Source organism: Molossus molossus, unplaced genomic scaffold, assembly GCF_014108415.1.
Source record: "Molossus molossus isolate mMolMol1 unplaced genomic scaffold, mMolMol1.p scaffold_m16_p_10, whole genome shotgun sequence".
In the NCBI taxonomy this organism is placed as follows: Eukaryota; Metazoa; Chordata; class Mammalia; order Chiroptera; family Molossidae; genus Molossus; species Molossus molossus.
Window position 1 is genome coordinate 91,968,306 of NW_023425345.1, and position 121,896 is coordinate 92,090,201.

Here is a 121,896-nt window from a genome sequence, read left to right on the forward strand (position 1 = left end):
GGACATGGACAACTGAGGACAGGGTGGGGAGGGAGGGGAAGGGGGGAATCAGTGGGGGGGGAAGGAGAAACATCTGTAACAAAAATAAATTAGTTAATTAATAAAAAAAGAAAAGAAAAAGAAAACCATGTCAACATCTTGTTGGGAGTGAGGGGGTTGGGAGCCAGCCTATGAATGCGAGTGTGGTAGGGAGAATGTTCTAGCTTGAGGCCTGAATTGTAGGATGCAGAAGGCTGACAGCCAAACCCCATGTGTTCTAAGTTCTTCAACAAAGGAGGCTAATGGCACAAGACTAACTTTATGGCACCTGAGAATTACAACCACGGAGAATCGAGGCCATCTAGGTAAGTGACCACCGCCCCTAAGGAGAACTTCCAGTGGCTCTGGTTATCCACAGAGGTGGTAGCAGGGACCACAGCAGCAGAAGGAGCCCACCTGCCACATGACAGAGCACAGGGAGTCTGGCACCATGGCTGGGCCAAAGAGTGTCCTTGCATGAGGAACTCGCATAAGACCCTTCCGCTTCTCTGAACATAACGCACCCACCTAGGGCGACTATAAACCCTCAAAAGTGCGCAGCTCACAGAGCAGAGGCAAGAAACCCACCTCCTTCCTGGGTCCACACAGGGACCTCCGCAGCCACCATCTCTCAGGGGAGGCTACATCTTTATCTGCAGATATGAACCTGCATTTCTCCAATTACTTTCTCCCCAGAGCCCCAGCTCCTTAAATTACAGCGGTGAGAATTCTGGCAAGACAGAGGAAGATGTCCAAATCTGAGGTTACCATTATGAGCATTCACTGGGCACTCATGTGCGTGAGGCCCTTCTTAGAAATACTCGGTGTGGATCATCCCATTTGTCCCGCACCATATCACTTCGAGCTGTTTGCTGCCCCCATTTTGCAGCCGAAGACATTGAGGCTGGAGAAGCTCAGAGAACACCCATGAGGTCACAGAGTAAATACAAAGCTGAGATCCAAACCCAGGTCCTACTCCCAAAGACCACATTTTAGGTACACTATACTTCCAGAAAAAGCAGCTGAGAGCAAAAAGCTAGAAACAACTGAATCTACATCAGAAGGGAAATGACTAAATGAATTATGCAATACCCATGGTATTAGGTGTACGCAGCTATTGAAAAGAAATGACCTAGATTGAGATGCAATAATCTAGAAACCTCTCATGTTATATGGGTAAGTGAAAAAAGGAAATTTTAGAAAATATATATTGTATTGGATCTTCTTGTTTCTGTCACATATCTACACTTGTGAGTATGTTTGTAGAAACAGAGAAAACATTTGGAAGCACATAATAAAATCAACATTCGGTACCTCAAAGAGGTGGGCTTAGGAAGAGAAGATGACTTTCCAGCTTATCATTTGAATTGTTAGGACAAGAATAGTTAATATGCATAAGTTAAAAGAGAAAGGAAGAACCTCGTTTCTGTATGCTTTGGGCACACAGTAAGAGTTGATTTAATGTTTGCGGAACTGAATCAAAGCAAACCAGGTGAACCCTCCCTTTTGCTGGGAGTCCATACCCGCAAGGCCTACACTCAGGGCAGGAACATGGAGTCCGTGCTTTACAGCAGAGGTGACAGCTTTTTTATCCTCTCGTCTGTTGCTGGCACTGGGAGAGCTTCGTTGTAAAAAGCGGGGGCACATACATACAGTGAAAACTACTCACCACGAAAAAGAAGGAAACCTTACCTTTGGCAACAGCACGGATGGACCTAGAGGGTATTATGCTAAGTGAAATAAGTCAAAGACAAATACCATATGATTTCACTTAGATGCAGAATCTAAAGAACAAAATAAACAAGATAGAAACTCACTTCGTAGATACAGAGAACAGACTGATGGTTGACAGAGGGGAGGGTGGTTGAGGTGCTGGGTGGAAAAGCTGATGGGACTAAGACATACAAATTCGTAGTTACAGAATAGCCACAGAGATGTAAATTGCAGCATCGGGAATACAGTCAATATCATGACTGTATGGGCCAGGCGGGTACTAGAAATATCAGGGCGGGGCACTCTGTGAAGGACATGATTGTCTAACCACTAAGTTGTACACCTGAAACTAATACAGAATAATATTTAGTGTAAACTATATTTGGAAAAAACAAAGAAAGATAAAGGCAAGGGCACCGGTGGAGGGAAAGAGCAGCCTTGCGTGCTAAATCCATCTCTCCTGCCACCCGGCCTGGATGCTGCTGGGAGATGCTGCAATTGATCGGCTGGAAATAACTTCACCTTGATGTTTAACTGACTCGTGGCTTTTGCATTTCCAGGCAGCACAATCGTATTAGCAGCCTCATAACCCAATTATGGCCACACACCCCGTCGAACCTTCTCCATGCACCGGGGGCCGAGCGAGCCCGATTGGCTGCATGACTGCCTCCCCCTAGAAAACCACCGGCAGCATGAAATGTTTCGTCTATTAATAGAGATCCCTGCACTCTGACAATAGCAGTGCACAGGAAGAGAAAGTGGCTTCCCGGGTCCTGACGGATGAAACCGGAATATTGTCACTGTAACTCAGCCCCTGGCTCACCTGCAGCTGCTGGTGCTGAAAAGGTGAACAGCTTTTGCCTTTCAAAGGGGTGAAGTTGAAAGTAACCCAACATTCTGGGGGTAGCTGTATTGAGATGTTTTGAAAGCAAAGACAAATGCGATGCAGATTGTGTGACAAGAAAAGCCACGTATATTCTCCCTGAGTCTGAGATGAACTCAGTGCATAATTGGAGCCTACCCATCCTCACCAAATCATGATTATTTTAAAGGGGGGACCCAAGGAACCCAGTAAGCTTTAGTCGAGGCAGCCAAGGCCCAGCCCCAGGCCAACCTCCCTACAGGTGTGGACTCTCTGACTTGAACCCATACCATCCTCTCCCCTCCTTCCAACAAACATCCCTCTTCCTAAAGAGGAATCAATCAGACATCAGGCCCGGGTTGCCCTGCTGACACAGGGTGTCATCTGGGAACAGTTCCTGGGTTTCCTGTAGGTGAAATGTAACAAGCTTACCCCCCCACCCCCACCCTCGCTAGGACCTGGAAAGGATCCAAGAGTCTGTGAGGTTCTGAGAAGGTACAGATGAAAAAAGCACTCTCTATAGCACTTCATGGTTTTGAAAGCATTTTGCAGGTCAAACCTCATGGACCACATTCACCCCTCCCCTTGAGAGGTCAGCGGTACTGGCAAAGTATCCTGTTAAATTGGTGAACAAAGTCCCACACAGCTGGGGACAGGCCAAGACTAGAAACGCTCGTACCCCCAGCCCGCTGCTTTCTGCAGTGCTCGGGGAGCAAAGGAGACCTCTCTAGAGAGGCCTGTACCTGTGACACCTTTGCAGGGCCTGAGGGACGAGCGCGACCAGCCACAGCAGCCCCGTCAGCCTGGTTTTCCATCGCGGCTCCCGGCGACCCTCAGACCCTGTGGAAATCTCCGCTGGAAGGTATTACGGGGAAAAAAATTTTTTTAAACATTTTTTTAAAAGATAAAGATTCGTCCATGTTCACTATCTCCATCCGCCAACACATACCACACACACAGCACACACACACCCCACATCACACCTGAAAACCTGCTTCTGTGCATCAGTGTCTGAGCACAGCCCCAGACATCAGCTAGAGTTTCCGGGACGCTCCTTCCATCACTCGACATAGCTATGGCCCATGGTGAGGGGAAAATCACCGATGAAACTGTAGAGAATCTAGAATCAGTGACCGTGTGTGTGTGTGTGTGTGTGTGTGAGAGAGAGAGAGAGAGAGAGAGAGATTTTAAACGGCTTTTGCTCTTTAAATTCATGTTCCTGAGGGTTTGGGGAAGACTAGCATGTCCAGGAAAGAGCAGTGAGGAACGTTGCCCTGAAACCTTACAGACAGCAAGGAGAACGCGGGCCTTCTTTTCATTTCGTTCGTGTGGGTAAACTACAAGAGAATGACGACAGACAAGACCTTCATTTCCAGCTGTTTTCCTGCTGTGCTCAGCAGCCCTCAGGGAATAGGGTCAACGTAAGGCCCCCTCAGTGTTGGCCTTCTTCCTAGGATGCATTGTCCTTGGTTCCTCAGCTGTTCCCAATGGGCTTGTTGTTGTTTTTGTGAACACTCACCCGAAGATATTTTTTCATTAATTTTCTAATTTTAGAGAGATTGGAAAGGAGGGAGGGAAGGAGAGAAAAGCATCCATGTGAGAGAGACACATCAATTGGCTGCTTCCCATACAAACTTGACCGACCCCAGGATGGAACCTGCAACCCAGGTACATGCTCTTGACCAGGAATTGAACCTTTCACTCTTTAGTCCACTGGCCAACCCTAACCACTGAGACAAACCAGCCAGGGCCCGAATGGGTTTTAATGTCTGGACCTCTGGTTCAGCATCCATCATGCTCTCCAGGTCAAGACACGATCATCAACTGCTTGCTTCTTATCTCCCCTCCTCGCTGTCACCTATACGGACCCACTCAAATGTCCTTGGACGTATATCCTTTTACTGAAGGACACCTAATATTTTTGGTGAATACATGTGCCTTTATTTCGCAAGTGTGGTATTGTGTTATGCATCTCACTTCTCACTCAGCACTGTGTTTACGATCTTGTCACTCACTCTGGTTCATGGTTTCTGGCTACTGTAGAGTAGCTCACTGTCTTCACCTACCGTATCCTGGCTCTTCCCGCACTAGCTGTGTGATTTGGGGCAAATTACTGAACTGCTCTGTGCCTCATATTCCTAATATATAGTGAGATGCTAAGAGGACCTACCTCACAGGGTGGCTATGAGGAGGAAATGAGTGTTTGGTGTGTCTGAAGAGCTTTGAAACATGCTTAGCACTGGAACACAGCTGAGTGCTCGAAAACTAAAGAGCTAGCTAGCTAACAATATTATTATTATTTATTACTTGCCCTTTCCCTGTGGAGGGAGTGTCGGTTAGACAGCACTCTGCTGCCATTGGGCATCCTTTGTCCATGTTTCCCCCAGACTTGTCCATGAATTTCTCCGAGGCATATACGCAGGGGTGGGATTTGTGAATTAGGGAGTATGAAATAGTTTTACAAAGTAATGCCAGCCCTGGAGGGTTTGTCTCAGCAGTTAGAGCATCAGACCTTGAACCAATGGGTCTTGGGTTCGATTCCAGTCAGGGGCACATACCTGGGTTGCAGGTTCGACCCCCAGCCCTGGTCGGGGTCATGGGGGAGGCAACCAACGATGTGTCTCTCTCACATCAATGTTTCTCTCTCTCCCCCTCCCTGCCTTCTACTCTATATAAAAATCAATGGAAAAATATCCTCTAGTGAGGATGAGAGAGAGAGAGAGAGAGAGAGAGAGAGAGAGAGAGAAGGAAGGAAGGAAGGAAGGAAGGAAGGAAGGAAGGAAGGAAGGAAGGAAGGAAGGAAGGAAGAAAGGAAATGCTCTCCCGTATGTCCAATTTTGCACTACCACCAGCAGTCTTGAGAGTTCTCGTTCCCCAAATCCTCTCCTCTACCTACTGGTATCGTGCTTTCCAGTGGTTGCTAATCCGATGGAAAGAGATGGCATCTTGTTTTATTGTGTGTCTTTCATCATAGGTAGGGTTGCGCAGCACCTCTCCGTATATTTATTAGTCTCCTGTGAATTCATATCTTTTGCCTGATTTTCTAAAAGTTTCCTAAATGTTCCTTCTTGATTTGTGGTAGTTTCTGGTATATTCTAGAAATTAATTCCTTTTCAGTTCTAAAAGCTGCAAATATTTCTGTCACTTAACAGCTATGGTGTCCTTTACCAAACAAAAAAAAATTTTTTTTCAAACAAAATTTCTAAATTCCCCCCTGATGATGGGTGCTTTTTGAGTATTGCTTTAAAAAATTTAAGCCCACCCGGCCGTGGGTTTGAGCATCGACCCATGCACCAGGAGGTCACCAGATAGATTCCGGGTCAGGGCACATGCCCAGGTTGTGGGCCCAATCCTCAGTGGGGGGCATGCAGGAGGTGGCTGATCGATGTTCTCACTCATCAATGTTTCTATCTTTCTCTCCCTCTCCCTCTCCCTTCCTCTTTCTCTAAAATCAATAAATAAAATAAAATAAAACTTTAAGTCCACCCCCAAGTCACGTACGCATACACACATACAAGTGCCTTCATCTTCTTAATGTAATTTTACCTTCCACACTGAGGTCTGCAGTCCATTTCCTCCCCATGGATCCATTAGGTATATAATTCATTCAGAGTTTATTTTGTAGAAGATAAAAATCTGATTTTTCTTCATATACTAAAACCAGTTCTCCAAATATCACCTATGTCCAAGCCATCCTTTTCCCATCGGCGTGCACGCCGCCTCTCTCATTAGCGAATACAAGCACAAATTTTGTCATGAGTTTATTTTCGTACTCTTCGTTCTGTTGCATGGGCCTAACTCCCCGATCCTGCACCAGAAGCACAGTCGTCGTGTTACTGTAGGATGTATCTCACATCTATAGTAAAGGGTAGGGTGACCATCCCTATTTTCTCTTTTTTCAAACTTGTCTTAGAATTGGTAGACCTTTATTACTTTATAGTCGTTTTGCAATCAGGTTGTTAAGCTAGTTCCAAAATTCTATCTTAAATCATGTAGAAATGTCATTGAATTTATGGATGAATTTGTGAAAAATTTATTTTTCTGGTTTAAAATCATGAACATGGTATTCTTCTCCATTTATCTCTCTTACAATGATCTTTAATAGAATTTAAAATTTTGTCCTTAAAAGTCTTACACATTTGCCCGCCAGTGTGGCTCAGTGGATTGAGTGTCATCCCATGGACTGAGAGGTCCGGTTTGATCCCTGGTCAGGGCACATGCCCAGGTTGCAGGCTCGATCCCCCGTAGTGGGCATGCAGGAGGCAGCCGATCGATGTCTCTCTCTCACATTGACGTTTCTAGCTCTCTCTCTCTTAAAAAAAAATTAATAAAAACACTTTTTTAAAAAAGTCTTACACGTTCTTTTGTTGTTGTTGTTATCCTCACCCACTGATATTGTTTTCCATAGTTTTTGTTTTTGTTTTTTTTTTTAGAGAAAGTGGAAGGGAGGGAGGGGAAGAGAGAGAGAGAGAAAAAAAAAACCATGGATGTGAGAGATACATATTGATATCGATTGGTTGCCTCCTGCATACACCCTGACCGGAGTTGGAGGATTGAACCTATAACCCAGGTACTGCCCTTGAGTGGAAATCAAACTCACAACCCTTCAGTGTACTAGCCAATGTTCTAACCACTGAGCAACACTGACCAGGGCTTACATATTCTTTGTTAGAAACTTTCCTAGGTACTTCATAATTTTTGTTACTCTGAAATATCTTTTTTTTCATTCTATATTCTAGTTGGTTACAAAAGGACACTATTAATTTTTGTAAGTTGGCCTTGTTCCCAATAATTTTGCCAATATCTCTTGACTCTGTTGAATTTCCCATATAAATTACCAGATAATCTGCAAATGACATTTTGTCCCTTCCTTCTCTATCCTTATTCTTTTTATTCATTTTCATGTACTATTACATTGGCCAGGACCTCAGAGGTGAACTAAATAGTAACAATGTTTTGTAGACACCTTATCTAGTTCCAGATTTTCAAGTAATTAATAGTTTTTCTGTTAAGGTATTTATTTACAGTAAATTCTTGGTATAAAGATGGATTTACTTTGATGGATTTTTTTTTTTAATGATCCTTAATTTTCTGGAGTAAATCTACTTGTTCATTGTGCATTTTTAAATACAATCTTGGATTCACTGAGTTAATATTTAATTAGGAAATTCAAATGAAATAGAACTATAACTTTCTTTTACTTTATTGTCCTAATTTGATCTTGGAGTCAAGGATATATACTTGTACCACAGAAATAAGTCAGGAAAAGTTCTCCCTTTTAAAAATTTTCTGAAACAACTTGTATAAGATAGAGATTCTTGGTTCTTTTAAAGTTCAGTAAAGCTAGCCTATAAAACTGTGGCTCTGGGCCTTTCTTAGGGGTGATAGGGCATGGTTTTGATTACTTTCAATTCCTTTAATGGTTACAGTTCTATTCAAACTTTATATTTCTTGTCTAATTGCATGCACATAAATTATATTTTTTCATTATGACATTTTCTTTTTTTTGGTACGTGCCCCTAGTGGGAACCGAACCCGGAACTCTGGTCCGCAGGCCAAAGCTCCAACCGCTGAGCCAAACCAGCCAGGGCCATAAATTATATTTTATAATACATCTATTCATTTAGGTTTTCACAATTTGGGCCTTCTTTTTTTTGTTGTTAATCCTCACCCAAGGATATTTTTCCATTGACTTTTTAGATAGAGTGGAAGGGAGGGAGGGATGTGAGAGGGACACATTGATTGGCTGCCTCCCACAGAACCCCAACCAGGGCCAGGGATCAAACCTGCAACCCAGGAATTGAACCCACAACTCTTGGGTCCATAGGCTCATGCTCTAACCACTGAGCAACAGCAAGGGCTTATATTATTCTTTTGATATTTCAGTTACTTAGGCAGTTATTTCCCCTTTCTAAGCCTTTGTTTTGTTTACTCGTCATCTAGGTCATTTTTGTCAGAAATGTACTTTTCAGAGAGAAGCTTTTGTTCTGTTAATCATCTCTGTTGTTGCTGTTCTCTATTTCATTGATGCATGTCCTCGTCTTTATTATTTTATTCTATGCTATTTGTATCTGGTAACTCCGTTGCTTTTCTCCTAAAGACTTCAGTTGACTGCTTGACTCATTTGCTTTCAATCTTTTTGGTTAGTGACACATGTGTTCTTTCAAGCTCGACGCTTCCTCCCGAGTACAGCTCTCGCTGTGTCTCAAACTTCCACTCACAGCGTTTTCATTACTGCTCATCGCGATTTTGTTCTTTGTCATGTGTATTCCTCTTTAAATAGGGATCGTTTCCAGATAGGCGGACGTTTTGTAAAGCTACACCTCTATTAGCAATCACCAATTTCATGGCAGTGCGGTCAGAGAACAGAGTCTCCTTGATCCCACCAGCCATGGTAGCATCTTGGACAGCTGTAGTATTGATTACTGTGGCTAGGCCTCTGTAGTCCACGTGCTTTAACGCTTTGAAAATAGTATTCACTTTTCTTCTTAAAAAGAATAAATGTTTTTCTTTCCTTTATCCTACTGGGAAGATGGGTGTCAATTTGATTCTTGGGGGTTTTGTGTGTGTGCATGTTTTTTGTATCGGTTATTTGCTTTTCTCTTTCTGAAAGTTGGGATGTTCTTAAATTTCACCATAGATATGCCTAGCGGTGATTTATTAATTTTTATATTTTTGCCTATATTGTCCAGCATTCTAAATCATTTCCTTAGCTTTTCATAACTGCTTATTTCTGCTTCAGGCTTAGGACATCCTCTCATATTTTCTTGAAGATATAATATTTATTTTAAATTCTTATTCACTTGATACATTCATTCTGTCCCATCCAGCTGGTTGTATTAAACCCTTTCCTCTAATAATTATTCTCTTTGGACATCTTGATAACTTTCCCTGGAAGTTAGTATTTAAGACTATCGACTGCTTAGGCAAGTAATATAAACTTCCCGGCAAAGAGCAGCACCGAGGGCTCCAGCTGAGGCCCCCGCTGGTGAACTGGGGGAAGGAGAGTCTCCCCTCAGGGCATGGAGCCCCCAGCGGCGGATTGCCCCCCACCTCACCTCCCCAGCCAGGAGAATGTCCAGGTGGGGCAGGTCTCTTTTCAAGAGCTGCTTCTCCCCTTGGCTGATTGTCTGGCCCACCCCACCCCTCGCGCTGGAGAAGGGAGGAGGCCACCCTCGGAGAGGATTTAACCATCACCAGTTCCTTTTCCCGTCACTGGAGCCCAGCCTGGCTTCATCTCTGTCCTAACAGTAACCCCTGCCCCCTGCTTTGGGTGGGACGTGCTGTCTTTCTGCCTTGTGGCTACAAGAGGGAGAGAATGAGACTCATCCGAAAAGTCCCCCCTTCCCCTCAGCCTATATTCCCTGCGGGCTGCATCCAGTCACCTCCTCCCGTTTTCCCACTTCTCCCCTAACTGGGATCCAATTTCTTTCTGTCTCCCCCCAAATCTTTTGGACCCACCAACTTTCCCCTGGTTTCCCCAGCATCTTCGGGTTGGTTTGGGAGCAAGGAGCCAGCATCTCTGCTGATGATCATTTCCTCTGGGAGTAGAATGGTTCCTTCCACCTGTTGGTTCCATGTGCCTGCTCTATTTTTCATCTGTCTCCATGCATTAGCCACCTTACTCCAAGGATGCATTGTTTTGAAAAAAAAAAAAAAACACCAGCTGCCCTGGCCAGTTTGGCTCAGCGGTTGGAGCCTCGGCCTGTGGACCAGAGAGTCCCAGGTTCGGTTCCCACTAAGGGCACGTAAACAAACAAACAAACAAACAAAAACCACCAGGGAAGAATCTTTTCCCTGAGTTAGAGACCAGCTGGGATCTGATGAGCTGCAAAGCGTGAGGAGGAGAACCTCGAATGGAAAGTCAAGGAAGCCCGAGTCCTGCAGACTCTCGAAGAGCCTTGCCCATCCTTCCTACGGAGTCCCTGTCTCCCACACGGTGTCCCGCCCTCCAGCGTCCCTGCCTGGTGCTGGCTTGGGATCAGTTACAGAGTCACCTGGTCTGTGTTCTGACCATTCCCATCTTTCCCCTGGACTGCATCATACATTCCTTTGAACGACTATTTCCGTCTTTCCACCATGCCCCAGGAGGGGAGGTCCTTGAGCATAGGTCTTACTCTGCAGCCGCCAGTATGTAGGATGACAGAGCCCGGACCTAAAACACCCAGCGGGCGAGAGTGGTGATACGCAGACCTTTATTTTCCTGGAAACAAAGTGGAACCGAAGGAAAGCCAGGAGCCCCACCTGGTAATGAACGGATGGCCCTGTGGCCCCGGCCACACCATCACCTCAGCCACCTCAGCCTCTGCCCAGAGCCCCTCCCACCTGTGCCTGCCACTTCAACCCGGTGCCTTCTCTGATGCCATGAGGATGTCACATCCCCTCCTGATACCTGCTAGGGGCGCTCACCCCACAGACTGCGGAGGAAGCTTCGCATTTTAACACTGCAACCCATTCCAAATCCTCTCTTCCTGTGGGAAAATCGCTGCTCCTTTGATGCCCACACTACCTGCCAAGAGCACCCTCCCCCTCCTGCCAGAGCAACCTGCGGCTCGTGCTCATTTCTCCTGGGTGCTTCCCAAGTATGTCCGTATGCTCGAGCCCCCTCCTCTGCCCCCACCCCAGCTGGCTCCCCCGAGCAACACCCCACTGGCTCGAGAGAGAGAAGCTTCTTGAAAGAACGGACGGCCAGTGTCTCCTCTTCTCACCTCCCATTCCCTCCACAACCCCGGGCTCAGGCTCTCCGCGGACATGGTGTCACTGGCGACCTTGACTTGGATTATTTGGTCAAAGTTTCTTCAGCCCTGATCTTGCTTGGCTGCAGCTTTCCATACGCTGTACCTGCCCTTCTTGAAGTGTGACCTTTCCTCGATCTCTGGGACATCATTCCGCCTGGTGGTTTTTCACTCTCTGCAGCTTCCCTCCGCCAAACCTTGAACACGAGCGTTCGCCGTGTGCGAAACTCGGCAGTGAGCCCGCCGATTCCTTGATCCTGACCTTTCAAGCTCCTCACCACAGCGAATGACATCACTTGCCACCCAGGCTTGGAGGCCTCTGCCTTCTGGGCATCTTTCTGAGTCTCTGCTCTGCCGTGTGTCTCACATTTTGGGGTCACCAAGAGCAAACACGTCCACCCTCCTGTCCTCACGAGGTTGGTGCCTCTCTCCGTGCCCGTCGCTGCTTTGATCAGCCCCATTCTTTGCAAGTTGAGCCACTGCGGTGATTTCCCAGCTGGTCCTGCTGCCTCGAGTCTTGCTTTCTCCCATCACATTCCCTGAACTGCAGGCAAAGGGATCGTGCTAGAATAAGAATCTGCGTAAGGCTACCCATTGTCTCGAATTCAAATCTATATCTTTAGCATGGCCCATGAGGCCCTCCGGGATCTGGGCACTTCTCGTGGCTAAGGCCTCAAGTCCGTCTAACTCACCTCATGCCTTGAGTCAAACAGTCCACCTCCAGGACACCTTCCCTGAACCACACCAGCTCCTGGCTCGGAGCTCTTCCCTCAGCTCCGGCAGGCCTCCCAGGATCACTGCTTTCTAGTTTTCTAATGCTGTGTTGGATTCTCTTCCCCACTAAGCTATAAACTCATTGTCTTTTGCTTCTGTGTTTTCCAATGTCTGTAACAGTGCCTGGGCCCTAGCAGTTGCTCTGAAAAGGTTGGATGTTTGGATGGATGGATGGATGGATGGATGGATGGATGGATGGATGGATGGATGTTTGGATGCATGGATGGATGGATGGATGGATGGATGGATGGATGGATGGATGTTTGGATGGATGTTTGGATGGATGTTTGGATGGATGGATGGATGGATGGATGGATGGATGGATGGATGGATGGATGGATGTTTGGATGCATGGATGGATGGATGGATGGATGGATGGATGGATGGATGGATGTTTGGATGCATGGATGGATGGATGTTTGGATGCATGGATGGATGGATGGATGGATGGATGGATGTTTGACTCTCTGGGGATCAAATCCTGTCTCAGGTATATTACATTATCATTAGTTCCTGGTGCCAAACTAGAAGGTTTAAATAATGTCAACCAGTGCAATAAAGTGACTTGAAACTATGTCACTTGACAAATTTTAAAATGGTTAGGAGTAGGATAAAGGAAAGGAAACTCATGTGTATTGAGTAGCTTCTTATGGCTTCTCAGAGGGCATTTTTTAAACGTTATTTCATCTCTATAAGAGTGGTCTGAAATCAATTATTATCTTCATTTTATAGACCTGGGTTTAAGGCATAGAAAACTTAACTCGGCTGAGACTACACAACTAAATGGCAAAGCCTGAATTTAAACATAAGTCTGTCTGATTCCAAAACTCATGTTCTCTACACTGCTTTTTGCCCAAGGGCTGCCCAGGTAACAGTGAAGGTTGGACTGCGGGGGGAGGAGGCAGAGAGACCGGCCGCAGAGCCACTGCGATGGTGCTGGCGAGAGAAGCCAGACGTCTGAACCAGGACGGTGACAGTGGGAATGTTGAGATGCACGTGGACTTCATGGGCTCCTTGAGGGAACATTACACAGCCTGATGACCAGTGGGACAGGCAGATGAGATATGGGAGAGTGAACACAACTTCTGGGAAAACTGAATGGATAGATGGGTCATCACAAAGACAGACTTGTTTTCCGTGGCCCTTTGGGGGATGTGACAGGGAGTCTGATTTCTGTAAGGAAGGAATGTCTGGCCAGGATGGGAAGGGGATGTCTGCAGAAGTGGCGTGGGCCAGACACCAGCTCATTCATGGCCTCTCGGCAGGGATGGTGAGCCGTGGGCTACAGACATCAGTAAGGGGGCGACTGAACTTCCCTGCAGATCTATGATGGACCTGATTCTCTCAAACAGGTGTCAAATGGGTAACAAAAACAATGCCTTGTCTTCATCTTTTTCTCACCCTGCACAAATGTACAAAGGTAACAAGGATGGGGCGGGGGGGATTAATGCAGTTTGAGAGGATGGATTTAAAAGAGGAACTACCAGATGTCCGGCGAATACGGCCACGATCCCCTTCTCCTTTACCGCCGTCACCTGTCTGGCACTGACAAAATGCTTTATGTTCTCTGGCTTTTGCTTGGAAGGAAACATACGTACTTTCTTATTACCTTCCTTTAAATTCAGCAGTACTCTGTGTGTAATCAAATAAATGTATTTGGTTAAAAGGGAATATTTTTGGAACAGTTTCTAGGGTTTTTGTCTCTACTCTTACTTTTTAAACAATCAAAGGGCCCCCCTTTGCCGCCTTGCACTCGGAGGGTCTGACACCTGGGAGCCACAGACGGTGTAACTTGGCCCGGGTCCTCGCATCATTTCAGTCTTAGGAAACAGCAGGGAGGACAGCCAGGGGCCTGCTCCTCCAGCTTCCCTGTTGACCACCAAGATGGAGCCATGCATTACAGGGAGCCATTTCCCCTGGGGCGGTGGGGCATTGGTCCAGCGACCTATGGGTGGCAGCAGCTTATGTCCAGTATAATGGCTGACAAAGGAGAGAATGACTACAGCCCGAACCCCAGACCACAGCCCAGCAGGCGGACACCTGAGAGGCTTGTGGGGAAAGAAAAGCTAGAGTTGGAAATGAGCTTGGCAATCACTGCATCTTACTCCCTCATTTTACAGGCGAGGACACCAAGGGCCAGAGAGCTACAGGGAGCCTGGTGCTGGGCTGCACGTGACCTCGGGTGGGCACTGATCACTTCCAGTGCCCGGGCGCAGACCCTGTCTCCGCACAGGCCAGCCGACCCACTGCCCCAAGAACCAGAAGGCTGTGCTGCCCGAGAAAGCACTGAAGGGCGAAGCCACGCGGACCTGAGCGAGCACCCCACGCGGCGGCAGAGGGCGCACCTGCCAGCTCCCCTCAGCAGCAGCCTGGCCTGGGTCCCCTTGGCTATGGCATTGTGTTCCCTGGAGGTTAATGGCTCTGTTTTTACAAAAGTCACCTGACAACTTTCTCTTTCAAAATGTAAAAGTTAATTTTTAAAAACACTATAATTAAGTACTGTGCCTTCCAAGTGCCTCTTTCCCAAAGACGGCAGTTAAGGGGGATGAGGGCTCATGGCATGTCCTTTGTGACCCCAGAAGCACGGGTCATTCTCTGGTCTGAACGTTTTCCCAAGTGGAGGACACAGCAGCGCTGGGAGCAGCGGTCTCACTAAACCACCATCGTTTGTGCCCAGCCCAGACCTTCCTAGAGCCCGGCCCCCCGGCACCTGCTTTCTGAGGACCGAGGAGCTAAACGAACAGATGTGAGCTCAGGGATCCTGCGTAGGCAGGTGCGAGGGCGGAGGCCGAGGGAACGGGGCTGCCCACGAAGTGAAGGCCAAGCCTCAGCAGACAGCTGCTCAGGTCCCCGAGGGGAAGCCTGGCCCATGTGAAATGACACGGGAGGCTGCCCGAGCCGGACTCTTGACCCTGTGAAACATGGTGCAGAAAATAATGTCTGCCCCTAGAGGCTGACAGTCTCCCGAAACGGACCTGTGCCTTTCTCCATTTGGGGGGAACAATTCTGTGTTTAAGCTAAATTTAAGACACAGAGGAGGAGGAGTGGGAGGGCTCTCTGTTGGTAAGATGAGGAGAATGTGTCAGGTTTTCTTGTCCCTTACAAGGCACAGTCACGCTCTTAGCCCCGTCCCAGACCCCGCCCACGGAGATGCCCTCCAGGCCCACGGAAGCCCCCTGCTGTGCGCGACCCACTGTCCTACAGTGTAGGTGAGTCTTCAAGCTGCGGCTCGTGTCCATCTGTAGAAACCTCCGGCCAACTGAAGAGCAGGGGTGGAATTTACTGGAAGGAGATGGGACAGCTCCCAGAATTAACTCCAGGGCACGGGAGAAAGAAACCACATTCATGTTTTAAGGAGAATCTGAGCTGGACACCTGGTGCCCACCCCACTGCCATCGTCACTGCTACTCCACTGCCTCTGGGGTGGTCTCAGCTGTGCCTGCCTGCCTCCCTGCATTATGCTCCAGATGCAGAGCCGGGCAGGGACCTCTCACCCCCTCCCTGACAGGGGGTGGTCACAGTCTCTGGCTTTTTCAGCTTCCCAAGTGGGAGACAGGACCCTCCCTCCCTTGGAGGCTCACACAGCAAAGGATCCCCCGGAATAAGCAGGCAGTTTATATGCTTTGCAGCAAAGAGTAAAAAAAATAAATAAAATAAAATGAATTACATTAGATACCCACACTGTAGGGCAGCTGTCATCCCCATTGTACAGATGAGGAAACTGAGGCTAAACTCATTACATTAAGTGCCTGGTTCAGTGTCACATAGCCAGTAGGAAATGCCAAGCCTCTTAAGAGTCATCATGTTCTGCTCACCAAACCAGGACATGCTGTTTGGAGAGAGAGAGCTTTGAGTTTGCAGTCTTGCTCTGATAGATCCTACCCCCCTCTGAGTCTGATGACAGTGCCTTGTTAGTAGATAATATTCCACATGAAGGGGGTACTTCCAAGCTGTCCGATGATTCAGAACAACCCAACCCAGGCTCTGAGCTTTCTTCTCTCTCTCCTTACCCATTCCTGTAACCTTTCTCCGTCCCCTCTGGCCCCAACGTGCTGAAGTGCCCACAGCATGGTTCTCTGACCTAGGAGTGGAACGTGAGAGCAGTGGACAGTCTGGAGAGATGGCAGGGCCGTGGGATGAGGCGTCAGGCTTTATCCTGGGGTCGATGGGGGCCTTGGAAGGGTTTTCAGCCGGAGAGAGACTTGATGACGTTTTAGGACGTAGGAGAATGGATAGGAGAAAATTAAGAGGCTAATTAGGAAAGAGGTTAATTAGTAGGTTGGTAGACAGGTGGTTGAAGTGGGGATGGAGAGAAGTGGACGGATTCAAGAAGTATTAAACAGCCCTGGCCTGTTTGGCTCAGCAGTTAGAGCGTCTGTCCACTGACTAAAGAGCCACGGGTTCGATTCTGGTTAAGGGCACATACCTGGATTTCGGTTGGGTCCCTGGTCTTGGTCGGGTCATGTGGGAGGCAACCATTCGGTGTGTCTCTCTCTCATCGATGCTTCTCTCTCTCTCTCTCTCTCCCATGCACTCTATCTGAAGATAAATGGGAAAATATCCTTGGGTGAGAATTTTTTAAGAAAAGAAATATGAAACAGATGGAATTGAGAAGTCTTGGTGACTGATTAAACACAGGGTGGGTGGACAGCGGGCAAAGGGAAAAGTGAAATTGCTGACAACCGGGTGATCAGTGGCACTGTTCTCCGAGACAGAGAACACTGGTGGGTGGGCGGGTGAACCAGCCTGAGCCGCTAGGGGTTGAGCGCTCAGGCAGGAGGTTCGGAAGCTGAAGTGTCCACCACGGCCTCCTGGTTAGTCAGTGTGGATCGCGCCCCTTCCGACCTCTCCGGTCCTGGACCTGAAGACCAGGACCAGGTCTCAGCGCTCCGCCCGGGCGCGGTCAGGCAAGTGAGCGGCAGAGCGCACAGCAGGGAGCAGCACGCTGTCAGGGGACCCGCGGTCCCATCAGCTCCGCAGCACGCTCATTTTGCATGTCGAGCGAATACTGCCCTCCCTGCGTCTCTGTCCTGGCCATCAGTGACACTCCAGGTTCTGTGGACGAATCCTTGAGAAAGTGGCGTGCTGCATAAATGTTTACTGCTAATAACAAACGGTCCACAGAATGTCTCCATATCGCCGGGGCAACCCAACAGCTTTAAAAATCTGAAGTGGTTCTTGTTCTTCTGATTCATCACATTCTATGCATTTAACTACCAGAACAAATTTAGCCTTCAAAATATCTCGGTACATTTTCTACCCACCCCTTAACATTTAAATCCTCCACCTTCCATGCCACCTCACCGTTTCTGCATCACCTGTTTCCCCGGCACACCCCATCCTTTCTCTCTTCCAGCCATGAGTCCCACCCACCTGCCCTCCACAGGAGACAAGAGGTGCCAGAGACATTGTCTTGCTGGGTCTGCTCCAGACACCTCCCAAGAGAGAAACCAGCAGGGCTTCTAAGCAAAAAAGATGATGGGCAGGGGAGGGAAGGGGAAGTTAGGATCCAGGGAAGGGAGGGGCGAGGTACTTAGAGTCACACGTGTCCACACACGTGCACACACACCACCACCATGAAGGCTCAGAATGGGGGAAGGTCCCTGGAAAATGCCAGTTTCAGCATCCACTTCGAGTCGTTCTTGTCACTGGCTGGAAGGCGGGTGGCAGCAGCTGGGCCGGACCAGCTGGAGTTCCAGCCCATGCAATGGCTCATTTGGGCCAGAAGCTCATCATGGGAGGGTCAGAACCAACATTTGCACTGTTCCCTCAGAAGCACCTGCCTTAACCACACTCAGTTCACACCGGTGTTTTCTTACCTGTGGGTCGCCACCCCTTTGGGGGGGTCGAACGATCCTTTCACAGGGGTCGACTAGGACATACCAGTAGCAAAATTACAGTTATGAAGTAGCGACGAAAATAATGTTATGGTTGGGGGCACCACAACACGAGGAACCGTATTCAAGGGTCGCGGCATGAGGAAGGTTGAGAACCACTATGAGGCAAATATTGCCTAAAACATCCGGTAGCGCCGAGGTCTCAGACCCAGGGTTGTGGGGGAGCAGAGCGGTTCCGTAGCTCTCTCGTGACCTGATGACCACACCTGATGTGCAAGTTGGTGCTCCCAGGAATTCTCTTACAGACCCTCAGCCTGGCTTCCCTTAGGCTGAGACTTGTTGGCTGATTTGGTTTTCCGTCCCTCTCTGAGTACTTCCCCCCATGTCCCCACGTTAGTGCTGCTATCACTCAGGCTGAGGAGCACTTCAAAGAGTTTGCAGTTGAGAAACAGACCTCAGAACTGTTCGCCTCCTCTTGCAGCCTTCGTCTCGGGCTCCTTCACACATGACTGGACCTTGATGGGAGATTCCCTTGGACCGCAGGTGCCACCACGCGAAGCTAATAAGAATGATAGAAAAACATGTACTGAGCACTTACCCTGTGTCAGAAACTTTCCAAGTATTTTACATGCATTAACTCATTTCATCCTCACAACAACTCTATGCACTAAAGACCATTATTATCTTCATTGTACAGATGGGAAGTGGGAGCACAGAGAGGTTAAGTAACTGGTCCCAATCTCGCAGCAAGAAAGCAACAGAGCTGAGATTTGAAACCAGGCAGGTGGCTTCCAGTCCGACCAGTCTGAAAGCAAACCACACCCAAGGCTGCTCTCAAGGCAAAAGAAGTCAGGTAGGTAAAATGTTTACCTCCTATTCCCACCTGCCCTCCTTCCAGGTGTGGTTCGAAGCCCCTTCAGTGAGGGAAGAGGGATTCTGCAAGCTTCACTCCAGTCAAGTAGGCATCAAGAAAGGGAATGAATGAATGCCTGGTGGTGAAATTTCAAGCATCGTGGCTTCTGAGCACAGGCTGTATTTTAAGCTGGTCCAAATGATCAGCCCCTTTAAAATGTGCTACTTTATAATGATGTTTATTTATTTTTTTAATATGTTTTTATTGATTTTTTTTTTTAAAGAGAGGAAGGGAGAGAGTGATAGAAACATTGAAGTGAGAAACATCAATTAGTTGTCTCCTGCATTGCCCCCTACTGGGGATCAAGCCCGTAACCCAAGCATGTGCCTGATCAAACCAGGACCTCTCAGTCCATGGGACGACGCTCAATCCACTGCGCCACACCGGGCAGGCTTCAATGATATTTACAGTTCATCCTGCACAATAAATACCTTTTGCTCACTCTCCTCAAACATGTCACCAAAATGAGACACTTTGGGTGCCCTTCGTACGCTACTTCTAAACCCACAGGGACTGCATTTATTTGTAAGTAACATGAGAACTAGACTCTCTTCTGCATCGTTCCTTGAATGAGGGTCTGTGGTGTGACTAGTCTTCTGAGAGTTATTCCTTTGAGCCTCACCTCTGTGAATCTGCAAAGTCCCCCAGCCAAGGTAAACACAAGATTCCCCGTCCCCCCATCTCTAGGCCAAGGTCTGACATTTGATGGTCACATCAGCTCCTTCTAATATGACAGACTTCAAATCCTTTCCCCTAAATAACACCTCACTGCTGCAAAGAACGGACCCCAAGATTTATGAAATCTCGGATTCAAACGTCCTAGGTTTAAAATCTCCTAGACTCCCCATTCAATTACATACCTCTGCTCAGGTGCCCAAGTAGAAGCCATCAAACACCTGGAAAACTCTGCCTTCAGATCAATACAATAGTTCCCTCAATGAGGCTCCCTCTGCGAAAGAACAGAAAGTACTTCCTCTTCCCAAACCCCAAACACACGGACCTGTCATTATTATTTGCCACCAAAACTCTTACATACTGTTTGTTGTCTGCCCAAACTCATACTCCAGTGCTTTGTTCATGAGGCCAGCCCGCCCCGAACCTGAGAAAACGTGTTCAAACTTCGAGGCCAGTCTCTCTCCAGGCAGTTGCCATCTCCCTAGACCTGAATTTCCTTATGTTGCTTCCTGTCTGTATCTGCTCCACCCTGAGTTGGGGTCCTCTGACATCTCTCAGAAACCATCACCAGAATCAAGGGAGACGGGATCAGCCAGCAGGGAGCTTTGACGGGGCTCCAGTAGGGAGTGCGTACTGCCTGCTCCCCTCCTGGCGGGGTTGCTCATTAAAATTCTTTGTCAGCTCCTTCTAGACCTGCCCCAGCCTCTCACAGGCGTGTCTCTTTCAAGCAGCTCACCACCTGTGTTACCAGTATTTCCTAAAGTGCTCGCCTCACGCGAGACACTGACTTCTGTGCCAGAAAAGATGGCAAGATATGGAAGAATTGGTCCCTGCCTCTCAGACCTCAGAGTCTCAACAGTGGGCCTTGACAGGTAATGAAAGAAAATACAAAGCCTATGAGTGCCCAGCCTGACCCCTGCCCCAACCAATTCCAGTCCCATCTCACCCAAGTCCCCTGGAGTCCAGCAGCTGGACCGGGGACATACTCAGCCCTCATAACAGATTCCAATGAGGGGACACCCTTCCCTACTCATATCTTCCCTGTGTCTCCCCAACACACACACACATCTGGCCTCCAGCATATTCCAAATTCCATGATGGAAGAGTGTGGGGTGGGACAGGGCCTGCTCATTTCACCCCAAGAGGCTAGTCCTCTCCCCCACCCCCAGCCTAGGACATTTTTTGGAAAAAGAAAAAGAAATGGGGACTTCTCATCTCCCCTAGGTCTTTAGTTCAGCCAGATGTTTCCTATATAAATGATTTGTTCTGCCTGTTCATTTTGGTGGGTGGCCTTTCTTTTCCCCACCAACCAGGCCCCTTGGTCTGCCCCCAGCCTCCATCCCCTGGGAATAGCTGGGGTGAGGTCAGTGGGTCTTCCCTATTCCTCCCTTTTCTGTTGGTTGTTGCTCCAGCTGGCTGTATTGCTTTTTAATATTGCACCGAAGGTTTTTTAAATAAAGTTTTTAAAAAGAAAGAAAGAAAGAAAGAAAGAAAGAAAGAAAGAAAGAAAGAAAGAAAGAAAGAAAGAAAGAAAGAAAAATACAAAGCCTAGAGAATCCTTTCCAATGAGGTTTCAGACTCTATTGGTTGAAGAACTTGAGGGTTGGAGTTAAACCTGGAGGGACAGGTAGAATTAGGTTCGAAAGGGGGGAAAGATGCTTTTGATCGGGGATCACGTGAGCAAGGACCCAAACGTATGTGGGGATGGTAAGCCAGTGCTCAGCATGGAATGACCAGAACAGGCCTGTGGGCATTGGAAGGGCTGTACAAGAGGCAGAGAAGTGTGTGAAATGGGGGACCCTGGGCGGCCTGAGAAGGCTTTCGAATGCCAAACTAGGAAACGTGTCTTGTAGACAGCACCATCCCTTGTTGAAGTAACCGCTCACCTACAAAATCTAAATAAAACAGGCGGTGAGGTGAGTCCAACAGCCACAACCCCAGCGATTTTTCTGCCTGAGAAAGTCCAGCTGAGCCAGCCTGACTTCTTCACTTTCAGCCCTAGCCCCAGGCGATGGTCCTGCTTCTGCGGGGACAACCGACGCCGGTGATTCTGTGGGCCATGTTTACCCAGCAAACTGCTCTGGAAAGAGCACTAGCCTCTCCGGGAGACCTAGCTCTGACCAGCGCTGTCGCTAAGGTGACGAGCCCCGCTGCTTCCTGGGCCTCCGTGTCCTCATCTGTACAAGGAGGGGTCTGAGTCCGAGCAGCCACGTCCCTCCCAGCTCGGAGGGGCTGTTTAGCAATCTCTGCAGCCTCTCTTCTTTCCTCCACGATTCCGTGGACGATCTTAGTTTACTGTTTCTGGGGTAACACCTTCTTTCTCTCGAGCTTTCTTCCTTCTTCTGTCTAATACTTTTTGGTAGTTGTCTTTCTCTAAAATAGTATTTTTTCAAATATGAAAAACTCACTAATTATAGGAAAGTTGGAAAATACAGAAAAGCACAGTGACAATATGAAAGTCATCCATGAGCCAATCAACCGAAGAGAACCACGTAGGCATATCCATACATATTCACACGCCTTTATTTTTAGCCAAGTGCGCACCATGCGGCACAGGCTGTTTTTGAAACCTGCTTTTCATTTTCACTTTTTGAATGTCACTGGGAATTCCACTTCGTTGCTGATGGGCTAGGTTGAGTCTGGACCGACGCTCCCGCTGAGAACTAGAAAGTCTTGACAACACACGACCAAATCGGTCTGAAGGCATCGGAAAGGTGACCCAACAGACATGTTGTAGTGCTGCAATCTGAGAGAGGAAGGGAATCCAGAATGAACCCAGAATGGGGGGCCTCTCAGCCCCCACGGCAAGAGCGGGATTCCACAAGAAACGCAGGCACCGAGGCGGAGAAGTCCGGTGGGCTGCTAAGACCAGAGTGGAGCGGGGAGGACGGTGCCTGGTGAACGTCCCCGGAATCCAGATGGGACCCCCAGGGGCTATGCTCTGGTCACAAGAGTAAACCTGCCCTCAGAAAGACTGAAGCCAGATTCAAATCATGCCGATTCCTGATGGAATCAGGGTGACCTACCCTCAAATCAGCTAATAGCCAGAAACGAGCCTGTATCTTCTCTAGAGAAAGATTACATCATCCAGAGCCTCAAATTATCTCTATAATTTTTCAAAATACAGTGTTGGGCATTCAGATATATATCAGATGTTAGGCATATATATATCTATATAATTTATATATGATAATGAGGCCTGGAGGACTTACACTACCGACTAGGATGGAATACCAGTGGCAGACCAATGCCCCACAGAGTACATTAGGGAAGCAGATAAAACACAAACATCTCATTTATTTTTATTTATTTATTTTTGTGGTATGCGCCCATAGCGGGAACCGAACCCGGGACTCTCCGGTCCGCAAGCCAATGCTCAACCGCTGAGCCAAACTGGCCAGGGCTACAAACATCTTATTTAAAGGCAGCAGAGAGACTGTGGGCCAGTGAGGACCACCCAGGACATGATCCCAGGGAGGGGAGAACTGCAGACAGGAAGCCGAGGACCTGCAGTTGCTACTTCCTTGGGGGCCTTTGTCAACTCTGTGGACAGGAAGAAAGCTGAGAATGCTTTACCCAGGCAGTGGGTCACTGCCACGGGACCAAGACACCATCAGAACTTCAGAAGTGACAAAAGTTGGAGACCTGAGGAACCTCAAAAATATGCCTGGCTTTTGCCTCACTACGTCTGCCAAATTCTGTAACTGCGTGGGGCAGGAGGCTAAAATTCCAAGCAGAGAATTTCTGGCAGTTTCATGGGTGCTGAAGAGACAAAGATTAGAGATTCAGATCTGCCAGGGAAAAGGGCCCAGTGAACATCCCAGAGATTCACTGGGAAGCCTTGGAGGTCTCGACTCCAGGGTCAGGAGCTAACCAGAGGCAGACAGAGCCCTACCGAAGTGCCACACAGCCGCGACTCAGCTCGCCCCTGAACTGCTCACGGTGACCGGCGCCCACTCTGTCAGCCCAGCAGAGGAAAAGTGGAAACCGCTGTGATGTTCATCACCTCCAGAGACTCTGAAAACTATTAAACATGATCATCTAGAGTTCGATCAAATAAAATAAAAAAGGATAAAGCTTGCCAAGAAATGGACCCTAGGACCAAAACCATGAAGGAAAACAAATGAAAAAACAGGTCTACAGTGACCCCGAGAGGGAAGTTCACCTAAAAGGATCACAAATATGTATGATGAGTATCTTTAGAGAAGCAGTGGAGAGGTGGTGAACATAGATGAAATGGTAAAGAATTTCAATTGAGAACTATCTATATTTTAAAGAATCAAAGAGAAGTTATAGAACTGAAAAACACGGTACCTGAAATTATGAACTCAATATCTGACATTAAGAACTTAACAAAAGTTTTAAATGCAATTTAGACACGGAAGGTGAAGCATATGAACTTAAAGACACATCAGTAGAAAATATCCAAACGAGATAGTTTAAAAATGGAATATATGTAAAGAGTATAAGAGATGGGGAGTTATACAGAAAATTTAACATACATGAAAATAGACTCTCATGGGGAATAAAGGAAGAAACAATTAAAAAATTTTTTTTCTTTACTGATTTTTAGAGAGAGAGGAAAGGAGGAGAGAGAGATAGAAACATTGATAAGAGAGAACATCAATTGGCCGCCTCCTGCATGCTCCCCACTGGGGATTCAGGCCCACAACCTGGGCATGTACCCTGACTGGGAATCGAACCAGCGACCTCTTGGTGCATGGGTTGACACTCAACCACTGAGCCACACCGGCTGGGCAGAAACAATTTTTTTTAATTGATCTTAGAGAGGGGGGAAAGAGAGAGAGAGAAAAAAACGCTGGCTGCCTCCCACTGGGGCTTGAACCCACAACCTGGGTATATACCCTGACTGGGAATCAAACCCTCAACCTTTTGGGGCACAGGAAGACACTCCAACCAACTGAGCCATACCAGCCAGGGTGGAAGAAAAACAATATAAAAAGACAATGGCCAAAGATTTTCCAGAACTGATAAAGGATATCAACTCACAGAAACAAGAAGATCTATGAGCCCCTAGCCCTCTAAGTATAAATAAAATGATATCTAGGTGCACTGCAGGGAAACTTCGGAAAACAAGAGAAAAACATTGCAAAGGCTGTCAGAGAAAAGCAAACATATTACCTGCAAAGGAGCAACAGTAAGATTTTTATCTGACGTCCCCCAGAGATGGAGGAAGCCACCAGCCAGTGGAATGCAGCTTTAAAAGGCCAAAATGAGATAATGATCAGTCTAGAAATCTATACACAACAAAACTTGCCCTCAAAAATGAAGGCAATATAGACATTTCAGACGAACCAAAACAGAAGACTTGTTCCCATCTCACCTGCCTTAAAAGAATTGTGAAAGAAACGTGTTCAGGCAAAAGAAAGATGATCCCAGATGGAAATACGGAAATATAAGAAAGGGAAGAAGACTAAGAGAAAAGGTGAAAAGGTGGAAAATAGAAATTAATACTGACTTTTCAAAACCAAATAATATTAACATATAATGGAGTTTAAAGTATATGTGGAATTCAAATGCATGGGGGGAAAAACCAGCTCAAAAAGGTCAGAAGGGGTAAGTGGAGATAAAATCGTCTAAGTCCAGCACTGTGAGGAAGTGGTGAAGATAGTCGTTCGTATGAGACTGCCACGGAGTCAAGGGTGCACATTTTCCAGAGTAAGCACTAAAAGAACAGTAAAAGAATATTTAACCATGAAATAATTATAAGGGAAAAATGAAATAATCAAAACATTTGCTTACTCAAAAAGATGGCATAAAAAGAGAGAAAAGGAAATACAAAACAAGTAGGTCAAATAGAAAACAAACATATAACTGATGCAGATGACCCCAAATATTCAGTAATGACATTACACGCAAATGAGCCAAATACTAATATAAATACATTAGAAGTAAAAATAAGTGTAGTAGATTATAAAAATGGATTTTTAAAACCCAACCATATGCTGCTTACAGGAGGCACTCTAAATATAAGCACACAGAAAGGATGAAAATAAAAGAGTGGAAAAGAGGTAAACACTAACCAAATGAAAGTGTAGATATTCAAGGCAGAGAAAGTAGACGTTAAGGCAAAAACATCACTAGGTAAAGAGGGACATTTCATCATCGTAATGGGGTCAATTCACCAGAAAGCTATCATACTTCTAAATCTATATGCATACAATAACATCACTTTAAAATATTTCAAACAAACATCAACAAAATTAAAAGGAGAAGCAACAAATCTACATTCCTAGTGAGTTGAATACCTCTCTTTCAATAGCTGATAATGGAGAAAAAACAATAAGTAAGAAAAGAGGAGATCTGAACAACACAGCTAACAGGTGAACTACCTGGTGCGTGTAGAACACCTTTTTATATAATTGTCGAACACAGGCGAATGACATTATTAAAGATAATGACAGTGACCACTTTGGGGGAGGGGGAAAAGCACAGCTGTTGGGAATGAGCATAAGGGGGTGTTTCTAGGGAACACATAAGGCTGTTTCTTGACCTGGGTGGTAATTAGATGAATGTGTTCACTCAGAGATAACTCTCAAACTGTTATAATTTTATTTTTAAAATTTACTAAATATATTTGTGCAGTTGAATACTACATAAAGCAATAAAAAACACTTTCATTTACATACATCTTGAAAATTGTGTTAAATAAAAACAGCACATTGGAGAAGGTTAACATTTTTTATTTTTTTATTGATTGATTTTAGAGAGAAAAGAAAGGAGAGGGAGAGAGAGATAGAAACATCGATGAGAGAGAACATCGACTGGCCGCCTCCTGCATGCCCCCCACTGGGGATTTGGCCCACAACCTGGACATGTGCCCTGACCGGGAATTGAACTGGCAACCTCTTGGTGCATGGATCGATGCTCAACCACTGAGCACAGCGGCCAGGCTACATTTTTTGTAAATTATTTTTAAATGTTATATAATTTTTAGTGTGTGCGTGCGTGCGTGTGTGTGTGTGTGTGTGTGAAGTATAATTTCTGATTGGGAAAAGTACATACTAATTTCAGCAAAATCGTTATCTCTGGAAAGGTAGGGAAGGGAAGAATACAAAATAGGTCTCACCTGTATCTGTAACCTTTTATTTCTTAAAAAGTTCTTGAGTAAAATAGGGCAAAATGTCAACATTTGATCATTTGGTTGGAGGGTATATGAATATTTGTTATATTTGCTGTAATTTTCTATATAAAATCTTTCATAATTTTTTACAGTTTTAAAAATTATAAATATGTTCTCATGTCATCAAACATTCTGAAATAGCATTTTTTAATGGCTGTGGTTTTTTACTATTATAGATAGTACTGTGATAAACATCCTTATCTTAAATACTTGTGGTATCTGTAATTTCTTTGGAGACATTCCTGGATGGATTCTTAGGTCAAAGGTTATAAGCATTTTTAAAGCTTTTAGTAGATATTGACAGTTGTTATAACATAGTCATCCATTAACCTTACAGAAGGGTGGAAACAAAAAAAAATCCTTTCTGTATGGACCTGGAGTATAGTCAGACTCCGCCACAATCCCACTCACATGCCTGTGCCCATCGCCAAACCCTCTGGGTTAATGTCTGAACCCACAACGAGAGTTTTCCAGGTGGGCCTGGAAGAGGCAAACAATGAGGAAAGGCCGCCCTGGCCGGCAGCTCAGTTAGGGCGTCTACCCGACACACCAAGGCTGCAGGTTTGATCCCCAGTCAGGGCACATACGAGTCAATCATCAGCAAATGCATGGAGGGGTGGAGCAACAAATCAAGGTTTTTCTCTCTCTCTCCCTCCCTTCCTCTCTCTCTCTCAAATCAATTAATAAAAAGTAAAAATTAAAAAATAATAATAATAAAGGAAAGGCCAGCTAAGCTCATCTCCAAAGTATACAAATTGCATGTAGACAGTGAGCCTGGCTCATCGGAGGACCCCCTGAGAGAATGGGGGAGACACTACAGTGTAGTGAGAGGAACAGCTCCCGGCCTTGACCTTGATGGACTCCCAAGGCTGCCCTTTCCGGGGAGCTCCGCTCCTCACCTGCTTTTCTGTGCCTGGTGGTTCCCGGAGGCCCTGAATGCCATTCCAGTCATTGCGGGCAAACCTGCAGCTTCTCAGCAGAGGACACTGGTTTTCTTCCCCTAAAACAGTTGAAAAGAAACTGGAAATTTCTGGTAAAAGATTCCCTCCCTCCCCACAAATCACTAGTTTCATAGAAAATTGGGTACTGGGGTTTCTCTGAGCCACTCCACCCCTGCCCTTGCCCCTGCCCCAGCTCCCCACTCCCAACCTCGGCAGCTGTGTGCTCCTCCGCTGTGCCCTGTGGATGTGTAAAAGCGGGCACTCCCGGGGACAGTTACAGGCTGTGGCCCCGGGCCCAGAACTCACTGGGAGCCGTGCAAGCTAACCGGACAGACCAAGGCAGAGTGAAGGGGGCCCGAGTGGGCAGCCGGGTGGCAGTATGGAGTCAGGGCAGGAAGGTGGGAGCCTTGGGCTCCGGCCTAGGAACAAGCCCATCCCCTCCAAGGAATGACTTCCATCTCCATTGGAAAGGGCCTCCCGGGGGCCAGTCCCCACCGCCAGCAGCACCCCAGCCACCCAGAAGCCAGCATGGCTCAAGGCCTGCCCTAGCAGATGTCCGCCTTGGCATTGCCCTTCCTGGCGACAAGTAGAAGCCGCAGCTCCCCTTCCTAGAAGGAGCGCCTCGGTCATTATGACTAATCCCTTTGCTCCAGGCCTGGCTGGTGGCGGAGCCGCAGGCCGCACAGGCGCAGAGCCCCGCGGGGACTCTGCCATGCACCGGAGGAGGAATCCAATAGCCCTGGGAGCTGACTGAGTTTACTTAAGGACGACGGGCTGCATGAGCTCCATGAAGTCATGGCTGGCCCCGCTTGGAGCACAGGTGCCTGCTGGAACACACCTGAGTAAACTGCTGAATCCGTCACGGTGCAGTGTCAGAGGGCGCCACAGACGGACTCTTTCCTTCGGACCAACAGGATTTTGCAGTCAGTACAGTCTCCAGGGCAACACTGTGCCACTACTGAGGCACCACCCGCCCCTCCCGTGCACCGGTCTTGCACAGCAGTGACCGAGTTCACAACCAAAACCTAATGGGCGGACTCTCGTCCTCCCGTGAAAGCCTGCAATGGCTCCCCACCGCCGGCACTATGACATCCAAACTCGTCAGCCTGGCGTGCACTTCATGACCGACCAGCCCGTCTGTAATTCCCACCTCCCACCCCACTGCGCATCACCTCCTCCCTGCGCCGGAAACATTGGTTTCCCCAGTGTTTTCTGTTTGCCCTGTTACCTTTGCCTCTAAACATTTGCTCCTGTTCTTGGCTCAGCCTAGCATACACGTACTCTCTGCCAATGGAGAACCTCCTCCTGTGTCTAGGCCTAGGCATCTGCTGCACAACCCATCCCTCATTCCTCAGGTCAGGACATATCTGTCCTCCCCCTGGGCCTCCGTTTGCACCCCAGTTTAGCTTGTTTCACAGTTTTCACGTGTTTACTTTTTTGTTACACATGTATTGAAACATGTGCCATGTGCCAGGCCCTGAGCTCAGCCACGGGAACATGTACAGGGTCACTGGTCTGAGAAGCTCACAGTATAGAGAGGCATGCAAGCAGCCAGTCACAGAACAACAAGGAAGTCAGTTTATGGCCCTCCCCTGCCCAGAGGCTCCCGCGACTTCCCACCGTCACCTGGAACCTTACCCAGCCTTACCCGCCACCACTCTCCCCTCCCACTCAATGACTTCTGACCTCCCCATTGTTCCTACCCAGTATGTGTATGCCCCAGGACATTTGCACTTGTTATTCCCTCTGCCTGGAAAGCTCCTCCCTGTGATTCACATGACCTGCCTCCTAACTTCTTTCTAATCGTTCGTCACATTCGCCATGAGGCCTTTACTGGCCACCTGTCTAAATGTTCACCCTCTTCCTGAGACGTCATACCCCTGCCTAAGCATTTATTCCAGTGTGCGGACTGTGCCTCTACTTGTTTCTGTTACTGTTTGTCTCCTCCAGGGGATTGCAAGCTCCGGGGGAAGGAATTTGTATCTGTCTTGTTCACTGCTGTGCCTGGAGCAGTATCTGTCAGAGGGGTTCCTTAACTGTCTGTTAAATACATTAATTAAAGAATGAGTTTGTGAGACAGGAGATGGGAGTGGGAGCAAAGAAAGGAAGGGCGCTGGTAACTCCAAAGACCCCAGGACCCGGACAGCTCACATAACTGAGAAATGCAGATCCAGAGAAAGATCTGTATTCATTGGTTCCTCCTGCCAAGATCATCGGCAAAATATAAAGCAGGCTGTGTAGCCTGAGCCACAGCTGTTCCTTCAGCCCAAAAGATGTATTAAACACCTACTGTGTGCCAAGGAAGGTGCTAGGTTCTGGGGGCCCCACGGTGAACAAAACGGCCTATTCCCTGCCCTCATGGGGTTTATCATTTAATGAACTGCCAAGTGAATGAACAACATAATTAAACATTTTAACAAGCACTAGAACGCCTGCCCAAGTCACATCCTCCTGGGACTAAGAGACAATGTGGCCTGGTGGGCAGGAGTGCGGGCCCAAAATCCACACTGATTCTGTCCTGTTTGCACCATCTATCAGCTGTGTGACGTTGGGTGAGTGATTTACCATCTCTGCGCTTCGGTTTCTTCCTATGTAAGATTGGATTCTTAGTGCTGCCTGATTATGTGAGTTACTGTGAGGAACAAAGAGGTAATCCATACGCATAACTTGCACCGTCTGGCACAGTGACGTGTCGTTCAGTCGTCACTATTGTGCCGACTGTCGTTAGGGGAAGAAGGGCTCACTGGGGAAGCCCAGCACAGCCGAGGCCATGCTGCGTGAGGTCACATCAGCTCGCTGATACATGTAAGCAGCTGTTTCCTCACTGGCCGGCGCCGTGCGGTGGGTCAGCAGCAAGAGCGGGAAAGCAGCCAGAACTTTTCACCGCCTGTGTGTGCCTCGGTCTCATCAGCACTAACCTCCTTCCTTCCAGCTTGTGAGATTATTCCCCAGTGCAGAATAACACTGGGCCGCAGTTTAGATCCCATGACTAAGTGTCCATTACGCAGCGTGCTGTGTGCAGCGAGCAGGAAGGTCACAGGGCCTCTGGCTGAAGGAGCAGTGAGTGCCCTGGGGCAGCTGTGTTCCTGCTTCTCAGTTCCCACTTCCTCCCCTGGCCTCCTCCCCTGGCCTCCTCCCCCAGGCCTGCAGGCACAAAGGGCTCTGGACACCCAGCAGCCTGCAGAACCTTGGAGCTCTTGCCTAAACCTTCCAGCTTCTAATCAGCAGGGGCAACTCCTGTCTCCCCAGCCACACCAATTACTCCTGGGTTTGTCCAAGGGTGTGTCCTGGGTCCCTCCCAGAATCCTCTCATCACCCAGCTAGCGAGCTCTGCCCTGTCCTTCCTTTTTCCCAGACTGTACTTTCTTCCCTGTCCATTGGAGGGTCCACCGTCCCCAGTAAACTCTCACACGCCCGTCCCTGCTCTGCTTCCCGCGAGCACGGGAGGAAGGTGTCACTCCAGCACAGAGAGCACTTACTCTCACTATGGTGGGTGTTGGGTTGTATTCCCCTGCCCCCGCCTAAACCGCAGCCTCCTTCCAGGCTGAGGCCGGTCCTTTTTGCTTTGTACCCTGTGCCTCGCACAGAATCTGGCATACGGCAGGAGGATGGTAAATGTGGGTTAGGGATGAATGAAGCAATGGAGGAAGGAAGGAAAGAATGAGCAAATGCCTTCAAAGGGCAAATCTGAGAAGGGAAAGGCTGGGAACGGGCAGCAGACGGACCAAGGGCCGGGCAAGCTGGCTGAGTGGGCCCAGGGAAGGGTGAGGACTGAGCATAACCTTAGTGATTCTGGAGCATTATCTGCATGGAACCCCTGGTTCCAGCCCCAGATCTGTGGGTCACCTGCTATGACCTTGGGCAATCCACATAACACTTGAGGGCTCATCTACAAAGAAAGGGATTAGGCCCTGGCCGGTTTGGCTCAGCAGTTAGAGCGTCGGCCCGCAGACCAGAGAGGCCCGGGTTCGGTTCCCAATAAGGGCACGTACCTCAATTGCAGTTTGTCCCCACCCTGGTTGGGGTCATGTAGGTGGCAGCCACTCGATGTGTTTCTCTCACGTCAATGTCTCTCTCTCTCTCTCTCTCTTCCTCCTGCTCTATCTCAAAATAATTGCAAAAATGTCCAAACGTCCCCGGTGAGGATTAAGAAAGAAAGGGATTGAGCCAGGTGATCTCTTCTAGTTTTAATATATTATGATTTTTTAATCTAATTCTTGACTGGCATATTTTATTCTAATCAAAAAATAGATTCCCCACCCCCACCCCAAGATCCCACAAGTCCCCCTTGAAGAAAGAACTCAGAGGGAAGTTCACTGTGATCATCCCTATGGACTGACATCATGATATTTCTTACACTCAAATGGGCCATTACTAAAGGTAATTACATCGGTCACAGCGTGGTGCTGGCAAGTGTCAGGGTCCCCAGCACCCTCGGATCAAGTCAAAGTAGAAATCCATAAGCTAGGGACCATTGAACAAAAGTATAATTTATTCACCATGTTTTAGGTAATAATCAGAGCAAGGTGAATTGAGAGGCATCAGGCTGCAACAACAACAAAAAGTGCTTAGAGAGTAAAAAAGAAAAGGTTCAGGAGTTGAAAAAAAAATTGGTGTCTTATATGATCTTAAAGATCACCTTCTCTTGTTTTGCCTGAAGCTGGAAGGATGAGATGTACCTCCAGGAAGTCTCGTGTCTAAGTCATAAGATCAGAGGCATTCAGAGACAGGGATCGATCGGGGTTGAAAGCCCAGCTCTGTCCCTTACTAGCTGTGGGCCCTGAGCAAGTTTCTTTCTCTCTAAGAATTCAGTTCCCCCATTATGACAATTCGGGCAGCAGTATCTCCTTCACAGAGTTATCATGCACTTTTAAAAAGATAATGTACTCTAAGCGAAACAAGCCAATCAGAGAGAGACAAATTATCACATGATCTCACTGATTTGTGGAAAATAATGAATAAAATAAACTGATAAACATAGAAGTAGGGTACAGACCGACAAACCTCAGAAGCGGGGGTGGGGGGAGGGAAGAGATAAACCACAGCACTTATATGCATGTGCGCATAACCGATGGACACGGACAACAAAGCTGGAGACAGGGTGGGGGGGTGGGGATCGCGAGGAGGGTATCATGGGAGAAAAAGGAAAAACATCTGTAACAAAAATAAATTAATAAAAAAACAATAAAAAATAAAAATAAAATTTAATGTATAATTATCATCAAAATGCTAAAACCACCGGATGAAAGGCTGATGAAGGATATTCACACAACCTCCTCTGTTGCCCTACAGATCACTTGGTAATCACCAAGGAAAATGGTATGTCTGCAATGTAGAACTCGGGCAAACTCTGCCTTAACCAAGCGATCGGAACATCACAGAAGACAGGACAAACTGATATTTCATACCCTGTGAGGTGATAAACCGAGAAACACAGAGCATCACTTACATAATTATTCTGGCCAATATTTACCCCAAATCTTTCCATAAGAAAACATCAAACAAATCCAAACGACATTAAGGGAGAAAAAAGGCTGAGAAACTGTTCTAGATTGAAGGAGGTGAACGAAGTATGAAAAGTAAATCCTTGATGAGATCCTGGACAGGAAGAAAGAAGAAAGGAAGGAAGGATTATTAGAAAACTTGGGGAAATCTGAAGAATGACTACATATTAGATAACAGAGTCGTTTTAATGTTAAATGTCCTCAGTGGGATCATTGTATCCTAGTTAGGTAGAAGGATGCTCGTGTTCTGAGGCGCTATATACTGAAATGTTTTAGGAACCAGGAATCGCAAGGTCTGCATGCAGCTCAAATGGTTCAAGGGGGGGGGGGGCGGGAATAAAACAAAAATGTGAAACTAATTCTAAGAAACCAGGTGTAAAGGTAAAGCAATTAGTGAAATGATGTTTTATTGGATATTCTTACAACTTTTTGTAGGTTTGAAATTGTTTTCTAAATAAAGGTTTTGGGGAAAGGACAATGTGTATAAAGTTCTTGGCCCATGACAAGCACGTGAACACTGTGAGGCATGTACAACATAGTAGGGTGATAGTAAGTAGGCATTTGCTAAATCATTGTTGAAGGAAAAAATAGCTGAGTGGATGGATGGATGGATGGATGGATGGACGAACGGACAGACAAAAGAATGGAGAGGTTGATATGAGAACAAAGAGAGAGAGAGAAAGAAAGAAAGAAAGAAAGAAAGAAAGAAAGAAAGAAAGAAAGAAAGAAAGAAAGAAAGACTAATTCTACATGAAAATTTTAGCAGGTGGGGGGAAAGCCACTCGTTTATTGATATTTGAACTGGATATTAAAGAACCAGGACAGCCCTGGCCTGTGTGGCTCAGTTGGTTGGGCATCACCCTGTGCACCGAGAGGTTGCAGGACACAGCCGATCGTTGATTCACTCTCACATCAATGTTTCTCTCTCTCTCCCCCTCTCCCTTTCTCTCTCTCTGAAAATCAACAAACGATTCTTTTAAAACATTAAAAATTAAAAATTAAATAAGGAACCAGGAAAATCTTGCCTGGGATAAAAAGCATCTTAGTAGAAGAACATAAAAAGTGTAGGGAATATTTTTCTTTTTAATAAAATCAGTCCCACTGAGAGGAAGAAATAAAAAGTATACAGTGTTAGCCCAGCCAGTGTGGCTCAGTGGTTGATCATTGGCCCACGCACCAAGTGGTCGTTGGTTCATTTCCCGGTCAGGGCACATGCCCAGGTTGTGGGCCTGATTCCTAGTAGGGGGCATGCAGGAGGCGGCCAATCAATGTTCTTTCTCATCAATGCTTCTATCTCTCTCAGTCTCTCCATTCCTTTCTCTCTAAAATAAATAAGGAAAAAAATATATTTTTAAAAAAAAAAGTATACAAGGTTATGATGTAACCTCCTAGGTAAACCTGTTTTGAATCAAGAGAACATTGCCGCACAGCCTGGAAGAGGAAGAGCACCATTCAGCTCCAGGAGCATTACTAAGCATGCACCATGTTGCAGCCGCCCTTCAGCCTGGAGAGACAAAGGCAGGAAGATACTGCCCTTGGCCCGAGGGTTCCACAGCTTGGTTGCAGGATCTTTTCTATAAATTTTCCTGTTCTGAATCATCAAAGTAACGGTTGAAAAACAGGCGAAAAACAGTTTGAAATGAAAAACTAGCTCTTAAGTAAGAGTCTTTATGAACCGTGTATAGCATGTAAACCATAGCAGGGTCATGCACACATTTAATAAATCACTGTTGAATAAAAGAATAGCTGAGTGGATGGATGGATGAACAAGCAGAAAAAGGAATGGAGAACTCAGTTACAAATAATTTCAACACAAGCAAAGCAGAAATGCCCAAGGAATTGCTTTCTGTAGGATGTTGCTACACCAAGGCTGCTGGTGGCTGATTTTGGTTCCTGGAAACCTTGCACAGGCAAATAGCTTTACAATGCCTGGAATCACCTTGAAATAAAAAAGAGTAAAGAAAACCAAAGCTTAGATAAGGAGTAACTGAAAACAGTACTTGAGTGAGACAACTTATACTCACTGCCATATTTTAATTTTGTCCTAATCATATGTTTTCTTAAGAACTGTAAACCGTAGGTTATAATTAACACATAACCCAATAGTTAAACTGTTGTTTTAATGAGGACTTTTCTTTTTAAAAAAAGCAAAGTAGTATGGCTGAATCATGGTCTTCATCTCTTACCCCTTCTCAGTCATACAGAACTAGAGTAATTGTTCATCTTCCCTCTACCTTTCCTCCAGTGTTAGGGAGACACAAACATTGTGGGCACGATCTAAGAGGAATTACCTGGATTTGGAGAATGTCTTGCTAATCCATTGAGAATAAATGACAGCGGCGGGCAACAAAGGTTTGTTTTACTGGGAAAGTGGTATGGTGTAACAGCCAATCCAGCCAATTCTGCAGTCAGACCTTGGACAACTTCCTGAATCGTTCTATGCCTCAATGTTCTAATATGTAAATGAGGACAATAATATATCTCATAAGGTTGTTACAAAGCTCAAAAAGAAAAATGACCTGGCAAGTTTGGCTCAGCAGTTAGAGTGTCAGCCTCAGGATCAAAGGGTCCCAGGTTTGAATCCGGCCAAGGGCATGTACCTAGGTTGGGGTTCGTCCCCAGCCCCGGTTGGGGTCGTGCAAGTGGCAACCAATCAATATGTCTCTCTCACGTCGAAGTTTCTCTCTCTCTCTTTCCCTCCCATTCTGTCTGGAGATGAAGGTAAAAATATCCTCGAGTGAGGATTAAAAAAAAAGAAAAATGATATAAATCAATTAGAACACTGTGTCTCATATTAAGCACCCAATAAATATTAGATGTCACTGAGAAATGAGAAATAAAAGAAAAACTAGTCATTGGGATCTATCTCTACTATATCAGATAGATGATAGATAGATAAATAGATAGATAGATAGATAGATAGATAGATAGATAGATAGATAGATAGATAGATAGATAGATGGATGGATGCTCGGCTAACCATCATGGCTTGTTCACTGTCTGACTGGCCTTGAGCAAATCACTTCACCATTCTGGGCTTCAGTGGCTTCATCTATAAAATAATTTTCATGATCTCCAAGGTCCCTGCCAGGCTAAGATTGTTTACTATTGGAACAAGATCCCAGAGAGAAAATGGTGAGAATAAGCCCCCTCTCCCATTGCACTCTTTCACCATATGGCCAGAGTTGGTGAGAAGTCTGAGCCCATGTTGCTACCGAGGAGGTACCTGACGGCAGGAAGAGTAAGGCCCACTGGATTCAGAGGCCCTGGGAGAGATGTTGGTGTCTCTCTGGATCCAATTATGTCCCACTTGAAGATGCTTCTACCCTTCCAATGGCTGACACTGTTGACAGATTGTCCTCTCAATCTGTCCTGTCCTCCTTCCCTTTCCCATATTATAAGGTAATGGGCCCAGCCCCTGGGAGAGAATCACATTGATGTAAATGGCTCTCAGCCCAGCCGGTGAGGCTCAGTGGTTGAGCGTCGACCCAGGCACCAAGAGGTCATCGGTTCGATTCCCGGTCAGGGCACATGCCCAGGTTGTGGGCCGGATCCCCAGTGGGGGGCATGCGGGAGGCGGCCAATCGACGTTCTCTCTCATCAATGTTTCTCTCGCTCCCTCTCCCTTCCTCTCCCTCTAAAAATCAAAATAAAGGAAAAAAATTTTTATGTGTCTCTCGGTGGGAGGTAGCATTGCCCACCAGAGGAAGTTTGAAAGTTCTCACAGCGATTCAAGGGCTCCAATGGCACTTACAAGTGACAGCCAGATATGCTGAATGCCCTGCAGTGAGCAGACAGTCCTGCACAACAGCAAATTGTCGACCAAAATGCCAAAAGTACCCCCACTAAGAAATACAGAATTAAACTATTCACGGGAATTCCATTTTCCTTTCCATTCCTTTCGCCAGATTGGTTTAGGGTTAAACATTTTGGCCAAAAGACATAAAAGCCTATTCTTTTCAGAGAAAGATTTTCCTCGTGATAAAAAGAGAAGCTCATCCCCCACGTCCTTGTGACATTCGGAGCCTCAGCAGCCAACTTGCAACTATGAGGGGAAAGTCTAGAGAACAGCGGAGAACACACAGCGTCCTGACCTCTCCGACCTGCCAGATTCGCCAGCCTCGGCAATGCCAACACTCAGACGTCCTGTTAAGAGAAGGAATGCATTTCTTCTCAATTTAATCAAAGTTTAATCTGGTTAAAGATGTGATTTGCAGCCCGCAGCATCCTAAATTATACATTCTTTGGCCTAAAGAAGTCACATAATCACATCAGGTGATGCAGAAAAGCATATGACAAAATTCAACCCAATTCATAATTTTTTTTTTTTTTTTTTTTATCCTCACCCGAGGACACCTTTCCATTCTTTGTTCAGATAGAGCAGGAGGGAGAGAGAGAGAGAGAAACATCGATGTGAAAGGGACACATCGAGTGGCTGCCACCCGCACGACCAACCAGGGCCGGGGACAAACTGCAACCGAGGTACATGCCCTTAGCGGGAACCGAACCCAGGTCTCTCTGGACCGCAGGCCGACGCTTTAACCGCTGAGCCAAACCAGCCAGGGCTCATGATTTTTTTTTAAAGGAACTCCCAGGAATAGAAATAGAGGGAAACTTCCTCAACCTGATGAAAACCACCTGTAAAAGTATCTGCCGCTACGATGAAACTTGCTGGCGAGAGACGAAATGCTTCTCCCTGGGATCAGGAACAGGGCAGGGAGGTCCTCCTCACCACTCTGTTCACCACAAAGCTGCAAGTTCCAGTCGGTGCAACAGACAAATAAAAGAATGAAGTTGGCCCCTTACCTAACACAGATAAAAAATTAACTCAAAATGGATTAAGGACTTAAATGTAAGACCTAAAACAATCAAACTCTTAGAAGAAAACACAAGACCAAAGCTTCACAACATTGGATTTGGCGGTGATGTCTGGGATATGATCCTGAAAGCACTAATAACAAAAGAAAAAGAAAGATTGGACTTCGTGAAAATGTTGAACATCAAAAGATGCTATCCACAGAGTAAAGAGGTAACCCACAAAATGGGAGAAAATATTTGTAAATCATATTTCTGAAAAGGAACAATATCTAGAATAGAGAATTCCTCAAATTTAACAAAAACCATACGATTTCATACAAAAGTGGACAACGAATTTGAACAGACATTTTCCAAAGAAGATGCGCATATGACCAACAAGTACATGAAAAGATGCCCAACATCGCAAATCATTAGGGACATGCAAATCAAAACTGAAATGAAATATCACCTCACATCTATCAGAATGATTACTGCAAATAAAATTTTTAAAAAAACAAAAACAGAAAACAACAAGTGATGGTGAAGATATGGAGAAACTGTTAGAAAATCATGAAAAGCTAGAAAAATTCCAAGGCAGGAGGAATAGGGAAACTGAGACAAAAAATTAAGCAAGGCTCAAATATGTTGCAGGCCACTGGTGGCAGGACCTTATCTTGAGAACAAAGGGTTAAAACCTCTTCTCACTAAAGAATGCAGAAGAGGAGGGGAAGAGAAGGAGGAGAGGAGGAGGAATCTTAAAGCAACTAGGGAAAATATCGCTTAAATCACCCTGGAATTACTACAAGACAGCAGGGAAGAGGGGGAGGAGAGTGCAGTCTTATCTCACCCCTCTGTGTAAACAGCCAATAGTCTCAGGATTTAATTGCCAGATGCTTCTCATAAATTTTAAGAAAGTCATAACAAAGTAAAAGGGAGAGCGGCCTTCAGAGTTCACCTGAACCAGGACATCTAGCAGAGGAGCGTTTAAGTGTATACACAGAAAAGTATATAAAGCACCCCCGCCCTACCGCAGTCACTCTTCAGATTAGCTGAGACCCCATCCGCACTTCATGCCAGATGATAGATTGGTTTGCCCTGCTTCTTTAATAAATGCGTATGCTTTACTTTCTTAATAAATGTTCTTTAACATAGCATCCTTAGCTGGAGTCATTCATTGGAATTCATTCATCCGAGAAGACAAGAACCGAGGAGGGGACAGCCCTCCTCCTCCTACTCAGGGAGCTGTCTGATAACACCTTTCCTGATGCTGTGGGCGCCCATAACAGAACCCGTGTGCACTGTCGGTGGGAACGTAAAATGGTACAGCCACTGTGCAAAACAGTATGGAGTTTCCTCAAACAATTGAAAAAAAAATTACCATATGACCCAGCAGTTCCTCTTCTGAGTATATATTCAAAAGAACTGCAAGCAGGGTCTCTAAGATATTTGTACATCCATTCATTATTCACAACAGCTGAAGTGTGGAAGCAACCCAAGTTTCCATCAACCAGAAGAATGGATAAGCAACATATGGTATATACATACAATGGAATGTTATTCCGCCTTTAAAAAGGAAGGAAATTCTGTAATATGCTACAACATGGATGAACCTTGAGGATATTATGTTAAGTGAAGTAAGCCAGGTACCAAAGAGCAAGTACTGGATGATTCCAGCTTTATGAGGTACTCAGAGTAGTCAAAATCATAAAGACAGAAAGGATAATGGTGGTTGCCAGGGCCTAGGGAGAGGGTAGAATGGGGAGTTGTTGTTTAATATGGAGGTGGGTGGTGATGGCCACACAACAGTGTGAGTGTACTTAATGCCACTGAAATGTACACTGGTGTGGATAGTAAACTTTGTGTACACGTGTGTGTGTGTGTGTGTGTGCGTTTAGCACAATTTTTAAAAGGGAGGGAAAGGCGAGCAGATGCAAAACAATAAAACTCTCCATATTGCATATGACATGACTTTCTATGTAGAAATTTACAAAGAAAATAAAAACACCACTCAAACTGTGTTGGACAATGTTACAATAAACACACAAAAATCAATTATATGTCTAATTATTAGCAATGAACACATACACACCAAAATTTAAAATGCATTACCATTTACAGTAGGGTGAAATATTTGGGTTTAAATATCACAGAACGTACACAGGACTTTTATGCTGAAAGCTACAAAACACTTTTTTAAAAAATCAATGATCTAAATAAATGAATAGACATACTGTATTCACGGTTTGGAAGACTCAACATAATAAATGTGCCAATTATCCTTCATATACAGGTTTAACACAGTTCCTATCAAAATTCTTGATAGAAAGACTTTTTAAACGATATAAGTAAAATTACTTTAAAATTTATTTGGAAAGGCAAAGAGATCTAAAATAGCTAAAACAATATTTGAAACAGAAAAATAAATTGGGAGCAATCAGTCAATGCAATTTCAAGACAGTATATCATAATGTATAGCTACAGTGATCAAGACTGATTGGTGTTGGTAGAGGGATAGACAACATAGATCACTGGAACAGAATAGAGAACTCTGAAATAGACCTGCACAAATATGCACAAGAGATTTTTGACAGATACACAAAAAAAATTTAGTGGAAGAAAGATAGTCTTTTTAACAAATGGTGTGGAGCAATTGGACATTTACAGGGAAGAAAAAAAAGAATATTTTCCTAAATCCTACACAGCATACAGAAATTAACTTAAATGGCCCTGGCCGATTTGGCTCAGCATTTAGAGCGTTGGCCTGAGGTCCAGAGAGATCCGGGTTCGGTTCCCGCTAAGGGCATGTATCTCGGTTGCAGTTTGTCCCCAGCCCTGGTTGGGTCGCGCGGGTGGCAGCCACTTGATGTGTCTCTTTCACGTCGATGTTTCTCTCTCTTTCTTCCTCTCTCTCCCTCCCACTCTGTCTGAACAGAAAATGGAAAAATGTCCTCAGGTGAGGATAAAAAAAAAAAAATTAACTCAAATGTATTACAGCCTTAAATGAATGTAAAACTATAAACCCTTTAGGAAAAAGCACAGAAGAAAATCTTTGGGGTAGAAAAGAGTTCTTAGAGTTGACACCAAAAGCATAATTCATAAAGGAAAAATTAATAAATTAGATTTCAGCAAAATGTTTAATTTCTGTCTCTGCAAAGACCCTGTTAAGAGAATGCGAAAACAACTCACAAGACAAGGAGAGAACTGAAAACCACATATCTGACAAAGGACTAGTATCTAAAATATATAAGAACCTTAAAACCCAATAACAAAAAACAAGCAATTCTATTGGAAAATAGACCTTTCAACATAGGATATACAGGTGGCAAGTAAGCACATAAAAAACACTTAACATCACCATGATTAGGAAAGTGCAAATATAAATCATGTTAAGACACCATACACGCTCATCAGAACGACTATATTAGAAAGTAGGGCCACATCAAATGCCGATGAGGACGTAGAGAAGCTATCTTTCGTACATTGCCAGTGGTCATGCAAAATGGTACATCATGATGGAAAAGTTTGGCAATTTTTTTTAAAACTAAATATGCACCTGCCATATGACCCAAAGGAGTGGCATTTATCCCAGAGAAATAAAAACTTACATTCATGCAAAACCCTGCACATCACTGTTCTACCAGCTTTATTCACAATAACCAAAAACTAAAAGCAACTCAGGTGTCCTTCAATGAGTGGAGGAATAGGTTAACCAACTGGTACATCCATACCATGGAATATTACTCAGCAATAAAAAAGAACTACAGATACATGTGATAACTTGGATGACTCTCCAGAGAATTATGCTGAGTAAAATTTAAAAACCTACCTCTGGCCAGTTTGGCTCAATGATAAGAGTGTCGGCCTAGTGACCAAAGGGTCTCGGCAATTCCCAGTCAAGGACATGTACCTGGGTTGCAGGTTCAATTCCCAGCCCCAGTCAGGATCATTCAAGAGGCAACCAATCAATGTGTCTCTCTCACATCAATGTCTCTCTCTCTCTCTCTCCCTCCCTCCCTTCCACACTATCTAAAACAAATCAGTGGAAAAATATGCTCAGGTGAGAATTAACAACAACAACAACAACAACAAATTAAAAACCCAACCACAGAAAGTTACATACTATATGATTCCGTTTATACAGCTTTCTCGAAATAAAATTATAGAGACTAAGCAGAGATTAGTGGTTGCCAAGGGTCAAGGAGAAAGTGGTAGGAGGGAGGCTATACAAGGGCAACATTAGAGAAGGTTCCTATGATGGAAAAGTCTTACATCTTGAATGTGTCCATGTCAATATCCTAGTTAGGATAGTGTGCTGTAGTTCTGTAAGACTTTACCATTGGGGAAACTGGGGGGAAGACACATGAAATCTCTCTGCATTATGTCTTACAACTGCCTCTGTGTGACTTCACAGTTAGCTCAAAATAAAAAGTTTAATCTTTAAAAATGGCACCTGCGTGCAGTCAACACGCTGCGGATCCAAGAAGCCCCTGGCAGCGCGGAGGAGATTGGAAACAGAAAGGCCCCGCAGAGGAGCAGGAGGGGAAGCCAGTGAGCCCTGCATGGGGTCAGGATAAATTCCAGCTGATCCTTCACTTGCAGGAAGAAGAGAGGAGAAGAATTGCCATTCAGGCTGGTTGACAAAAGAAACCCCTCTCAGCCTGACTCCACCTGGGCCAGAAGCTCCGCTCAGCCTGGCGCACATTCAAACAGCGAGTCCTCGCCGCTCCGGCACACACATCCCCCTCCGACGCAGGCTCGGCCATCCGATCCGTTTACACGGAGTCAGCAGTCTGGACATATGTTTGCAATCTAGGGCTTCCTGTGAGGTACGCAGGCCCTCCAGAACCTCTCTTACAGGAACTGCGTGGTTTGGGGTGCCAGGCCCGGCTGCCAGGGACCGAGGCCGTGGTTGTGCATAAACAAGGGTTTTAAAGGTCAGTTTTCCAGCCGGCAGGCCGTGCGGATCTTGGGGTGGGGGTAGAGAAGTCTCTCCAATGAGTTTTCTCAGAAAAGGGTCGTTTGAGTGTTTCTCCCTCATGCCAGAGGGGGAAAACCCCGTAGGATTTTTCTACTTCTCCACTCCCGCCTGTGCTGGAAGTCAGCGGAGATGGCAGAGGCCCCTGCCCCACCCTCCGCCCTGCCTGCCCCTCCGCCCTGGGAAATGCTAGCTGAGCCACACAAGAAGCAAAGCCCTGCCTCTCCTCTAGCCTCATGGTTGCTGCACCCTCTCACCCCAGCTTTTGCGTGGGACCTGTTTGTAGGAGCCACTCCCAAAGGACTCTTCTTAATGGGCTTCTTAAGCATTTCCAGGGATTCCATAAACAGCACACTAGAAAAGAAGGTTCTAATCATTAGTTCAACTCATATCCCATTTAATTTGTCCCTGTGTTCTCAACTTCTTTTCCCAACCAGACAGCAGAGATCTGGACTAGCCCATTCTCCCCAACTTTACACTGACAGTCTTTCAACAATGTCTTCTCCTCCTGCTCTAGGGAACAAACATCAGACTTCGGAGAGAACTCTTCCTTGAGCTGCAAGCCACTGCCTGCCTGGGACCTTGGGCCAGAGTGCTCAGCCCTCCTGGCTCTTTCCCCATCCGCTGGTCTCCAGGAGGTTGTCCTCAAAGGCCCAGTTCCGAGGCCAAGGAAAGTTGAGGGACTGATTTGCAAGAGGCTCTTGACCAGGGATTTCTCTTCTGCAAACTTCTTTTATACTGTGGCCTCCTGCCCCCCCCCCCCCCCATACTAGAAGCCTGTGGGCTAAAAAGAAATCTGCCGCAGGCCAGGGAGAGTATGAATATGCGATTCTTCCAGATACACCGTGCTTTCTCCCGTCCTAGGCTTATTCAGTAGAGAACGAGGAAGGAACGCAAGACACAGGACAGGAAACAAAAGGCCTAAATGACTAAGAACCTTCTGCCAGAGCGATTGCTAAACTCTGTGCTGCTGGCTCCCAGCTCCCAGGATCAAGTTCCGTGTCCTGGAGAGCTGCAGGGCAGTGTCCTCAGGGGTAGGGGCAAGGGTGTAGCTGCAGAGCTGTGAGGCTCCCTTAGCGGTGCCATGAAGGCCACGGGTAAGGCAGGAAGGGCCACGGAGCAGGTCGGGTACAGCATCAAGTACAGGAGACTGAGACCCCGAAGTGGGCTCAGCTCTCATTTCCAAGGTGTGTGATTCTATGCTTTATAGTTCATCTCCCTTCTCTGCCTGTTTCCTCATTAGTAAAACAGCGATAGTAATACCCATTTCAGGAGAAATACATTAGAAATATGTTTTGGGCCCTGGCCGGTTTGGCTCAGCAGTTAGATCGTCGGCCTGCAGTCCAGAGAGACCCGGGTTCGGTTCCCACTAAGGGCACATACCTCTGTTGTGGTTTGTCCCTGGCCCTGGTCGGTTGTGCGGAAGGCAGCCACTCAATGTGTCTCTTTCACGTCAATGTTTCTCTCTCCCTCTCTCTTCCTCTCTCCCTCCCACTCTATCTGAACAAAACACAAAAAAAAATGTCCTCAGGTGAGGATAAAATAAAAAAAGAAATATGTTTTGGTGACAGTAACAAAAAGCCCAACAACCATGCCTAAAAGGAAGAGTTTGTTGTTTTTACTTAAGTCTAGAGATAGATATTCCAGATTTCAGATACCTGTTCAATCCTCAGTGATTCTAAGACCTGTGTTGGTTTTGGGTTATTTGTTTTTTTCCTCCACATTCTAATGCTTGGGAATCTGGCTGTGCTTTACAAACAAGCTATAGTTTAACAAACAGCATTAATTGTATATTTTCTAATGGTACCAATGATGGTGTGTTTTGCAATATTGATTGTGTTTCTAATGAAAGACAATCTTAAACTGGTGTCTTTCCTCCTCATGGTTGCAGGAAGGCTGCTGCAGCTTCAAGCACCACATCCACATCCCAGGCAAGAACAAAGGAGTAGTGGGAAGGAGATACAATGTTTTCTCTTCACTCCAAGAAATTTCCACTTCCATATTACTGGCCAGAATGATGTCACATGGTCATCTGTAGGGTTTTAGGTTCCGGGGCTCTATAAAAGAGGAAGAGGGAGAAAGAAGGGGACTGGGTGCTGAGTGAACCCACCTCTCGTGTCTGCCACAGTTTGGAAAAGATCAGCCCAGTCTCTGGCATGTAGTAGAGCTCACCAAGGAGCAGCAGTTTAACTCCCCACACAAGCAAAAATGCGAGGGGTGTGTGTTAGGATAAGCCAGCCTACCAAACAACTTCATTTCTTAGAACACCACAATCAACACTCTCTAGGAATGCAAATGAGGTTTGCCCAGGAAAGAGTGATAAACATACTTCTCTTCCTTCCAGGTCTGCACAGCCATCTCTGTAGGCTTACACACCAGAAGTTTCTGCTGCAAATTAAATAAACAAGCTGTTTTGCAATTCTCACACACGAGTTCTTTGGTTTTCCTTCTCGGAGCTCAGCCCGTCTCCCATCTTCACTCCGGCTGTGTGAGAGCCCCGCACCCCTGCCAGCATCGGCGGGAACAACCTGCAGGCTGGCATCTGTAACCCAGGCGCTGGGCTGTGCCTGTGACATGTTCAAGCTTTCTAAGGTAATGGAAGGGAGCTGACCTTCGTCCAGCGTCTCTATATTAACTCATGTAAACCTTGCTGCAAAACTGCATGCGGGGTATAAGCATTCCTATTACCCAAAACGACGGCTCAGAGAAATTAGGAAAATGTTCAAGTTCATCCAGCTAGTAAGCAAGGAGCTGAGGCATAAACCCAGGTCTGTCTGGTGCCAATATCCTTCCCAGTACAACTCGCTGCCTCCAGAAGGTACTGTTTGACTCTCAGTTTTAGGTCAAAAAAGTCAGGCCTCTCCTCTAATATCAGGAGCCTGTGTGGGTGGAGGTGTTGCAGCTGCGGCTCCCCCAAGACCCCGGCTGCCCCGGGCAGCGGGCGCTGTGTGCTGGAAGCCTGGAGCACTGGGGCACGGAGTCCACCAGGTGACCTCGGAGATGGCCCTTCCAATTCCCTCTCAGGACAGATGAGGAAACAGCTCCTGGGAAGGAAGTAGTGACAACAGTGAGAAAAAGGTCTGGGAGTCTGGCGGCTTCACTTCTAGGCCACTTGCTTTTCCCAGCATAGCAGACTCCTCCCGTTGTCCACGCTCCCGGGGGCGGGGGGACTGCAGGTCATCCGCAGGCCAGGCCCCGCTGACAGCTCTTCCCTGTGGATTCCCGCCTGTTCGTCTACAAATATCTAGAGCACTCGCTGTGGGCCCGGCACTGCTCTGAGTTGGAAATGAAGCAAAGAACAGCAAAGATAATGATCCCGTTCTCATGGAGCGTATATTCTAGTGGGGCAGACAGAGGATAAGTAAACACACGAGAGAAACAAGAAAAGATCAGATAGCAGACAGCGATGAGTTCTGTGGAAAGACAAACAGAGAGATTTATGAAGAGTGACCAGGGGTGTACTTTAGAACTGGGGTCAGGGAAGAGCTCCTCTGCGGGAGTGACATGTAAGCGAGGAACTGAGTGATGAGAGAGTGCAGCTGGGCAGGGGCCGGGAGGGAGAGCCCCTGACGCCAAGGGGCGTGGCAGACGAGGAGGAGACGGAGGTCAGGGCCTGAGTCCACTGAGCAGGGGAGAGAGAGAAGGGACAAGTTAGGCTCTCATTTCAGCTTTGAAACGATCATTCCGGAATGCCATGGAAAGAACAGAAAAGGGGCAAGAATGAAAAGAGCGAGATGAGTCATCAAACAATGCCAGCAGTCCTCTGGGTCACGTCCCCATTAAGCCATAAACCTGGGGTTTTCACAAGGCCCAGCCGCAGGCCCGTCTCCAGGGCCGCCTTCACTGTCTGCGGAACAAGCACCCTCTGCAGCCGCGCGTAGTTGTCCCGGCTCTCTCAGTCCCTTCCGGTTCTCACAGACACTTCCCACCCGTGTTCTCGTACCAAAGGAGCAAACTAAAACTCCTTTAACCACACTTCGTGCAAAAGTAAGACAGACGCACTACAAATCACTCTGTCCAAGACTGGATCGTGAATTATGCAGTGAAGGAAATAGGAGGTCTAATAGAATCTAAAATAACCCTGTACCTTTAACTAACTTGTGTTCACTGGGAAATATATGAATCCCCTGGTCGCCTGCTCCAGCACTTAGAAAGAGTCACGGGTGATGCAAAGGCTTCATCGATATAATTTACGTCTGGTGTAAACACACACCTAACGCCTGTGCTCGCGTGGCAGCTATTCAGCTGTCAGTGGTATTTCAGTCCGTGGCATTGTACAGACTGAATCACGAATGTTTGAAAAATGAAACCAAAAATAAATCTTTATTCGTGGTCTCACCAGATATCTGTTGAGTGCCTGCTACACGCCAGGCACTCCTGGGCCCGGAAGCAAAGGAACGACACCCTCTCTGCCTCTGTGGACCGTCCTTCCAATGACCTGGATGGACACTGAACAGGGGAAAACGCACAAGAAACACGCAGTTACAACTTGTGGTGAGGGCCAGAGGGGGAAAGAAGAGAGATCGCCTCACTTAGACCACGAGGGTCAGGGAATGCACCGCAGATGAACCTTTGGGATGGCATAGTTCCACTACCCTCCTCTCTATCTCTCTTCAAACAAATACTTGCCCAGGGCTCACTCTCTTACACAGTTACCCCTCCCTCCCAAGCCCATGTCCTCCAAGCTCTGTGACCCCCGAGTGCAAGCAGGTGACTCTCAGAACCAGCGTCTCTAATCAAGGGAGGGCCTGGGCACCCGCCCGAGGGCAGCATGTGACCCCTGGTCTGGTTCTCACACAGGCTCTCCTTTTACGACCTTTGAGAGTTGCCTCCTCTCTCCGAAGTCTCGGGGTCCTGCATCTGTCAAATGGAAGGAAGCAGGTAGTCCTTGTGCCCAGGTTAGCCCCCAGAGATCGACTCTGCTGCCCAGATGTCTTTGGAGGGTCCCACCGCAGGCAGGCAGACCCCATGCCGAACGGGGAGCAGAGAGCATGATGGAGAAACCCAGTCCCCTGCCAGATTCCCTACTGGACCTCAGCCTTGGGCAGGGCCAAACCCCCTGCACAGGCGCCCAGAAAGACTTCTTTGCAAAGCCTACCAGCTGCATTATTCCCCTGAAGGCTTCAGAAACGAACACTGAGACAAAATGAGGGATGTGTAGGAATTATGTGACTGAAGGTGTGTGGGCTTGGGTTCTAGATGCTGCAAGTGACTTGGAGCCAGATGTTGGTGAGTCACTTGCCACAAGTGACGTGGAGCCAGGTGTGGGTGAGCTACTCACCACAAGTGACGTGGAGCCAGGTGTTGGTGAGTCACTCGCCACAAGCTTCTCCTTTGTGGCCCCTTCTCCTCACCCCGCCTCTGTCCTGGGAGAGCCTGGCACAGAGCACTTCTTGTTAGCACAAAACTTGGCAGTGTCCCTGTAACGTCCCCAGACAGAGGCCCAGGCCAGCTCTTGGCACTTTTAGGAGAAGAGAAGATCATCTGTGACCACTGTCTATCCCCACCTTCCTTGGGCTCAGCTCTGCCGCCTGTGGGGGGAGGATGAGGGAAGGGCCCAGGAGATCAGCTCACGGAATAGGGGCAGGGGAACGGTGGTGAGCTGAATGAAAGGAGGCCTGAATGAAAGGAGGCCGAGAAGGCATGCACTGGGCTTGAGGGGGAGGGAGCCCTCCCCTGGGTTCTAGCTGCTGTTCTACCAACAATCGGCTGTGTGACGGCACGTTCCTCTCTAAGTCTCAGGCTCCCGGCTGCGAGTGAACCGGGTGACCTCTGAGCCATCTTCCAGCTCGGCTGCTAGTGAACCGGGTGACCTCTGAGCCATCTTCCAGCTCCAGGCCTGCCCGCTGCTCAGCCAGCGCTGGTTTCCCCTGTGCTCCTCACACACGTGCTGTGCAGGAAACGGCCAGGGAGGCAGGCGGCTTCCTGCGTGTACGGAGGAAGGGCACTGGTGCTGCAGCCCCCAGCCTTTCTCTTTCTTTCTTTTTAAATTTACTTTTTCAAGTACAGTTTACATTCAGTATTATTTTGTATTAGATGTACAGCCTAGTGATTAGACATTTGGACACTTTATAAAGTGTTCCCCCTGATATGTCCAGTACCCACCTCGCACCATACAGTTATCACAATATATTGACTGTATTCCCTATGCTGTACTTCACATCCCCATGACTGTAACAAACTGTAGTTCTTGATTCCTTCAGCTTTTTCACCCAGCCCCCCGACCTCCCTCACCTATGGTAACTATCAGTCTGTTCTGTATCTATGACTCTTTTTCTGTTTTGTTTGTTTATATTGTTCTTTGGAGTCCACATATAAGTGAAATCACATGGCACTTGTTTTTCCCTGACTGACATATTTCACTTAGTATAATACCCTCTGAATCCATCCATGCTATTGCAAAAGGTAAGATTTCAGTCTTTGTTATAGCCAAGTAATATTCCATTGTGTATATGTACCATTGCTTTTTTATCCACTCATCTATTGATGGGCACTTGAGTTGCTTCCATAGCTTGGCTACTGTAAATAACACTGCAGTGAACATAGGGGTGCAGCTAGTATTTTGAACTTGAGGTTTCTTTGAATATATACCCAGAAGTGGAATTGCTGGGTCATAAGGCAGCTCTATTTTTAATATTTTGAGGACCCTCCATACTGTTTCCCATAGTGGCCGCACCAGTCTGCATTCCCACAAATAGTGCATGAGGGGTCCCTTTCCTCCACAGCCTCACCAACACTTGTTGTTTGTACATTTATTAATGATGGCCTTTCTAATAGGTGTGAGGTGATCTCTCGCTGTGGTTTTAATTTGCATTTCTCTGATAATTAGTGACATTGAGCATCTTTTCATCTCTATTGGCCATCTGTATGTCCTCTTTGGAGAAGTGTCTATACAGGTCCTTTGCCCATTTTTTAATTGAATTGTTTGGGTATTTTGGTATTGAGTTGTATGAGTTCTTTATAAATTTTCGATATTAACCCCTTATCAGATGTATCATTGGCAAATATATTTACCTATACAGTGGGTTGTCTTTTTGTTTTGTTAATGGTTTCCTTTGCTATGTAAAAACTGTTTAGTTTGATGTAGTCCCATTTATTTATTTTTTTGTTGTTGTTCCCCTTGCCACAGGAGACATATCAGAAAAAAATATTACTAAGAGAAATGTCCAAGAGTTTACTGCCTATATTTTCTTCCAGGAGTTTTATGGTTTCAAGTGTTACATTTAAGTCTTTAATCCATTTTGAGTTTATTCTTGTGTGTGGTGCAAGAAGGTGGTCTAGTTTCATTTTCTTTGCATATGTCTGTCCAATTTTCCCAACCCCACTTATTGAATATAATGTCTTTAATCCACGGTATGTTCTCACCTCCCTTCTTTCAATAGCAGTACACTTGATGAATGACTACGGGCTTGAAACATTCCCAGCACAAATGGGAAGGATCCAGGGCTCTGTATGATGCCTGAGGGATGGATGGGGCAGCCGTAACTTTACCACGTCACGCCAGTGTATCCAACACATGTAAAAGCCAGAGCCCCAGCTGACCAGATTTGAGACATTTATGTTAATAATATTTTAGACTAGGCCCATAATATCGAACATGCTATCAGCAGAGCCTCTTGATTGTTTTATAATTTATTAAGGTCTGTTTACCCAGCACTGTGGTAGATGCTGGAGAAGTAAAGATGAATAGAATCCAGTCCTTGCTCTGCACAGGTCCCAGCTGACCTCTGTCGCACCTGGGGTGTCCTGAGCCAGAGCACCCCATCCAAATGGTACCTCTTGCGCAAATCAGGAAAAGCGATCCCTTCCGGGCAGATGTAGTCTGGTGGGCACATCATCTGTTGACAGATTACAGCTGGTCATTGGTCTCCCTGATCCCCTCAGCTGAGCAGTCTGTGCCACTGATCCTGGTGGTCATGAGGGGCTGCCAGATTTCAATCAGCTTCTAACACATGGTTTTGCTGTAATGAAATATGCATGTTAGCAATGTCAGTCAAATAGAACACAGACCCAAAGGTGAGAGATGTAAAATCTATCCGACTTGGTGTTTATTGGAACATAAGAAAATGTAACATGTGAGGTACACAAGAGCACGGATTCAGAACAGCCAGTGAGTGACCCAGTGACAGGGCAGTAACAGCGGTACTGTTCCCGTCGCTGCGAGACCTGGTCACACGGCAGCAGTAACTGCACTGTAATCATTCTTGACTTGTTGCATGTGCTTTAGTATTTTAATGCTTTCAAGTGTGCCGCTCACACACACAAAAACTAGTAAGTGCACACACAAAAATGTTGGAAGCCACTGCTCTAGTGGAAAAGAGGTATGTGAGAATTGCAGCTCCGTGATCAGTGCTCACTGCAGACATGCGGTGCAGGGGAGCGAGGCACTTAGCTCGGCCTGGAGAGGTGGAGGAGGGGTCCTAAAGGGGGTTCTGACCTAACAGAGTTGAAGATCGAGTAGGAGTTCATCAAGTGCACAGGCAGGGAAGGGTATTTGAAGCAATGGGGACCCCTTGTGCAAATGTGTGGGAGAAAGAATAAGTTTTGTGTATTGAACAACAAGCTGGAATGTGAGAGAAAAGTGGGAATAAAAGACTGTCAAGAGGTGAAGGTGAGCCTGGCCCATGTGGCTTAGTGGTTGAGCGTTGACCCATGCATCAAGAGGTCACTGGTTCGATTCCCAATCGGGGCACATGCCCAGGTTGTGGGCCTGATCCCCAGTGGGGGGCATGCAGGAGGTGGCCAATCAATGTTCTCTCTCATTGATGTTTCCATCTCTCTCTCCCTCTTCCTTCCTTTCTCTAAAAATCTATAAAAAAAATTTTTTTTTTTTTTAAAAGAGGTGAAGGTGAAGCAGTCTCACAAAGGAATACTACGTGACTCTGATCATACTCTTTTCTCCAAATTCAAGCCCCGCCCCACCCCTGCAGAAAGGTGAGCCCAAAGGTGTCATGAAGACACACATGATGGAGTTTTCTTTGGAATCAGCAAAATGCCACAACCTTTAATCTTTGAATTTGGATGGAAAATGCATAACACTAGCTAAGTATTTTTGCAGAAATATCAAGGAGTAGGCTCAGCTAAGTAAAGCCTGTACTCAGGGTCAGTTACGCAGCTGTGTGAATTAAGTATTTCAGGAGAGCAACCGCACAGCGGTAAATGGAGCGCGGGCCCCTTCTAAGCATGGAGCCTTGTGTAACAATACAGTTTGCACACCCATAAAGCCGGCCCTGCAGTTGAGGGAGACCAGGAGGCTTTAACAAAACATTTTAATCTTTATTAGAATGTAGATGTGTTTATTTGGATAAGAGAGAAAAAGACAGGGTGAAAGTGGAGAGAGAGAGAGAAATTCAAGGCAGTCAAAACCCTTTTCTTAGTTGAACTTTCAAAATTTTGTCTTCAAAGTATCCTTAATAACAAGAGGGATCTGGGGTATAGCAACCCTCCACAATCATGTAATGTGTTTGACGGTTCCTGTGTCATTGAAAAATGCATGCATATTTTGCATTCTTCTTAATGATATCAGTGTTTACTTTTATATGAAAAATGTATTTAGTAAGGTGACTGGTTATGAGACAAATATACAAAAATTGGTCTCTAGTGATAGAATCAAGATGTCAAGCTGGATACTAGCCTCTGCATCCCCACCTACTCAAAGTCCCATGAAATAACAGAAATAATTTGAAAAAGAAGTAGATCTATAATGTTGCTGGAAATCAAGGGAGGACACTATCTATACACTAGAAATATTGAGGATGTTGTGTTTTTTTTAAGAATTGGATTGATGAAGAAACAAGAATTTTAAAAACTTCAAGCCAAATTTGAATGGGATACACTACTCAAGGTAAGAACCAATCTCCAAGTGCTGAGTGATCAAATCCATGTGGAGGAGAGAGCCTGGGACCCCACTCAGTGTTACTGGCTGCGTCATTGGAAGCGCTGGCCAGTCAGGCCTGCCCCTCCCAGGCTTCCCCACACAGGGAACAGTTTGCAGATAGGCCTTTCCGGCAGGGTAAAGCTGTCATCCCTGCTCTCTGACAGGGGAGTTCGGACTCAACAAATCTTGTGAGCTGAGGCCAAGAGGCAGAGGAGGACCTCAGGCAACTTGGGCTCCTGAGATGAAGATTCTCCACCGTGAGGGGTTTGCTACCCACAGACCCACCCTGCACGGACACCTCCCCCCTCACTGGGGAAGGCCTCAGCTCTTGGACTCACAGCAAGGATTTCCCGAGGTTGTGAAAAAGCGTTGTGGTTAGCTATTAGCCTACTTAGACATTTTTGTATCTTCTTGTGGCTACCAGGCAATTGATCAATTTGTGAAGGTTGCGTGATTGTTTGAAAAGAGTGTACAATCTCCAAGGTCAGAATTTTCCCTTTATATATCTGTTAGTTTACACTTGCTATTTCTATTATTCAGATCCTCTCCACTACTATCCCATAGAAATATAATGTGAGACATGCACTTTATTTCAAATTGTCCATAGCCATGTTAAAATCAGTAAAAAGAAACAGCTGAGATTAATTTTAATAGTTTTTATTTAACTTAATAAATCTAAAATAGGATCTTTTCAACAGGTAATTGATATTTTACAGTATTAGTGACGTATTTTATATGATTTTTCATACCCAGTCTTTGAAATCCGATGTGTGTTTCACACATGCAGCCCACCTCCATTTGGGCTAGCCATATGTTGTGTTCAGTAGCTTAGTGGCTACTGGCTATACACTCTGGTTAATGGCCACCATATTAGACAGTAAAACTGTAAATCCTTTATTTTTTGTTTACTTGAGCAGTCATTTTTCTTTATATATTTTGAAACTGTACACAAAGATTCAGGAGTGGACAAGAACGGAACAAAAAAAAAAAGAAAGCCTCTCTTAGACCATTAATTTTGGGGCTTTGAAATCCATTTTACCTTATATAATATCGACACACTCACTTCTTGGTGTTAGCATTTCCTTGGTTAATACGTCCTTTCCATTCCGCTATTTTACAACATTCTGTGTCATGTCATTTTATGTGTTCCTTTTAAACAACACATAACTGACTTTTGTTTTGTTACCCAACAGGAGAGTTGCTGTATTTAATGCGGACTTTACCAAATCACAGTAATTGTGAGCACTGGTATAGCTGGACTGACTTTGTCCACATACCTGTATTTTCTATTTACTTTCTTGTTGTTTCTTTTCTTTTTCTTCATTCCTTACTTTTGTTGGGTTAATCAGGCTTTTAGGTATTGTGTTCCCTGTTTTTTCTTTTCTCAGTTTACAATTCTTACACTATCCTATTTCTATTCTTCCAGTATTTACCTTACATTTTTTCCGGAAGAAAAAAAGTGGAAAGTTTTATTTCCAGTGATATGTGATTATCAGTTGATAACTACTTTATCTTATTGTTTTTTTGCTGGTGTTGCCTTTAATTTTAAGTTGCACAGATATTTTATCCTTGTGAAAACTAAAACATCATAGATTTGGTGAAATTCCTCTTTGATTACATCCCCAATCTCAGCCCTTTCTCGAGAGGTAATGACCATAATAAGTTTGAAACATATTCTTCCCACCTTTTCTATGGATAGTGTTGTATACACACAGACACACGCACATATATTTATATAAATATATGTGGTATTTTCTGTGACTCCATTTCTAGAAATTTTTCATGAAGAGATAGTTGAATAGTAGGCAAAGATATGTGTGAAGAAGTGTTGCATGACCACATTGTAAAATATTTTTAAAATGGAAAACATACTAAATATTCATGAATAGGGGGTTGATTAAACAAATTGTAGTACATCCATATATTACATAAAAATGATTAATATATTCTTAACTCTATTGGCATTAAACGATGATTAGAATATATTCTAAAGTGAAATAAATCAGGTTACATGCACACACATATGCACACACAAGAAAATAATATGATGATTATCTCTGATAACTAAGATTTCAGGTGATTTTATTTTCTTCTTTAATATTTTATAATGATAGGATGTTCTACAATGAGATATACAGATGTTATACTTTTTAAAATATTAAAAACCTATCCCCCAAATACAAATCTTAAATAACATGGATGCTCCAGAAAACTCACGGTGTTATCCAAAGGCTTCCTTCTCTTCCTCCCTGGCATGTGGGCGTGGACCCCGAGAGAGCCTGTGCCCCAGTTATAGAAGCAGGTTCTAGAAAACTTCTTAGAGGAGAAGAGAGAGATTAGTAGTGTGTGCTACATGTACCCCAAAATTCCAGCTGTAAGTACTTATCATTTTGCATACTATTTATATATTTGCTCAGCTTCCTGTATTTATGTTTTCTGTACCCCAAATGTTTTGCTTTAAATAATATTGTCCTGGGAAAGAACCAGGCTGTAAAGCCTTTTATGTAGAATGCCGAGAGAGCATGACAAGCAATTGGACATCTGAGCAGTGCTTTTAAGAGTGCTAATGAAGATCAATGATGATGTCCAGCACTAATTAGTACAACCAATGTTCTCAGTGTCATTGGACCTATGCCTCACAATGGAAAAACTCCTGCTTCTGGTGCAACATCTCTCTCGTGGGAACTACAACTGAGACTGTGAGGTTCAATTTTGCAACCATTTCTTTGCCACCTCCTATTAACTGCCAGGTATTGTTGCAAAAATGAGTGAGCTCAGTCACTAAGTTCATAGTTAAATGCAAGTTAATCGGCTGAATTTAAGCTAATATTAACTGGTCAATCACCCGAGGATATTTTTCCATTTATCCTTAGATAGAGTGGGAGAGGGGGAGAAAGAGAAACATCGACGCAAGAGAGACACATCAATTGCTTGCCTCCTGCACGAACCCAGCTGGGGCCGAGGACTGAACCTCAATGGAGGTACGTGCCCTTGACCAGAATTGAACCTGACACTCTTTGGTCCATGGGCCAACGCTTTAACTGCTGAGCCAAACCAGCCAGGGCTAACTGGTCAGTATTTAACATCTGGTCATTCCCAGTTCTTCTGGAAGATGGAAAGGCACTGATCAAGACCTAAGTAGCTCTATTTTTCACACACGTGAAGAATTCAAGGCCAGTTTCTACTGTCTAAGATGGTAGAAAAAAAATCTCATGAGTTTCTCCCCATTTTAAAGATGGGGAAACAGGCCGAGTCAGATGTGTGTGTGGAGGGAGTGCTTTCTACCTGGGTGTTTCCTCCTCCAAGGACATAGCTGTTTTCTGGGAATGGCTCAGTCTATACAAAGTGTTTTATCGGGGCCACATCAAAGCAGCTTAACCAAGCAGGCTTGTCAGGGAGGCAGGAGCTGAGGTTGTCAAGGGAACCTTCATTTCCTTGCAGCCCTCCCAGGTAGTGACTGGACATTATTTTGAAAGACAAGCTTGTACTCAGAGGATGAGAAAATCCAAGTTTTACATTTCCTAACCTGTGATGGTTTAGGGTACAACCTGAATATTAAGTTAATGTGCCATATATTCTGGGGATGCCAACAATACTAGGTCATACTCATCAGTGTCATGTGTGTGTGACCATCCATTTGAGTGACTCCACTTCTAGAAATGGCTATAGATACTGTTGCTGGGAAGCAAGGCTAGCAGGCTCTCTGCTGGAGTGGAGGGGCTCCCACTGTTATCAGACAAAGCAGGGGGTCCTCTTCCCCACTGGGTGCTGCTGGGGGTGGAGTTCTTGCGATATCCAGAGAAAAAGAATTTTCTGACACTCACATGGGAGAACGAGTGATTTTTATTTGTGTGGAATTAAATCCTTGTGTTTCTGAAGTCCCATTTCCCTTAGCCCAGTCCTGGAAGAAGTGCAGCTGGGGTTTCAGTGAAGCTAGAAGCACAGCCAGTGTCCAGAGTCTCCTTTCCCTGTTGGAACCGGGTCCAGTTCAGCATCAGCCCAGCTGCAGTCCATTAGTCCATTGTGTGTGGGGTCCACATGGCCATGGGCCACATGGGAGAATGCCAGGAAGCCAAGCATGAGCCATGACCAAGCGTGCCAAGAGGAACCAAGGGAGCAAACTCCTTTGTTTAGGGGTTAAGTATCCCAAATCTTCACAGGCTTGCAGGGGCCACCCCAATTCTGGCTAAAGACCTCTGTTCCTAGGTGTGGCTGACAGCAAGCACCTTCCCTATGTCATCCCAACTTTCCTGGGCATGCATCTATCTTCCTTTTGTCCAGTCTCCTTCCCCAAGTGTTTTGCAGGCAGGGAACATGTCTATAACGTCTGGCCTTCCCTTTGCTCCTTTTCTATTATTAATAATTAACTAATTACAACAGAATCACCACCAAATCTACCCTGTACCTCCTAGTAATAGAAGTAAGACCTTTCACAGCAAAGGAGGAAAGTCTAAGTGATGTTATTATTCTTTTCACAACTCTAAAGGAGTCTCTAGAACCTCCATCACTCCAGCATCCCATGATGGATCTATCGGATGTAAGGCAGGCACATGGTGCCTGAGTGTGGATGGAAAGCAGAGGCTGCCAGCGCCCAGCTGGGAGCAGATGTGCCACAGCTGGTTGAGGGCACCATCTCCAAATCCGGGACTAACCCTCCTCCTCCACTGCAGCTTCCCAATCGGGATTTCACCGATCCTTCCCATTTTCCCCACAAATAAGGGATTTTCCCCCATTTTGCGGATGCAGGAAATGAGGACCAGACCTAGCAGCACAGCCAAGTGTTTTAGACTCGGCCAGTGCTCAGAGCTCAAGGGGAACCACTAAAATGGGCGATCACATCAACAAGAGTTGTTTTGTGCACTATCCGTTCAATCTCCAGGGCACCCAACTTGGAAAGAAACCCCAGACTCCTTGTGCGAACAACAAGTAACAGTCAGGATGGCGTACTTCCAACTCGTGTCTCATTTTCCTTATTTCTCATCTCGTCCGAGCCAAATCCCCATTTCCCTTCCACAGATGTTGGATTTTCAACTTCTCCCTCATCTTCAAGTGTGTTCTGTGCAATAAGATGGAGCAGATTAGGATCTTGTTAGTGGAGCATACTGCTAAAAGGTCCCTGCAGAACATTTTCCAACCCTCTCTTTCCCAAATCCTGTTTCAATATTACTAACTTTAGTGAACACTCATTCCCCCTCATCCTTTCCCCACTGAGAGCATTCTCCCTCCAAAGGCCTGCCCCCCGCCCCCCACTGTCCTTTGAAAACCTACCGGTCTCCCTTTCACCGGGACTATCGCAATCATATTCTACTATGAATAACTCTCCTCTCGCTCCCCACTTCTGTCTTTTCCTTTAACATCACCTCTCTTTTTCTGACAACCTGTCTCTTAAAACCGCTTCCTTGGAGGTCAGGTCTGCATTGGGGGTCTGCTTCATTCCAGGTCTTGCAGGAAGGTCAGAGGGAAAGGCTACGTTCTCCGCTTGCTCAGGTCTCTCCCACCATGTTCTTGGTCGTGTGGTGGTTCATGTTGTCTTCTCTACCGTCATCCACCTATTCTTTTCCTTTTCCTTTATGTTCTTTTTTTGAAATTATTTTTAATTATAGTCAATATACAATATTACTGTAGTTCTGGGTGTACAACATAAATATGTATGTCCATATTCATATACCTTACAACGCGCTCACCGCAGTGAGTCTGGTGACCACCCCACCTTTTCCCTCTCACTCTCCCGTTCTCAGTGCCCCTACGTGTCAGGTTGGATTTTCGGAAACGGACTCTGCATGGAAATGGAGGTGGAGATGGAGACCAGCAAGCAGGAGGTCTGTCGGGACGTACTCGGGAACCACACCTGTAAGAAAGTGAGAAAATGGGACTGGGCAGAGAGGGACCTTGAATGGGATGCAGTTTCCACGGAAGCCTCAGCTGATCCCGTGGGAGGCTCTGGAGCTGGGATAGCCCTTCAGGACCCTCTGGAGTGGAAGCAAAAGGACGCGCCTATGGATCCCTGCACGTACCCAGGAGGGGCAATCTGGCTCATACTCCCCACCACGAATTCTCTCAAAAGTCCCCAAAGATTTCCTGCTTTCTTGCTCACACTCCTCTGGTGTCCCTGCAGCTTGGGCCCCTCTTGACCACGCCCTCTCTCTGGAGTGTCATTTCCCTGACAGTGCTAACTCCCCTGGACGGTCTCAGTTCCTTTCATCGGCTGCGTAGACCTGGGTTCTGTCCTCAGCCCAGCCCTCTGCACCTGTCTGCCCTCCCTCATCTCATCTTCTCTCGGCCTCACATCTCTCCAGGTCAGTGGTTGTCAGCCTTCCTAATGCCGTGACCCTGTAATACAGTTCCTCATGTTGTGGTGACCCCCAACCATAACTTATTTTCGTTGCTACTTCATAACTGTAATTTTGCTACTGTTTCGAATCGCCATTGGAAACATGTGTTTTCCGATGGTCTTAGGCAACCCAAGAAAAAAAAAATAGAAGGCTGGTGTCCCTATGCCTTACCTGTCTGCTCTGCCTGCCTCCGGAGGCTCCCCTGACCCAGCAGCCTGGTAAATGGGTAACCTTGCTCACTGCAGTCAAGTTTCTGAAGAACATGGTTGGAGAGCACAGGCCTCTGCTGCCCTGGGAAGTATGCCTGCCGCACTTGGTAGAACGCAGCCAGCTGTAGGCAGCTTTCCCCTGCTCTGCGCCCGGGCCTGGTCTTCCTCTTCCCGTCTAGGAAGAGATCTTGGTGCCCCCCGGCCCCGGGAATGTGAATCTAGCTGATGGTCAGTGGGGCTCTCAGGGGGCAGGGCCGGGATGGTAGTGTTCCTTGGGCACTGTTGTGGCTCCTTGTGATCAGACAGGGTTGTCCCTAGAGACCCCGGTAGCCCTCCTGGGCCAGCTTCTCCAGGACCCTGCTCATTTCCTGCTCCACCAGGGGCCGACCTAGGGGACAGCAAGACCTGAAAGAGGCCTGGGGCGGGGAGGAGGCCAGGGGCAGGCTGGGCGCTCGGTAACCCGCCCAACCCCCGGTCCGTGCCACCACCGCCTAACAAGATCCCCAGGCAACCGCACAGCTGCCCCTAACTCCGACCTAATCCGCTGTGTGCTGTGAATGGGAAAAGGGCCACCTCCGGAACAAAGACGGGCCGCACGGGGCTTCTGGGGAGAGAGCGAGCCTGGGAACGGAGGGCACCGGGGGAGGGTGGGCGCCGCGGGGCGGGGCGGGGCGGGGCGGGCAGAGGCGCCAGCCGGCAGGAAGGGCCCGCGGTCCAGCCCTTCTCCGGTGGGAGGTCAGGAGCGTGGCGTGGCGTGCGGGCAGGGGGCGGCCCTACAAGCCGCCGCTCCGCCTCTGGGCTCCGAGTCCCTGGCTGCGCACCCAGCCCGCGGCCCGCGGCCGGTAAGTGCAGTGCGCCGGGCTCCGGAGGGCCACGGGGGCTGGGGCTCACGGGGAGGAGGGCGTCCCCGCGAGGCCGGTGGATCGCGGGGAGCAGGCGCCCCACTTTCCCTGCCTGATCCTCGGAGCTGGACCACGGGGTTCCCAGGCGGCAGGGGCAAGCTGACTTTGGATGAAGAGTGGGGCAGGAATCCTGGAACATTCAGGATGAATGTGTGTATGCACTGGTGTCTGTATGGGGGCCCCAGCATTTGCGTCCTGAACTGCACTTCTGATTTCTGCACGCAGGTCTCCGGAGACAGCTCTGGGCCCGTCACTGGCTTGTGCTGTCCAGCTTGCTCAGTGACTGTCTGCCCCTCTTCAAAACGTCTTTCTCGTTGTCCACCCTGAATTCTAGTCACCGGCTTATGCATAAGGTAGCAGAACCAGAGTGGTCCCAACTACAGAGTAACAGTCTTTGGCTCTGCGCCCCATGCAAAGGGGTTTGCTACGTGCTGGCAGCGGGTGGTCTCCTCTGTGCCCAGGATTGTCCTCAGCAGTCTGTATGCCTGTGCAGGGCTGTCCCTGAGTCCCATGGGCACAGCTGTGTCTTTTGGGGAACAAGGTTCTGCATACTCTGTCATCTGTGTTTGCCTGCCAACTGCTGACTGTGTCATTGATTGGTTTGGTATGGAAAGAAGGAAGGTGTGAAACGTTCTAGAGTGTGTTGTTTTCACCAGTGATATGTGCAGTGTTCACATGCATAAACAGGCTGGAAAATATAAAAGGGAGGAGGGCTCATTTGGGTTGGACAGGAGAGCATCGCACCTGGGTCCAAGCTGCTGACTGTGCGGGAGTAAGTGCTACCAGGGTCTCCAGATTGTCAGCACACATGATGAGGCAGGGGTGGCGTGGGGAGAAGAGGCAGCTTCTGGAGAAACTCCTAGGTACACTCGAGGGGAGAGGGGAGAGAATGAAGGTGGTATTAGGCCACAACGGATGATCTGTGTTTAACTTGTGGGCAGCTGGATTATAGTGGAAAGAATCTGCAGTTGGAGTCTGGAGAGGCCTGGATTTGAATCAAAATTTAGTGGTTGTTACTTAGTCCCCAGCACAGGTCACTGGGGTTCAGTTGCTTCAAGTGCAAAACCACTGTCTTGCCTACCTCAAGAGGCTCGAGTGAGCTCTGCCTGGGAAGTGCTTTGACAGCAGTAGGGATCTGAGGGCAAAGGGCAAATGCTGGGCCCACAGGTGCCAACTAGGAGGGGGTGGGCAACATTTGGGGGCCTGGAGCTGTTTGGTTTGTGGGTTGTAGACGGAGCCATTTGCATGTTGCCTCCTGTGATATTCTGCGTAATGGGGTGTCTGCCTGTGCAGACTTTGGCCTCTGGGAGTGATGTGCATGCAGGCGGTGGTGCCATGGTTCTGTGTGAGTGCCTTCTGCAGCACAAGGGGAAAACTGGCTTGGGTGGCCCTGGGTCACAGCAGCGTGACGTCCAGGGACCCTTCCTCCAGGAGAGCCAGGAGGTTTATTCCCACTGTCTTGCTGTTATCATCTGCCAACAATGGAAGCAGTAAGGAGCATTTTCCATAGTTTGCAGCCAGGGAGACAGGAGAGGAGGAAGCCTTCCCAACCAGGTCACGGGTCAGGGATGTCAACTGGAGGGTGCTGGTTTCTGGATTAGAGAGCCCGAGGGCTGCGGGCGAGGAGGGGCGTCAAGAGTCATGACAGGCAGCCCCGAATACCAGGATGTGGCTGGTGGTTTGTCCTGGGATGTTGCCTGTCACCTCAACTTCTTTGAATGTAGTAGCTATTTGGTAAACATCGTAAAAGGAAAGAGTCCTAGCAGGAAGCTTGGAAACCCAGGGTCACGTCCCAGCTGGGCTTCCTGCCCCTGTGTGACCTGGGGACAGTCACTTTGCCTCTGGTCAGAACCAAAGCATCTTCCCAGGTGGTCCTTCTGCTCTCAACTCGTATTTCACTTCCTCAGGGGCTTTCCTGACCCCCAAACTGAAGCAGCCACCTCCTGGCCCCAGTGACATCACCCTGACCCAATTGCCCGTCGGACCGCACTGAGCTTCTGGAGAGCAGGGCCTCCCTCGTGCTGTTACCTGCTGGCTCACCAGCACCCAGAACACAGTCTGTACTCACGAAAGCGAGTAAATAACAATATGGAGGGAACTGGCTGCACCGTTTTCAAATTGCCCTCTAGGAGCTTCTGAGGGAGGAGCAAACCCATAGGCTGGGCCCTGGGGGCCCCAACTGCTCAGGGTTAATCTGAGTCATAGGTTGGCTTCCAGGTAGGATTTCTTTTGAAGAAAGTCCTCCTGCTAAAAACTAGGAAGCCATTGTATCAGAAGACTCCGAGGGGCCTTTTCAACTCCAAGTTGAAGTAACAACATAGCACACCAGGCAATGATTCAGACCCCGGAGTGGTTATCCCACAGACCTTATCCCACAGACCTTGTCTGCTTGGCCATGGAATTCATCACATGGGTTTCTTATTTTTTGTAACCGGTTTAAATTCCCTGGATTTGGGGTCAGGGTTAATATGAAAACGATTTTACACACAATACGAGGGGTATGTGGGAGACCCCGAAGCCCCTGTGCCATGAACGCTAGAGCTGGAGGACACGCTGAATATCCGCGCGGTGGCGAAGCCACACGCTGACGGGCAGAGCTGCCTATGCAGGGTGACTGTCATCCTCCGTCGGTGTGTTCCCAGGCAAACTGCCCAGAGGTGCCTCCTGCCCAGGAGATATCCACTCAGCACCATTTTCCGTAAGTAGCTGAGCGATTTCTGAGGACAGCAACCTAATGGCTCGCCCTGACCCTGTTTACAGCAGGGCTCCGTGTAAAACATCTCTCATGTTGTCTCTTCCTATAAAAACCTTCACAAACCGCAGTGCGGCTCCCGTGTCCAGCACTGTGTCCGGGTTTGGGGCACAGAATGTGTATTTACCACCACCTTTACTAAACCCCATGGGAGTTAGTATATCCCGTGTGTGCTGTACTCTCTAGTTATATGATATGTAATATTATTTATTATTTATATATAATATTCTGTGTTAATAGTATACCCACGGGTGGACAAGGAGGTCTGGCTGTTTCGGTGGCTGGTGGAGGAGGGGACCTGGGAGAGAAGTACAGAGAAGACACGCGAGTACAGGTCAGAATCCTCTTTGGTTCCTTTGGGCTCTGCTTCTTGTACATGTCCCTGCTCTGCTGGCCCTTGTGGGTTCCCGAGTTCGTCAAGTATATACTTACAAGACAGCACACCACAGAGCAGACAGCGTTGGGTGGGGGTGGGGGCATTAATATACACAGATTCCCCACTTGCCTGCTAGGAGCGTTGACTCTTCGGGCCTGAGAAACACATAAAGACCCGGACCTGACCTCCGAGCACCTGGGGGAGATTAGACGCACTCTCAGGAAGGGTTGGGAGGACAGCTCAGAGCACACTTGGTGGCACTCATCCCCAGGCAAGGGAAACAAGTACCCGCCAGCCGAGGGCAGAGAGCCCCCTCTGGGCCAGACAGCCCAGCCTGGAGTCCCGGCTCTGCCCCTTCCTCCCGTGTGACCTCACGAAGCCTCAGTTTCCTCATCCCATAAACAGAGGAAATGATCCGTAACTCCTAGCCCTGTGTGCGGATGCCTGACTTGTCTGGAAAGCTCAGCTTCGTAGAGGGATGGGGCACGCGCGTCTGCTGACAGCAGTGAGCAGTTTGGGAGGGGCTCTGGCGAGAAGGGGCCTTGCTGGGTGGTAACTGCTGTGTCCAAACACAGATCTCCGCTGTCAGTAGGGGGGGCGTGGTCTCCTGCTGGTTATGCCCCCAGCCAAGCACCCTTTTGTTTTTGGGGTGCCTTTCCAGCACGCACCTTTGGGAAGGAATGCGGCCGTGTTAGAACAGTGCCTGCCCCGCTGTCACTGCCCGTGCACGCATGTGGCCCTTCTCAATGGCTTTTAAGGAGCTTTGCTGTAAAACACCACGAATTCAAGAGCTGAGCATATTGCAGAGGTTCAGGCAGTGTCAGGGGGAGTAGCTCTGCTGGTTGCTGGCCCTCTTTGATGGTAGAGGGCATCGCCCGCAGTGTCCTCAGCTGGTCCTGCCACAGGGATTCTTTTTTGACACGACCTCACGTTTGGAAGGATTTTTGTCAGCCTACTTCAACGTAAATGAAAATGTGTCTCTCCAGCTGAAAAAAAATGAATCAAAGACCATGTAACTGATAGTGATTTCACTGTTCACAGTCCACTTTCTGCCTTATATCATTTACATTTTTTAAATGGGATTCTGTGCTCACAGGGCATCAGGGGCAGCACAGAACAGGGACACACCCTGGGCTTCTCCCCTCCGCTCACACCCGTGCCCACCGAGATGCCCTCAGCAGAGCAGCAAACCATGCGAGGCCCTTCTCAGCGTGGGCCCCGTGCACCCGCGCAGGCTGCTGGCCCGTGAAGCCAACAAGGCCTCACCCTTGGCCTCTGGTTTTAATCACTTTTCTGGATAGTAGCGCAGTTGGGGCAGAACAAATCCTTTAAACGGGTGGGCCATTCAAGTGCCTTCAGATCCCGTGTAGCCACTTATATCCTTGGAAAACAGTGGGGCCTTCCATCTCCTCATCCAAGTCCCCACCCTTCTCCTTTTAATTATTTATGTTTTTTAAAAGTCAGCTTTGGTGATTGACTAACAGGTTCTAGTGTGTTTAAAAGGCTCGCAAGGAGAGAACAAAGGACAGGGTAGAGTGGGGACGGCCGTTTTCTGAGGTTCGGAACAGGTGAAAGCAAACAGCTCGGCTTTCTGAGGCCTGTCCCCACCCTGGCCAGCCGCTCTGGCCGCGGCCCTCAGACGGGCTGGGACGGGGAGGAGTAGCTTCGTCACCCAGGGAGCGGGCGCCTTGGTCTGGAGAGGAGAGAAGCCAGGGGAAGGGGCCGTGGGAAAGTGCCCTGGGACGCACGTGTTGAGGTGCTGTTTGCACACACAGAGGTTCAGGACAGCCAGGCCTTCCGGAAGGAATACATTTCTCTGGGGAGAGAGGGTGAGCTAAGAAGGTAGGACTAGACGCTCTGGGAGAGAATGAACACACTCAGAAGACAACTAACACTTGCTGGTCCCACTGAGCAGCTAGCTACGGGCTTTGAAAGCCTCCTGTTTCAAGCAAGAATAGGAAACAGGTGTAGTAAGTTTTCAACAGGTTCCAAGACTTGAAGCGAAACAAATGACTCATAACAAAAGCAGTTTCCCCCCAGGCTGGTTGTTATAAACAAGAGTTAAGGTCCCACGCAGCCCATCACCTTCCTAACCAATGTTGAATGAAGTGACGTTATTTCAAAACCTGCTTTTCTAGGACCATGGACTAGAAAAGAAGGGTGGAAGGAAACCCCTCATCTTTTTTTTTTTTAATCCTTATTTTGAGGACATTTTTTCATTTTTTTTGTTCAGATAGAGTGGGAGGGAGAGAGAGGAAGAGAGAGAAAGAGAGAAACATCGACGTGAAAGGGACACATCGAGTGGCTGCCACCCGCACGACCCAACCAGGGCCGGAGACAAACTGCAACCGAGGTACGTGCCCTTAGCGGGAACCAAACCTGGGACTCTCTGGACCGCAGGTCGACGCTCTAACCGCTGAGCCAAACCAGCCAGGACCCCTCATCTTTTTTTAATGTGTAAAGGAACACTGTTAGAAGAAGCAGTTATAGATAACAGATATACATTGTACCTTTAATTCCTCTAAATTAATCTACATTCTACCTTGGTTTTAATTTATTGTATAAATAATGCTAATTGTGAATATCTATTTTCATCATTAAATTTGATAGTTCATGACTGGCTATTCTCCAAGGGTTCACAAACTGTTTTTCTGTGACTTGCAAGCTAATACTACATATTTAAAAGGTTGAAACAAACGAACAAAGAATGAAGAATATGCAGCAGAGATCACATGGGCCGTCAGCCTGAAATATTTGCTCAATGGTCCTTTAGAGAAAGTGTGCTGGGCCCTAATCCACGCAGGGTCAGCCTGAGATAATAGATTCAGACAACCCAAGGCACCGAGCAAGGGCACAGTGGTCAGAGGGCAGCTCCCCCTCTGAACCAGGGTCTCTCTGGTGCCCCCCTCTGCGGCCCGATTGCATTCACCTGGGGTGCAGCCTGGGGTTCCCTCGGGTGGATCCAGTGCAGCTAAGGTTCGAAAGCAGTGCCCTAAAGAGACATTCTCAAAGTGAGGACCCGCAGACTCAACAGCCCTCAGCTGGTTAGAAATGCAGATCTCAGGCTCCATCCCCACCTCTTAACTCAGAAACTCCGACGAGGGGTGCGGGGCAGCATCTGTGTTTTAATGAGCACTCCAGGGGTTCTGCTGTACCTCGAGTGTGAGAACACCGTTCTAAGGCCTGGCCTGTCAAACCTAAACCTGCTTGTTGCCAGCAAACTTCACAGATGGGCCGGGTTGAGAGAGCAGGAGCAAAGGGGAAAGCTGTTTGGCAAAGGGACCAGAGAGCTTGGCACCTTCATTGTTACTTTACACTCAGCCGAGGCCCTGGGAGCTCAACCGAGCTGCAGGAGCCAGAACTCGGGACTGGAATACCACCACCAGCAGCAGTAATGAGCTCTCCTCTACTAAAACTTATCATGCATAATAATTTCAGCTTTGGGCTCTACTTTTCATTACTACATATATGTTTGTCTTTAGTATATTAACTTACAGAAGGTACCTATTGGTAAACACGGATTAAGTACAACTTCTGAACTAACTTGACATAATTTAAGTAAGCATTATACGTCCTGGGAAGTAGGAAGGCTGTGCTGCTGACCTTCACCTCATAACTGATGGGTGAATTCTGTTCTCCCACAACCGTCCCCCTCACCCAAGGAAGGACAGATTCCCACGGGGTACTTTGCCCCAATTGCCTGCCCTCCAATAACATAGCATGTGTGGCATTTATAAGAATGTAATAGGATTTAAGACTTATTGACAGCCTTACTATGTGCCAGATGTTTTGTAAGGCTCTAACATACATTATCTCCTATAATCATCACAATCCTATAAAATCAGTGTTGTTATTCCCATTTTACAGTTGTGAATGTTGAGGCACAGAGATGTTAAAGACCTTCCCCAAATCCTACAGCTAAAAAATAGCAGAGCTGAGATTCAAATCCAGGGAGGTCTGGCCTCAAAATTGGTAGGGAAGCTTGCTCAAGATCAGGCATGACATGGCATTTCAATACACTAAACTGGTTGAGCTTTTGAATATGGAAAGCAATTATCTCAGTTCTCCCAGATCTTGCCCAGTGCCATCTCTTGGCCTGCCAGGATCCGTGCAACGCAATGAAACTGCAAGCACACGCTGCTTGGAGTGAGGGGGAGCTTTGCAAGGGAGCAAATGCTCCAGATCTTTGGACGCAGTCCCATTTATTTGCAGATTGGTTCCCCCAGGTTACAAGTGGACTTATGTAAATTATTTCCTTGAGATGGAGTCTCTGCAAACCACACAGCCTAGCCTTGTCTCTCACTTTTTTACAGCTGAGAGGCTTTAAAATTAAAAAATAACAAACCCAGACATTCTTGAGTCCTATGACCCATTTGTCCACTCGAGGTGGTGTTCCAGCCATAGTCATGCAAACCTTATTTTATTCACATGCAAAAGAAGCATTCAATGCAAGCAAGGTGGTCTTCCTGTCTATCAGTCAAACCTGTCTGTCCACACACACACTTTGATCCTAGGCTGGCCAGGATATGCGAGAATGCATATCACAAGGTTACAAATTGTCCATCTACCAACCCCCCATCCCCACACCCAGTACCCTGTGTGTCCTTGGCAGGGTGTGAGCGACATCATCCAAAGGCTGGATTGCTGTGTGCCATTTTAGAACCAACTCAAGGACCAGAGGCACGCCGGGCAACCAGAGCTAGAGATTCCATCTGAGTTATCAGGAACAATTGCTACCTCCAGAGCTGGCTGCATCTTTAAATTCCTCCATTCTCATTTTGGAGATTAGCAGTCAAAGTGGTGCATAAATATTACATGCCACCATCACCATCAATAATAACAAGGCATCTTTTTAGAGCTCTTTACCTCTCCAAAGCACCATGAACTCATTGGTCCCGATGCCCCAGTAGTGCCGGCCCTGTTACAGCCAGAGGCTGTGGGAGCTCAGAGGTCACGTTGACAGCAGGGTGAGTCTGCAGTCCCCCAGATCCAGAAGATGGGAGCTGGGAGTAGAGATAAGGGCTTGAGTCACAGCTCTTCCCAGCCTCGCTCCATGAGAATAGAGAAATGACGTTCACCCTCTGGGTCTCTCCGGCCAAAATATGGGAGTGGACTGATTTCAAAGGCTCCTTCTCTTTCTTTAACTTGTGAGACGTACAGGTGGCTTCCCAAACCTTGGGAATAGTGGGTAGTGATGGTCATGCTGATGATGTAATTAGTACATGGTGAGGGAGCCAATATGGGCAGCATCTAGAATGTTCTGACGCCAAAACTGTTTCTAACATGCTCCCTCTATAACTCAGGGAACTAATGTTACTGCTTTTTAGAAACAGTTAGGGTAACAGTGCAGGGGTTATTGATTAGTTGCCATGTGAGTACATTATTTCCTTGCCCAGAAAGGTCAAGTGTCTTTAAAAAGACAATTGTCTGTGTGTTTGGTGCTCCTGCAGGAAGATTCTCATACTTTCCAGGGGTTTCTAAGTCCCCAGAAAACATGTTTCACAGACCTGAGATGAAGAAACGCAGTTTATTTATCAGGGAGCTTAGCAGCTTCCAAACTCTCTTCAATAAATTGCATCATCTCCTGGACTTAAGACCTAACAGATTTACATCCAAGTCCCAGAGTGAAAATTGGAATTTAAATTCAAATGCATGAGTGTTCTCTCCCTCGCACTCACTAAAACACACACACACACACACACAGGCCTGCTGTCTGTGTGTCCATGATCACACTCACATATGCACTGGCCTGCAGTCTGTGTGCTCACGCTCACACACACACACAGGCCTGAATTCTGTGTGCTCATGCTCACACACACACAGCCCTGCATTCTGTGTGCTCACGCTCACACACACACACACACACACAGGCCTGAATTCTATGTGCTCACACACATGCATACACACACAGGCCTGAATTCTGTGTGCTCATGCTCACACACACACAGCCCTGCATTCTGTGTGCTCACACACACACAGAGGCCTGAATTCTTGTGCTCACACTCACACCGGCCTGCATTCTATGTGCTCACACTCACACCGGCCTGTATTCTGTGTGCTCACACTCACACAGGCCTGCATTCTGTGTGCTCACACACACACACACACAGGCCTACATTCTGTGTGCTCACGCTCACACACGCACACACAGGCCTGCATTCTGTGTGCTCACTCTCTCACACACACACAGGCCTGAATTCTGTGTGCTCACGCTCACACACACACACACACAGGTCTGCAGCGCATGTGCTGTGGCAGGAAGCCAGCTGAACCAAAGGCCTGCATACCGGACACCTGGCTTCTAGTCCTCTCTGCCTCTATGGCATCCCGGGCCCACTAGGTCTCTGAGCCTGTGCCCACGATATGGCTCTTCTCTTGGGAGTTGATAGTCTGGGCCTTGTCTGTACCCACCCAAGAAGGAGCCTGAACCTTTTCATGGGGGGGCAGTCATAACCCCCTTTGGGCATCTGCTAAAACCTGTGAAGCCCCAGCACACAAATGGTAACATTTTTTCATACAATTTCAGGGCCCCCAGGTTATGTTGAAGGAATGGCCTTTTGGGCTTACTGCTAAGCCATGGTTTCCCTGCTCCAGAGACAAGTCCCTCACTGTTTTGAAAGCAAATGAGAAATGGTACAAATCCTCCTCCGTGGGAAAGGAGATGCGTTTTTGTGTCATTCAGGCATTTATTTTTCATTTCCTGCTGCCTGGAAGGCGTGTCTGTGCCTTTCCGGCTCCTAGCAAGCAGGTTGTGAACGTACTTAAGCACAGAGTAACATGTGCCTTAATGAAGCCTCTGGGGGGGGGGGGGGGGTCCCTGGAAACACCTCTCCTCCAGCCTGGCTGAGCCCTGCCATCAGCCCCTGATGGAGCTGCTGTGAGGGCCACGGGCAGGCTGGGTGGGCAACCAGCACTTTCTGGGGGTTCCTTGCCCTCTTGTTAGGTGACCCACCCAAAGTCACACAGCCAGTGAGGGTGACAGCTTTTTTCCTCATATAGGTTCACTTCCAGCTTACTCCTCTTCCTCCTCCCCTCCCCCACCCCTTCCCTCCCCCACTCACTCCTCTCCCCATTCCTCTGCCCCTCCCCTTCTGTCCCTCCCCTCCTCCTCCCCTCCCTCTCACCCCTCCCCTCTCTCCCCATCCCCCCTTCCCCTCCTTGCACAGATGGTGCAGGAGGAAAGCTCCCTCCTGCCTACACTCAGGAGCGCATCAGCCGCCCTATGAGTACCTCTTCCCGAAGCTCATGGGCATCCTCTGCACTCCACCAGCATCATTTCCCAAGCAGCTCTCGGAAACTGTCAATCAAGCAAATAGTTGCTGTAGCTGTGGGCCTGGGGAGGGGCTGCGTGGAGAAGTTAGACCCAGCTAGGATCTTGCCAGCAGGGCCAGGGTTATTGGGCTCCTGTATCTGAGGACCTGGGTCCCCTGTGTCAAGTTCCATGGTGGGTCCTTGTGAGTCTGAGAGCTGACATCATTGCTGATTGGGGGCCTGGAGTGCCTCCCACAGCCTCTAGACTGCGTTGAGGAGCCATGTCTTACCCCTTCCCTTCTCACTGTACACAGCTGTGACAGCTCACCCTGGCCCGAAGCAGAGGGCCCCTGGACCCCAAGCCTGGGGGCCCCTGCACCGAGTGTCCCCTGCATCTGCCTGGCTCACTGGGGGACTGGATGTTGGAGCTTTTCCTCCACACTCAGGGTCACGGCCACCCAGCCTTTCCGGCCTTCGGTGCCCCCTGCAGGGCACTAGCATGCAGGTGTCGGCTGGACGGCCGCGGGTGGGTGGCAGCGCCCGGGAGACCTGCTTCAGAAGCTGCCATCCTAACTGCGCCGGGAGGGTGGGAGCAGAACCGACTGGACAGGGCGTCACTGACTGGCCTCCTCTGGGCCTGTATGTCCTTAGCAGCCTTTTGCTTTGCTGTGGTCACATGGACTCGGACCCTGAGGTCCAGGAGCAGCTGCCAAAGACACAGTCCAGGTTTCCCTGGCTGCGCACGGGGTCCAGAAAGCTGTTGCTACAGTGTGTCCAGAAGTGCTGGGAGCTCCCTTGGGACGAAGGTGGGAGCTGGGACCAGTCCTCTCGCCCCTCTGTTCCCGGGGTCCCAGCTACGGGCACAGAGCAGGGCTCAGCTGTGCCAGGAGCCTCCCGGGCAGAGGTGGTTCTCATCATGAGCTAGCAGCTGGGCACTAATCAGAGAAACCTGATGCAATGACAAAACCTGGAAGGCAGCCCAGCCTCCTGACCTGGCCTGGCAGGAGCCAAACTGGGACATGTTCCTGGGAGGCAGGCACAGGAGCCGGGGCAGGACGGTCTGCCAGACCGTCCTGAGCCTGGGGAGGCCCCTCCGGAGCAGCACAGGGAGCGGGCGTGGGGTGGATTTGTATTTCAGACAGGATGCATGTCCTCGAATAAGTTTCCTCATCTGTGACATGGGGATCCTAAGAGCACATACCTCTTAAGTTATTGTCAGAACTTTGATCATTATATTATTATTATTATTTTAATTATTATCATTTAGCATTGTCATCATTGGTACAAGTAACCAGAGAGCTAACGCCTGGAGAGACAGAAGTAGCAAACCCCGTGCCAGCGCGCAGGGCCTCCTGCATTCCCAGGGCGCTGGGCGGCTGTGCCCAAGGCCAGGGCAGGTGCCATACACGGAGAATGAGTTCGACCCTGGCCGGTTTGGCTCAGCGGTTAGAGTGTCGGCCTGTGGACCAAAGGGTCACAGGTTTGATTCCCAGTCAAGGACACATACCTGGGTTGCAGGTGTAACACCCAGTCCCGGTCAGGGTCGTGCGGGAGGCAACCATTCGATGTGTCTCTCTCACGTTGATGTTTCTCTCTTCCTCCCTCCCTCTCTTCTACTCTCTCTAAAAATCAGTGGGAAAATATCCTAGGTGCGGATTAATCAAAAAAAAAAGGGGGGGGGGTTTGGACTGTGGAAGGCAGTTTGGAGGTTCCTCAAAAAATCAAATATAGAGTTACCATATGACCCAGCAATCCCCTTCCTAGGTGTTACCCAAAGGAATTGAAGATATGTGTCCAAACAAAAACTTGCACATGAATGTTCATAGCAGCTCCAGTCATGACAGCCAAATGGTGGAAACAATACAAATGCCCATCAACATAAATGGATAAGCAAAAGGTGGTATATCCATTCAGTGGAATATTATTCAGCTATAAAAAGGAATGCGGTATTGATAAATGACAGAATATGAATGAACCTGGAAAACATTATGCTAAGTGAGAGAAGCCAGACACAGAAAACCACACGTTATCTGATTCCACTGACATTAAATATTCAGAATAGGCAAATCCATACAGACAGGAACATGAATAGTTTGCAGGATCTGGGGGAAGAGGGTATGAGGTTTCCACTTGGGGTGATGAAAAAATCCATGCGCTGGATAGTAGCAGTGGTTGCTCAGCATTGTAAATGTACCACATGCAAATCTGCCATCGAATTGTATATGTAAGATGGTTTCAATGGTAAATTTTACACATGTGCGTTTTACCACAATGAAAAAAAAAGAAAAAGAGGAAGGTGAGTTTGGGGCCGGGTGAGGGTCTGCAGAAGCTGAACCACATATCAAAGGAAGGGCTCTTCAGATGGTCTGGGAAGTCACTTTCAATTCTAAAAATATCTTCTGGGCCTGTGATATCGACCCCTGCAGCCCCTCTCTCCCAGCTCGTCTTGACCAGGGACGAGGGCAGGTGACAATGAGCCGGGAAGAATAAGCTGAGGCCTGCATGCTGGTCTCTGCTAGAGCTGAGTGTCTCTGTGCTTCTCGCTGGGCAAGTGAGGGAGCTTAGCACATCCTTTAGCCAGAGAGACTGCACCTTTTCTGTCTTATTTATCAAGGTTCTACATAAAATTTTATTTGAAAGAATGTACTGGTAGAACATCGCTCTGTCATTGTACGGAGAAGTAAACTGAGGCTCAGAGAGGGGCAGTGACTTGCCCCGAGGTGCTGGCAGCAGAGAGGGAAGTCCTGACCCAGACCCCCGACACTTGGTCCCCTGCCTGTCCCACCGTCAGCCGGACTTCCCCAGAGTCACTTTGGCAGTCAGTGCTTGGCCTCGTCTGGGCCCCAGGAGCACACAGTGCCAGCCGTCCCTCGGGGTGATGGCCGAGGAGCTCCCCCTGGACAGGGCCGTGTGCCCGTGTCTCTGTGGGTGATGAAAAGAGCAGCCTTCCTCGATGGAGGAAGATAGATCTGCTCATTCAAGAAGATCGGGGGGAGTATCATGCAGACTGTATTCTTCCCTATAATTATGCTGGTTTCAGAGGGAGCAGTAAGTATATTAGGCAATGCATTCTTTTTTAAAGATGTTTTTGAGACCCTGTGTGTCCAAATGAAAACCCCATGCTCTTACCTACTGGGCAGGTGGCCATGTGCCCAACTACCACTTTATTATAATGGACGAAGGGGAGCACAACTTTTGGGAGACCACTAGCCGTCTTGGCTACCTCATGAATCAAACTTAAGTTTCAATACACCTCCCATCCTCTAGAAAAATGGGGAGGGTGTCTACCTACAGATCGCAGTTAAGGCTTGTATGTTTAAAATAACCCATGGGTATATTTTTTATCAGATGTACCAGCCCCCAAATGTCTGCCCACCCTCACTGGGTTTGGGCAACCCAACTCATGGAACCTGCCTTACCCACTCATCCACCGTATGTTGTGCTGCCCAGTCCCTGTTTGGCAACTTCCAATAAAAGTCAGTTTTCCACCCGCCAACCCCATTAGAAGAAAGGTACCCAGGCCCAGTAGGGAGGACAGGTGGTAAAGGTTCTGGCTTACTGGAAATGAGAGAGAGAGAAGAAAAACAAGCATGTTGTTAAGTTAGCAGCTGTGCACACCTGCAGAGACCGTGTCCTGCACAGTTCTGGGGGCAGCTGTGCACACCTGCAGAGACCATGTCCTGCGCCGTTCTGGGGACAGCTGTGCACACCTGCAGAGACCGTGTCCTGCACAGTTCTGGGGGCAGCTGTGCACACCTGCAGAGACCATGTCCTGCGCCGTTCTGGGGGCAGCTGTGCACACCTGCAGAGACTGTGCCCTGCGCAATTCTGGGGGCAACTGTGCACACCTGCAGAGACCGTGCCCTGCGCCGTTCTGGGAGCAGCTGTGCACACCTGCAGAGACTGTGCCCTGCGCAGTTCTGGGGGCAGCTGTGCACACCTGCAGAGACCGTGTCCTGCGCCGTTCTGGGGGCAGCTGTGCACACCTGCAGAGACCATGTCCTGCGCCGTTCTGGGGGCAGCTGTGCACACCTGCAGAGACCGTGCCCTGCACAGTTCTAGGGGCAGCTGTGAACACCTGCAGAGACCGTGTCCTGCGCTGTTCTGGGGGCAGCTGTGCACACCTGCAGAGACCGTGCCCTGCACAGTTCTAGGGGCAGCTGTGAACACCTGCAGAGACCGTGTCCTGCGCTGTTCTGGGGGCAGCTGTGCACACCTGCAGAGACCGTGCCCTGCGCCGTTCTGGGGGCAACTGTGCACCCTCAGAGACCATGTCCTGCTCCGTTCTGGGGCGCTGTGGCACACCCTGCAGAGACCGTGCCCCTGCACAGTTCTAGGGCAGCTGTGCACACCTGCAGAGACCATGCCCTGTGCAATTCTGGGGGCAACTGTGAACACCTCAGAGACTGTGCCCTGCGCGCGTTCTGGAGCAAAAGCTGTGCACACCGGCAGAGACCGTGCCCTGAGCCGTTCTGGAGCAGCATGAGCACCCTTCAGGACTGTGCACTGCGCCGTTCTGGAGCAGCTGTGCACACCTGCAGAGACCGTGCCCTGCGCCGTTCTGGGGGCAGCTGTGCACACCTGCAGAGACCGTGCCCTGCGCAGTTCTGGGGGCAGCTGTGCACACCTGCAGAGACCGTGTCCTGCGCTTCTGGGGGCAGCATGTGCACACTGGCCAGAGGACCGTGCCCTGCGCAGTTCTGGGGGCAGCTGTGCACACCTGCAGAGACCGTGCCCTGCGCCGTTCTGGGGGCAGCTGTGCACACCTGCAGAGACCGTGCCCTGCGCCGTTCTGGGGGCAGCTGTGCACACCTGCAGAGACTGTGCCCTGCGCCGTTCTGGGGGCAGCTGTGCACACCTGCAGAGACTGTGCCCTGCGCAGTTCCAGGGACAGCCACTCTCAAGTCTTTGATGTGTACAGCGCCCTCTGGAGTTGGGTGATGTGGCCATTCCATTGTTTGCTCACCCTGTGTGCCACCTCTCTGCTGAACCCCAACAGCCTGGGCTCTGGGGCCTTCCTGCGGCCGCTGCTCCTTTCCTCGCAGGTCCTGAGCTCAGCCCGAACGGGCCACCGCCGAAACCTTTATCCTTGCTGAGAGGCTTCTCAGGAGGCATCTCTGTTCCAAGACTTACCCTGGTCAGAGAAATCAACTCTAGATGAAATGACTTCTCTCCTCAAGTCCTGCTAAAGGACAGGCCGGCAAGGCTTTGACTAGGACATCCGTGCCGCCAGGGCTTAGTTCCTGGGTCTGCCAGAGGAGCCTGGCCTCCTCAGGTATCAGAGGTGCGAGCACCTCCTCACTGCGTCACGGGACAACTAAGTGAGAGACCTGGCCGTGATAACGGCCCCTCCACTCTTTGCCGGCTGAAGCGACAGCGTGCTGGGATGTCAATCTGCCTCCCGGAGTCTGGGGGAGGCACTGGGACTGGAGCTGGCTTCTCGGGGCTTTAAAACACCTTGTTTTCATGACTAGGAAATCATAGGTTTCTGGAACAGAGGCAAAATGCCCTGCCTCCTTGGACCTGGTGTCTGTCTGTTCAGCGAGCTCCTTTCAGATCCAGAGCACGCGCACCCTCCACCTCTCACAACTCCGCAGGCCGCGATGCGCGTCTGCCGCCGAGGGGGCCGCTGTGTGTCTCAGTGCTGAGATCCCACCGGGGGCTTCGGGGCTCCTGGCTCTCCCAGCCTCTGCTGGAGCGGCTTTAAGGGTGGAGCAAAGGGAAGGAGGGTGAGGGGCTTGGAGGAGGGGCAGATGCATGTTCCTTGTCAAAGCTGCCCCTCCTGGGTGGCTTCTTCGGAGGTCTGACTCCTCTGGGAAGCACCTGACAGTCCCAGGGGTTCCCACTAGGAGGACTGTCCTGATCCCATTGTGCCTCATTCCGTTAATCTCCAAAAGGATTTTGCACTTTGATGCACCATGGACATTGGTCCGTGTTTCTCACCTGGAATTGAAAGACGAAGGAAATGAAGGGATGAGGCACAGAGGACAGAGAAGACCCCCTGGGAAGCCCTGTGGACGGCATGCTGACGCGCGTTCAGCCCGTGTGAGCCGTCCGCACAGAACTGTCCACGTCGTGTAAGTTCGGGCTGCAGAAGTTGTAAGTTTGGCTTCTCTCCTTTTCATTCCCTTTGACTTAGGTGTCCTGGGGACTATGTGAGACATATTTGCATAACTCTTAGAGAGGGCAGGTGCTTTCACAGGGCTCATTAGTGCCTATGTTCATCCGTTCATTCATTCACTCAACATCGGACACCCATGCGCCCGAAGCTGTGGTAGATGTTCCGGATACAGAGCTGAGCTCCTATTTTAGCAAGTAATGTATTTAAGGCAAATGCCTTAGGCTTTTAATAAATGGGCGTGTTGGAGCCCCTCTGTGCATTGCAGAAGCCTACAGCTGTGGAGGGGGAGGGGGCAGAACAATTCAGAGGCTTGAGCAATACTAAATGGTGTTGACAAGCAATATAACGTAGTGATGAAAAACCAGGGTTGAACATCCAAACCAGGATTTTTTTTTATGTGTTTTTTTGTTGTTGTTGTTAATCCTCACCTAAGGATATTTTTGCATTTATTTTTGGGTAGAGTGGAAGGAAGGGAGGGGGAGAGAGAGAGATAAACATCAATGTGAGAGAGATACATCGATTGCTTGCCTTCCGCACAACTCTGACAGGGGCTGGGGATCGAACCTGCAACCCAGGTCCATGCCCTTGACTGGAAATCTAACCCGGGACCCTTTAGTCCACAGGCCGATGCTCCAACCGCTGAGCCAAACTGGCCAGGGCCTAGGATATTTTTAGGTGGAAAGGGTCACCACAATAATCATGCCAAGACAACAGGTTTAAACTGGGACTGTCCTGGAGAGACTGGCATTGTGGGCAAACTGGAACACATGGTCCCCTGCCAAGGGTCCACTTTGAAGCCAGACTGCCTGATTCCGAATCCCACCCCTGGCTTACTAACAGCATGGCTTCAGCAAGCTCTATAAACTGCCTCCCTTTCTTCATCTGTAACACGGGGGTGATGGCCATGCCTACTCAAGGGTTACTGTATTAAAAGAGTAATACTCACAGAGTGCATAGAGCCATACCTGACACAAGGCGCGTGATCAGTAAGTATTAGCCATTGCTATTCCTAGGTAAGTGATGAAGTACAAAGCCTGAAATGATGCGGAAGTGGTCAGAAATGACTGTGCCAGCTCTGAGTCCTACAAGGGAGCTGTGTCTTTATTTACCAAACCCAGCAAGGGAGATAGCGTTATTGCAGTTTTATAGATGAGAGAAACTGAGGCCCGAAGTCACAGAGCAAGTTAGAAACAGAAGTGGGATCGGAACCCAGGTCTCTGGGAGCAAGCCCAGTCCTCCTTAAGTCAAAATGAGGGAAAGAAGTGGGTAAGAGTGGTATGTGACATTTCTGGGCTTAATGACCTCATTAACCCAGCCTGATGGCAGAGGCCCTGAGATGCAGCCCCAGGGAGTCCTACACACCCAACCATGGGCTCCCAGGCTGCAGCCCTGCCTTTGAGCACCTCCTCCCACCCCACTGATCCTTTTGCAGTGCCTTGCTGTGTTGAGAACTTAGGTGAGGTGCTTAATGTTCACTATAACTTGCCTTTTCCCCCTTTTTAAATAGATTTTTCTTCAGTAGGAGTCGGTTTTAATAATGTGATTAACAAAACTGGAGAATAAACATTCTTTTCAATGCACATGGCACATTCACTGGAAGAAACTATTTTCTGGGCCATAAAGCAAATCTCAGAAAATTTCAAAGGACTGAAATCATATAGAGCATATTCTTCAGCCACAGTAGAATCAAGCCAGAAATCAGCAAGAAAGAGACAACTGAAAAACTCTCAAAATGTTTAAAAATCAAGCAATTCACACATAATCTTAGATCAAAAAATAAATTGCAATGGGAATTAGAAAATGCTTTGAAATGAATCGTGAAAATACAACAAATCAAAATGTTCATGCCCGGCCACTGTGGCTCAGTGGTTGAGCGTTGACCCATGCACCAAGAAGTCACAGGTTCGGTTCCCAGTCAGGGCACATGCCCAGGTTGTAGGCCAAATCCCAGGTGGGGGGCATGCAGGAAACAGCCAATTGATTTTCTCTCTCATTGATGTTTCTATCTCTCTTTCCCTCTCCTTTCCTCTCTCTCTAAAATCAATAAAGAAAAACAAATTTTTAAATGTGCAGAAAGCAGTCAAAGCAGTAGTCAGAGGGAAACACATAGTCTTAAAAATGCAGATACTCACTTTGAAAAAGATCATCAATTTGTACACTTAAGATCTCTGCACTTTACTGTATGTTTATAAGTTTTAATTTTAAAAGGTTAGAAAAACAGGAAATTATCTAATTTAATTCACATTAAAGTACAAATGAGTGATAACATTCAACTATGTCTACCTTTCAAGAAAGAGTCATCTAACTCAAGTGATTTTTGTCACACTTTCAAGCACAATGCCATTGAAAACTGGAAAATTTCAGGTGGTCAATGTAGGAGAGTTTAGAAGCCTTTCAAATGGGCCAACCTATCAAAAGATTGCATTTTGGGGACACTTTGGGTGAATCAGAGCTTAGAAAGTAAGATGTTGATGAATGAAAAAGAAAGAGTAGACGAGCAAAAATAACGTTTGAATATATTTTCGTAGGTTCAGACTTAAATGTGGGGAGTAGAAGCCTAGGGAGCTCTTTACTGGTGTCAACTGCACTGTTTCCGGGATGACCTTGGGAAAGATCCCCTTCAACTCTGTTTCCTTCCAATTCATAATCTCAATTTTTTTTTTCTGTAATTCTATGGAAAATATGATTCTTTATCATTCTTACCCTGCTTCCTCTCACCACTGATTATTTGATAGGTTCTCATGCTTTTGAAGTTCATCGTAATATTAACCTCAGTTAAATATTGTACCTATTTGTATCCCCCCCCCCCCTTTTAAAATGACTTTCCTGCCCTGGCCGGTTTGGCTCAGCAGTTAGAGCGTCCGCCTGCGGTCCGGAGAGGCCCGGGTTCGGTTCCCGCTAAGGGCATGTACCTTGGTTGCAGTTTGTCCCTGGCCCTGGTTGGTCGTGCGGGTGGCAGCCACTCGATGTGTCCCTTTCACATCGATGTTTCCCTCTCTCTCTCTTCCTCTCTCTCCCTCCCACTCTGTCTGTACAAAAAATGGAAAAATGTCCTCGGATGAGGATTAAAAAATAATAATAAAAAAATAAATAAAATAAAATAAAATAAAATAAAATAAAATAAAATAAAAAAATAAATAAAATGACTTTCCTGTTTGAAGCAACCTACTTTGTTAAAGTAAGGTCTTGATTTTCTGCAGGTGGATTCTTCACGGTCCCCTGGGGACAGAGTCTCCTGTGGTGGCCCTCTAGATGGAGTCCACTAGCAGGAGGGTGGGCTTGGGTGCAGAGGCCTTGAGTCGGTGTCCTCAGCGATCAGATACATGGCCTCTGATGTATGTATTCTATAGGGTTACCCGCACACTGCCCTTCATCGAAGACTCCCTTAAGGAGTTAGGTGCAGTAATCCCTTCACCCTTGTGTGATCCTGAGGCTGTAACATTATAGTGCACAGTTCTTGCAAATGCTCCGTCCCATCTGATCCTCACAGCCACCCTGCAAGAGGTACCCAGCTGGACCAACATCAGCTCCTTCATAGGAGGAAGCTGAGGCCTGAAGGCCACGTGACTTGCCCACTGCCAGGCCCACTGCTGTAGGTGACAGCTGGTATTCACAGCCATCTAACATGCCACCTCGTACTGTTTTGTTTGTTCACCGATTCCTGTTAGAAGCCCTGAGGGAGTCCTCATTTCATGGGTCAGACTGCAATTTAGAAACAAGGACCCAGGGTCCTGGCCGGTTTGGCTCAGCGGTTAGAGCGTCAACCCGCAAACCTGAGAGACCAGGTTCGGTTCCCGCTAAGGGCACATACCTTGGTTGAGGTTTGTCCTTAGCCCTGGTTGGCAGCCACTTGATGTGTCTCTCTCACATCGATGTTTCTCTCTCTCTCTTCCTCCCTCTCTCCCTCCTGCTCTTTCTCAAGATAATGTAAAAATGTCCTTGGGTGAGGATAAAAACAAAAAAACAAGGACCCAGGGAAAACCTAGTGAAGGGTGATACCATCTACAGCAGAAGCTCCCAGTACTCTGCATGAACAAGTGCAGAGGGTAAGGAGAAGCCACGCTGCCTGTGTGAGGTTATGAGTAATCCACGTCATGCTGGCACTTGGCAAACGAAGTAAAACTAGAGTCGTGTACTTAGGAAAACGGATCTCAGGACATAAAGACTAAGAATTCTTAGTTCTCGAATTTTCATTCAGGTTCTGCCTACAGCACCATCCACATGATGTTGTCGTCAGCAATCAAACCCTGAGTTTGCTCTAAAAGAGCTGCCTCCATTCATTCACCTGCACACAGCAAATACAGCGACATAGAGGAAAAAGCCGTGGTCGCCCAGAGGCCCCAGCCAGCCCATCTCGCTATAGCACCCGCAGCCGCCAGTCCCTGGCCTGGAAATCAAGGAGCTGGAGGACCAGGGGAAAGTGTGCCCCACCTGAGTATTCCCCTAAGCAGTTTGGTATGTTGGTGGTGACCGGGCAGGTCCCCGCAACCCAGCTTCCTGCCAGGATCAGAGGACACTGTCCCTGCCGCCTCCTGCAGCCCCCAAAATTTCCCCAGGGAAATTTCCCTCATTCTTAGCTTCAACCAAAGGCCACTAAGCTGAAAGAAGTTGCAAGAAGCCAAAACTGGAACTGTCCAGAGAAAAATAAGACATCTGTACCCACTCTGCACATCTCTCTTCACTTTCTAGTTCTGTGCCTCAGTTTCCTCTTATGTAAGAGCTAATAATCCCATCATGGGATTATTTTAAGTATTAAATTAATTAATGCATATAGCTCAGTGCCTAGTTACATTTAGTAAATCATTATTTATTATTAGATCTGCCAATCAAAATCTTGTTGGTGGCTGTGGCGACAGGAGACCAGGTCCCTGCCCTGCCACTAATTGGTGTGACTCCCCACCAGGCCCCTGCCCCAGACTGGGCTCCCTCAGTTCTCCAAGGGGCCGAGCTGGAGAGCCTTTGGCTCCTTCCAAATGTCTCATTTGGAGGGTCTGGGGAAGCCCCGCTTTTCTGACTGCTCCAGAGGGACTATCCCCCCACCAGAAATGGGTCAGAAGAGTGGAAATTAAATAAGAGGAGGATGAGGACAAAGAAGGACAAGGCTGTCTGCATGGGGGAAGGAACCACGCTGTGCAGGACTGCAGCCAGGTTTCATTAGGAGCCACAATTAAGTTACACGTGAAACTACTGTAGACTGTTGTTTCCTTCCCAGCTGTTTTTGACCATCATGCACCTGGGCCTCTTGTTGGCCAAGAACCCAGGGGTGGAAACTGGCACTTCTTTAATGGAGGGGGTGGGGCTGGGTCAGGGGCTGGTTTTGTTTTTGTTTTAGAATCACCAAGCTCCCCAGGAACCAGCCCCCCGCCACCCTGTAGGGGGTGTTCTCCTTCAGGGAATGGAGAGTCAGCATCTTCAACCTGAGCTCTTGCTCACACAGCAGAGAGAGAATAAGAGGCAGGTGAGCTCCCTGGAGTAGAGCGTATGGGAACAGGGAAAAGTCACAACTACGTGTGGCCAACAAGGTTGCCCCGGACCCCTAGCCTGATATTTCGGCCTTTCTGCAGCCCAGACCTTTGCTCACACTGATTCCTCTGCCTGAGCAGCCCTCCCTCCCCCCTGCCTGTCCTCAGGATCAGGTTGATGCCCTCCGCCCCTCCAGCCCCTCCCATCTGGCAGAAGGAAAGCCACTGCCCCTGCTACCGCAGTGGCTGTGAGCTCCTGACGAACTCGATGCTTCTTGTACAGGTCCTGGCCCAAGCTGGGGACTCAATGCGGGTTTGTTGAATGAGTGAGGGATGAGGCTGGCCCCGGGGCCAACAGTGCCTTGTATTTATGTGCAATGTGTGCGGCCCGCTCCCTAGCACTTCCCCGCCTGCCCCCTCCCCACCACCCATCACCATGAAAGGACTCAGCTCTGCCCCCACCCACTGCCCTGCATAGTCCACTCTGCTGCTGGACACGCACCCTCGCTGAGCTCTGCACTGTGAGACTCACTCAGTTCACTTGGGGTGGGGGCAGCAGAAGAGACAATGGGCCCAAGTCCCGTGGCCCATGACTCTACATGTCTGGCCCTGATGGAAGTTTCCCAAGTACATCACTTCACCATCAAGGCATCTGCAGTTGCTTTTCTGAGATGGCCTATGGCGTAGATCCCGACTGTGCCATTTATAGCCCCAGGCCTGCGGGCTGCTCTGAATCCCAGCTTTGTTCAGCAGCCAGAGCCTTGGCCTGGAGGGGCCGGTACCCCGAGGCTGCATTACCAGGCTGGCTGGGCAGTGGTTGGCATCTCTTCAGGAACTGTCCTAAACGCAGTGCTGCACCCCTCCCCCGCTCAGTGTGTCTGCTCAGCTGCAGAGGACAATTGTATGTGGGGTCACGGACTTTCAGAACCAGAAGGGGTCTTAAAGAGCACTGACTCAAAGTATGGTCCCCAGACCCCGGCATCAGCAGCGTCTGGGACCAAGGTGACCAACGTCTTGGTGTGCCCAGGACTACCCAGGTGTAGCCATGAAGGTCTCTCACTCGGAGAAGTCCCTCGGCCTGGGCAAAGCAGATGGTGGTCACCCTGCCTAGGGGTGAATTCCGCAGGCCCCCCCCAAGCCTGATGACTCTGGGACCCTGGGCTGGGCTGAGTGAACTGTGTTAACAAACCCTCCAGGTAATTCTTTTTTTTTTCACTCTTCAAAAACTTTATGTTTTTAAATAAATACATATTTATTTATTTAGCCAGCCAGTGTGGCTCAGTGGTTGAGCATTGACCCATGCACCAAGAAGTCACCAGTTTGACTCCCGGTCAGGGCACATGCCTGGGTTGCGGGCTCGGTCCCTATTGGGGGTGTGCAGGAGACAGCCAATCGATGTTCTCTCTCATTGATGTTTCTATCTCCCTCTCCCTTTCTCTCTCTCTAAAAATCAATGAAAACATATTTTTTTTAAAAACTGTATTTTTATTAAAAAAACTCATTTGTTGTTTTTGTTATTTGTTTGTTTTTTGTTGTTATTAATCCTCACCTGAGGATATGAGGATATTTTTTCCATTGATTTTTAGAGCGAGTGGAAGGGAGGGAGGTGGGAGAGAGAAGGAGAGAAACATTGATGTGAGAGAGACACATCAATTGGTTGCCTCCCACGCACGCCCTGATTGGGGCCGGGAATTGAACCCGCAACCCAGGTACGTGCCCTTGACTGGGATCGAACCCGCGACCCTTCACTCTGTGGGCCAACGCTCTAACCACTGAACCACACCAGCCAGGGCTCATTTGTTTTTAAAAGTATTAAGGAGAGAAAGCAAAACAGAAAAGGAGCGGAGCGGAACACACGCCCCTTAGCAGTGTTTGTGGGAAGGTGCGAGTTTTGGTTCTCCGGAATTGAATGTTCAGTGTTTTTATAAATGAAAAATAAAACACAGTTTAAGGTCACCAAAGGTCCGTGGCTGTTCTGTTACCCACCCCCACCAAGGAAAAAAGCAGAGAGGACAAGAGAAACCGAGAGTGGGGCCACTTCTACCAGTAATTAGCTTGTGACCAGAGGGGTCATTACACGGGTGTGACTGAACTCGGATGGTTTCCTTCTCAGTGCTCCTGCACGGGCCGAACTACAGTGAGCCAGGGTGTCCCCGCGCCCCGCCATTCTGTGGCTACCTTCTCTACCACTAATGGCTGGAATTCTACCATTGGAAATGTGTTTCTTTTTGTTAAATGTCTTGTGCCTAAACTCCTTTTTTCAAAAAATAGTTTTCCTTTAGCAGGCCCTGACGCCTTGGTTGCAGGCCTAGGCAAGGCTGTGTGGCATGAGCCCAGTGGGCCCTGGTTGGGAGGGGAGGGCAGGCAGGCGGAGGAGGGAACGCAGACCGATGGCCCGCAGTGGTCCAGCGGCGCCCTGTCGGGGCCTCCTGCAGTGGGACCTTATAATAGCTCCCCTTCCAGTCGCCTGACTGACCCCATCCATCACCATTTTTAAAACTTTTTTGTAGGTCTCTTTTTTTCTCCTTTTGTATTTTTTTCCCCACTATCCTGCGTCTCAGGCTAAATCAGAGAAAAATGAGTTTTGTCCTTTTTTTTTTTTTAACAGGAAGACTGAACGTCTTAAATTACCTCTTCAGGGTCTGCAAATAGAAATGCCAAATAAGACAGCCACCTTTTCTTTTCTCCCTTCCTCTCCCTGTCCCAGGAGCCCAGGAGCTTGAAAGAAAAGGCAGAGCACTGGCTCGGGAGGAAGTCATCTGCGCTCAGCCCAGCGCCAGCCTAGGAGGAGCAGGGTGGGGCAAGGAGGGCGGGGCGGTGGGGAACAAGGAAACATAGATGGGAATGGGCCATTAATGCCTCCTTGCTTATGGCTCTAGAATAAAAGAGGCCCCCTAACGGGATGCTTTCTTAAAGAGCCGCCTCTCTCCGAGAGTGTGTGTGCAGGAACCAGAGACAGGGAGCCCGAGAACAGCAAACCACACAGGCTGTTGTTCAGACCTACTGAGAAGCAAACAGGATTCCCAGGCACACTGCATCTTGTTTACCTTTGTCACCAGTTGATGTCACAGTTCCCAGAGAGTCCATCAGTGGCCACCAGGGCAAGGGAAGAAATCTTGGTTCTGGGGCAAAGACTAGGAATTTCAGGGCTGGAGTCCTGGGTTCTGATCCCTGCTGCATGTAATAATAAAAGCTAACATTTTTGAGCACTTACTATGTGCCACAGATATGCTAAATACTTCCCACTGATTAGCCCACGTAATCTGCATAACAACCCTGCAGTGTAGGTACATATCATTAGTATCCCCATTTACAGATGAGGACACTGGGGAATAGGACTTGTCCAAAGTCTCACACATCTGATGACAGGTCCGGTTTGATCTCAGGGTGTCAGACTGCACAGCCCCTGTGCTGCTTCCTGCCAAGCCGCTAAGCCTGCCGACCTGCTTCCTCATTTAGGAAGTCAAGGTACAGGGGGAGGTGGGGTGCACTGGGTAATTGTCAAAGTCCAGCACAGACACTGTGATTTGGGGCTCATGTCCCACCCATGCATGCAGAGGTCCTATTCAAATGATGCAGAGTGCAGGATTCTGATGCAAAGCAGGTATGGATGTGTGTGTGTGTGTGTGTGTGTGTGTGTGTGTGTGTGTGTGTGTGTAAGACAAGTAATCTTGTGTCCTACAAACCTGATGAGACAGGGGAGAGAATAAGAACCTAACAAAGCCAGTGCAAAGATTTTGGGAAGACTTGTAAGTTAGACCTGTCAAAAGGACAAAACCAAGATCTTGAAAATTCTACCCAACTCACTTCCATGTGTCAATGGGCTTTGCATTTACCTGCTCTTTGCTCCAGGTGTAGCACCCATAGCCTCAGATTCCCTGGCCAGATGGGCTAGTAAGCCCTTTGAAGGACACCTTGCCAAGGAGCTCTGGTCTTGGGGAAGGCGAGGTGGTTCTCCACGGTCCCCCAGTCCAGCACGTATGTCTTCTTTGCAGGAACCATGGCTCATTACAAGGCTGAGCAGGATGACTGGCTGATCATCTACCTGAAGTATTTACTCTTTGTCTTCAACTTCTTCTTCTGGGTAAGTGAATTCTGCACACACACCCCTCTCCAGCACCAGATGAGTTAAGCTACCTTTGTTTTTTGTGAGTCACCATTCTGGGGTTGATTTCTTCCAAATCTAAGACCACCCATTGGCAACTTCTGCCTACTTTAAAGCAAATATGTACATTTGCTACTGAGGGGGAAGAAAAGAATCTGGTCTGCAGGTTGGCACGGAGTCCGTACCACATGCTGTCTGAATCAAGGATGCATAAACATAACAATGAGCTTTGTGTTCCTCTGGCTGTACATAGGGCCCAGCTCCTTCTTCTCTGCTCACTTGTTGCACCAGTGCCTTGTGGGAAATGTGACTGCCTGCAATAATTGCCTATTTTCCACCAAAGCTCTTTGCCTTTCATGGTGCACAGTGTCAGTCCTGGGCAGAGAAACAGAAGTCCTGGGGGCCGGGGGCTGCCTCAGTGTGAGATGGGAATGGTCTCTATAGCGACTCCCCTCAGGAAACCCGCCAGGTGAGGTCTTCCAGGAGTGGAGTCTGTCCAGTTGAAGCAACTGTCAAGATAATTGGGAGCAGAGAACCATTAGTTCCCCAAAATAATCAGCCACAGGAATAGGTGTATTTTGTGTTACAGTCTCACTAAATTTGGAGGGCACTAGAATGCAGGCTTTGCAGCCAAACAGACCCAGGTTCCACTGTACGAAGGGGTGGCCTTGGGCACACCACCTACATCTGCTGAGTCTCTTTCCCCAGCTACAAAACAGGGGTCATTCCTAACCTCTTGGGGTTTGTCGAAACCAAGACAATTGTCCCAAAATGGAGTCACTTATGCCAAGCCCCACATCACCAAACTGAGACTTGACTTAATTAGTTTTGGTCCTCCCAGGAGTGGAATCTTAAACTAGTCTACCAGGAATCACCTGATCAGCACTCGTTAAGTAATCTGCCCGATGGACCCCTGCCATTCCCTAAAAGAAAGTAACCTTGTAATAACCGACCTGCTTTTTTGCCTGGTATAACTTCCTTTCTGGCTTCCTTGTGCCTATCAGAGTCTTTCATTTTGTAGACTTGGAGCTCCTTTCTATCTGCTGCCTGATTTGAATTGATTTTTGCTCAGATAAACTCTTAAAATATTTAATATGCTTCAGTTTACATTTTAACAGTTCACTTAGCAGATACCCTGAAATGGTATATATTAAGTGCTTAGTTCTATCTTTGCACACAGAAGGCATTTGATAAACTCAATATTTCAGATCTATTAGATGTAGAAGGCCCAAATATACTACCAAATCAGGGTGCTGATGCGGCAGAGCTGAGATGCCTGCTCACCATGGGAAGGGATACATCTGCATTTTAGGGTATTTCATTAAGATTAATGGCATTGGTTAAGATTGGGAAGGATCACTAGTTTAGGACTGGTGGACACAGCAAGACAAGGGTTCCAAAGAGTCCTGGAGAGTAGACAGTCATTTGATGCTAATAAAAAGTCAAACAACTTGATATTTGTTTAAATGTTTTTTGCAAAGTTCCTGAAACGAACAATAAACTTATTTTATTTGCAACTTTTATCTTCCTGGGCAAGTGTTTCCTGGAATAGTGAACTTGTGTTGATGAAGACAGTGGAATAATAGAGCCATGTGATGTGATCAGTAAACTGTGTGGGTGCAGATAGTTTCCATTCTCAGAGATAAATCCAATAGGGTGTTTAGGACTCTCGCTAAATGAGAATTTTTATTTATTTATTTTTTTATCCTCACCCGAGGACATTTTTGCATTTGTCTTCAGATAGAACGGGAGGGAAAGAGGGAGAAAGAGAGAGAAAGAGAAACATCGATGTGAGAGAGACACACTGAATGGTCGCCACCCACACAACGCCAACCGGGGCCGGGGACAAACTGCAACCGAGGTACGTGCCCTTAGTGGGAACCAAACCTGGGACTCTCTGGTCTGTGGGCCGATGCTCTAACCGCTGAGGCAATGAGAATTATTTTTAAAGAATAGTATATTTAAAATACAGGTATAAATAAGAAAATCAGAATTGCCATCTCTCACTCTATCGGGTCCCCAGGGCTGCCATAATGAGGTACTGTAAGCCAGGTGGCTTTAGACAGCAGAACTGTATTCTCTCACAGCTCTGGAGGGCAGAAGTCCAAAATCAGGATATCAGCAGGGCTGTGCTCCCTCCGGGACACTGGGTAGAATCTGTCCTTGCCTCTTCCTGGCTCTGGGTGGCGGCTGGCAGTCCGAGGCAGTCCTTGGCTTGCAGCTACACCACCCTTCTAATCTCTTCCTCTGTCCTCACGTGCTGTTCCCGTGGCTCTGTCTTCACATGGCATTTTCTTCTTCATCAGGACCACCCTAATGACTGCATCGCAGTTTGATTACATCTGCCAAGTTCCTATTTCCAAATAAGGTCATATTCACAGGCAGTAGGGTTGGGGGCGGGGGAGGGACAAAATTCACCCCATAATACTTACCATCCCAGGAATGACCATTGCTGACGTTCCCTCCAGACTTCGTCCTGATTAGGACAAGAGATGGAGGTAACCTGCACTATGGGAGTGACAGTGGGAATAGAAGTATTTGGAAAGAGTCGGGGATTTAGGAGGTAACATGACAAGATTAGGTCATTAATTGGATGGGGTTAAAAGGACAGAGGTGTTTAGAACATGTAACTCTTGAGTTGATGGTGGAGCTCCTCCCTGCAATGGAGACCAGATGGCAGGCACGATGGGTTTGAGTTGTCAGGAGACATCTGAGCAGAGATGCTCACTGGGCAGTTAGCTCCAGGCTCTGAACCTGCTGTGATCCTCTCAGAAGTAGAGATGTATGGGCAGACTGCTGGCCCATGTCTCCCACATTGACACCACCTTCTGCAGTGCACAAAGTCCCTGGGAAGTTACCGGGATTCCCCAGGATGGGCCTTGTCCATGAGGAGCCCTGCATCCCTCCCGCAGGAGAAGGCTCTCTCCCTGCATCACCCCCAGAGTCCAGCTGCTGGTCCCCCACCCCACTACCATACCCCACTCCCTCTAAGATGCGTAGCTGTGCTAGCCTCTACATTGGTGGGTGCTGCCCTAGCCCCATGTGGTTCCCACCCTTCCGCCTTCTTCACAGAATCGTAATGCATCTCTTCAGGGAGGGCCCGCAGACAGTGCTGGCCGGTCACCAGCGCCCCGCCCACCGTCACCACTGCGCAGGCGCAGTAAGTGAGCCTGGACAGCAGCTCCTGATTCTCCTGGCTCCTGTAACTGGGGTGAACCCTCCAACTTCCTTTCTCCCCCAGAACAGTGTCCCTTTGCCGAATATCACCTGGCCACACTGAAAATCCAGCACTGAGAGGCTAGGAAGCCCTGGTCTTTCTTCGGTGGTTATGATGCCCAGCATTTGGGAGGCTCTGCTGGGTAAAACCTTCCGTGGGTATCTCCTGAGATCCTCGCGTCAACCCTGATGGTCTGGGTCACTATTATCCTCATTCTACAGACGGGTAGGCTCACCCAGGTCAGACTCTTGCCCAGGGCACTATAGTGGTGATAAGCAAAGCTGGAGCTGACAACCCAGGTATTCTGGTCACTAATAACGACAATTTAAAAATCCACTCCACAATGTTTACCAACCTGGTGCTAAGTGTCCAGCACTGTTCTAGGCACTGGGAATACATCAAGGATGGCAGGGGCAAGACTTAGGCAGTGTCACAATAGCCACCCATATCCTGTACCTAAGCTCTACCCCATCTTTGGACCCCTACACCCCAACATTCAACCCATGCCTGAGCCCCCACCCTTCACCATCACCTGACCTGACTCCCACTGCACCCACCTTGCATTGCGATGAACTCAGTGTTGATCGCGACCATTTCACTGAGTGGGGGGAGGCTCCCTGGGGTACAGCTCTGTGTCAGGAACCCAGAACCCCAACACTCTCATGCCTCCTTCATGACCCCAAGCAGAAAGTGGGGCCCAGGCTTCCACAGATGACTTTTCTCCCTCTCCCGTTTCCTACACGGCTCCGTACAGCTCCCATCACCCCTGTACTGTTGTTCTCTAATTTATTGTTTTAATTAGCCGCTTGGCTGTGTTAATAATCAAAACTTTTCCAACCTCCCAGGAGCTGTGCCAGGCTGTGAGACAGCTGGGGAAGCAGCGGCTGCGTCCTGCCCGGGGTGTTGGCAAGGGCTATGCTGCTTCCCTGGGAGTCCAGTGGGGGCTCGGCCTCCAGGAAACCTATGGGAGCCCCTTAGGGGGGACGTGGGTCAAAACAGGAGGCAGAGGTGCTGGGGGACTCATGCCTGGTCAGGGGAGTGAGGAGACTGGAGAGCATCCACACATCCCCCAGGGCCCCGGCCACTGGCAGGGAACAGCCTCTGCTCACTTCCTACCGAGGTTACAAAGCCCTTCTCTTGGTCCATCCTTCTCCCATGGAACACGGCCTTGCCTGCCTCCCCAGGCATGTCATCAGAGAAGGAATGGGTGAGGCCCCCAGGGTGGTGTTTCTGCTGTTCCCCTTCTTCAGGTGCTGAAGTCACAGACCCCATGGTGTTCAGGGAGTCTCCACCTCTGTGCTGTCAGGAGCTGCTGGGGGACAGGCTCACCCTTGAGGGGGACACACATTTGGTTTGCACAGGGCCATTACAGATGAGACCAGTCAAGAATGAAGCCTGTGGGGACAGCTCAGAGCTGCCCCTGCTGTACTCAGGGACCCCAAGCCTGGCTGTGGCCTAGACACCGGGTGGCTTGCTTCATGCAAAAGAGCTCTGTGTGGGTCAGCAGCCCAGCTGGTAAACCGGGGTCCCCCCTCTTCCTCTGGCTAGTAATGGCACCTTGGAACAGTCACACCTCTCTGGGCCTTAGTTTCTTCATCCAGAATATGAAAGGGTTGAGACATGATTCTTTTCCTCTGTTCTTTCCTTCCCTCCCTCCCTCCTCCTTCTGCAGGGAGTTATCCCAGGGAGTCATCCGGCATCCACCATGTGGAGCACTCTGCCGGGAATGCTAAGAATGAGATTTAACCAAGAGGCTAAAAGGAGAGACAAAGTAACAAATACAGCAAATAAGCTGCGATGAGTGTAGCCATAGAAACCTGTACAAGGCATGGAGCTAGTAGGGAGGACAGAAACCGATTTGCTGGGAGTGGGGGCAGCGCAGCAGAAGCAGGTTCCCTCCGGGTTTGAGTGGGGTTTGAAAGAGGAACAGGTGATCTTCAGCTACCTCCCAGCTCAGTAAGTTCCAGGGGATCTGCTTTTATTATAAAGGTAGATGGATATGGGAGGGGAAAGTGGTGCTCTGATTTATTTATTTTATCAGGGGCTCTTTAAAGTCAAAGAGCCAAGAAAAGAATGTCTTGCAGTGGAAAGTGGCCTTTAGCATAACAAGCTTATCCTTGAAGATTCAAAGCAAACAGAACTGACCAAGGCCACAGGAACATGGGGCAGCTGGGAGAAATGCTACCCAGGTACTGGCAGGTGTTTTGCATTAATAAGGTGGCTAGCAGTCCCTGCCACAAGCTCACCTGTGCTGGAGGTGGGGTGGTGGTGTTGGGGGTGGTTGGAGTGTGGTCCCCCCACCCCCGCCCTGTGAGCAGAGGGCTCAGCATACACCTTGGGGGCTACAGCCCTGGGTTCAGCTGATTCTGGGTTTGGAATGGGGAGTCATTCTTTAAAAGCGACTCAGCCAGCCCCAGGGGACTGAGCCTGGCTCCAGGCCTCTCCCTGAACCCCCACCTCTCCCTAACAATGTGAATCACCTTGTGGCTAGTCAGGGTCTTTCCACCCAGTCACCTGCAAGCAGCATGGAGCAGGGACGGCGTCAGGCTTGGGCCCACAAATGGTCAGAGTGGGTGCGCAGTGGGTGCCTGTTGAAAGAGAGAAAGAATAGTGAAGCATTAGGCAGGCACCAAGAACCCGCCGGTGCTACCCCAGGACGTCACAAGGGCTTCCTAGGGACCGCAGAAAAGTCCAGTCCCCTCTGAGACTCAGACTCCCCCTGAAATTAAAAACTGCCAGAAAGCAAGGAAGAGAATAAATAAGGTTGCCCTACAACCCAGCCTACGGAGGCAGCTCCGGCAGCACAGGGCTTAGTTTCTCCAGCCCCCCCCCCCCCCCCCCGCGCTGTTTCCCCGGCCCTCCCGCTGTTTCCCCGGCCCCCCTCCCGCGCTGTTTCCCCGGCCCCCCTCCCGCGCTGTTTCCCCGGCCCTCCCGCTGCCTCCCGCTGTTTCCCGGCCGCCCTCCCGCTGTTCCCCGGCCCCCCTCCCGCTGTTCCCCGGCCCTCCCCGCTGTTCTCGGGCCCTCCCCGCTGTTCCCCGGGCCCTCCCCGCTGTTCCCGGGCCCTCCCCGCTGTTTCCCGGGCCCTCCCCGCTGTTCCCGGGCCCTCCCCGCTGCCTCCCGCTGTTTCCCCGGCCCTCCCGCTGTTTCCCCGGCCCTCCCGCTGTTTCCCCGGCCCTCCCCGCTGTTTCCCCGGCCCTCCCGCTGTTTCCCCATCCTGTCCCTGTTTCCCCAGCCCTGTCCCTGTTTCCCTAGCCCCCTGCGCCGTGTCCCTGGCCCTCTGCACATGTACACAAAGGCTGCGTGCGGGGCTGGCGATTCTGAGGGGAGCACGGTGAGGTTCCTACTCCTGCCGACAGCTGCGCCGAAGGCCGAAGGCCGAGAAACTCCGCAGCCCAGGAGAGCCGGAGGCGGGAGAGCAAGGGCAGACGAGAACAATGGGAGAAAGATGGGAGCTCAAGAGAGATGAGAGCTGAGGCCCCGAGAAGCCATCGGGGAAGCTGGGGCTTGGACACTGCGTTGGCCCCTTCGCCACTGTACTTTGTTACCATCGTTTTGGGCACCTGCAGTGTTTAAGGAAAGCAACGATCTAGTTCATAGTCACTAAAGCCCACGGGTCGAGGAAGGGAAGTAGCAGAAGGTGGAGCCAAAAGTCAGGCTAAGGCTGGATCTCCAAGGGCCTCAAGGCCACCGGGGCTTAGTGCTCTGGGTGCTGCGGAGCTCGGGGCAGTTCGTCGTGGGGAGTGCCCGGTGGTTCAGCACTTGGAGCACGACAAGCTGGCCCCTGGGTTGAGCAGAGGCCAGGAGGCCGACAGGGGGTGGGGGTGGGGGGGGGGTGGGGGACCAAATCCGGGCAGTGCATGGCATGGCTCACCAGAGCTGGGTGGGTTAGCACTTGACCCACCGTCTCTGCTTGGACAGGGGGGAGTCCATAGTGACCGAGGGTTCTGGTCTGAGCTGGCAGTGGTGCTGTTAATGAGACCAGAGGAGTGCTGATGACAAGTGTGGTTCTAAATGGGTGAACACACGTGCTGCCCAGAACCCTTTTAGCATGGTGCTTACATAAGTGAGCCACACAGCCACCCTGTGCCTCCCCTCGCACTGCAGACAGAGAATTCTCCTTCCTGGGAGATCCCCCTTCTTAGAGCCCCACAGTCCGGGCCCATCTCCACCCCACCGGTCCTCCCCCAGGTCCCAGCACAGAAACTCTTATCCTAACAAAGCAAAGTCCTGCAGTTACTTCGCACTCTCTGCCTGCTTTCTCTCTGGCTGCAGCGTGATGTCTGTCAGGACCCAGGCTTGTATGACTGTTCAGGCCGTTCCTTCTTCCTATATGACATGAGCCACTTTTTGGAAATGTTTCTTTTCTATACATGGGAGGTTCCTAAAATCACACAGCATGGGTGACCTGCCCTGCCCCCCTGGCCTGCCTGTGTTCTCATTGGTAAGAAGGCCAGTTTCACCTTCTGCAGGGTTTTCTGGCTAATTGGCCACAGGCTCTGAATTTGAAAATGTAGTTAATACTCCACAGAAAACCAACCTAGTTTCTGTAAAGAGCCAAATACTGTTGGATCAACTTAATGCAAATAGCTGTTGAAATAGCTCTTTGGGGTTAGACCTCCCCCACCCCACTCAGTCCTGCCTTCAGTCCCTTGCTGCTGCTCTTTCGGCTGACCCAGGCAGTGACAGCCGTGAACCTCTGGGCCAGAAGCATCTTGCTGGACGTGTATTGGCAGAAGGTTGTCCCCTAGTAAGTAACAAGGACATTTTACCCATGTGGCAGGGACCTCAGAGGTCACCTCATCCAGCACCACCATTTTACAGATGAAGAAACTGAGGTTTAGAGAGGCAGAGCGTCTGGCATACAGTCACATGGCTAGAAAGGGACACAGCCAGGGTGGCACCCAGGTCTGCTGACTTCTGCCTTCCCAAGACCCTCTGGTGACCCATTCTGAAATTTAGCAGCTTTTACTTTTACTTTTCCTGTCCAGAGGAAAGGCTGTTTTGTAAAGAGCCGACCAAGTCCCAAGCAGGAGAGCCCTGGACTTGAACTCCTCTTGGTCCCGATGACAAACCCCACTCGGTGTCCCCTACAGATGCTACTTCTCCATGGGATGTGACACCCCAGAGGAGGGGAGGGGTCCCCAATGACTCATACTCACCTCCTGATTTCTTCTGTCCCTCCAGATGCCCCCAGACCCTCCCCTACAGCCAGGGACCCTGCTGCTACCCTAGGTGACCTGCAGGCTCTCCCTGTTGGCAAGATTCCAGCACTTTAAGTGACAGGCAAGCGCTATGGAAGAGAGCAGCCTCTCCTAGTGGGATCAGTTCTGCTCCTCTCCTGGGGCTGCATTTCTCAGCGCCCCTCCCCCCCCAACTCCTTACTTGGAAGCCATGTATTTTTCTTCCTTTCTTGCATAATCTGATTTTCATCCCTTTGGACTAAAAATTTTGCTCATTACTTCACCTTCTACACTAAAGCTCCTAGCAAAGCAAACACCCCAACACAGAGAGAACAGGATGGAGTGCAAGTCCTGAACAAATATCAAAAGCTCTCAGAACACCTGCCCCCAGGCTAAGGGGCCCAAAGCTTCCTGGAAGCACTGTGGCCTGTGACACTCAGCACAGCACCACCTACTGGGGGAGAGGGGCAGGACACTTTGACCCTCTTAAATCCGACATCTACACATTGGTTCTCAACTGGAACCACCAGGAAACTTAAAAAAGTATTCATGTCCCATCCCCTGAGATGTCACCGGGCCTGGGGTGTGGCTTGGGTTTTTCAGAGGCCCCCAGGTGATGTGCAGCCAGGCTGAGAAACACTGCTGTAGAGGGGTGACGAGGCGGAGGAGGGCTCACTTTGCATGACAGATGGGGCTCCAGCCCCCAAACCTGAAGGCATTCTTTTAAATGGATGACCATTTCTCTGGGCAAAGCATCAGGTTTTTTTTTCAATTAGATTCTCAGTGGATTCCATGTCCCCCAACTGATGAAGTGTCCCCAGTGCAGTGCAAATGTGCCTCTTAGGTGGCTCCAGACCCACTGCTCAGCCGTGGGGTTGACAAGCCTGATGGATAATGGATAGTGCGCAGGCGTCCAGAAAGGGCCTTCAGCAATTAGAAATTAGATCAACTCAATGTGGTCACGTCGACTGTTTCATGCTGCTCAGAATCTCTTCCTGGCACTCTCATGTGCCTTTGATTAATAAAAGATGAGAAACGAATTATTACTTAATTAACACACTGAGTTTGGTAGGCAAAAACCTTCCAACATAAGGTCCATGGGGAAAAGTAATCAAAGGGGTCCTTGGTGGCTACAGATTGGGAACCACTGATCTAATACAAGCCCCTTATTTGAGAGATGAAGAAACTTAGCACCAGAGAGGTTAAGGGACTATCTTGAGGTCACACAGCTAGTTATGCAAAGCTGGGACCCTTTCCCAAGTCTTCCAGGCACGCTGTAGGGGTCAGAAAGAAGATGTGCAGGATGCTTTGCTGGATACTCTCACTCAACACAATCCCATGGACCGGACTCAGGAAATTTCTCACTGGTCATGGAGGTCGTGTGGGCCAGAGATAACATACACTCTCCAAGAATTTGCGAAACTGTTGTAGTCCAGGATTTCATCGAAGCTAAGACACCATCAATTGTAAGATATATCATTGTTTGCTGTACCACTAAGAAAAAGTACTGCCAAGTATAATTGCAAGATACCATTAATCACAAGAAACATGTTGATTTTCGAGATGTAAAAATGTGAGGAAAAAATTGGAACTCAATTGTCGCACATTAGCTTCTCCCACTCTGTTCAGAGCCTCCCGGTCACCTGGTTTTCTTACCTGCTGGAGCTGCTATGGGGTTGAAATGGAACTTTGAAGAAAACAGATTATTTAAAAAGCAGAAATAGCCTGGCCAGTGTGGCTCAGTGGTTGAGCATCGACCCATGCACCAAGAGGTTGCTGGTTCGATTCCCGGTCAGGGCACATGCCCAGGTTGTGGGCCTGATCCCCAGTGGGGGGCATGCAGGAGGTGCCAATCGATGTTCTCTCTCATCGATGTTTCTTTCTCTTCCTCTCCCTCCCTCTCTCTCTAAAATCAATAAAGAAAAAATGTATAAATCAAAAATAAATAGAGCAGGTGCAGTCCAATCTGCGAGGTCCAAGGACAAAGTCCTGGAGTGGCCCTCAGAAAACCTGAGTTTGAATCTCAATTCTGAAACTTCCCAATGTTGTCATCTTGAGCGTGTTCTTATTCTCTCCGAGCCTCAATTTGTTCATCTGCAAAACAAAGATAATGCATGCCCCCACATCCTCGCACAGCTATTGCAGAACTCAGATCAGGTGCCTAGTGCATATTAATGGCTGAGAACTACCTCCCAGGTGCTCAGCTGATGCCCGTGACTCCTGAGAACAGAGAGCTGTTAGACAACGGGGCGGGTCATGCAGAGTCGTCCTGGGCTGATGGGAACACCATGCAGGGTGAACATATGTGGACTGAGGCCAGTGGGGCTACTCTCACTCTGGCCACACTCAGGACCCCTGAGGGAGCAGTCTTCACCCATCTGAGGAAGAGAACTCATCCCTAAATGAGGCAGGGAGACCAGGAGCTAGGCAGAAGTCTGCCTTCCCAAGCTGGCAGAAACGGTCAGAGGTCCCAGGGGTATTGCCCCCACCCAGACCCTGGGCAGGCACCCTAGTAGCCCCTTCTGGAGCACACACTTCTGCTGAGCTGAACAGCCAGAGCAAGGGTTGCTCAGCCCCGCTGCACAAAGAACCAGGCAAGGAGCCACCCAGCTCTGTTCCCAGGTGCCCTTCCTCAGGGTGCACCCCTGACCTGCCAGTCAGCAGTGTCTCGTCCCTGCCCCCTTCTCAGGGCTGAAAGGGCATCAGACAATTGGCAAAGAAGACTGTCTCCTGCTCAGCCCTCCCGGAGTCCCAGACAGACTCCGGCTGTGGCACACCTGTCCTTTCAACCCTGGAGCTCTGTCCCACTGCGCCTGCCCAGGGGAGGCCCTCCAGCAATCAGCCTCTCCTCTGGGAGCCTCCCTTTCTTCATCTGTAGGGCAGAGATGAAAACCTCCAGTGCCTCCCCCACGGGCACATATAGGGGTGGAACGGGAGGGTGTGAAGTGCCCGCCTGAGAATGTGGACCAGAGGAAGGAGCGCTCTGGGGGAGGAAGGGCACAGGGTGGCTGGGAATCGGGGCGGCGAAGGGGCTCACAGACAGAGGTGTCCCACATTGCAGTCGTCTCCCCTACCTCTCGGGGACAGAGACTCACAGGCAACGTGGTGAGAGGCACGGAGTTGGGAGTCACACCTGGATGCAAACTCCGCCCCTGCAACTCAGGTGTGTGCCTGTGGACAGGTCCCCGGCCTCTCCAGGCCTCCCCAGGCTCCCATTTCCTCCTCTGTCAACTGGGGACCCACACTGTCCTCACAGGGTCTTTGAAGGACTAACTGAGATGAAGCAGAAAACGTGCTGGGCTGCAGGGGGCGCTCACGGAACCGCACCTGGGCCAGCCCAGCGCCACCGCCTCTGATTCCGGGCTCCCTGCAGGTGGGTGGCGCCGCGGTCCTGGCCGTGGGCGTCTGGACCCTGGTGGAGAAGAGCGGCTACCTGAGCGTCCTGGCCTCCAGCACCTTCGCCGCCTCCGCCTACATCCTCATCTTCGCGGGCGCCCTGGTCATGGTGACCGGCTTCCTGGGCTTCAGCGCCATCGTCCGGGAGGACAGGAGCTGCCTCTCCACGGTGAGTGCCGCAGGTGGGAAGCCTGCCCGGGCCTCGGGGAGCCGAGAGAGCCCTCACCGCCCAGCCTGTGCCCCCAACCGGCTCCCGCACAGAGAACCCCACCTGTGACGGTGGCCCCTGCCTGCTCCCTGAGGCCTGGGCCTGGCTGGAGGGGACGGCTGCCCTTGGGTGGGCTGTTTGCCTTAGTCTCCAGGGTCTTAGGAACTAAGCCAGGAGGGCGGTCAGTCCTGGCACAGCTGCTGCCCCCCCTTCCCTCCCCCTCCCTTCTCTCCTTCCAGATTTTATCATGCTGATTTTCAAAGCTATGACAAATGAAAAAATGTCAATGAAACTCCATGTCCCATCAGACTCAACAACACGCATCTCAGAGCCAGTCCGATTCTTCCGTACCTGGCACCTCCCCCACCCCACGTCCTCTCTCTTCATCTGTAAATATCTCAGTGTGTACCTGCAAAACTTAAGGGTCCTTTTCTAGAAAACATAAGGACAATATTATTATCACACCTAAAAACAATGAACAGCCAGCCATTCCTTAATATCATAAAATAACCAGGCAGTTTGAAATTTCCCCAATCGACCCATAACTGTCTTCTTTTAAAGTTTGTTTGAATCAGAATCTAAATTAGGTCCATGTATTAAAATTGGTCCATTTGTCTCTTTAGGTCTCTGTTGGTCTCTAAGCCTCTAAGCTTCCCCATCAATCTCTCTCTCTCTCTTTTTTTTTCTCTCCCTTGTGATTTATTTGTTGAAGGAACCAGGTCATATGTGCTATAGTTTCTCCCAGTCGGGCTTTTCTGATGACATCCTGTGGTGCTATTTAACGTGTTCTCCTGGTACTTGAGTCTAGGAGCTCGATGGGACTTGGGTTGGGTTGTTTGGACAAGAGTGTTCATGGGTGGCGGTGTGGGCAGCACACACGTCCTCCTGGGAAGCCGGCCCAGTGTCGGGATGCCAGCACGGGCTGCGGGGCCAGAGCCAGCGTCCAGTTCAGGACCAACCCTCTAACGCACATGCACTTGCTGCCTGGACCAGCTCCCCACCCTCAGTCTCCTCCTAAAGCCAAGACCGGTGTGGGCAGGGGGGACTGTAGAACATCAGCAAGGAAGGGCAGGGCCAGGGCCAATCCAAGTCTCCACGAGGAGTCAGGGGGAGCCTGGAAGGAGTCATGGTGGGGAGAAGCCCTAAAGGTTGTGCCCTCCCTGCCCTGCTGCCCCGGGCCCACAGTCCACGTGAGACTCCCCTTGGCAGTCTCGAAGGCCAGAAGGAAAGCCTGAGGCTCAGACTGACAGTGCTCTGCCTTCGGAGCCCCTGATCACTGCCTCCCCTTCTTCACTCCCTTCCTACACGACCATTGGCCAGGCCTGTCCCACCACCTGGGCCGAGCCATTCAGAAAACAGTGTCTCCAGTCACAGCCTGACATAGTCCGAGGCCTGCGTGGGGGGACCAGGCCCTGTGTCAGGGCTGTGCAGGGAAGAATGGACACTTAAGGAGGGCCAGGGCCTGGGACTTGCCTGCAGACCTGGTGCACCTCTCTTGCCCCAGCTTCAGAGGGTCAGCAAACTGAGGGGCCTTCTCATCCCCCTGGGCCTTGAGGCGGGGCTGGTACAGGGACAGCTGGACGGGCAAGGTACCTTCCTTCTCAGAGTCATTGTACCTGCTGCCGCATTCACTGTCATCTCACACAGAACTGAAGAATTCTCTGGTCCAAACATAGAGAGGCACCAGCTCAAAAGGGAGGTCAGGAAAAAGTGCGCACACACACACACATGCATGCACATGCACACACATGCATGCACACACATGCACTCTCGTACACACGCACATATACATGTTTGCGCGCACCCACACACATACATGTGCGCACACACTCACATGCGTGCAGCCCCCAGTCCAGGAGTGTGGAGCAAACCGCGAAGCTTGGAGTCTTCTCCCCTTGCTTCTCCCTGCCGCCCTCTGAAAGGCCCAGAGGTAGAATTGGCGCAAGGACAGAGCACAGGTGAGGCTATGGGTCCTGAGCGATGCATTTCCTGCCCACCAGCCCCTGAGTTATTGAGCACTTCATTGTTTTAAACCAAGAAGTTGGCTGTTAAGACCTTTCCTGGGCTCACACAAGCAGGACTTTTACAACCGAGGCTCCCATTTAGAGACCAGCGGTGTGGTTCAATTAAGGCAGCTTAGAAGTGTTCTGTTTCCTGGAGGTTCCTTCCTGGCCTCACCGCATTTTTTCAACGTGTGCCTTAACTTTCTTTTGAAATCTTTAATCAGCTAAAGGCTGGAGGAAACTCCAGAGGAGAAATGCAATAAGTCTAGCTCTGTAAGCTCTATTATAAGTGGTCCCCCTGCCCTGGCTAGTGTGGCTCAGTTGGTTGGAGCGTTACCCCATATACCGAAAGGTTGTAGGTTTGATTCCTGGCCAGGGCACATATCTAGGTTGTGGGTGTGATCCCTGGTCAGGGCACATACAGAAAGCAACCAACTGATGTTCTCTCTCACATCGATGTCTCTCTCTCTCTCTTTCTCTCTCTCTCTCAAATCAATAAGCATATCCTTGGGTGAGGATTGAAAACCAAAGTGGTCCCCCAAGAGAGGAAAAGATGAAAGACTGGGCATCTGTATTAGGTGCATCCAACTTGAACCGGGGAAAGGGAGAGGCCTGGTATCAGAATTTCCCAAGAAGCACCTGCAGAGAGCTGTCCAGCTCACACAGGGCACAGGCCTGTCCTGCCCAGACCTTTCTCCCCGCATGTCTGCAGCCCCTCAGAGTCACTGTCCCGAGAAGGAAAGGTCCATCAGGAACAGGAATAGCACATCCCGGCTGGCGCTTGAATGATGGTCACTTGGCATCGAAAACCTGCAAAGGGGACGGGAACGGGGTTTAAATTATTCACACCAGCTCTTCCTTTTAGGGAAGGCCACGTAAGGAAGCCAGATGGTTCAGGCCATCTAAGCCTACGGCCGATGACCGGACAGAGGCCACCCTGATCAAAGGAAAGGGATATTTTTAGAGTTTTGAATATGGGCTCAGGAAACTGTTCTATCTGAAGCCTGATGAAGATTATGATGGATGGCCCAGGCTAACCTGGGTCTTTGTCAGGAGCTCTTTTATATTTATGGGGCAGATTAAAAAGTAAGAAGTTCTAGAATCAGTTTCTGAAAATGAGGGGACGCCAGACTGTAACACTCCCATCAAATACATCCAGCTGTGGTTAGCTGCACAACGAGGCCTAGACTGAAGGACTAGGGCTGGGAAGCAGGTTGTCATGGGGTTTGCCCAATGTGCCGTGGGACCTCAGGGAAGCCACTCAGCCCCCCTGACCACCTTGGTATCCCCATCTGTATATGGGGTGTGGTATGAGGGGAACGAGGAAGTACTTTAGGTCTTAGGAAATGAGTTGCCACATTATATAAAAATCATAAAGTGTGGCTATAATTACATTACATCACCACCACGATGACCAAGCTCCTTCGAGAAGGCATCTAAACAACCGGAGTTGTTCACAGGGCCTCCTCCCAGGGCCCCCACAGCTGCTTAGCACAGAGAGAAAGAGACTTGGCCAAGGTCACGTGGCCAGGAGCTGGCAGAGCCCAGCCAACGCCCAGGGCTTGCTCCAGGGCCTTTTCTGCTGACCCAGGCTGGCCTAACGCCCCTCCTACTGGGTGCCTGCAGCACAGGGGACGAGCGTCCCTTCTCCTGACTCAGGCCCAGGGTTTGCCTGCTGGCCGAAGGCTGGAGCACTGAGGTGGGAACTGGGGGTCGGTGACCCAGATGCACTCACAAGTGAGGGCCTGTCAGGGTGCTGGCAGTGTGACAGCAGTCAGCTCCGTCAGTGCGCCACGGAGAGCATTTGGACCCAGGTGGAGAAAAGTTCAACTCCATTTACGTGGGTGGGTATCGCCCATAGGGGGCTCACTATCTCCCCACCCCCAACCAGGGCCCTGAGCAAGTCTCAGAGCAGGGCTGACCCAGGAGGGTCAGAGTGTGTGTGCGTGCGCGCGCGCGTGCGAGTGTGTGCGCGTGCGTGCAAGTGCGCGTGCAAGTGTGTGCAAGCGTGTGTGCAAGCGTGCGTGTGCGAGCATGTGTGCATGCAAGCATGTGTGTGCGCGTATGCACACCTGTGTGCGCGCGAGCGTGTGTGTGTACATGTGTGTACATGCAAGCAAGCGCGCACGTGTGTGTGTGTGTGTGTGTGTGTGTGTGTGTGTGTTGCAGGAAGGCCGGGGATGGCAAGTAAGCAGCATCTGTTTGCATCCCCAGTCCAAGAGTTCATCTGGGGAATACACACTGCCTTTCCACCCTTCAGCTTTCTTTCCTTGGCAGAGTCTGAGTTTAACCACATAAATGGGAAGAGATGAGCTACAGTGCCTGTCACCTAACGAGGCACCGTGGTCACTGAGCCTCTTGGGAGAGAGGAGCCTTGGAATAGATGATCTCAACAGCAGGTAGTCCTTCAACCAATTATTGGGAAGCCCACAGGCCCCTGCAGATGTTTTTCCTTCCCAGTGACATTTCACTCCTGTCGATGGTCAAATGAACCTATTGCACAAGAACACCCCCCGCCTCCCATGGCCTGGCAGTGGAGAAGCTGATCTGGGCGGGAGACCCCTCCTGAGGCCACCACAGCACTTGGAGGCTGTTGAGAGCGGTCAGTTCCCAGCTCGGCCCTTAAGGGGCTGACGGGAGAAAGGGGCTTGGAGAGGCAAGTCAGTCATTCAGAGGATCACTGCACGCCCCACCCTGTGCTCCTCACCAGGGAGCCGGAGCTGGCTGCGTTCATTCGCTGCCGAGAGCCATGGCGGAGGAGAGGGCAGGACCCCTCAGAGCTGCACTCCCCACACCTGTGGGGCCAGGTCAGGCGTGGGGGCTGGACAGCTCTGGTCAGCTCCTCTCCTGCCAGGTCCTGGCACTGGCTCTGGGAAGCTTGCCTCCCTCTGACACTCAGTGCCCTGCCCCATCAAACTATGCAGTCACACTAAAAAATGAGACCCGGGAGACAGAGATGGCGGCCAAAGGTCATCTTTTTTACTAACAGTGGCTCAGAGTGTGTGGCTTTATCTCTGTGGCGGAAGCCTTAGCCACCCCTCAGCTCCGTGCCTCACTGGCACTGCACGGTGGAGCGCAGAGGACGGCATCCCGAGGACAGGCTGTCCCGGGAGGGCAGGGGGCCTCCCCCAAACAGGTCAGAGCGGCAGTGAGTAAGAAAGGGAGAGCAGTGGGTGTTCCTCCAGGGTCCTTGCTGGGAACAGGACGCCAGGAGAGGGGGCGTGGTCCTGACCCTGCACAGACAGGCGGAGTGGCCGCACCAGACATTCTTCCCTCCTAAGCCCCACTTTTTACACAAAAGGCCCAGAGAGGGTGAGTGAGTCGCCTAGGGTCACACAGCATCTTCACAGAGGAACGCTGGGCCCGGACTCCCAGACCAGGGCGTCTTGTATGATGTCCCTCTTCTCTGACCAGCACCGTTCTGGGTTCAAGCTCCACCTTTCTCAGGCTGCGGGGGATGGGCCCGATCACTGCCCACCTGTAGCAGCAAGTTTTCTATACGCAGCAGTTTTTACAACCGGTTAACTTCCACCACCTCCCTCTCCCTGGTTTTCGGCAACTCGTGCACCATGTTACATTGATGAGGCTCCTAATTCATCGACCTCTGCAAGCATCTCCAACACATTTCCAGAATCCCCTGCTCTGCTGGGCACAGAAGGGGAGGAGACACAAAAGGGACTGAGACCCGGTTCTTGGCTTGGAGTCTAGAGAGGAAGACAAAACGCCTGTATTAAAAGACAAAGGCTGTGTGGGGGTTAAATTCCTGTTTGAATTTTGTCAGCTCTTGCCTGTCTGAGCACTAGGACTTCTCCTAACCTCCAGGTGAGACAGGACTCCCTCCTGCTCAGCCCTCCCTTTCCCCCATAGCCAGTCTGTTATCGTCACCCTCGCCATCCCGTCCCCCTCACCGTCCTCTGTCCCCCCCGGCCCACACGCCCCTCCTGTTCCAGGCTTGTGCACAGGCGCCTGCAGGCTCACTGTGTCCCCCCAGCCTGTGAGAAGACAGCCGCAGGAGCCTCCAGGCCCCAGGGGGCTAGTAAGAGGCAGCGATCAGTCACTTCCCCACGCCCGAGTCCACTGGACCGCAGCATCCTCCAGTTCCCTGGCTACGTGCTCCCAGGGTGTGTGGCGGTCATCCCTCAGCCAGCTGGCCAGGCCCTGCTGTCCGCTCTGGAACCCGCTGTCTCAGCCCACTCAGTCTGGACCCTTGGCAGTCCTGACCTGACAGCTATGGATGCATCTCTGGCTTGTAGTTCTAAAACTGTGTTCTCCTCCCATGAACTCTCACCGTGTGATCTCTGCACCCCCAGCCCTTTGGCTGGGGCTTTGGGCGGCCTCGGCTGCATTCTCTTGACGTCTCTTGAATGGCTCCTGCCTCCCAGTGACCTGGTTTACTCCTGCCCTGCCCTCTTCCAACTTCCCCACTCCGTCAGCCGGCGTTCCTCACCCCAGTCCGGGTCCTCTTCTCTGCTCCCAACTCCTTGGGCCAGGACTGGGTATTGGCACCAGCCACCGGCCAGAGCGCTGTCCTCCCGGAACAGCCCAGGTGCAGTGGCTGGGTCCCAGCATTCGGCCTGGCTGTGGGTGGAGGGCCCGGCTGCGAGCCCTGGGCTGGGGCCAGGAGGGTAGAGGTCACCTTCATCCTTCCAGCAGTGACATCTCGTTGCAGGAATGGCTTGAGGTTCCCAAATCCACATCCTCTCTTTGTGCACAAACAGGCCAGGCAGCTGCACCTCTGAGCCCTGACGGCCTCCAGCCGGTGACTAATCGCCAGAAAATCATGCGCCCTGAGGTCACTGCCGCTCGAACGGCTGGCTCCGTCTTCTGTGGGGCTGGTTCCGAGCTGCCTGCCCTCCCTCACCAGCCTGCACGGTGCTCCTCTCTCTCACGGCGGCGGGCAGCCTCCGGCTGGGCTCTTCTCCCGGCCACTTGACCTTGGCAGCGTCTCGGTCCTCTCTTCCTGTGCCCCGCTGCCCTGCGACTACGCCCAGCCTCTGCTCCCGTCCCCACCGCCTGGACACCCCGCCTCGAGGCCCTGACTGTGGCCTGGTTTCCATCTCTAATCTTGCACTTGCTTCAAGTTCTTAAAACTCACCGCGAGGATGGCGGCCAGCCGCCCTGTCTCGTAGAACCAGTCACTCTGCCCCAGAAGCCACACCTGGGCCAGCTTGTCCTATGCCGCGGAGTCCCTCAGTCCCTCTGAGGCCTCCATTTCTAATTAGTCACCATAATGTCACAGTGAGAAACACCACTGCAGACTCCCTGCAGAGCCTCTCATTAAGGCAAGTATCGGTCTGGTTCAGAAAGTACTGTACCATTCCAGCTTCATCCTGGATCTATATATAGTTTTAGAAAATATCCGACTTCTCGTTCACACTGTTCCTTTAAAGAATTGAGGGGAAAAGCTTTGGTAATGGTTTAGGGGAGGAGATGACCGGGTCCCATTGTGTGCTTACCAACCTGGTTCCTTCTCCCTGTGGGGTCCAGCTCGGAGTGTTTCCAAATGGCCTGGTTCTTACTGAGGGCTCTTGGGGCAGAAGCTACGAGAGCTTTCTGTCCACCAGGACTCAGGTGGTCGCTTCTGGAAGGACTAGGGGCAGCCCTCAGAGCAGGGGCAGGCCAGGGACAAAAACCTGAGTGGGCTGGAGGTGCGGGAGGAATTGGGGTGAAGGGGGTCAGGCCCACACCCGTGCCCAGGGCCCGTGAAGACAGAACGAGATACAGGGCAGAGCAGGAGGGTCGGTGAGGGTCAGAGTGCACACAGTCTGGGGAGAGGGACCAGCGTGAGACCCGCTGGTCAGATCGGGGTCCGGGAGATGTCAGCAGTGAGGTCACAGCCAGGGACTTCCAGCTCAGGGGGGGCTGTGGGCCTGGCGGGAGCTGAGGCTTCACGGCTGACAGCTGCGGACCCCATGCAGGCGGCACGGAGGGAGCGAGGCCTGGCTGTGCGCAGGGTGCTGTTTGCACACGGGGTGTTGCCCAGCGTGTGCAGGTAGCTACTGGACTGAGCTCGGTGCGGCTAGGCCGAGTGGGCGAAGGGCAGGCGGCAGGCGTAGCGCTAGAGCTGGTGCTGTGACCCCGGAGCGGAGAGAGGCGTGGAGGAGGGCGGCCTGGGGGGGGAAGCCACTGTGGTGCTATTGCTAGAGGGGCCCTGGTGGAGGAGGGCAGCCTGGCCAGGAGGGGCCCCTGGAGCATGCCAGGTGCTTGCTGGCACTGAGGAATGGGGACTGAGTGGGGCCAGTGAGAGACCCTTGTCTGTGGGAGTTGGGGTGTCCTGGTTTCCCCTTTGTCCCTCCATCAGCACCCTCTCTTTACTCTCCTGACACCTGTACCCACCCGAACCTGCTGACCCCCTACGGAGCTCGGGGAGCCCAGCCCATCCCCCAGCCGAGGACAGCAGCAGGTGCCCACAGGCTCTGCAGCCAGGCCCCCTGCGGTCAGGTCCGGCTCAGCCGTGTGCTCGCCAGCCGCGTTGGGACGAGCCCCCAGCTCCCGTGTGCACGCGCGCGTGGACTGCACTGCCCTGGGAGGGGTGTGCTGAGTGGGTGTGCTCCTGGGAAGGGCTCACCGAGGGGCCGGAGCCTAGAGAGCTGGCGGCCTTGACGGTACTGTCCCAGAACCCACTCCGCTGACAGTGTGCGGACTCCTCCGGGGAAGGACTGATTATTGTGTGTGTGTGCGTGCACGTGTGTGCGTGTGTGTGCATGTGCGTGTGTACAGGCAGCCTCTCCACTGTGTGAGCGCGTGTGTGCGTGCACATGTGTGCGTGTGTGTGCATGTGCGTGTGTGTGTGTGTAAAGGCAGCCTCTCCACTGTGTGAGCGCGTGTGTGCGTGCACGTGTGTGCGTGTGTGTGCATGTGCGTGCATGTGTGTACAGGCAGCCTCTCCACTGCTCCCACTGTAGAAAAACAGCATTTCCTCTGCTTCTCCGGCTTTGTTTCCAACAAGGCCAACACACCTGAGTGGGGTGAGCACCTCCTAAGACACAGGCCAGGGAGAGGGATTCTGGTGGCCCCTCTAGAGAGCCCAGTGCTCGGGGAGGAGCAGGGCCCCCCCTGGCCAGTTAGCTGGGAGAAGGGGGGAGCAGGGGCCCCCCTGGCCAGTTAGCTGGGAGAAGGGGAGGAACAGGGGCCCCCTGGCCAGTTAGCTGGGAGAAGGGAGGAGCAGGGGCCCCCTGGCCACTTAGCTGGGAGAAGGGGGGAGCAGGGGCCCCCCTGGCCAGTTGGCTGGGAGAAGGGGGGAGCAGGGGGCCCCCTGGCCGGTTGGCTGGGAGAAGGGGGGAGCAGGGGCCCCCTGGCTGGTTAGCTGGGAGAAGGGGGGAGCAGGGGCCCCCCTGGCTGGTTAGCTGGGAGAAGGGGAGGGCTCCAGGCCCGTAAATACTGGCTCCTTGAAATATTACACATGGGTATCTGAGAACATTTTACTGACTGTTGTTTAATAATTCAAAATCCACACCAAATGTAAAGGCAAAAGATAATTCCAGAACCTTCTTCTCGCTTCCTAGTCAGTCTATCATCTACCGTTTATGGCCGCTCACCCCCACTGCCCAGCTCATTAGGGACAGCTGCTTCAGACAGCACACTGTCCCCAGGGAAGCACCCAGCGCTCCTGGGATGTACCTGGATGGGTGTCATTCTCTCTGCTTCTCCAACCCTCGTGCGGGTCAGCGTGCCGCACAGGTGCCCCCAACCCTGGGCAGGTACAGAGTCAACCCCCTTACAGGCTTCTCAGGAGCTGGGTAGCCTTCCTTCGATCTGTTTGTGCCTCTCAGTGTGTAGGACTCATGCAAATTGAGCCCCCAGCCAGCCTTGGTTCTCCAGGGGGCCTGCGCTGCGCACTGGAGGGTGTCAGCAGCACCCTGGGCCTCCACCTGCTAGGTGCCCGTGGCATCCCTCTCCCAGTGTGACAACAAAAAAGTCTCCAGCCATTGCCAAATGTCCCCTGGGGGCAAAATCGAGCCAGGTTGAGGCCGCTGACCTACATTAAGCTAAGGTAAAGTCCCCACAGACCAGGACAGATGAGGCTCCTGCCCCCAGCTCCGGCCCACTCTGGCCGGTTCCCACTGTGTCACTGAGCATGCAGTAGACCCAGCGCCGCTCCAGTGGCCCCGTCCCCCCAAAGCTCACGGTCATTCTGGGGAGACCGAGGGTGACCGCTGAAGCAGCAGCCCCCCTGCGGAGCAGGAGGCAGTTCAGATGACTATGAAGCGTGGACACCCCCCCCCCCCCGTCGGGCCTCCAGGGGAGGCAGCGCAGGGCCACCGTCCCTGGCTCAGTCCCACCGGCAGGACCACCACAGGTGGTGTCTTGAGCAAGGAACCAAGGACGGCGGAATCCAGCCCACCCAACGCACTGAGCACCTTCTCGCTGGAGCACAGTGTTCTCATTCACACCCACCAGAGGTCACCCACCCAGAGCCAGCGAGGGGCCGGCCTGGACTCAAAGCCAAGTCAGCTGACATGCCACCATCATCCGTCAGGTTTTCAGGCCCTGTGTCAGACACCCGGCTCCTCAAGCAGAAAGGACCCCCCTTCCCCAGACCTCTCATCAGCCTCCTGCGCACGTGGATGACATGCAGTACCTTCGGGGACCAGGCACACACAGCCCCTTCATGCAAACCCCTCCCCACGGCAGGAGAGTCAGCGGGCCCAGGGGATGTGCCCCCTGGGGACCCTGCCTTCCCCACTTCTGGACCTCCTCTGGGTGCCCAGAGCTCGGAGCACCCTGTGCAGATAGCCCGAGCCTCCACCCAGAGCCTGCACAGGGCTCCAGAGGCTGCTGGGCGCCCCACCCAGTGGGACCACGGGGCCCAGTCCTGGGTGGGACAGACACCCGAGATGTGCAGGCCAGAGGCCTTTCCTGGTGCAGTGCATGGCCTTGCTCTTGGGTCAAAGTTCTTGCTCCGTGAAATGTCCTCTCCCCTGTGCATTCAGTCCTGCCCTTGCCAGGCCCCTGCTGGGCTCTGGGAGCCAGTGGGCAAGGCCAATAAGCCTGTGTACTGGCACTGCCTCTGAAATGGATGGACAGTCCCTGCCCTCCGGCTGTCCCCACCCCGTCAACCCTCGGAGCCCCTGCCCTCCGGCTGTCCCCACCCCGTCAACCCTCGGAGCCCCTGCCCTCCGGCTGTCCCCACCCCGTCAACCCTCGGAGCCCCTGCCCTCCGGCTGTCCCCACCCCGTCAACCCTCGGAGCCCCTGCCCTCCGGCTGTGCCCACCCCGTCAACCCTCGGAGCCCCTGCCAGCTGTCAGCTGTCCTCATGGTGGATGAACCCTGGTGCTTCAAAGCTCACCTACAGGCCCTGCCTCCCGGCAATCCAGTGACCGAGTGACGGTGGGCTGCCGCCCTCATGGCTGGGCGGTGGGCAGTGCCTGGAGGAGGGGAGGCCCTGCCAACCAGCGCTCAGGAGGAGGGCTGCGCTTGCCCAGAGGGCCAGTTTCAGGCAACAGGACTCCCTCTCCTTCCTCCTCTCCCGCTTCCCGTCCCTACCTGTAGCCTGCTGTCTCCCTCACCGTCTCCTCCCAGTCACGTGGGCCCGGCGTGCACGTCCGACCTGTTGCTCCTTCGAGCGCACACCAGGCTCCAGCAGCGTCTGTGCCTCCCTGAGAGTAACGCCAGGTGGACGGGGCAGGAGGCAGGTCTGGCACCACCAGGGCACCCCCGGAAACCAGCAGCAGCAGGGCTGTGAAGCGTGCAGAGCACCCCGAGCCTGGAGCAGGCCAGGCAGTGGCGAGGGAAATTTAGAATCCCCCAGAAGGCCCTTCCCGGGGTCTCTGTGCCGTTCCAGCCCTTGGTTGCGGGAGTCCCTACACTCCAGCCGCACCCCTGAACTCAAACACCCCGCGCCTCTGCGCTCTCCAGGTTTTGCCCATGCTCTCCCCTCGGCCCGGCAGGCATTTCCCTCCTTCCCTGGAAAATGCCCACACATCCTCAGAGATGCCGCTCAGGTGTCACCTCCTCCGGGAAGCCTTCTCTGACTGCCCTCTCCCACCAGGAGCCTCCCACAGTTTCTAGGCTTACCCCATAGTAGCATTTATTTTTTTAATCTTTATTATTGAAAGTATTACAGATGCACCCTCTTTTTCCCCCATTGACTGCCTTCCCCACACTGTTGTCTGTGTCCATTGATGATGCATATATGTATATAAGGTCTTTGGTTGAGGTCTTCCCAACCCCCGCACCCCCCTTTCCTCTGAGGTCTGTCAGTTTGTTCCCTACTTCTAGGTCTCTGGGTCTACAGTAGCATCTCAAACACATCATTGTGATCACTGGCGTGTCTGTCCCCCAGCGATGACTCTGAGGGCAACACCATCTTACTTATGACACCTGGCGGCCAGCAGGTGTCTGAGAGGTGCTGGCGGAGGGCGGTAAACAGGTGGACCGCAGGGTGAGTGCAGAGCTCACCAGCAGAGGGGGTATGCCCAGAGCCCCCTCCACTGGTGCCTGCGGGAAGAGAGGAAGCTGGCCTGTGCGCGGGGTCCCTGGCGTAGCCCCACGTCCCTCGGGGCTTTAGGGGAACATTTCTCACAGAGGCCCTGAAGTACCACCTGCCAGCCCAGACCCGATCCTGGTGGTGACCATCTCTCTCCTTGCTCCTAGTACTTCTGCCTGTTGCTGGTGATCTTCCTCGTGGAGCTGGTGGCGGGGGTCCTGGCCCACGTGTACTACCAGAGGGTGCGTGGAAGTTCTTCCTCACGTACCCCACCGGCGCCCCCAGGACAGCGGTGGAGCCGGGCAGCCGCACGCAGGGTGGTCTTGTCCCCCAGGCCCCAGCGCTCCTCGCTCCTCGGCACGGCTGGGTCCTGCTTCGTGTCCCAGTTCTGGTCACTCTCTCCTCTGTCTGGTGCTGTGATGTCTTCACCATGGGAGCCGGGGGGAAGCGCCCACGGGAGGTGGGGTGGTCCCTCTGCCCTTCTATGGCAAGTGGAACACGGGTGGGCTGTCGGACATCCACGGGGACGGGCCAGGGCTGCGTGCCAGCCGACAGAGACAGCACCCGCCCCGCCTGCCCGCGTGGACGAGGATGAAGGGCCAGTCAGGTCCTCTCCTGCCGGGTGCCCTCTGAATCAGGGGTTCAAGGTCACAGCCAGGCTGATAGTCAGCTGGTCGGGACTGATGACCATGCTGGGTGCTTCAAGCCAGCACCTATAGTGCCAATGGGTGCCCACTGGGTAATGATTGTAAATATTTTGAATAGCCTCTCATAATCAAAATGGAATTCAATGGATATTTAAAAGCACCCTTGTGCCTAGGAGCTGTCTCCTCCTGCAGCCTGTCCCTCAGCCCTGCCCGGACACCTCCACCCCTGTGTTAGGGCCCCAGCTTCTGCACATCATGTCATAGCTCTGTCGGCTGTGCGCCGAGGGTCCCGTCACACTGTGGGGAAACCAGCACATCGTACGGTTCAGAGTACACAGTGCTGTTGAGTGAGCTGGTGTCGACACACTTAGGGGCAGGCCTGGGGGCCCGGGGGGTGCTCTGCTGACCCACCTCCCCTCTGCACCCTCCAGCTGAGTGATGAGCTGAAGCAGCACTTGGCCCGGACTTTGTCCGAGAACTACGGGCAGCCTGGAGCCGCGGAGATCACCACCTCCGTCGACCGCCTGCAGCAGGATGTAAGCCCTCCAACACGGGTTCAGCCCCGACTCTGTCCCTTCCGTCTGTGTGGCCCTGGGCAAGTCACTTTCCTCCTTCACCTGCAGCTGCTCATAGGTGTGAGCGTCACATGTGCACGAATGAGCAGCCCCACCTCCGTGCAAAGTGCTTCTGAAGCCTGGGCTTCCCTCCCTCTTCCTCCGCCCTCCGCCCGGCATGGCTCCACCTGCCGCCTGCCCCTCTGGCCGTCCCGGGGGAACTCCATCTCCTGGCCCCTTCCAGGGGCTGCCTTCCTCCCCTGGGGCGGGGTGCTGGGGACCCCTGGGGCCCCACAGAGGTATTGCCTTTAAGCCGCTGCAAGAACGTGCCAGACGTGTGCCGTCCAGCGCTGGGGACAGCACCGTGGTCTGGCCTTTCTAAGAGGAGTCTCAGCAACCCATCCAGGGGGCCCACAGTCCTGCCAGGGGCGGGGAGGGGCAAACAGACCTCAGACCTGTGTGGCCCCAAACAGTAGCCACTAGCCACACGTGACTACATTTTATATAAAATTCAGTTCCTCGCCCTGGCCGGTTTGGCTCAGCGGTTAGAGCTTTGGCCCACCAACCAGAGAGGCCCAGGTTCAGTTCCCAGTGGGGGCACGTACCTTGGTCGTAGTTTGTCCCCGGCCCCGGTTGGGATCATGTGGGTAGCAACCACTCGAGGTGTCTCTCTCACATCGACGTTTCTCTCTCTCTTCCTCCCTCTCTCCCTCCTGCTCTATCTGAGGATAAATGCAAAAATGTCCTCGGGTGAGGATAAAAAAAACAACAGTTCAGTTCCTCAGTCACACTAAGCTCATTCCAAGTTCCCCAAGCACAGATGGAGGGCATTTCTACCCAGGGGGTGTGTGGGGTCTGTGTCTGCAGTTCTGTGTCTGAGACTGCGAGGCAGCTCCCCCTGCCCCTCGGCTGCTGCCCCTTGTCCCTGCCACCCCACCTCGCCCTGTGGCTCTGCTGCCCTGTACCTACCGCCCGGCCGGAGGCCTCGGCCTTTTCGTGGGAACAGGGCAAGGAGGGCTCTGAGCTCCAGGGGCACCTCAGTTCAGCTGGGGACACCTCCCTGTCTCCCCAAGACTCGCTCAGCTCCCCGTCAGCTGCACAGGGAGGGGTCTCGTCTCAAACAGTGGCCAAGGTCTCCTGTGCACACACAAGTGCGCCCACACCCGCACGCGTAGCCCCTCCCTGCTGCTCAGTCCACCTAAAGCTCAGTGCAGGCTTGTCCGCCTCCCAGGGGGGTGACTGCCCAGACCCCTGCCCTCAGGGCGACAGGCCACACGCAGTAAGTGCTAGTCGGGGGGCCCTCAGAGTGGGGGGAAGGGGCTGGGGAGGCCACCTGGAGCGGCCAAGAAGGGGGCCTGGGTTTGCGAGGATGGGCTAGGCAGGCGGGATGGGGACAGCAAGAGGAAGGGCGCGGCTGGGAGCCAGCGCTGTGCCCCCGAGTCAGTCCCCCTGGGGGGGCACCAGGAACTTAGAACCCAAGGGGCATGAGGGACCGTGGGCCCAGGCCCGAATCTTAGGCATGAGGACACTGAGCCCCAGGACGGCGGTGGCTTCATGCCCCACCGCGCATATTGGAGACACCACGTGCCTTTATCCGTGCAGTGACCATGGGACAGGTAGTAGGTGTCTCTCACGAGCCGCCGACCCCGGACAGGACTCCGCCAAGTGCTGTCTGTGAACCCCCTGGTTCAGCCCTCACCACCACCCCGTGGAGCGCTGTTATCTCCACTTCACAAGCCGTGAAGTGAAGCCCAGAAAGGCTAAATCCTGTGCGGGCGACAGCTCGGCTGGGCTCGGGGACAGACGCGCAGGGCTCCAGGCGCAGGACCTGCTGTCCGCCAGCCCCTGCGCTTCCTCCACCAGCTCCGCCCTCGGACCCTCCCTCTCGCCCACGCGCCCTGGCCCTGCCATCTCTCCTACTAGACCCTAGGAAGTTACACTTGGATCAACTCCTGTTTGAGCCCAGTGCGGAGCGTGGCTCCCCACATAGTAGGTGCCAAATAGACGAAATGCACCTCCCACCCCACCAGCCCCTCTCACCAGGCACCACCTCAAACAGCCCTGTTCTGTGGCCAGTGTAGGGACTCTAAGCCTCGGTCCGAAAACCACAGGGTGAGAAGGAACCAACTTCCTGTGTTTCAATCACCTGAGACCTGGGCCGGCACGTCCCTGCCCCGGGGGAGATGCAGAGGACGCAGGGTCCAGGTCAGCACTCTGGTCACTGCCGAGCTGCCCGCTCGGTGGCCTCTGGGACACTTCTGTGTCCCTGCAGGGCGGGGTGCTCTGAGGTTCCAAGGCCTGAATGGGGGCCTGGGAACCTCTGGCAAGGCTGGGTCCCTGTCCCTGGGGCTCTGCCTCCCGGATGACCCGGAAGCCATCTCTCATGATTGGGGCCCTGCCCTGGGCTCCACCCCCCAGAGCACCCACTGTCAGGACCCCTGCAGCTCCCTCCCTGCCATCTCTCACAGAGCCTCCCTGCCCCAGGACAGCAGCCTAGTCTCCTTGAGGCAGCGAACAGGAAGGAGAGGTCCCAGGGAGAACAACAGGGGCTGGTTGCTGTGGGAATGACGGTCCTGCTCCCTGGACCGAGCTGCTGGCCACCCTGGCGTGAGCCTCACGCCGCCCTCTGTCTCCCCGCAGTTCAAGTGCTGCGGGAGCAACAGCTCCGCCGACTGGCAGCGCAGCGCCTACATCCTGTCTCCGGAGGCCCAGGGCCGCCAGGTGCCCGACAGCTGCTGCAAGACGGTGGTGGCCCGCTGCGGCCAGAGGGCCCACCCCTCCAACATCTACAAGGTGGAGGTGAGCACCCTAGCTCCAGCTGGCATCCTGGGCCCTGAAAGGCAGGCTCGGGGCAGACAGGTGGGGGGAGCAGGGCCCACTTATTTACTGGCCATAGATGAACAGTGCTGGGCCTTCAGAGATGCACCCCACACAGAGCCCTGGGACGAGTCCTGCTCCTGAGAGATTCTGGACATCATGGCCGGTCCCGGGTCACCCAAAGCGCCCAGGGGCAATTGAAAAGCTGGACCGTACCCTTTAAGTGTCTGGCCTTCCCTCAGCCAGGTGGATACAGCACCCAGCCAACCCTTCTCCCCATCCTTGGCCACTTCTGGGTCCAGGTGTGTGTGACCTGTTGTCACCTTACAGGGAGGCTGCATCACGAAACTGGAGCAGTTCCTGGCCAACCACCTGCTGCTCATGGGGGCGGTGGGCATCGGGGTGGCCTGCCTGCAGGTGAGTTGAGTGAAGGTGAGGAGGGGGCTAGGTGGAAGAGCTCTGAGCCCCTGCCCTGGGCTGTGATCTCTCACCTCTGACCCTCTGCACAAGCACTATGCCCCGCCCTCCTCTCCCCTTCCCTTCCCAGCCAAAGATGAGTCACACGGTCACTCTTTCCCCGGAAACAGGAAGGAAAATGCCCAGAGACCTGAGAGGAGTGTGAGTGGGCTCAGGTATGCGCATGCACCTGTGTGTGCACGTGGGGTGTGTGCCGCCTGCTGCGGTGTGTGTGGGCCGCGGTGTCCGCATGCATTTGGTGGGGGCTGGATGCACATGTATGTGCATGTGTGTGTGCCTGGCATGCACTCATTCCTCAGTGTGTGTGCGTGTGTGCACACCTGTGGATATGGGCTCCCCTGGGTACACCCAGCTCTCTGCTCTGAGCAGGAGCCGCGCCCTTTGCTCTGGTTCACCGGTCCACCCTCTCCCAGCCGCTATCCAGGAGGTTAGCGTTACTCTCGTGGGTCACTCTAGTCACGGGTCAGGAGAGGAGTCTGAAGGGGCACCCCCAGGGGCAGGGGCAGATACAGTGAGCAAGGGCCCTGACACTCCGGCTGCAGCCCAGCAGGTGCTAGAGGGCGCTCGGTCCTGCCCTGCCCTGCCCACTCCCGCACTGTACGCACCGTCTAGGGAAGAGGTCAGAGCAGTGGCTGCATCAGAGGACCTGAGCCCCGTCCCGCCTCTAGTCCTGTGTGACCTTGAGCAGTTACTGCCCTGCCCCTCAACCCCATCCGCAAAATGTGGATCATTTCCCCACCGGCAAGGGCCAGATGAGAACGAGGTGGTGCGTGCCACACCAGCAGCACCTGGCGCAGGCGAAGGCCTCCGTAAGTGGACATTCGGTAGACTTCAGAGTGGCTCAGACACACTCTCTTCAAATCCCCACAGCCTGAAACCCAGGCCAGGCGAGTAACAGTGTCTTCCCCATTTTACAGATCAGAACGTGAGGCCCAGAGAGGTGACTTACCAAAAGTCTCACGCTGAACTGGCACCCAGATCTCCGGGGTCCTTTGCTTCCCCAGACTCCCTGCCCCGACAAGCTTTGCGGGAAGAGGAGGACGGTGGCGGCCTGGGACTCCTTGCAGACCGCTGCCGCCCACCTCAGCCCCGCCCGCTGGTCCCTACCCTCTGGGGGACACCAGACGACCAGGGCTGGTGTCTCACTCTGGGCCTGAGTTCCTCATCTGTGCCATGGGGCTAATTATACCTGGTTTGGTGACCAGCGAGGAAACCACAGGGCTCACCGCCAAGCCGATAGCAGATGCTCGGTGAATGGTACCGTCGTTGTTTATCACGTCATATCTCCAAAGTGCCCGGTCATTTCCTGGCCAGACCAGTTTGCCCCTTCACCTCCACTCGGAACAGGCCCAGGAGCCGGGTGGCGGCAACGTGGCCCCTCTTGTACCTCCTCAGGGCAGGCCAGGAGGCCGGCTTGCCTGGCGGGGTGGCTGCAGGCCCACAGACGCCGCCTCCCCGCTCACACACCCACCCTGAAGACTCTTGGTCCAGCTCACTGGGGAACTGCTCCTAGTGTCCGCCAGAGAGAGCTGCTCCCGGCCACCACCATGACCCCTTGCCCAGCTTCTCCCTCCCATTTCTCCCAGGCCAGCCGGGCCGCAGCCAAGCCTCGGTTACAGCTCCCTCTGCCGGCCAGTGCTGGAACAAGTCCAGGTCAGCTGCCCGCCTGAAGGAGGGCTCACGCCAGGCCTGTCCCCAGGTTCATGGTCATCCTCTGGCTGGACCAGGCACCAGGCACCTTCCCACACACGCCCAGCCAGGCACTTCGAAGACCCTCAAGGCTCAGCATAGACAAGGCCAAAATGCTGTCATAATGTTTCCCTGGTCCCCGGGAACTGGAGGAAACCTAGCTTGAAGTCAGAGTTTTCGTATTGATAGAGGGGGATCGGAGGCTCAGAGAGGGATGTAACTGTGCCCAGGGACACACAGCTCCAAAGAGAAGTCAGCCCACTCCCACCCCAACATCCCCACACTTCAAGGTAGAGCCCAGACAACTCACCAAATGGTGACACTGGGATCTGCAGGGCATTAGGGGAAACCAAAGATCACTTTGGAATGGTTTCCTGGGACCTCCTGGCCCCTCCTTGATGCTCTTGATGACAGCCGGGTGCTGGCTCCAAAACCTCAAAAGACGCTGAAAGCCCATGTGTGACATCCGGGCTGCTGTCAGAGGGCCCATTGCCCACGTAGGCGGGGCCCAGGCAGCCTGTCCGGACCCACCATCTGACACCTCCTGCAGTGGACTTGTGTGTGTTCTCTGCTCGCCCTGGTGCTGGCCGCCGGAGTGTCTGCTGATGTCTGCGTGTCCCGTCAGGAAGGAGACACTGCCGCTCACTCAGGGGTCTGGTCATCGGTGTCCATCACCCTTCTACACGAGTCAGGGTGGTGTGCGTGTGCACGAGTGTGTCCCTGTGCACACACACTTTGAGCGCATCTGTCACCTCTCTGCATGGCATGCATAAGGGCGATGTGTGTGCGTGTGTGTGTGCGAGCGTGAGTGTGCACGTGTGTACATGCGTTGATGAGCTGGCCCACAGACCTCCACCCTCACTGTGCCCTCCCTGGGAGGCGCCCTGGGAACACACATCTCATACAAGAGTGTGCATGCTGGGTGCCCAGCTCTCCCGTCTTCCCTGGCACGAGGTGTACACTGTAGGAGAAGCAGCCACAAGTCTGTGCTGGTCCACCTGCTCCCTCGGGCTTCCCCCTTAGCAAGGACCAGAAAGATCCAGATGAACACAGGATGAGTCATTAAACCATGGGGCAGGGGAGAGGGCATGCTGCATGACATCTGGTGGAATGGCTGCAACCGCCGCCTGCTAAGAGCCAGTGGGAGACTAACCCCTTAACCCGCATTTCAGGGTGTGGCTCTGAGTACTGAGGGGGGTGAGCTCGGCTCCTGCACCGAGTCTGAAGGCTGAGAGCGGTGTTCAAGGGCCCCACCGTCCTCCCACAGTGGGATGGAGAGGGGGCGGGAGGAGAAGGGGGCACCCTTCACTACTCCTTAAGCTAGTTTTGCAGAGAGAAACCGAGTGCTACCAGCCCGCAGGAGTCTCCACCAGCCCGTCCTCCTCCCGCTGGTCAGCAGCAGCTGTGGGAACATGGGGGGAAGATGGGCATTGTTGCTACATCTGGGGAAATGCACCTGGCCCGTGTGCACAGGAGGGTCGGGCGTGGGCTGCCCCTCTCCCGCAGGTGGGGGTCGGGATCCAGCAGCATCACTGTCAGGAGCGTGATCACAGTCCTGGGCCGCCTCGGTCTCACCTCTTCTCCTCCTGCATCTTTGGGTGGAGGGAGGGAGGAAGAGGAGGAAGGAAGAAGGAGGCAAGTGAAGAACAAGTGAAGGTGAGGGGTAAAGGTCCGCTCTGGTGTAGGGACGGAAGGTGAGACCAGGAAAAACCACCTCCCAGCACTGCCCTGCTGGGGCAGGGTGCTCTGGCCCCTTCTTGTTCAGCCGGTGGGTGTGCCGGGGCCGGCAGCAGGCTGCTAGGGCCTGGTTTTGGTGCCACATTCCAAGCTGACTTACAGGATGAACTGGAGACAGCTCTGGGTGCTCTTCCCAGAGCCTCGGTTTCCCCAGTGGCTCCCACGCACCATCCAGAATAAGCAGTTGGAGCCGACGGAGTAGAGGAACCGCTCAGGCTGCCCCTGGAGAAGCTGCGCCACAGGCCAGCAGGGGGCGGAGCTCACTCCCGAGCGTGCAGAACTGTCGTCTGCCCTAAACAAGGCCCCCGGGCAGTTTGTTCCCGTCAGTGTGAGAAACACTGCTCTCGGACAGCAGCTCCCCGGCGTCCCTGGGAGCTTGTCGGAATCGTAGGCTCTCAGCAGCCCGCCTCCTCAGTGGGCACCTGCCCTCTGTCCACCTGCCCCGGTGTGCGCTCCCTGTGAGAAGCGTGCTCTGGGGCACTGCGGGCGCGTCGCTCGGGTCCTGATCTCTCTGTCCCTCTGCTCTCCCCGCAGACCTGCGGGATGGTTCTCACCTGCTGCTTGCACCGGAGGCTCCAGCTGCATTTTCACTGACAGCCAACCAGCCAACCGATGTGCCCCCTCCACTGCCCTCAGCAGGACAGGCCAGACCTGCGGAGTCAGCATCAGCTCACCTAGACACGCCCGCCCAGAAGCCCCATCGCCTGTGCCCACCCCCTCAGACCCATCGAGTGCCCTGCCAGGACCCTCAGCCCCTCCCTTCAGTTCTGGGGGCTCACTGCCAGAATCCCTGGGCAGGGGACAGACTCTGCCAGGGACAACAGGCCAAGCCCCTCACCAGACACGAGGCTCCCAGGGCCAACAGGAAGCTGAGAGAGAGTTGGACTCTCTGCTCCCTCCCAGCTCCTGAAAGGACATCCAAGGGCTACAAACCTCGACCCCTCTGGACCCCGGAGAATTCAGCGGGACCCCCACTGGTGCTGAGCAGCCCTCCTCTGCCTCTGCTGCAGGCTTTGGGGGTCCTGCGCCCAGGAAATGCATCAGGATGGGGTGGTTAGGCTTATCTCTGCCCCTCCCCCAAGGCCCAGGCCTTTGGTCTGCCCACCTCCAACACCTCCTCCTGGGAAGAGTCCTGCTGGCCTGGTTCCTCCCTGCAGGGCCTGGGGGTGGAGGGGGCTGAGGCAGGCGGGGGGCTGGGTCTGGGGGAGGTGGGCCTGGTGGAGCTGCGGCGGGAGCCAGGCGGGGAGTTGGCTGCATCAGCACTGTGCCCACTGGAGGCCTCCCCGGGAGAGGACCCTCTGGGAGGCAAGGCCCACTGTGGTGTGACCAGCTTCCCTGCCCTCCAACTTCCCGGGGTTCGTGCAGATAAATACTCGTGACGGCGACTCCCGGGCTCTGCAGGGCCAGAAGTCAGTGCAACAAGTCTCACCAAGCGAGGGCGAGAAAGAGACCCTGCTCCTCCTGCCGGGCCCCGCGGGCCGCATGGGGGAGGTGCTGTGCCTGTTCCATACCTGCCCTAGCCGGCTCCCTTCATTCCCGCTTTTTAAAAAAAAAAAAAAAAAAAACATGTTTTATTGATTTTCTTAGAGAAAGGAAGGAAGCTCTGGCCAGTTTGGCTCAGCGGTTAGAGCATCGGCCTGAGGACCAAGGAGTCGCATGTTCGATGCCAGTCGAGGGCATGTTCCATGGCTGAAGTTCAGTCCCCAGCCCTAGTCGGGTCCTGCGGAGGCAACCAGTCGATGTGTCTCTTTCACATCGGTGTTTCTCTCTCTCGCCCCCCCCGCCCCCCATCTGAAGATAAATGGGAAAATATCCTCAGGTGAGGATTTAAAAAGAGAGAGAGAGGAAGGGAGTGAGAGATACAAACATTGACCCTGCACGCCCCCTACTGGGGATCTAGCCCACAACCGGGCATGTGCCCTGATTGGAAATCGAATAAGGACCGCTCAGTCCGTGGGGCGATGCTCAGTCCACTGAGCCACAGCGGCTGGGCCCCTTTCATTCTTCACTGAGGTCACCCAGGCCTTGCAGATGGGCACGGCGGCGGGTGGGTAACACCTGCACAGCTTTGTCACTGGGGGAGACCCAGAAGAGCCCGACTTTCTGTCCCAACCTCCTGCAGGGCACCAGGCTGGCCTGGCGGGGGCAGGATGAGCTGGGACCCCTGGCTGGGCGGGTCTTGTCCAGGGTGCTGCTGGGGGCGCTGGCTGGTCCCCGCGCAGAGAGGGAGAGGACAGCCCAGACCTCCTGGCACTGTGTCCTCCGCTCACACCAGCAGCCTGGGAAACAGAGGCCTGGGCCATGGCAGGTCGCCGGGGGCATCCAAAGGCTGGGGTCCAGAGCTGGGCACCGTCCCCGCGGGGGGTGCGGTCCTGCCTGTGAGCCTGCAGAGCTGCACCCAGGGCGGCTCCTCCCAGGTCCCCGCGGGGGGGCCGTCAGAGTCACGAGCTCCCCGGAGAGGGAGAAGGGCCTGCCTGTTGAAAGCCGTCACAGTGTGAGCAAAAGGCCCCAGCGCATCAGGGTCCCGAAAAGAAACCGGCACTTTGCAGAGGTCCGGCCACTGCAGGTGCTGGAACATCAAACAGCCGAAATCAGCCCGGACTCACCTTGAACCCCACATTGCCCTTCCCTCCCGCAGCTCCCAGGGGCAGCCGCACCCAGAGGGGGTGGCACATCCCCACTCCCTGGATGACCTGTGTTTGGGGAGACGGGAGTGTAACGGCCTTTGGTGAACATGCCTGTGGGCATTCTCTCTCCCACCCCGCCGGGCTCCACAAGCGCCTCGGGCACAGCCGCACCACACCATGGGGTGGAGTCCAGGGCCTTGAGTTTACTGACAGCCTGCTGTGTGCTTAGAGTGTGAGTCCTGTGAATACATCGCCCACGGGGCCGCAGGAGAGGGGTGTGTCCCCCGCTGTAAGAGGGGAACTGAGGGCAGAGAAGCTGAGAGACAGGGCCAGTCAGCACGGTGTCTGGTGACCCGCCCCTCTCCCCAGCGTCCCTCGGTTCTCCCTCTGTGATAAGCTGCAGGCTGGTATTCAGGGGAGCTGTGGGGTAGCGGAGCCTCACCCCGTCCCAGGCTGGGGGACCGTCCACCGGCCCCAGTAGAGCCCGCGCATCTCTGGTCAGAGGGGAGTGTGGCTCCCGGCTGGAGAAGCGGCTCAGGCAGCGGGAAGGAGCCGGGCCGGGGCTCATGGGGCACCTGGCCTATCACCTCCGGCGCAGCGCTGACACCAAGGGGCGGGCGAAGGCCCCTCAGGCGGGAT

At 50.9% G+C, this 121,896-nt stretch overlaps 1 protein-coding gene across 2 annotated transcripts; it reads left to right on the top strand.

The window, feature by feature from the left end:
- Positions 1 to 58,984: 58,984 nt before the first annotated feature.
- TSPAN11 (tetraspanin 11) lies at positions 58,985 to 119,243 on the top strand. 2 transcript variants are annotated; one of them, XM_036252453.1, is made up of 9 exons: positions 58,985 to 59,061; positions 63,201 to 63,294; positions 86,166 to 86,254; positions 98,046 to 98,237; positions 110,877 to 110,951; positions 111,788 to 111,892; positions 114,551 to 114,709; positions 115,058 to 115,144; positions 119,165 to 119,243. In XM_036252453.1, exons 3-9 carry the CDS (start codon positions 86,171 to 86,173, stop codon positions 119,222 to 119,224), a joined length of 762 nt encoding a protein of 253 aa, XP_036108346.1. In that variant the 5' UTR covers positions 58,985 to 59,061; positions 63,201 to 63,294; positions 86,166 to 86,170; the 3' UTR covers positions 119,225 to 119,243. The 2 variants fall into 2 exon arrangements, with proteins under 2 accessions (XP_036108346.1, XP_036108347.1); XM_036252454.1 differs by lacking the exon at positions 58,985 to 59,061 and adding an exon at positions 60,101 to 60,148.
- Positions 119,244 to 121,896: the final 2,653 nt, after the last annotated feature.

Excerpts from the sequence above, each read along its gene's own strand:
- TSPAN11 (XM_036252453.1), top strand. The coding sequence starts at position 86,171 with ATGGCTCATTACAAGGCTGAGCAGGATGACTGGCTGATCATCTACCTG. Across the intron at positions 86,255-98,045 it reads TCTTCAACTTCTTCTTCTGG|GTGGGTGGCGCCGCGGTCCT; the intron begins GTAAGTGAATTC and ends GGCTCCCTGCAG. Across the intron at positions 115,145-119,164 it reads TCGGGGTGGCCTGCCTGCAG|ACCTGCGGGATGGTTCTCAC; the intron begins GTGAGTTGAGTG and ends CTCTCCCCGCAG.